Raw genomic sequence first — 142,340 nt, forward strand, 5'->3', positions numbered from 1 at the left:
TTGATACAGTGACTAACACTAAACAAGTAAATGTGTGTTTTTAAAAAAAAAATGTTTTCTTGTACTGTAAAAAGTTGTTTTTACGTTGGAAATATTTGTAAACATTGAAATAAAACAAGCCTATATTTTCAATCAAGATTTGCCGAGAAAAACATAAGATGCTTTTTTTCCCCGTCTGTAACTCAAACTCTCCAACCATATATCTTAAGTATACCTCAAATTCATATGAGAGAAAAACAAATACATGTAAAACACATCGCTTTGCTATTTTAATGTACCAAATCTGCTACATATATATTGTTTGACTGATTAATTGTTAGATGATAACCTTTTTTTTCCTTTTTTTTAAATCAAACTGGGACGTGTATCCCTGCTCTCCTACTTTTGCCGTGTGTGATTGTGCAAGCAGTGACCATGGGCTTGGCAAAATCCAAACCCAGCGGGTCGGACCACAAGGCTCACCCTCAAGTCAAGAATCAAGAGGAGGGTGTACCGATGTACTCGTCACACCATTTTAACACGACCAAACAACATCAAAATGCCACACATCTGGAACTCCCGTCAGACCCTGACGACAGAGTTTCAGAGCACCGGGAGTCCGGGCAAGAGATGCACAGATTTTCCATATACAGCACCGTGGACCAGGCACCGCAGCTGAACTTCTACGACAACCCACTCCCCGGGCAGCAGACCCTAAGTCGACCTTCACTGGAGGCCCTCCGCAAAGCCTTCGAAGTAAGGCCCTCAATTTGCGCCATTTAAATTCTTAGACATTGCAAAATATACCGAAATGAATAATCAATTATTTTTTTTCTGATTTATATTTCCAGGATCCAGAACCAGGAAACCATGCAGATGACTCTGGTATGAGTGGTCCACCAGTCAGTGGAAATGAAGAACAGCAGCAGCAGAAGAAGGCCCCCGTCCGCTTTGGCTGGGTGACCGGAGTCATGGTAAGGGGCACGTGTGTATGTATTTACAGTAAACTAATACAACTATGTTTGTGCATGTGTACATGCACACAATATGTACGCAAACAGACAATTGCATATACTACGCACACATATGCAAGTACACCTGCAAAGTACATGTGTGCAGACGTACAACGCACACACGGATTGCGCAGTGTGAGCAACATTGTCATTTTATCCAAACTTTGTAATCAGCAATCTTAGATATATGAACACACACACACACACACACACACACACACTTGCATGTACTGTCTCTTAGCAAGTGATGATGATTTGAAACCATCTTACAGGTGCGTTGTATGCTGAACATTTGGGGAGTCATACTGTTTCTCCGCCTGTCATGGATCACCTCCCAAGCAGGCATTTGTGAGTAACCTCTACGACTGTGTCTGACACAACAAGCTTCCAGAAAATAAGAGCGTCCATCCCAAACTAGACTTTTTCCCCAGGCAAAAAGTGACATCAGTGATAAGCCAGGGCAAGAGAACACTTGTCTTAACAAAGACATTGAGTCAAAACATTGCACAAGAAAAGGTGACGATCAGGTACTAGTTCTCTAAAAAACAAAAGCCACAAAATTCAGTAGGCCACAAAACTGAGGAAATGCACACTGCATGTTTGTCTTCTTTTTTTGTGATCAAAGTTTTTTTCGATTTTCAAACAAACAATTGGGTACGGGGTGGGGGGGGCGACCTATCGTTTCAAAGTTGCTGGTTACAGCTATGGTAAAAAGAGAGGTTATTATAATCCCTACTATTATAACAGTAATAATAGTGTAGCATTCACCGGTATTACATTTAAAACACACTTCAAAACTTACAACCGGGAGCTGCTTTATTCACGGCCGCTGTTGGCCACAGCCGCGCCGTACATACCGCCAATAAACCCGAACCACTGGTCGTCTCTCTCCGTAGACCCAACCCCTGAAACCCTCGACAACAGTGTACCCCCCGCAGAACTGCAAAATATCTCCCCCAACTATATACAACGAACACTTATACCCCCCTGGGGAACTTTAACATGCTACACTACCACCACCCCCCCATTAAAGTCCTCGACACCGAGGACAAAGTCTCTAAACCTCAGAGGAGTTTTTCACTGCCTCCTCAGTTGCCCCATAGGTGTTTTGGCCCCTGGTCGGTCCTCCCCTGGCTCCGGTTGCCCCCCCCCCCCCCCAAGGAGGTGAGCTGGGCACGGGGGCAGCAGATTGGGTCCCACTTATTGTATCATCAAGGCTGGCTGCTACAATCCCCCCTTTCCCAGATGTCACGGCAGGCGACACGGATGTTCCTCCATCCCCTCAAGTTGTCTGAGGCATTGCACAGCCCCTGTATGGCGCCAGACGGTCAAGGTGTAGCGCCACTTTGTGGCCCCATAGAGGCAATTGTACCTGATAGACAACCTCTCCTAGCTGCCCCCAGACCAAGCAAGGCCCCACCCAGTGGCTATCCAGTTTATGGCACCTGCCCTTCTTCTGGGTCGGAGTGTAGACCCAAACTATCTCCCTGGCTGCAAAATGGCACGCAGGTCATAATTCCTTTTCTGCCACACTCCTGCACTCTACAGTTGCCTCTGGGCATATCCATGTGCGGTGTCCAAACGGTCCTGAAGCTGCCTGGCATAGCTCGGACCTGCAGGGGCAGATGATACATATTTCGGGCCCATCCAAAAGGCCAGCGCTGCAGGGGTCCTCATATCCCTGCTCAACATGAGGAGGGCCAGTGTGCATGAAGTGGAGTCCTGGACCACAGAGCGGCACACCATGAGGACAAAGGGTAAGTGCATATCCCAGTTGAGCTGATGGGTGGCTGTTAAGATAGATCACTGTTAAGCAAGGTGTGGTTAAACTGCCCCACTAACCCGTCACTCTGGGGGTGGAGGGATGTTGTGCGAGTCTTAGTGATTCTTAGCCACTCACACATGGTGGAGAAAACCCTGGATTCAAAATTTCTCCCCTGGTCACTGTGGATGGACTCCTGGACCCCCAACCTGCTAAACATTCCTTCAACCAGGGCATTAACGACAGTCTTGGCCTCCTGGTTCAGCAGTGCATAGGCCTCCGGCCATTTAGTGAAAAGGTCCACAGTAGTGAGTATGAAGTGCTTCCCCCATGTTGTGTGTGGAAATGGCCCCACAATGTCAACACCCACCCACTGTATGGGCTCTTTCACTGGAAACTGCTGTAGATCAGCCCTCGACTGGCCCTGTGGCCCTTTACGAGTTGTGCAGAGGTCACAGCACCTGCAATAGTCCCCAATGTCCCTCCTCAGATGTCCCCAGTAGAAGGCTTGACGCAGCCGGCGGAGTGTCTTCATCACCCCAAAGTGACCTGTGCCCGCAGAGCTATGCGTTGCTTTGAGAACTGCCTCTTACATCCCTCTGGGCATTGAGAAGAGGTGGCCCTTGCCACCTCTTCTCCCCAGTTGCTGGTTCCACCCAAGCTCATTTTAGGCTCCCATCTAGCAGCCACAGAGTCTTGAACTTGGCCCACAGCCCTTTTGTCCACGGGGAGAGAGCTGCCACCTCTTCCCATGGTGGTCCCTGCTGTGCACCCACCCGCAGCATAACAGGCTGCAGATCCCGGTCCTGTCTCTGCTTTGTGGACCAGTCTATAACATCCACCACCTGCAGCTCTCTATTTGCCAGTATGGCTGCCCCACGTATGTCCTGCCCGTATGTCCTGTCCGTATGCCCCCAGGACCAGCTCATGTTCCCTGGCTTCTCTGCAGTCACAATACCAGCATGCTGCATGGCCGACGAGACAGCGCGTCTGCATTGCCATGCCATTCTCCTGTACAGTGGGTGATGGTGAACTCATAGCACTGCAACTCCTCCAACTAATGAGCCAACTGCTGCAGAAGAGCGTCCTGTCCCAGCGCCTCCTTATTACATGCAAAGCAGTCCTGAAATTCAATCAGCAGCTGTCCCAGTGCACCTGCTGTTGCACCTCCAGGTCACTGGCACTCCTTTGTCAGATCTCCTGCATAACTGCTCTCCTCCTCCTCTTGCTGCCCGGTGAGCCGCCACAGTCCTTCTGCACAGCTACTCCCAGGCTTGTGGCGCATACTGGAGTAACAAGAGTAGCAGTTGACGTTTTGGTCCCCCCCTCATGTCTTTTCTGGGACACCCCCAGCTGCTCCAGCTCCCTAGGATGCGGAGTCTGCAAGGAGCTTAGCTGGGACTCAGGCTGGGCTGTACTGGGCATTTGCATATGGCTGCATGCTCACTGTCAGCTCTCCCATGCACTGAGGGTTCCATGGCCTCATAGTCACAACATAACCCCCGCCAAAACTCAATGTGGCCTTCCCCAGGTCCAGCTGACATTTATAATCCCTCAAAAAGTCCAGGCCCAGAATGCACGTGTCCTGCACCTCTGCTACCCAAACTAGATGTCTCATGCTCCTCCCCATACCGTTAATATCAGCTGTCCCCTCCACTTCATTGGTGCTAGCTCACCAGTTACTGTATGGAGCTTAACAGCTGTGTCCTCCAGCCGCGTCCCCATTGGCACCATCTCTGGCCGGATGACTGTGACTCTCGACCCCGTGTCCACTACGGCAGTACATGAAACTCACTCAATGCAGATAGGACAGCAAGTCCTCCAACCCATATGACCACATAGATCATTTGTCCTCTAATACGACCCACAGGAGCATTTCCTAAATTAGCGCCCCCACTGGCAGCAGGAGATAGGCCACAGATACTTTTCGCCTCTGTGCATTGTGGGTTTTTAAAACAATTCAAGAACAATAGAATATGTAGTCAGTGCGTTTTTGTGTTGTTTTGCCATCTAGTATAGTAACTAAGATTGCTATTGGCAGTATGTTTACCTATGAATAACGTTATAAGAGCTGGACATTATAACCGCTATGTGACATTAAACTTTGCTTTTATTAATATTCGTTCTCATGATATCTTATGGAAGGAGATCGCTTATTGTTACAGGGAAAGTAATGTATTATAATTATGGAGGACCGTGAGGAAGTAGCTTAAAACCTAACTATAGGTTGTAATAAGCTGCTTGTACAAATGACCAATGGGGTCGTTTTTTGGTGGAGGGCAGTCTTAGATAGGAATGTGGCGGAAGTCTGAAATAGAAGTCCTTCCCACCACGACAACTTCCTGTCCCTTGTCTCTGCTGTTATGTGAGGCCTGGCTAACATGCGCGGGTGGTGTACGGGACATTGGTGTGGGGGTGCGCAGTGTCTCTCCTACTGTGGCTGCACGTCCTTTCCCATTATCTTAGCCCGGGCAGGGCAATTCCTCACCAGGTGTCTGGCCTGGCCACAGCCCCAACAGAGGCGTGTCCATGCCTGAGGCCGTGTCTGTTGATGCCTGGCTGGAGGCAGGGCCAGCCCCCTGATCATTTTGGTCATCTCCTCCAGCCACACCAGCTTTTGGGCAGCAGTTTCGCACTCTCCCGCCACTCTGACCATCGGGGGTGGGGGTGAGGGGGTCCACAAATGTGTCATGCTGCGCCCGTTCCATCACCATCTCCCTTTCTAGCACATACCCCAGGGCTTCACGCAGAGCGCATGGACAAGCCAGTTGGGTATGGGTGCACAGATCAGCCGGGGAGAGTGCCTTGATTAAATTGGTTATGAGCCAGCTCAGTTTGCACCGTAGATGGTATGCCTGCATACGCCCTTGTCATCAAACTCTCAATGTCATTAGCCAGAGTGTGCAGCGGCTCACCAGCACATCTTACTCGGCCATGCAGCTCAGATCACAGGAACTCCACTCAAGAGCACTGCGCAAACGCTGCTCCAATGCGCTGGTTAAGTCACCGTAATCAGTCCTCTCTCTAGGATCCAACAACCGCAGACAACAGAGCACGTCATCTGTCAAAGAGCAAGTTGGAGGGCTTTCTGTTCATCCAACCAAGCGCTCGCCCGCCCGGGCTAACAGTTTAAATTGGGGATGGAAAGCCTCCCAGTTCAATTTGCCGGTGTACTTGGGTGTTTTAATGCCTACCGGTTTATACAGCTCAAGGGCGCCGCCATTTTTCTTTACCTCAGTGCCTGAAACTCAGATGGCTTTTGCTGTGGGCGGTGTGGCGCAAGACACGGAATACATCTGAGCCCCCAGCATCGGCTAAGCATGACTCTCCCTTGGGTGTAGGCTCTCGTTTCACCTCGGTGCCCCTCCACCAATTATCAACTGTCAACTTTGTGGTTAGCTGCTTTAAATGTTTCCTTAGTTCGACAACCAAACATTTCTTCTCATGCAGACACCTGGACTGAGTCTACTCAGTTTTCGCTCCATTTGGCAGCTGTGGATACTATCTCAAGTTCAGTACTCATCTCCTTTACAAATTCATAAGTCTTTTGTATGTCTGTATATTACGTAGTGCGAGAGTCAGAACAGAGTCCACAGCTTCTCTGACTACCGAGGCAACAATTGCGTCTAGAACCTTTGTGTTCTTGAAGGGCTAGCTTTATTCCATTAGCAATAGCTGCGTCGAGTTCTTCTCTGGAGATGGACTAGTCTTTTAAATTTGTTCTTTATTGGCAATTGTTCAATCTCCCTTATCCACATGTCTTTGGCTGTCGAAATGCTCATCGTAGGACAGGTGTCAACAGAGCCGACGTATGTCGATAGGACTGTTGAAGAAAGACTATGCAAGCAGAGCTAGCAACTATGCTGGCATCACTGTTGAAGGGTCACGGGATCTCTAATGCATATTGCCTTCTGAAAAAGAAACCGAGATTAAGATGATCCTCAAGACTTTTCGCCTCCTCCCAACAGTGTTGACCTGGGTCATCATCCTCATGTCTGTGGTAGTGACCTCAGTAACTGCCCTCTCCATCTCTGCCATTGCCACCAATGGGAGGGTCGTCTCAGGTCAGTAACACTTTGCATCTGACTGAAAGTTTAGGCCCTTGTGAAGAATCCTTGTAAATTATCGTATTTAAATAAATAGCCTTTGAATCTACTTTGATCCGATGTAATGCTCAGGGGGTGCCTATTTCATGATCTCCCGAACCCTGGGTCCTGAGATGGGTGGGCCTATCGGTGTTGTGTTCTCCTTCGCCAATGCCCTGGGCTGTGCCCTACACACTGTGGGCTTTGCTGAGTCCGTCCGCGATCTCCTGAAGGTACGTATCAGATATGTGTCAAGACAGCTTTGTTGTTACGCCTGGATTTAAAAAGATGATGACCATTGTCTTTTCACTATAATTTTCCCTTATGTTTTTTTTATTTTTATTTTTAATTTTTTTATTATTATTAGTTAGGTGGCACGGTGGCGCAGTGGTTAGCATGGTTGCTTCACAGCAAGAAGGTCCTGGGTTCAAGCCCCAGGGTAGTCCAACCTTGGGGGTTGTCATGGGTCATCCTTTGTGTGGAGTTTGCATGTTCTCCCCATGTCTGCATGGGTTTCCTCCCACAGTCCAAATACATGTAGGTCAGGTAAGTCGGCCGAACCTAAATTGTCCCTAGGGGTGTGCGTGTGTGCATGTGCGTGCGTGTGTGTGTGTGTGTGTGTGTGTGTGGGCCCTGTGATGGCCTGGTGGCCTGTCCAAGGTGTCTCCCCACCTACTGCCCAATGACTGTTAGGATAGGCTCCAGCATCCCTGAGAGCAAGATAAGTGGTTTGAATAATAGATGGATGGATTTTTATTTTTAAATTTTTTATTTTAAGTATTCAAAATCCCAGATCAGTATCCGGCAGCGTTTGGGTGGCTTGGTGGTCTATTCCATTGCTTACCAACATGGGGATTGGCAGTTCGATCCCCGTGTTACCTTCAGCTTGATCAGGCATTCCTATAGATACAATTGGCCGTATCTGCGGGTGGGAAGCCAGATGTGGGTATGAGTTCTGGTCACTGCACTGGCGCCTCCTCTGGTTGGTCAGGGGCCTGTTCAGGGAGGCGGGGTACCTGGGGGGAATAGCGTGATCCTCCCACACGCTACGTCCCCCTGGTGAAACTCCTCAATGTCAGATGAAAAGAAGTGGCTGGCGACTCCACATGTATCGGAGGAGGTATGTGGTAGTCTGCAACCCTCCCTGGATCGACAGAGGGGGTGGAGCAGAGATAGGGACAGCTTGGAAGAGTGGGGTTATTGGCCGGATACAATTGGGGGGGAAAGGGAGAGAGAAAAAAAGAGAATCACAATCATATTTCTTGCCAAGTACAAGAACATACAAGGACTTTGCCTTGGTATGTCGGTGCAAGAGGGAAAATTTAACAGTAAATAGTAAAGATGAAAGTTAAACAGAATAATAAATATATATGCAAGATAAAATAAAATAAAAATATAAATAAGGTGCAATCAACACTGGTTCAGAGTTGAACATGAGACCACGTGGCAGCCCCTGATGCCCGGCGTTGGGTGGCAGGAGCTGTATTTACTACAAGTTAAATAAGAATTTTAAAAAGTTATTTAAAGAAGTTATTTACAGGGTAGTGCAGATTGTTTGCAGGATGACCATATACAGAGCGCACAGGGTAGATAAAAGGAGGTGGGTGGGGGGCAGTGTCAATATCTATGGGTGTCTGGGGGCTTGTTGGAAAGGCCTACTGCTGTAGGGAAGAAGCTGTTCTTGTGGCGTGAGGTTCTGGTTTTTATAGACCTTAACCTCTTGTCAGAGGGGAGTGTTTTGAAGAAACCATGGCCGGGGTGGGAAGAGTCATGATCTTTCCTGCTTGCCTCAGTGTTCTGGAGGTGTGCAGGTCTTGGAGGGACAGCAGGTTGCAGCCTATCAGCCTCTCAGCAGAGCTGCTGACACGCTGCATTTTGCCCATGTCCTTGGCAGTGGTAGCAGCATACCAGATAGTGATGAAGGAGGTGAAGATGGACTCAAAAATGGTGGTGTAAAAGTGCACCATCATTTGCTTTGGCAGGTTGAACTTTAAATATGAACTTTTGATGATTATAAAATTATCACTGATTTATTGGATATGTCAATGCAGGATTTTGATGCCATCATGGTGGATGATATCAATGACGTCCGCATCGTGGGTGCCATCACGGTGACTCTGCTCCTGCTCATTTCATTGGCTGGAATGGAGTGGGAGGCAAAGGTAAGCCTATCCTCGACAATTACTTTGTGACCCATTTTTAGAGGTCAGTTTAAACATCACGCAACCCTACTGTGTAATTTTTCCATCTTAACAGCCATATTTTATTCATTCTCTCTCTCTCTTTCCCCTTCTCTCTGGCTTTCAGACCCAAATCTTGTTCTTCTTCGTTCTCCTGGTCTCATTTGCCAACTACTTTGTGGGCACAGTGATCCCTGCCAGCCCAAAGAAACAAGCCATGGGGATCTTCAGCTACCGTCGTGAGTTTTACCTTCATCCAAACAGTGAATTAAACTGTCAACTATTAATTGTTAGCATGCACTTAACAGTTAACAATGCATTTCTTACTTAAGACGACTAAGGGGGTCCTTTGTATTTGTAATCACATTCGTGATGGTGATGAGCTACATACCACACACAGCTGAGTACCCAGGATACCAACCATTGGAAAATAGCTTATCCCAGAAATATTAATAATAATAATCATTACATTTATATAGCACTTTTCTAGACACCCAAAGTGCTTCACATTGAAGGGGATAACTCAATTCAACCACCACCAATGTGTAGCACCCACCTGGGTGATGCACAGCAGCCATTTTGCACTAGAACGCTCACCATACATCAGCTTGAGGTGGAGAGGGAGGAATCATTGAGCCAATTACACAGAGGGATGATTAAGTGGCCAGATGGAGAGAGCCAGGTTGGGGATTTTGCCAGGACACTGGGTCTACTCTTTGTGATACGTGTCATGGGATCTTGACTTGTTTTTAAGTCTTTAAATGGGCTGGCACCATCTTATTTATCTTAGCCAATACACCATCGTACACCAGTCAGAGCACTCAGGTCAACAAACCAGATGCTCTTACATGTTCCGAGATCCAGGCTTAAGAATAGGGGCGACAGAGCCTTTGCAGTGGCTGCTGCCCCTGATCTCTGGAACAATCTACCAGTACACATAAGATCTGCCCAGACCCTAGAGACTTTTAAATCTGTGTTAAAGACCTACCTCTTTTCGCTGGCATTCAATTCAAGTTGAGCTTGACACCATGATTTTATTATGGAAATATACTTTTATTCTTATGTTTTATTGTTTACATTTTAATTTTTTTATTTTATTATGTCTTTTTTACATATATTTTTATATTCATATGTGTCACTTATTTCATATTGTATTTTAAGCTTGCGCAGCACTTTGGTTCAACTGTGGTTGTTTTAAATGTGCTATGCTATATAAATAAACTTGACTTGACCACAGTGAGTCAGGACCTCCGTTAACGTGTCATCCGAAGGACGGCATCTCCTACAGCACAGTGTCCCCATCACTGCACTGGGATTTGATATTTGTTGTTTTTATTACTGCCCCCTACCGGCCCACAACACCACTTCCGGCAGCAACTAATTTTTCCAGGCAGTCTCCTTCCAAGTACTAGCCAAGCCCATACCTGCTTAGCTTCTGTCATTTGGCAGAGCCAGGATACATGCTGGTATGGCTGCCCACGTACATAAATGCCTGTAAGGCTTTTACATGATGATTAGCAAAGCGTGAGTGCTGGCTGAAGTTTTCTTTAAAGTTGTATCAATCATTCAGTCAATCAAGTTGCATTTTATATACATTCATAAGACTAAAAAAACAAGTAAATAATACAGGATAGATTACATACTTGATCACTGAAAGAAGCATTTTTTAGAGGAGTTACAGCTCTTTGACAACACAAATTGTTTGCCTGATGCTACCGACACTAATAATTTTCAGGTGTTACAACTAAGCAAGAGGTTTAAGGAAAAGAGTCATGCCCAACTAAGGTGCGACTCTCAATTAAAACAGTGTTTGCAGGGAAAAGTAAAGCCATTCACATTGTCTTGAAATACAGGGCGCACACGCAAGCAGCTCACAGTCAATATAAATGCCCACACTTCCTATAATTCATCCTAACCATATTTTGTATGACACCAGGTACAATCGCAGGAATTTTTGTGGTGTACAGATATCCTATGTGGTCCATTTTTGTTATTTTGATGTGTTGGACCATAGTGGATGTCCATCTGTGGACGTTATAGCTAGATAATGAGCTGACCCTGAGAGGTTCTGAGTTTATAAGTCCACAGTTTTTTTTTGTTTTTTTTTATTAACGGAAAGTCGAAGTTTTTATTGAGGCCTGTATCCCTGCTTGGAGTTGGTTTAGTTATGACAACATAGACACCCCTTTTAACAGTCAAAACATTTCAACAAAACTGGAATACCTTCCAATGGTTTTTCCCCAAAAGCTGTTGGAGTTTGCACATTTTGAGCCGGAGTAACCGAGAACAGGACAGCACGGCAGCATCAGAGTTTATCAATTTGTCTTGACAACTACAAATGAAGTTTATCTGCCACCATCAGCAGTTTTTCCCCCCTTTACCAGGTGACATCTTCATATCAAACTTGCTACCAGAGTTCAGAGATGGAAATACCTTCTTCCAAATGTTTGCCATCTTCTTCCCCTCTGCCACCGGCATCCTCTCTGGGGCCAACATTTCCGGAGACCTCAAGGTATAAGATGGAAAAAAAGGCACGGGGGGGGGGGGGAGAAAATGATAACCAAAGAATGAGTTTAACGAATGAGAGCAGAATCAAGTTTAAGTAATCCATTATAAATAATATTATTTGGTAGTATTAGTTTTAAAACTAGCAATGACACTCATAATGAATTATTAATCTAAACATTTTGCAGGACCCAGGGACTGCCATTCCCAAAGGCACTCTCATGGCCATTTTCTGGACCACAGTGAGCTACCTCACCATTTCTGCAACTGCTGGTAAGCTTTTTATGACTTTACCTAACTTTACTCGATGTGCATCTCTTGAAAGCATCCCTAAAGCAGCCCGATATATGACAGCTTAAAGGAGCATACTTGCAATTGGGAGGTTGATGATTAAAATCCTCGGACTGCTTGGCGTTTCATATAGCGAAGGCCAATGCTGTAAAGGAGTATGTGTTCAAAGGTGGTTTCACACCTGCATCATTTGGTGTGGACTTTATGAATTTTTTGTCAAGGTTGCACTATTTATTTATTTTGACCCCTCCCCCCAATTGTATCTGCCCAATTACCCCCAAATTCAAAGCCGTCCCGGTCGCTGCTCCACCCCCCCGCTGAGCCAGGGAGGGCTGTAGATTACCACATGCCTCCTCTGATACATGTGGAGTTGCCAGCCGCTTCTTTTCACCTGACAGTGAGGAGTTTCGCCAGAGGGACATAGCGCATGGGAGGATCACGCTATTCCCCCCAGTTCCCCCTCCCCTCTGAACAGGCGCCAACAGACCAACCAGAGGAGGCGCTAGTGCAGTGACCAGGACACATACCCACATCCGGCTTCCCACCTGCAGACACGGCTAATTGTGTCTGTCGGGACGCCTGACCAAGCCGGAGGTAACACGTGGATTCAAACCGCCGATCCCCGTGTTGGTAGGCAAAGGAATAGACCGTCACGCTACTTGGACACCCCAAGGTTGGACTATTTTGACAACTGTGAACATATGATGCAAACTCCTAGTGTGCCCCAAACAACTACAAAAGGTTTACTCAAAAATGAGAGTCTTGGGTCACATCCAGATGGACTGTGGTGCAGATCATTTCTGGTTTTAAAGCAATTTCAGTAGAGTCCAAATTGAAAAAAAGAAAGTGATGTCATATGCAATGTCTTGTGGGTTCAGGGTGGGATGTTTTATAGTTATTTTTTATTTTGGTAAAAGGTGCTACAGAGCAGTGCTGAATATCATGAGTCGTTAGGACTAGGGAATGGACTGTGTGCAGCAAAGGCTTCGTTTAGCCTACATGAACAAAATTGGCTAATTTTCTCTAATAAATTGCACCACATGGAAAAAAATAAAATTAAACTTACATCAATAAATGCTAAAACAAGAGGTCACATTTCAAGGCACAGTAATACTGGTTTCATTTAATTTATTCATTTATTATTTTTTATTTTAATGTTATATTATTATTATATTTTATATTTATTATTATTTTATTTATTCATTTAATTTTGTTTTTCATTTAATTTTTTTTTCATTTAATTTTAAGTAATACTGTTTTCTGGTGAACTTCATACATTAAGTAATTGGGAATGCCGGTTTTCCCTGTTATTGAAATCCCTAACTGGAGTCACTTTGTGGCCTGTGTGATGTGTGTGAATAAACGGCCATGGCGAGGTGCAGCCAAAAAGGAAAAAAAAAATTTTCATGGTGGACTCACCAGAATTTGTGGCCTTATGCCACATCTTGTTTGAAGAACAAAAACTCACATACATTTGGTGGCTCATTCTCGATGTCCCTGTCTTCCTCCAGGGTCATGTGTAGTACGGGATGCCTCCGGCAGCCAAAATGACAGTCTGACTGGGAATAGCACAGACGGGTGTGTGGGACTAGCGTGCCAACTGGGCTGGAACTTCACACAGTGCATTGAATCAAAGTCCTGTAATTTTGGCTTGGCCAACAACTACAAGGTGAGACTCAGAGCAAGTACTGTATTTAAGGCCTCACTCTAAGGCTTAATGAACGGTCACAAAATATGATGTTTGGTGTACACCTACATGCATTATCATGCCAGAATTTGCATACAGCATTAGTAGGTTGTGGGCCCACTAGATTAGCTATTACTAATATTATAATATAACTAATTTTAACTAGCTTGTTTAACACAATCTTGGAAAGTGAGTGGATGCTTGAGGAGTGGAGAAGAAGTACACTGGTACCGATTTTCAAGAATAAGGGTGATGTGCAGAGCTCTAGCAACTACAGAGGTATAAAGTTGATCAGCCACAGCATGAAGATATGGGAGAGTAATAGAAGCCAGGTTAAGAGGAGAGGTGACGATTATTGAGCAGCAGTATGGTTTCATGCCACGAAAGAGCACTACAGATGCGATGTTTGCTTTGAGAATGTTGATGGAGAAGTATACAGAATGCCAGAAGGAGTTAAATTGTGTCTTTGTAGATTGAGAGAAAGCATACGACAGGGTGCCAAGAGAGGAGGTGTGGTATTGTATGAGGAAGTCGGGAGTTGCACAGAAGTACTTAGGAGTGGTGCAGTATATGTATGACAGAAGTGTGACAGTGGTGAATTGTGCGGTTGGAGTGACAGCTGGCTTCAAGGTGGAGGTGGGATTACATCAAAGATTGGCTCTGAGCCCTTTCTTGTTTGCAATGGTTTGTGGGTGACATTGTGATCTGTAACGAGTAGGGTGCAGGTTGAGGAGAGCCTGGAGGGGTGGAGGTATACACTGGAGAGAAGAGGAATGAAAGCCAGTTGGAGCAAGATGGAATACCTATACGTGAATGAGAGGGAGGACAGTGGAATGGTGAGGATGCAAGGAATAGAGGGTGACGAAGGGGTATGAGTTTAAACACTTGTGGTCAACTGGCCAAAGTAACGGGGAGTGCAGGAGAGGTGAAGAAGAGAGTGCAGGCAGGGTGGAGTGGGTGGATAAGAGTGTCAGGAGTAATTTGTGACAGAAGGGTACCACCAAGAGTTAAAGGGAAGGTTTACAAGATGGTTGTGAGACCAGCTATATTATATGGTTTGGAGACAGTGGCACTGACGTAATGACAGGAGGCGGAGCTGGAGGTGGCAGAGTTGAAGATGCTAATATTTTCATTGGGAGGGACAAAGAAGGACAAGATTAAGAACAAGTATATTAGAGGGAAAGCTGACGTTGGACGGTTTGGAGACAAAGCAAGAGAGGCAAGATTGAGATGGCTTGGACATTTGTGGAGGAGAGATGCTGAGTATACCGGGAGAAAGATGCCGAATATGGAGTTCTTAGTTCTTCTTTCTCTTCCATCTCACACCCAACTTGCAGGGCATATGTGCTGATAACATTCAGCAATACACCTTCGATTTTCAGCTTCATACTCATCACTCTGTCTGACACTCTATTCACCTCCAGCACACTCTTGACATACTCTTCCTTCAGAATTACCCCTACCCCATTTCTCCTCCCATTCGCACCATGGTAGAAGAGTTTGAACCCACCTCTGATACTCCTGGCCTTACTCCCCTTCCACCTGGTCTCTTGCACACACAGTATGATGCCTACCTTTCTTCTTTCCATCATATCAGCCAGCTCTCTCCCTTTACCAGTCATAGTGCCAACATTCAAAGTTCCGACTCTCACCTCCACACTCCTACCTTTCCTTCTCTCTCGCTTCTCTGGACATGCCTTCCCCATCTCCTTCTCTTTCACCCAACTGTAGCATTGTTTCCACCGGCACCCTGCTGGTTAACAGTACCGGTGGCAGTCGTTGGTAACCCGGGCCTTGACCGATCCGGTATGGAAATCTTATTTATGATCCGCATATTTGATTTGGCAAAGATGTTACACTGGATGCCCTTCCTGATGCAACCCTCCCCATTTATCCGGGCTTGGGACCGGCACTAAGAATGCACTGGCTTGTGCATCCTCAGTGGCTGGGTTTTAAGATCACGGAATGCAATATTAAAATAACTGAACTCATACACACAATCCAAATGACTGCATAATAGCACCACTGGGTAGCATGTTACAATAAGACACAGGTACTTAATTGCTTTATTAGTGTTATTAACCTGTTCACTGATGTGTTATAAATCAATAATAAGATGTAATAATGCATTAATAAATGGACTTTTGGGCTTGCTAGGTTGGGAGCCCACAATTAGATGAAGAGAGTTAGCCTCACTAACCACAAGAAACATTCCAGTTTTTTTACAACCTGGGTTTTATTTTCATAGTTTTTGCCTGTTGCATACCAGTTATAACACTTTGCTCAACGGCTTCATTTTGAAGATTTTGGATGGGACCATTGCTAAAAAATGCTTTAAAACATTGTCTTACTGAACATGAGTCTTAAATTTGTCCTTTCAACAACAACAATGAAAAACCTTTTGTGCCTCAGGTAGACTGTATCCCGTATCCAAGATCTTGAAAATGTTGCAGGCGAGTAAAATTATATCACAACCAATATACATGAGGGAAAAAAAGTAATACTCAGGATGTAAAAAAAAACAAAACCGTAATTTTTCTTTAACCATTGCCTGACCTTAACCCTAAGCTTAACCTCTGTAACTGTCATTGATGCTACAACTGTATGAAAGTTGGCTTTTGTGTATGCATTGCATGACCTTTTCAACTCGGGTCACTTGTACATCATTTGCTGAGGGTGTGAATCGGCGGTCCTCAATGGTCACATGGTTTCCGAGAGAATGTCTGTCGAGATTCTCTCATATTGACAAAATGTGGGCTCCAAAACTGGCCAACCAGAGTCTGTTTATTAATGCATTATATCATCTCATTACCGATTCATGATGTATTAGTTGGTTTTTTTGTATCATAATAAGGTAAATTAAAAACATATCCACTGAATATGACTTGGCCTGAACCCATGTTGATCAGGATACACGGATCAGGATAACACGGGGATTCGAAACAGCGATCCCCGTGTTGGTAGGCAATGGAGTAGACCACTACGCTTATCAGACGCCCATTAACCATTAATAAAATAATAAGGAATCATTCATGAAACCTTTACAAAGCATGCCATATTGTTAAGGGTACCCACCATTGTAACTAATACTCTCAGTTATAAATGCACAGTGTTCAATACTGTAATTAAGTCAAGAATATTTTGGTTAAACCTAACCCTCAAATCCAACAGGTACTTGGTCAGGTGTCGGGATTTTACTACCTCATCACTGCTGGTCTCTTTGCAGCTAGCCTGTCATCTGCCCTCGCCTTTCTTGTCTCTGCCCCAAAAGTCTTTCAGGTAAGAAAGCATAGCCACAGCTCAACATTAAGTCACCTTTTTCAGGTTGTTTTCCTAAACAAAGTTAGAAATTATTGTAAAGTATAAGGGGGGGGGGACACAAGGCATTAGCCTCGACTGCAGTTTGTGAAAATCAGAAGCAATTCCGTTAATTTATATGGAAGAAGCAGAAAAATGTAACATACATGGTAATTATTATAAAATATAGTTAATGGAGTTCATTCCTCTGCCTTGTGCATCAGTGTCTGTGCAGAGACAACATCTACCCATACATTGGATTCTTTGCAAAGGGTTATGGGAAAAATGATGAGCCGCTTCGGGCCTACCTGCTCTGTTACTTCATTGCTATGGCATTCATTCTTATTGGTAAGTCTGTCACCTTACCATCGTTTAGGTTTTAGCCTTGCAATCAACCACTTATGAAATGTAATGAGTTGACAGAGATCAGATGGCCACGTCACCGAGGCTAGCTACGGTGACGGCATTAGAAAAAAAGCAGAGAAAAAGAAGCACCGTTCATCCCCTTGATTAAGTGTCCATATTTATTTTTGTTATGTGTACTGGACTTTTGACTCGGGCCTTCTGGGTTTCTGTTGTAGCGAAGCTGGACACCATTGCTGGTTTGATATCCAATTTTTTCCTGTGTTCCTATGCCCTCATTAACTTCAGCTGCTTTCATGCTTCCATCACCTGCTCACCTGGTGAGTTAGAGGCATACTGCACTCTTAACAACAAACACACCATGAGTGAACTTCATATTGTTGCATATTTGTTTTCATTCTCACCCGCAATTTGAACATTCAGACACTTGCCATTGATTACATTTCAGTTTGACAATTGTTCTGGGAGTCCAGGCTACACTTGCTTAATAAGCAACCCTGATGCTTGTCTATCTCTGCCCCCTGTAGGCTGGAGGCCCTCATTTCACTACTACAGTAAATGGACAGCTTTGTTTGGAGCTACAATCTCAATTGTGCTGATGTTTCTGTTGAGCTGGTGGGCTGCTCTCACCACATTTTGTATCATTTTCTTCCTGCTTGGATATGTTACCTACAACAAGCCAAGTGAGTCAAGGATGCATGCATTCTGTTATATGTTCCTGATGTGGCTAATGGATGTGAAGGAGTGCTATCCCTTTTTGGTGGGACACATTCTCGGTGTTTTATCTCCATGTGACCTGTGACCAAATCTCCCTCTTTCTAAATCCTCATCTAGGGCGTCCAGGTAGCGTAGTGGTCTATTCCATTGCCTACCAACACGGGGCTTGCTAGATTGTGTCCCCGTGTTACCTCCGGTTTGGTCGGGCATCCCTACAGACAAAATTGGCTGTGTCTGTGGGTGGGAAACGGGATGTGTCCTGGTCACTGCACTAGCACCTCCTCTGGTCGGTCAGGGCACCTGTTCGGGGGGAAGGGGAACTGGGGGGGAATAGTGTGATCCTCCCACACGCTACGTCCTCCTGGCGAAGCACCTCATTGTCATGTAAAAAGAAGCAGCTGGCGACTCCACATGTATTGGAGGAGGCATGTGGTAGTTTGCAGCCCTCCCCGGATCGGCAGAAGGGGTGGAGCAGTGACTGGGACAGCTCAGAAGAGTGGGGCAATTGGCCAGATACAATTGGGGAGAAAAAGGGAGAAAAAAATCCTCATCTCTTTGTTTCCCCAAACTTCACTTTTCACATCTTTGATTTCACAGAGGTAAACTGGGGAACATCTGTGCAGGCTGGTGCTTACAAAATGGCTTTGTCCTACTCTGTCACTCTTTCTGGGGTGGAGGATCATGTCAAGAACTTTAGGTGAGCATCCACAAGAAAACCACTCTCATGTTGGACAGATAATCCTCAAGCTATTTACTAACAGGATTTTCATCTACGAGCACACGTATCCGTCCTCACGACTCCTAAAAAAATAAGAGTTAAAGTTCCTCGGTGTACCTGATATTATCAAAAAGTGTTTGCCAAAGCGGTTAACTTATCTGTTTTTGCAAGTATGTATATCAGGGCGGCACGGTGGCGCAGTGGTTAGTGTGGTCACCTCACAGCGAGAAGGTCCTGGGTTCAAGCTCCAGGGTAGTCCAACCTTGGGGGTCGTCCCGGGTCGTCCTCTGTGTGAGTTTGCATGTTCTCCCCATGTCTGCGTGAGTTTCCTCCGGGTGCTCCGGTTTCCTCCCACAGTCCAAAGACATGCAGGTCAGGTGAATCGGCCATATTAAAATTGCCGGCCTGGTGGCCTGTCCAGGGTGTCTCCCCACTTGCTGCTCAATGACTGCTGGGATAGGCTCCAGCATCCCCGCGACCCTGAGAGCAGGATAAGCGGTTTGGATAATGGATGGATGGATTGACTGGAGTATGTATATCAATTTAAAATCATGATGTCGCCATCTTAAAGTCGGTCAAAAATCATTTAATTATTGTACCTTATCTATTTCATTGTGATATTCTAGAGAATCTATTACCTAGCCTTGTTTGCATCAAGCATTGGCAATCTAGGGTTTTTTTATAGAGATAAGAAGTCCTGAGCCCAAACATCTGTAACAGTAACATGAATATCTCATATGTATTATTTGATGATACCTATTGTCGAGTGATATATATTCAGGATTTTGATTAACACAGTTGCCAGTTTTTCAGCATAATCTATCGCTCTTTTTTTAAAATTTTCCTGCTACAGCAGTGTTGACTCTGCATATCTCATTAACATTCTCAGTTGTTCTGTGTGGTTCTGACCTTCTCAGGCCTCAGTGTCTGGTGCTGACAGGGCCCCCAAACCAACGGCCAGCCCTGGTGGACTTTGTCAGCTCTTTTACCAAGCACACAAGCCTCATGATCTGTGGAGACATCCTCCTGGTTAGTCATATGCTGCCTGCACATTAACTATCCATGGAAAGATATATATGTATATTAAAGATGCACCTATACTGCTACCGATTATGAGCATGATTTTTTTTTTTTTTTGTTGATACGGAGAACGGATCTGATCCATTACTTTTGCTGAACAAAACAGACTTAGACCATCAGTTTGGGGTTGATGGCCAAAATATTTGCGATAAAATTGATTTTTTTTGTCCTTCCTCATTAAAGAAGTACAGGCTTCCATTTGCCAAAAGTGCCATAAATCAAGCTTTTTTTTTTTGCTCTTGTTTATGACATGTTACTCATGGCTTTTGGTATTTTAGTCTTTGGTAAAATCTCCAATACTGATACTCACGGGAGCAGCCGAAAGTAGTAGTAGTAGTAGTAGATTGACCGTTATAGGATGTAGAATGATAACAAAGCATTGCCTTTATTTGGATCATTCCTTAAAACATTTTGGATTGAAATCTTTCATGAACTTTCAACATGCACTCATATTAGCGCAGGAAGGTGGGCTGCAAGCTCCCCCTAGTGGTGGGTGCAGCCCCCACCCCCCCAGTAGTGGCAGGTGGCTGTGTAACATCTTAAACCCAACAGCATGCCTAACTTTTCCTAACGTACAAATGCAAAAAATAAATAAAAAATAAAACATACCTTTATTTTAAACAGTGGGTGGGGCTGCTTGGAATGTACATGTTTGATAATAAAGTGAGTAAGCACTCCATTCCAAATCTGCTACACACACACCTTACAAACAAACCAAAGATGTCATACTGTAACGACTGGGGGAGGCGGTCGCTCTGACTGTAGGCGGTTCTGTGCTGGGGGAGTGCAATGGCTGATGGGACTGTTAATGTTAGATTTAAAATTGGGTTTTAATGATGTGGTGTTCATGTTGTGGTTATTCTTGTGTTGTCGTTTTGGGGGTTTGTCTCCGACGAAGTAGGAGACTGTTTACTGACTGATTGGCTGTAGGACCGTAACTGAGACTGATGTCGCCAATTGTGATGTGGGGGGGTGGGGGGCAGGGACTCGTTATGTTGTTGTCCGTTCTGGCCAGTGTGAATAAATAGCACTCCCGGGGTCGTGCGGTGTATGGGGCACAGGGGTTGCGATTAAAAAGAGAGCTCTGCTGCTCAACTCATTCTCCCACGCCAGCTCGCCACAATACTTTTCGTGTTAGTTGGCAGCCCCCCTACTTAAAACATCTGCCCGTGCGCCCGTGTACTCGACATCATCAGGTGGATATTTAGTATGTCTAGTGATACTACACTTTAAAACTGTTCTTTGAATCGCCTTCTGCCTCCGTTGGGACAGATTTGCCTTTCAGATTTTTTTTCCATCTCTGGTGGCAGAGCAGCATGCAGTATTGTAGTGCACTAAAATGTATTGCTAGCTGATGATAACATCACCTCCATATGGTTTTTTTTTTAATTTTGCAATGTGCGACCTTTTTTCTCAAGTTGGTCATTAAACAACACCATATCTGCACAGTCAAGTCCATATAGTCCCTGAGGAATGTTTTGACACTTTAAGGACTTTCTCTCTCTCCCATGTGAAGGAGCCGGAGAGACAAAATCTTCCCCAGAATGGAACAGACTATTTGGTAAAATGGCTGAACAAGAGGAAGGTGCGCTCGTTTTATACGGCATTCGCTGGGGACAGTCTCAGAGCTGGGACTCGGCACTTGCTGCAGGTAGGTCCAAACTCTTATATTAGAATATTTCTTAAATTTGACAACAGCTGTCTGCACGTAAACCCATTTTCTTTCAAATTCTTGTTCTCTGGTATGACTGTCAATTATGACTCTCAATAAGATGGACTGATACCATGTCCAGGGTGTCATGCTGCGCTATTCCTAACAATTGCAGGGATAGCAATCACACACACACACACACCATCATCGTAGTCTTTGTCATCATCATCATCGGCGGTCACTCCGGGTTGAGTATGACCATCCTCCCTCTGGGTCCCTCTGGGTCCTCAGGTGGGCGTAGAGGCCGATCCTGGAACCGCATAATGGGAGAACAGCTGCACGTGACAGCTTTTTACGTGACGAGGCTGATGTGCCTGTAGCCATGGTCATTGGTAGTGGGTGGTCAGAGTCCAATTGCATGGAGAACCAAGACAATTGGGGACCACCCTCTGTTGTAGCCTTCATCTGCCTTCACTGCCGTTGTGACCTGGAGACATCTTCCCCCGGTTCTGCCGTTGAGGTCTTCGTTGGATAGCGCTTCGTCTGGAACCTCCCGCTTGACCTATCCACCTTGGGTGACCCTACCAGGAGCCAAGCTCTGGACGGCATAGCTCTTGGGATCATTGGTACACACAAGCTTCTCCACCATGGCAAGGTGGTAGTGCAGGAGAAGATACATACACACACCTGCCACTTTCACACTGGCCAAAAAACCACTAACATCTATCTATCTTTGGTGGTCAATGTTACACTGACCAAAGGCAGATGACTGAGCAACTGCTCCTTTAACAGCAATATCTTACCATTGTTGTTATTATGATCATTTATTAATTTTACTCCTATTCTATTCCATCTGCATAATTAAGGAGAATGTTTCCATGTCCTTTGTCATGATTTTAACTTTTCTTTTGGTTCTCATTTGTGTTAACTGCTTCAAGGCTTCCGGACTTGGAAAGCTGAGGCCTAACACTCTAGTTTTAGGCTTTAAGGCAAACTGGAGGGAAAGCTCTCCAGAAAGCCTGGATGACTATATCAACACCATATAGTAAGTCTGTTTCCACAACAACTTCAGTTATACGATGATTAATCTTGTCTGCGTGGAAAAAGTTCAAATAATTTTAAATGCAAAGGCATTACAAAATTGTATAAATAACTGCTATCAAGAAAGGGATTTAAGCGGTTTGGCAGGAGAAGAGGATACTTTTCTTGTTCCATTTATTTCCAGCCTCTTGTTCTTATTGTAGTCACAGATATTGTTAAAATTGGGCTGAAATCAGTAATCAGATTTAACGTTGCATGTCTAAAAATCTTCAAGACTTTTTAATTAACATTTAGCAGCTTTTTTTATTTATAAATTGCTAATATGTATATATTTATATTTATTTATTTATTCTGTATCAAGAACTGTGAGGGAGTGCTCTACTCATTAATATTCATGAGCTGACATCTGAGCGACAAGTATAAACAAAGGTTGGCGATTGGGATGGGAGGGGTTTCACATTTTGATGATTTGATCTGATTGGCTATCTGATGACATGAGTATCAGAAAAAAAGATCAGCTGAGAAAAGCTGGACTGAGAAGGGGAAAATAGAAAAACTGAATTATTCCTTTCATACCTTTTTTAAGTAGAAAAAGACAAAACGCATGATGATTAAAGTAATAAATGATGTTAGACGATATCTGTGTTTCTTTCAGTCTGACATTTGCAGCATTTTGTTTAGCTGAAAATTAGTTGATCTAGAATTTTATATTTATACAAGTCATCTTAGATAAAAATGTCAACAATAATGTCCACACCATAAATATAAATACTGGTGTAGCTGTGGTGAGAGTGAATGTAATCACGATAGTTTTAGTATCATTTTGAGAATAATGGCTTTTATACCCTGTTGGTTTTCACTAGCATTTCACAAGGGACGGGAAAACCCCAATTCCCCCCTTTCAAATGCCATTTTCTTGCATGCAGTGACATTCTTCCTCCTGGTTTCTTCTCCAGTGACACTTTTGACTCAAATTACTGTTTGTGTATCCTGAGGATGATGGACGGACTGGATATCTGTGACCAGTTTGAGTGTGAAGGTAAGAAATCCTAATGTCTCTTTTGTACACTGGTGCATTCAAAATTACAATGCAACCAATCTGCAAAAAAAAAAAAAAAAACATCTGAAAGTTTTTTTTTTAAGTCTTCTATTACATCTTAAAGGGAGAAAAGTTATATATGAGGTGAAATTATTTTACTTGTTTCAAATGATGTTTTACCTGTTTCATCTTAATTTCCTGAAACAAGAGACATTATGTTGGAATAAGTTGAATGACTCCTTTAGAACAGAAAATGGTGCATTCAAGGAAATGAAAGAGTCGATCTGTATTTTTTTTTTTAAAAAAATGTATTGTCACTCCCCCCCCAAATTGTATCCGGCCAATTACCCCACTCTTCCGAGCCATCCTGGTCATTGCTCCACCCCCTCTGTCGATCCAGGGAGGGCTGCAGACTACCACATGCCTCCTCCGATACATGTGGAGTTGCCAGCCGCTTCTTTTCACCTGACAGTGAGGAATTTCGCCAGGGGGACATAGCATGTGGGAGGTTAGCTATTCCCCCTAGTTCCCCCTCCTCCCGGACAGGCGCCCCAACCAACCAGAGCAGGCGCTAGTGCAGCAACCAGGACACATACCCACATCCGGCTTCCCACCTGCAGACGCGGCCAGTCGTGTCTGTCGGGACGCCCGACCAAGCCGGAGGTAACACGGGGATTCGAACTGTTGATTCCCCTATTGGTAGGCAATGGACTAGACCGCTACGCTACCTGGACGTCTCCAGAGTTGATCTGTAATGAGGACAACAGACCTTTCTATGATAAAAATTAGATTTTAGGCAGCCACACTTGACTAAATTACTTGCCAAGATGTGAATTTGTTGTTTTCTATGACTGCGTTTTAAAAACGTGACCATGAGCTTCACTGATAAGGGAAAAGTGTACAGCAACAAGCAAACCTAGTGAAGCCAAGCTGGCGAAACATATTGTTTTACGTCTCATGCTAAATAAACCAAATAACTCAAACATAAAAGTACATTTACATAGTCAAATAGCAATGGAAGTAATAGCTGAGTACGGGCCCCTGGGCACACAGCCCCCTCCCACCCCACCCCCACACAAACATTCACTTCATTTCTATCTTTCAGTGAAACAGGGCTTTGAGCCAGATGAACCTGTTGATCATGAGGACAGTCAGACTACTGAAGGGGATACAGGTGAGTGCTGAATTTTACATACACACACAGTGCACTCACTTAGTAACCGACAGGTGGCACCCATCGTCTTCTCTGTGTCTCCTTCACTCAGTCAGTCACTCATTGCGCCACCTGCCAATGACAAGTGGCATTTCAGGAGTTTTCTGAGAGCAGTATTGAAATGAAAACCTGAGGAGAAAAAAAACAACAACTGTAAAGTAGATTGTTCCAGTATCGTAAGAAAAACACTCTTCTTTCTCTTCTGTGTAACAGCCAGTAACCTCCCCAGTCAGCAGATGAAGACCATGTTTCAGAATGACCAGGGAAAAAAGACCATTGATGTCTATTGGATAGCGGATGATGGGGGTGAGACAACAGTCACAAATACAAATTCTACATCGAGGGTTTCCAGCCCTTAGCAAAATAAATGCAGCACTTCCCCTTTTGTATCTAAGTCGGGGAGTACTGCTGGTGTCGTGTGTGGCTGCCGCTTCTCCCTCTCGTAGCCCCCCCTTCCCATCCACCTCTGTATGTCTGTGTTATGTTTATCTGTTGTCTTATTTCAACCCGTTTATTGTAAAGTGACTTTGAGTGTTAGAAAAGCACTATTTAAGTTTAATTTATTATTATTACTCTTCCGAGCTGTCCCAGTCGCTGCTCCATCCCCTCCACTGATCTGGGGAGGGCTACAGACTACCACATCTCCTCCGATACACGTGGAGTCGCCAGCCACTTCTTTTCACCTGACAGTGAGGAGTTTCACCAGGGAGACATAGGGCGTGGGAGGATCACGCTATTCCCCCCAGTTCCCCTTCCCCCCAAATGGGCGCCCCGACTGACCAGAGGAGGCGCTAGTGCAGCAACCAGGACACACACCCACATCCGGCTTCCCACCTGCACACACGGCCAATTGTGTGTAGAGACGCCCAACCAAGCCGGAGGTAGCATGGGGATTCGATCTGCCAATCCCTATGTTGATAGGTAACGGAATAGGCCACTATGCTACCCGGACACCCAAAGTAGTTCGTTTTCTAACTTAGTTTTTTTTTTTCCAAGTAGTTCGTTTTAGGATAAAATTAGTTAGTAATTAGTTCCCACATCGCTTCTGTTGTGGGAAGATGGTGGCACGAGAATTAACGTTTGCAGCGGCCTCACCCAGTACCGTCCATGCCTTGTCTTTGTCCACGTCTGTGTCTGTTTGTGTCTAAGTTTCATGGCTGGGAGAGGCGGTGCTGGATCAGCTGGTCTGGTCTGCTGCATCCTGTGGGACCACGGCCCTGCCTGGAGTTATGTCCGAGGAGGTAACACTGAGGGCGGTCTGACAGGATGCGGAACCAGGGCAGGAAATGTGTGTTTTGTAGTTTTTCTTGCAGTTTGGATAGATGTGTTCTTGTAGTTTGGATGTGTTTTTGTCTTTGTGTTGCACTGCTGGGGGAAACGATATTTCGTTTCATTTTATGTGTGCAGGAGCATGGAATGAAATGACAAATGTTCCTGATTCCTATTATACCTGATGTTTTTTTCTCTTCAAAAAAAAAAAAACCCCTCCAGGAATTTCAAACTCAGGACAGGAATAAATGATGATGGTGTGCTGAAATGGGGCTGTTGCTGTCACACATTCCTCTTTCTAACTTGTGCCATTTGTCGTCCTCTCCTGTAAGGTCTGACACTCCTTGTGCCTTACCTGCTCACCAGGAGGAAACGCTGGCGTCAGAGCAAAGTCAGGGTCTTCATCGTGGGAGACCCAGACAATGTGGAAGAAGGCCGCAAGGAGTAAGTTTCTCTTCTCACTCTTTGTTATAGCCAGTGTTCGGCAGTAGTGCCACCACATGTAGTGGCGTTACTAATTTAACTACATTACTCTGTAGTGTGGTGGTAGCATCGCTGTTTTTGGAATCAAATAGCTTTTCAGTTGCAACTCTCTTTTATTGATCAAGTAGGGCAGTGGCATCCACAGAAGTTACATTTTCCCAAGTATTTCTGAAGCTCAAGTGAAGGGAAGCTTTCCGCTGTGGTCTGAAATAAAGCAGCTAAGGATCAGTAAGTGATGCTGCTGTCAAGCACTTCCGTATGACAATGGCGTCACATACCAATCCTTGGGCGTATGCCTGCGACTTGTCTGCTGCAGAGAAATGCAGCATACACACACACACCTTATTTTCATCTTTGTAATGTTCTCATCATCCATGTATGAGGATTAGAATGGTTAACTCGTACATCATTATTCACATTTGTTGAGTATTATAAACTCCTGTTCCTAAAGTTGAGGGATTTTTTTATTTTTTATTTTTTTAGAATATAGAGGTACCGCAATTTAGATCTAGCCATATTGAAGATATGGCTACTGGCCTGATGTAATGCAATTGTGCTCTGAGGGTCTTTTCTATATCTTTATGTACTTCTATCTATTATATATGTATGTTTTCTTAGCATATGGGTGTTTGGCACATGTTACTGTGTATCAATATATTTGATCTAAAGGGTGTTATACTTGTGTCACATGATTGTCATGTGACAGAAGCTTATGATCTATTTACGATGGCGAATTTTTATTTTGCCAAGTCTGAAGAAGAGCATTTAGCTCGAGACATCACTTTCTGGATGTCCGAATAAATTGCTTATTTGGGAACTAAAGTGTGCAGACCTTCGTTTATCCAGAATTATCAAGGTCATTTTTGAATATTTTTAGTTAAATTACATTTTGATAAAATTTTTACAGGGTGAGCCTTAGGGTTGGGCATCGTTTGGATTTTAACGATTCTGATTCCGATTCTGCTCTTCGATTCTGTTTGTTAATGATTCTCGATTACGGTCCTTTGAGAGGCGGGGTCAAAACAGGTCACATGCTTATTTCACAGAAGAAAAGGCACATGTTAAAAATGTGCACATGATTTTTAATGACATTGAATTGAAAAATGTATTTCAAAAAACTTTATACAAGCCATTCTGTTTTAAGAATGGATCATTCATGTGAATGTCTCATTCTTATATTTACATTTACAACAATTGTCTTCATACATGAAGATGAAGAAATAAAGACAGAGTCACAGCCTGGTCCAGACTACCAGGTATTAAACTCCTTAAATTTGAAACAGTTCTTGTTTAGAAAAATGAGCATATCTGCCTTCTCAGGCTGTATATGTGAACGTTCAGTGTTGTGTCCTGTAATGTTTATCTTGTATCGCCGCTAGGAGGCACTGCTGGAAAATGAAACGTGTGTTCTACGTTAATACAGTAAGAAGAGGGAATATAAGATGGTGGCTACGCATGTAATGTTGAATGCTTAGCGATCTCAGTAATCCTTTTAACATTAACTGCTGTCATTATTGAAATCACTACGATACCACAAATTGGCGACAAGGATCCTGAGCGTTTTACTGCTGACTCGCCGTTGAAATGTCACATTTTAGTATTTGTACACAGTTTATAGCAATTCGCTCATGTTGTCTGCTGTCTGCACATTTAACTTGCGTAGACGGAAACTAAGGAAGCTGCGTGCCACCACCACAGTGGTGGTACCACTGGAACCGGTGACCTCGATGCCCAACCCTAGTACTACTGTGAAACTTCGGCAAAGAGTTGTAGTTTAATCTCATGACAAAAATACATGTTTGAATGAGTGTCTGTCAAGAAATTATTACAAATAACGAAAATATCCCCCAAAGCAACAAATTGCTGTAATGCAGTTTCCTTGTTTTAGAAAAATCTCTTGAAGACAATGTCATGTGTTTAATTTTGTAAAACTCGTTTAATAAGCTAACTTATCTTTGGTGAAATAATGTGACAGGCAACATCGTGAAATAAACTTGCAAGTTCTGGACACCTAATGCTCAGTTTTTTGCAGTGAAAGAAAGCTATACACATGGTGACCCAAAATGAATTAACTATGAGGTTGGTACATTAGATTGTGTGGGTTTGTGAATGTTGCTAATCTGTATTTTTCTGTTTGGTAGGTAGACACAAGGTACCCTGCATTTCTTCTTTGCTTTAACTCACTGACACCGTTTCTCATTGTTTTTGAAGGATGATCTCGTTGCTGAATAGGTTCCGTCTGGACTTTAATGACGTCGTTGTTATGACGGACACCGAGAAGCCCCCACATGTCAAAAAGTAGGTCCAATGCAGGTTTTAACTCAAGAAGTGCTACCTGAATGATACTCCCTTGACTAGCACTTTGTGACAAACAAGAATACATACACAAGCCATGGAGAATTTAAGTAGTGTTAGCGACAAAAGCAGAAGGCTGCTTTAACGGATTGCCGGTGTTCTGATGATTTATGATACCTTGTCGAAAAATGCTACCGTAGCACGGATCAATAGCAGAGTCGAACCCTAACCTCGCCATCATGCACAGAACCGCTGTGTAGCACATCTTGGTAAGCAACACATATCGACACAACACGGCGGCAGTTATTTTGTTGAATATATTTTGTTGAGGATGAGTCGTCTCAATACAACTTTTTGTTTTTACAGATTTGATGATTTATTTCGAACATGTAAATAAGCAAGATATAACCTACATATTTAATCTATTAGCTGTGAATGAAAAAAGGTCAAAATGTGTGTGTGTGTGTGTGTGTGTGCCCTGTGATGGACTGGCGGCCTGTTCAGGGTTTCTCCCCGCCTGCCGCCCAATGACTGCTGGAATAGGCTCCAGCATTTCACGACCCTAAGTTGGATAAACGATTTGGATAATGGATGGATGGATGGATAACATACAGATAAGCCATTGCCAAGAGTCTGAAGTGAACAAATCTCCGTATGCATCAGATTATTTGTTACACGTTCCAAAAGGAGTGGGAGTCCATTTGGACTGAGCCATGCCCATGGAAAAGACGTGTTTTACTACTCTTCGTTGTTATAACTACGCTGTTTGTACAAGTGGTACTTTGATTACTTGCTGCACTAGCTGTCGATTCAGGAATAAGCGGCATGTTACATTACTGTGCTGAAATTAAATGGGAGTGTAAACCCAGCCTGTCTCGTAATGATCAACAGTGTGCTGGTCAGGCGTTGGAGCACTCCCAATGATAATGTGTATTTCTTTCCCAGTCTGCGCCCATACCAAGATTTTAGATTAATGTGGACATCAGCACATGTAAAAAAAATGTCCAAAAAAAGGAGAAATAAAACCTCTATGGGCAAGACAAATTCTGGGAGGCTTTTCACACCCCCCCCCCAAAAAATTAAGGAAATAAAAACAAAAGAACCAATACATAAGCAAGTTCGGCAAGTGAAACCAAGTCTTGCCATCGCTTGTACCTTCTAGCCTTAAAATGGATGCAGATTTGGTCAAAACAGGTGCAAAGCATTCAGTCCTTTTCTTTTATGGCCACATACCCGGGTCAGCTTTCACTACATCTTTGTATGTTTGTTATAATAAAGGTGTAATCTGTAATTTTCTTTATATTAAAAATGCCATATTTGATACATTTTCCTGCTGGCATATTCAGCACCAGCCATTCAGTATATTAGGGGTTCTGTTATTGTTACTGTATATGCTATTTTTTTGGTGCCAGTGGGGTAGCGAGGATAACCGCTTTAATGCTTCTTATTTGTGCAGCATTCTCATGTCAAGGTCGTACCACATCTATAGTAGACACCCGTTGTTTGCAGATGTTTGTGAAATTGTTATTCGGACTGTTACTGATACTTGCGCTTTGTTTAGAAGTGACCTATTATTCCACTTGTTTACTTCCCCACCTCTTCAACTAAGGTCTTTAAGGCTTTATTATGTCTGTTACTCCTTATGGGCTTCATGTTAGCATCCTACAATTTCAGATCACTTATATGTACAAACTCGCTTGGCTCGTGCAGATCAGATTTTGATCCCAGTTCTTGCTGTTCCACAGTCTGAAAAGGTTTGACGATTTAGTCACACCCCTCAGGCTGAATGAGGAACAGCTTGATGACGTTTTGGCCAAGGAGCTGAGAGAGCAATGCTCCTGGAGGATATCTGGCAAGGACCTGGAGGCCTTTAGAATCAAGGTGTGTCTGTGGTTCTGGGTTTGTGTGCACACACCGGTTTCTGTGAAATTGTATGTTCATTCATATCGTCACACAATTTTCCAACAAGCTGAAATTTCAAGTCAGTGTTCATTTAAAAAAACTTTTTTAGCATTAAACTCATCTTTTTTTCTTCATTTCATCCCTTTACAGTCTGAGAGAAAAGTGAGGTTGAACGAAACCATCCGGAGGAACTCACAACACACTGCTCTTGTCTTAGTGTGAGTAAAGATGGCACCATGATTTTACACTGAGAAAATGCCAGTCTTGATGAGTGACTTGTGGCTGCTTAATGGCTTGCTTTGTTTCGAATGAGAAAAAAAAAGTCTTCTAGAAAATGACAGATGATTCAAGCTCAGTTTGCTTTAAAAATCTCCCAGTACAAAAGTGGGGAAATCTTGACACAGGCAGAGTACTCTGCTCCACTTTTGTTCAGAAATGTCCTTAGAAAAAGTTAACTTGCATTATGAGAAATAAATTTACCTCACCCGCGAGAAAAGGAATTGTCACCTGCTTTAACAGAGATGACAATTCTGAATTAATACAGGTTGCATCACATTTTAAGTCAGAGATTTTTTTGTAGAAAACAAGCAATACAGTACCAACACTGCTTGGCCTTCGTTACCTCCACCAAGTGGTAGCCTGGAAAGGATTATGCGTTGCGCACATCTGTGTGTCCGTGAATAATCTCACAAACTACTTGGCCCATCAGCCTAAAATGCTTTGTGCGCAGTTATGACTATGATGAAGAACCTCTCGTGGTTGCGGTGATTAAAACATTCGAAAAAGATCTGTTCTCGCTATTGCCACTCGCTCTCTTCATGCACTCTGTAGCTTGCTCAACCAACGCTGCTTTCTGTCGCTGCCCGTTCTGAGGCAACCCTGCACTTGTGTGACTCACATCTACGGTTGAGTCAGCTCAGTCAGTGATGGTGTTAAAACAAAAACGTGTATCGGGGAAGGAGTCTTGGAGGTAAATGAGAAGTTGTTCGTTTTTCGCAGGCCAGCAAGTCATTCACTGATAATCTCAGCACAGGAGAACTGGAGGAACACTGGATGAACCAAATATAATTTACCTTATACACCTCGCCGCCACATGGAAGTGCCGTAGTCTCCAATGCTAAAACTCCGCTATAAAGATACAATTTCAAAAGTAGGATTAATCACAGTCACAGCCAGAAATCATCTCAGTAGCTACAATAAAACTTTCCCGCCAGCGTTACCTCCGGCTTGGTCGGGCATCCCTACAGACACAATTGGCCGTGTCTGTGGGTGGGAAGCCGGATGTGGGTATGTGTCCTGGTCGCTGCACTAGCGCCTCCTCTGGTCAGTCGGGGCACCTGTTTGGGGGGAGAGGGAACTGGGGGGAATAGCGTGATCTTCCCACGTGCTACGTCCCCCTGGTGAAACTCCTCTGTCAGGTGAAAAGAAGCGGCTGGTGACTCCACATGTATTTGAGGAGGCATGTGGTAGTCTGCAGCCCTCCCTGGATCAGCAGAAGGGATGGAGCAGTGACCGGGACGGTTCGGAAGAGTGGGATAATTGGCCAGATACAATTAGGGAGAAAAAAGGGGGGGGAAACCCCCCCAAAAAAATTCTCATGGCTGAGCTGTTTTCTTACCATTGTTTTATGAATGAAAGTCAAACAGCAGAGCAGCCATTTGCCTTCATTCATTTTGTATCATGAAAACCACGATGGTTAAACACATTCAAAGTCTTTTAATAAGGGCTTTGAAATTATGATAGCCTGGTCTCTGTCATTTCATGTCAGACTTGGTTGCATTTGTGTGAGGGTCTGCCCAGGAGGCTGCACATCCACAGACTGACAGGCAAAATGTTTTTATTAGGTAGATTTTTTTTAGCTTGAGCGCTGCATATTAACTTTTTTTTCCACATTCACCATTCAATCAACTTGGGCGCCATGTAGAAGTCTTATAATGGCAGGAGAAACATTGGTTTTGCTGTCCGTGTGTGCGTGTATTTCCCTTCTCCCAGTAGGAGGAGAAGGGGTTTGTCGCCAAGTCCGAGGCCTGGAGAAGGGGAGATATGTACACCTGGTGGAGATCTGCACTAGGGCGGCATGGCTCTGGAGGTAGAGCAGGTCGTTTAGTAATCGAAAGTTGCTGGTTCGATTCCCGGCTCCTCCAGAGAGCATGTCGAAGTGTCCTTGAGAAAGACACAACCCCTAAATGCTCCTGATGAGCAGATTGGCCCCTTACATGGCAGCCTCCACCATCAGTGTGTGAATGGGCGAATGTGAGGCATACATTGTAAAGCGCTTTGAGTGGTTGGTAGACTAGAACAATACTATATAAATGCAGTCTATTTACCATTTATTTACAAATCTACTGAGGACACTCCTAGTTTATTAAAGTTTTTCCATCAGACGATGAAAGGTTTGATGATGAAATCAACTAGAGAGTTCAACAGTCATTTACCCGTAAGAAAATGAAAATATCACATGTTCACATGTAAATCTTGTGGCTTTCCAGGAGCCTCCCGGTGCCCCAGAATGACTGTCCCAGGGCTCTTTACATGGCCTGGCTTGAAACACTGACTTGTGGCCTCCACTGTCCCGTGGTGCTGATACGAGGAAACCAGCAGAATGTACTTACCTTCTACTGCCAGTAAATCCTGCTTTGTGGTCCCCATTTCTATATCCACCAGACACCCAGGTGGTTCACCTTGTAGTTAAATGGGTGTCATGTCACAGAAAAGTCACAGGTTTTGGTCCCTGAGATAGTCCGCATTCATCAACACCTTCAAATGCTTGTCCGAATAAAGTCCAGTACTCCTGAGCAGGAAACTGAACCCTCATCCATTCACCTGAATGCCTAAAATCTTAAAAAGCAAAAAAACAAAATTGCATGAACAATCTGTAGATCTCAAGGGTTCTTCAGCCAATGATCCTAAAACTAGCGAGGACCCGCTGGGAACCAGAGGTCAGTGAAGTAGTAACGGACTTGCTACCACAAACCAGGAGCTAACGCTTCACTGACAACATTGTGTTGTATCTCTGTGTGCCGGAAATCAGGGACCACCCACCCCTTGTTGATGTAGAATATAAAACCAAAAGTTTTCAACACAAAACAGTGTTTATACCAATGTGAAATAACCAGTTATCATCCTGTTTCCTCTGTCTGTCACCTTTAACCTTTCACCTGTGAATTTTTGCTTCTCCTGAAGACAAGCATCAGTGAACTAAGAAACTTGGCAAGAATGGCATGGCCAAATCTTTTTTGCCACCTGGGTTTTGTGTCTTTAATAGCAAGACTATCGCTGGACCTGTTGTGTTCACGTTAATTTACATTGGCATGAATTATCAGACTGTGTGATCATGTGATTGTACTCCAATATGTGCACTGCTGTATGGCTATCAAGAAAATTGTATTTTTGAAGTTTGAACCCACCACAGCGAATTCTGTTCACACAGTAAGGGGAAAAGTCACCTTGTTTTGACGTTTTGTTATAGAATTTTTTTTTTCAAGAATGTAGTCATTTGTATATTCCAACGCATTACTCAAATAATATGTAAAAAGTATCGGGTAATGTTTCTTTTCCAATGTTTTCTTTCTCTCCAATTGGAATTCATTTAAGAATAAAACTCCTCCGTTCTGTTAGACCAGGGGTCGGGAACCTTTTTGACTGGGAGAGCCATAAAAGCCAAATATTTCTAAATATATTTCATTGAGAGCCATATAGTATTTTTAACGTATAATAAATTAAATATGTCTTACTTTTAATGCGACTTCTGGTGCTGCATGGTTTTGCTGATGGCCTTGTAGTCTGGTTCATACGTGGTGAGGTTGAGCTTCATGCAGGCGTTGAGGCTTCCATCAGTTAAACGTGAGCGTAGGTTGGTCTTAATGTTCCTCATATGCGAGAAAGACTGTTCACATGCATATGTAGAGCCAAACATGGTCAATACGGCAATACTCACACGCTGCATTGTGTGGTATGTCACAGGAAGCTCGTTCCAAGTTTTAAGAATCAGCTGGTCTTCAGGTTGAAGATTTTTAATTTCTGTCCACTTGTGTTCCCTCGCCAGCTCTGCTCGCTGTCGCGCAAGACTTTCCAACTCTCCATTAAGTGACTTGAACTTACTCATCCACATGTCTGATGCCTTCAGGTCAGCAACTTCCAGCTCAAAGTCTCCGATAGAGACCCCGGGGATGCATGTCAGGTCGATTTTGTCCACTGCACACTCATGTGGATGAGTGATGAACTTGAAAAGACCAGTGCGCGCACGAAATTCTCCAAAACGTGCTTTGAATGACTGCAGGAGATTGGACGTAAAGCCAGCTAGCTGCTGGAGATCCAGATGTTGAGTGGAGTCACTTGCTAAGCATGCATCTCTAAATTGTTGCAGTCTTTCAAAGTGCAGAAAACGACCTGTTTCAATGTCCCTGAGAAAGACTTCCAGCTTGCTTTCAAATGCAAACACTGCTTGTTGAAGGGATGAGATTGTATTTCCAATACCTTGCATTTTCACATTGAGCTGGTTCAGATGGCCAGTTATGTCCACGAGATAGTGAAACTGCAGGAGCCAGTCAGTGTTATCTAGCTCAGGATGCTTGACGCCTTTCATTTCAAGAAAAGTCCGGATTTCACTCAGGCAAGCTGCAAAACGGCTGAGCACCTTCCCCCTTGACAACCAACGCACGTTGCTGTGTAAAAGCAGACCGGGATAATGATTCCCAACTTCTTCTAACAGAGCTTTAAACTGGCGATCATTTAAAGCTCGGGCAACAATAAAGTTGACCACTCGAATGACCAGAGACATCACCTCGCCAAGCTCCTGGCCACACGTCTGAGCGCAAAGCGCCTCCTGGTGCAGGATGCAATGAAAACTTAGGATGGCTCTCTTTTCATGTTCACGGAGAAGCGCTACAAATCCTTTGTTCTTCCCCAACATACAGGGTGCACCATCAGTACAGACAGAAATAAGTTTATCCATCGGTAGTTTTTTTTCTTTAGCAAACTCCATGAAAGACGTGAATAAATCCTCTCCTCTTGTTGTCCCTTTCATTGGCAAAACAGCCAAGCTTTCCTCACGCAGTGTGTCACCTGCAGCATACCTGGCAATGATACTGCACTGAGATAGATGGCTAACGTCTGTTGACTCATCTAACGCGAGAGAAAAGTATGTCCCGGCGTTTATGTCCTTAATTTGTGTTTCCTCGACTTGATTTGCCATCATGATGCTACGATCGTGCACAGTTCTTGCTGACAGGGGCATGTCTTTTATTCGTTTGATTATCTTGTCTTTATTTGGGAAGTCATCAAACAGTTCATTGGCCACATCAAGCATGAATGTTTTGGCATACTCGCCATCTGTGAATGACTTTCCATTCCTTACTATTGCCAAAGCCCCCGCAAAGCTAGCGGAATTCCCGTCACCTTGCTTGGTCCACACACGTAGTTGCTGCTGACTCGTCTGCACTCTCCGCTGTAGCTCCTCGCGTGCCCTTTTCCTGCTGTCCCCCGCTGGATATTTCGATGCAAATGAAGCATGGTGCGTATCGAAGTGCCGCTTTATATTTGACCGTTTCATCGATGCAATTTTATCATTGCATATTAGACATACCGCAGATCCTGCTCTCTCCACAAATGCAAATTCCTCTGTCCACGCAGCCTGGAATGCACGGTAATCATCGTCTTTTTTTTCTTTTCGCCATCTTTTCCGTTACAAGGGTTGAAGCGGATAAACTAGTTGGCTATCTGATAAAATTGATTTCTTCACCTTTACAATGACCCGGACATGCTCGCGAGCCATTGGTTCCCGACCCGACCCACGGGTGACCCGTGAAATTCATCTTCAAAACTAATTTCTGTTTACTTAAAAATGACACAGTATTATTAAGAAATATCACAAGTATTTTAAAATCAGTTCCAAACTGATTTCTTTTAATTTTTTTTTTTTCAACTCAAAATTGTCTGGGAGCCATATGCCGTCACCGGAAGAGCCATATATGGCTCGCGAGCCATAGGTTCCCGACCACTGTGTTAGACGGATGTCCCAGCAGTGACAGAGACAACGGATGTTTTTTTTTTCTCTTGGAAAAGTAACTTTGAAAACAGATGAACTCAGAAAAACACCTGTCTTTAAAACCAGATTACTTTGTGCTGCTTGTGCAAGGCACACTTTCTTGAGTTGATTTTCATTGTAAGTTCAGCGTTTGTCCGAGCAAATAAAAATGGGCTCTGTCCTGAAGGAACATGATGTTCAAAGTCTGGCAATAAAGCCATTTGTGGCAATGCTATGGATATGAAAACCAAGCTAACTATGTTCTTCTTTTGAGTATCCAAACTGACGTATGCATGAAGAAAGAATCCGGAGGGCGTCCGGGTGGCGTGGCAGTCTATTCTGTCGCCTACCAACACGGGGATCGGTGATTCAAATCCCCGTGTTACCTCCGGCTCGGTCGGGCGTCCCTACAGACACAATTGGTCGTGTCTGCGGGTGGGAAGCCGGATGTGGGTGTGTCCTGGTCACTGCAATAGCGCCTCCTCTGGTTGGTCGCGGGGAACTGGGGGGAATAGCGTGGTCCTCCCACGCGCTACGTCCCCCTGGCGAAACCTCTCACTGTCAGGTGAAATGACTCCAGATGTATCGGAGGAGGCATGTGGTACTCTGCAGCCCTCCTCAGATCAGCAGAGGGGGCGGAGCAGCGACTGGGACGGCTCGAAAGAGTGGGGTAGTTGGCCGTATACAAGATATGCTGCATGGGCACAGGACCAGACACCAGGCCCGTAGCCGGGGGTCGGATGGTTCGAACGAACGTCCCCACACAGCAAAAGGGCCACAATTTCAGGTGGGTTTTTTCCCCCCCAGTTTTTTTAAGTCCGTTTTTAAAGCGTGTCCCCATTTTAAATAACGATGTGCAATTCTAAACTAATATAAAAAAAGTTTTTTAAAACAAAACGGTAGCCCTAACGTTGTTAAAGGCACGACTTTATAGCATAGGTTCTTCCGAGTGGACTAACCCTACTTCCTTCCTCAATCAAACGGAGCGTCAAGTCACGCCACAGCTTACTGTAACGGAGCCAGCTAGCCGGCTGGTGATGGCGAAAGTAAACCATCCTGAAATCAATCTCAAAATGGGTCGAAAGACACAAGATGCTCGAAAGAGAAAGCAAGCTGAAGCCTCACTTTCTGACAACATTGGACAGATGTTCAGAATTTTAAAAAAGCCAAACGGTGAGTTTGTTAGTGTAACCGGTTATTTTCTTGCTCTGTGCGGGATTCGATACAGGGTGTACTGCACCACAAGGCGACATCACTAACCGCTCGGCTAAAGGGTCAGATCAAGTTTTCAGCTGGCAACCACAGCCATAAATTAGATTTTTTGTTTTTGTGCATGATTTTGTTGTTGACTGTAAAATTAGCATGCACTAATGGTGGTGGATAGCTGCATATACCTCCACTACACCACTGACTAAGATCTATCTATATGTTTACAGATAGGGAAGCAGGGCAGGGTGATTCACAAAAACCCAGGGAAGGTCAGGGGGATGCAGAACCCCTCAGGGAAGTTCAGGGGGATGCAAAACCCCTCAAGGAAGATCAGGGTGATCCCCAACCCCAGGAGGAGGGTCCACAACACCTGAAGTCTGTCATCATATTCTTTACCTACAGCCCGAAGAGGGAACACCTACTTAGGGAGGTTGTAAATAAGGATGCACAGTCTGCTGGAAAGAGGAAACCCCCCATTGACATATGTCACACAAGATGAGCAGAAAGACACGATGCCTACAGCCACTTTTATAGTGCCTTCGTCTTCATTGTTAAGGCTTTAGAAATCATAGCACTTGGTCTCCATACAGAAGAGGCTCATCCTGACCTTCCTCACGGTCTACGAAGTTTTATCCCACCTTGCAGGCATAACAGTGAAACTGCAAAGAACCTCAATTGACATTGTCGAGGCATTTAGCGTGGTAGATGAGGTGAAGAATATCTACAAGGAGCTACGTGAGATAATTGTGGATAACTTAGACCATATCTATGAGCAAGCAATCAGGATGGCTGCTCAGGTCAATGTGCAGCCTACCAGTCAACCAATGTCTGCTGGAAGGCAGACACACAGGGAAAATGCACCCACTGAAACTGTGCAGGACTACTATTGTCACAACATGGCTATACCCTTCCTAGACCATGTAATATGGGGTTGAATCCAGATTTGGTCTACTATCTGTAACAGCATCAAGGCTCCTGGGCCTAATTCCATCTGTATAGTGCCACTCACATGTGACAGTGGACATCTCTGAAGCAGTTCACCTTTACCAAGAAGTCTTACCTTCACCAGAACGGATTGACCAGGAACTGAAAAGCTGGAAACTTAAGTGGCAAAACAAGTCATCAGAACAAAGGCCAACTTCATGTGCTGAGGCAATCAAAGAATGTGATGCGCTGATCTACCCAAACATCTTCAAGCTTCTCAAAATAACTTGTACTCTGCCAGTCACCTCCTGTGAGTGTGAACGGTCAGCCAGGACTCTCCGTGGTGTTTGGTGTTTTTGAGCCTGGTAGTGTGGGCGATGAGGCTCCTGTAGTGCCTCCCAGAGCACAGGGGGGAGAACAGTCCATGGTTGGGGTGGGTGGGATCTCTGCTGATGCTCAGACCCCTTCGAAGGCAGTGTTTGTGATAAATGTCTTTTGTGGCTGGGAGCTGGGTACCGGTGATATGCTGGGCCGCCTTGATGACCTGCTGCAGAGCTTTCTGGTCTACTGAGGTGCAGTTGCTGTACCATACTGAGATGCAGCTAGTCAGGATGCTCTCTATGGTGCAGTGGTAGAAGTTGGTGAGAATTTTGGGGGATAGACGGGTGCTCCTCAGCCTCCTCAGGAAATGCAGGCATTGTTTGGCCTTTTTCACAAGGGCCCGGGTGTTTAATGTCCAGGAAAGTTCCTCGCTGATGTGGACTCCAAGGAATTTAAAGCTGGAAACACGCTCCACTTCCACCCCGTTGATGTGTATGGGGGAGTGGCTGCAGCTTCTCGACCTCCTGAAGTCCACAATCAGCTTCTTCGTCTTCTGCACATTGAGGACAAGATTGTTGGTAGTTGTGAGGTGCTGAATCTCGTCCCTGTAGGCTGTCTCGTCATTGCTGATACGGGCAATGACTGTGGTGTCATCTGCAAACTTAACTATGACATTTGAAGGGTGAGTTGGCAGGCAGTCGTGGGTAAAGAGGGAGAAAAGGAGGGGGCTCAGAACACAGCCTTGAGGGGCACCTGTGCTGAGGGTCAGGGCGGAGGAGGTGTGGTCACCTAACCTAACAGACTGAGGTCTGTTGGTCAGTAATGTTGCTGCAAATGTCATTTCTTTGCAAGCTGAGGCTGAGAACTACAATACTGATCAAACAGTTAATGGTTGGTCAATGGAGGTGCTTCCCCAGTCCTGCTTTCAAAGCTTTGTCTCGGTCTCAGGGCTAACTGAGCTACAGTCCTAGTGCCACACCCTCACAGATATTATATTGCACATACTTACTGTCATAATGGACGAATTTCTGCTTTTCGTTATAAGCTATATCAACCCACGTAGGTGTGTCGTCCTCCTCACAGTCCTCATTGCCGTGCTTATTATTTGGCGCTCCTTTCCCCCAGGCATCCTCACCGCTATTGTACTCAATCCCTAACAAAGATCAGCGCCACTGAAAATGCTTTACATATTTCAGCCCGAGCCGTGTGTGGAGAAGTTGATAGTTTCTCTCTGCAGTGGCTCTGGGCATCAGTCCAGCTCATTAACTTGAAAAGGTGAGTTTCCGAGAGATCCAGACAGGGCATGGTCATCGGTGTTGTTTCAGTCCAAACAGCAGGGCTGACAACAGCCTGCGGCCCTAACGCAACACGCCCACAAGATTTAGAAAAACACACATAAACTCGCTTTGGTGCCAATTTATTGGGGCCACGCTTCCGTGTATCAACCGTTTATGCTACATGGAGTGTGGCTACGCCCTTATGACTTGTTGATATACATTTTAAAGGAGCTGGGCCTGAGAATAGGAACATTGTACGCCGGCCTGATAGAGACGGCCTTGGAGTAGAAGCACTATGTGCACCAACCTCATTAAGACGGCCCTGAAGCAGGAATGCTATGCACATAAATCTGATTAAGACACGTGCTACACCTGCAAGACAACATGAGGGAAACGGGACCGACAGTGACGAAAGGAAACCAAGAAGAAGAAGATCACGCCTGTCTCCAAAAAACACCACGCCTTGTTGTTTTAGTATTTAAGATTATGTTCTTCCACTGTGTGGCAGACGACTCCCGGTTGCACCGAGGGTACGTCTCCAGCGCTACAGCATTACCCGTGAACTATTTGTTGTGTGCCAAATAAAACGACACGAACCAGCAAGAAGTCGTCTGACTTCTTATTTGCCCCTGTCGACCTGAATCAAAGAACCGGGCGAGCCTTTTGCAAAAGATAAGACTCAACAATTTTGCATATCTTATTCTTAGATATGGTTCAGGAAACAATTTAGTTTTTATATGTTATCATTTTCTTAAAATACTGCTATTAACAATTACTCAAGAGTTATAAGACGATTGATAAACTGATGGGTAAAGTCTGCTAATGTGGTAAGAGCTTATAAGTGCCCTGCTGCTTATTTATTAACCACTTTTGCCGGTTGTAAACGCGTGACCCCTGAACCCAAGCGGACTCGTGAGCGTCACAGCGCTCTCTGTGAATGGGGGCGGGGGGGGAGGGCGCTAGTGAGCCTCCTTGCCCGTACGGCGCTGCACTTGCCCGTCGCCTCCTTCTGCCGCGGTTGTCCTGACGTGAGCCGGATCAGTCTTGATTTGCCGCTCGGTTGTTGTAAGCAGAAATACGCGATGGATCCGGGCGCTTTCAAATACCCCCTTTTCTTCGAGGCGCCCAGCCTGGACGCTGGCAAGATGAAGAAAACGGAAAGCTACTTCAAGGTCCGCCGTAAATCAGGAGGAGGGGATTGCGGGGGTCTCGTTAGACTGACGGATAAAGTTTATCAGATCAGCTTCAGAGATGAGACAGGTAGGCTGGACCGAACTAAACCAACGCTTTGGTTCGTAACCGTCCACTTCCGGTCGAAGTGAAGCGTCTGGCGCGGGCGGAGAAACCGAAAGTAAGAAGAAGAAGAAAAACAAAAGTCGCATCGACATGTGGTTACGTTTAATTGGCTTTTTAAATCAACCCGAGTTTAAATCGAATTGGGTTGACAGCCTCAAATTGAAATATGATGAAATGCCCTTTGCAAATGTAAATATACAAACGTAAGCGTTGAGAGGCCCGTGGCAGGTATCACTTTCACTTTCACAATGCGCCCAGGAGATTTGCACGACTGATCAATAACACAGGGTGCCCATGAACTTTAGTTAAGCTCCGATAAAGTTGCCAATTCTCATCATCATAGTAATAATAATAATAACAGGGTAAGTGGTTTTGGATAATGGATGATGGCTGGATAGTAATAATAATAATAATTCCCCGTCGGCTGTCTCAGATCAACAGAGAGTTCTTGAAAAATCTGAACATGTGGTGGAGTTTGAGGACGGTCCTGTGACGCTTAAAGTCCATCTGACGGCCCCCTTCGTCAGTCCAGACCTGGGCTCAACACCTGCAATTAAGGTGACTACCCCACACACACACACACACACACACACAATTTTTTAAAACTTTTTCATCATTTATAATTCAACTTAAACGTCAGTTTATTTAAAGTGCACATCACCCAAAGAATCTCTGGACACTTTACAAGGCAGTAGAAAAAAAAGAAACGCACAATTTATTATTCCAGATGACAAAAGTCACATCGAAACTGGTACTGATTTTAGATTATAACTAACTTTTGGTATCCCCAGTGAAAGCAAAATTCTAAAAAGACAGCGTTTCACTAAAAGGGAGTGATAAGTAGTTATTCTTTGTATTTTCTAAATCTTATTCATTACTGCTCAAAACGATTATCATAATTTTATTTCCCAATGAGTAAATGAAGCTTTTCTTCCCCCGACAGAGCCAATCGTCCAGTCATGACTCACCACTGCCATCTAGTGATGTAGAATATGAACTACATCTTGACACATACCTCCTCCGTTATCTGAAGGAATGCCCGAGGGCAGAGAGGGAACTAGAGAGAGAGCTGTCTTCATTGGCCTGCTCCGCACAGCTCCATCCAGAGGAAGAGAGGGCTTTAGTCAGGGTCTCTGCCCAAACCACACCAAATAAGGATGGGGCAGAGCGATGGAAAGCTAGGGTTGATGAACTCTTTGAACAAATCAAAAAACGCTACTTCTGCCTCTACGAGGTTGATCCACATAGAGTAAAGGCTCTGCTTAGGTCTTGCAGGTCTATCCAGGCCACGGATGAGGTTAGGATTTACAGCCAAATTGGAGTGGCTGTTGTGGTTGGGGAGCATGCCCATGTCCAGGCCTGGCTAAAGAACATTTTGGACTCACAGGTTAAAAGTCAAGGGTCAGAGGTCAGTCAGAGGCAAACCGTCACTCGTCGACTGGGTGAGGCGAAACTGAACCTCCTCTGGAAGGAGATAGAGCAAGGTCTGAGAGAGTTTATACCAGGAGTGAAAGCCACGCAGGGTGATGGAGGTAAACTGGTTTTGGAAGGTTATGTGGGGGATGTTCGAAAGGCTGGAGAGTGGGTGGCTGAGAACGAGGGGCTGGTTTTTGAGAAGGTGGTTTCTGAAGTGAGTCTGTTTCTTTTGGTGTTCCTGAAGAAAGCATATGGCGTTTTTGGGACGCTAGCCACCTTATTAGAGGTTGGAGGAAAGGTGGAAATAGAGATAGGAGACAGTGAACTACGTCTCTTCACCCTTGTCCATGAAAAGCTAGACCATACTGAGAAGGCACTGTGGAGTAAGTTTAAGGATGTAAAAATTGACATCCCTAACTGCTCTGTTGTGCCATCTGACCTTAAGCTGAAGCTTGAGTCAAAGGCAAAAAAGGGAGGATATAGAGCTATGGTCAGGTTTGGCTCAGACAGCAAGGTTTATTTAGTGGGGCACACTGACGAAGTTGATGAGCTGAATGAAGAGATCATACAATTTATATTAGATCATTCCAGCGTGGAGAATTATGTTCTTCTCCCTTTCCCAGAGGTAGCAAATCATTTGCCTGAATTGCTGAAACTGCATGATTTTGACCATTCAGATGTGACCTTTCATTCTGTTATGACATCCTCTAGACCAATGATATGCCTATCAGGCTCGTCTAGGCAAGTGACACAGGTAAGAAACAGACTGGGTCCATTTCTGGACTCCTTGGTTCGGGACACAATCACTATAAACCAGCCTGGTGCTTTGCGTTATTTTCAAAGCCCTGCTGGGAGGGACGTGGTCCAAACGATTGGCATTTCTCATCACTGCCTCATACAGCTTCAAGACCAGCACCACGTAACTGAAGAGAATAGGCCACCCATTGTGGGATTCAGTCAGGGAAGCGCAACAATTGCCAGTTACCAGCTTCAGAGCGGGCTTCAGGTGTTGGTTCGACATGGCGACATCACCAAAGAGCATGTTGATGCCCTGGTGAATGCTGCCAATGAGAACCTGGATCACTGTGGTGGTGTGGCTGCAGCGCTGAGTAAAGCAGGGGGTCCTCAGGTGCAGAAAGAGAGTACAGTTCTTGTTAGGCAGACTGGGAAAATTCCTACAGGGGACGTGGTTATGACGACAGGAGGGAAGCTATACTGCAAGGCACTACTGCATGCCGTTGGGCCTGTTTGGGGAGGGGGAGTAGGTGGCAGAGAAAGGGCATTACTGGAAAAAGTAGTTCTGTCAACTCTCAAACTCGCCAAGACTTTGGAATGTCAGTCGTTGGCTATGCCTTGTATCAGCTCCGGTATTTTCGGCGTCCCTGTAAAAGTGTGCGCAGAAGCCATTGTAACTGCCATTAGGGAGTTTGTGCGTCAGGGGCAAAGCCTGAATAAAGTCATCCTGATTGATAACAGGGTTGAAGTGCTCCAGGCCATGCAGGAGGCCTGTGACAGACTTATTGAGGGGATGTGTACGGGTCGCAGTGCAACCGGTGCTTCTGGAGTCCAGGGGGTTTCTGGTACTGCTAACCTGAACCAACTGAGGAGGCCTGCCACTGGGGCTGCTGGTAACTGCGTCCGGTTGGAGATCGTTCAGGGAACCATCGAAAAACAGCAGGTAAGAGACAGAGGTAGGAGATGTTGAGTGGTTTGTCTAGGTTTGTCCTCCTTGAGAATCTGGACCTCAACTCAAATAGAAGAGTGATGTATGTTATGGATTTGCAGCCTTTTTGTGCCATGATTTTTGACTTGTTTTTTATCAGTTTTCCCTCAAGAACAGATTTTTAACTTAAGTGAATAACCTGGTTAAGTTAAGGTTAAATACAGGAGAAAAGCAACCCACAACCATCTCTCTCTCTCTCCCTAGGTGGATGCCCTGGTCTCTCCTATAGTTGGCAATGATCCTGTCTCCACTCGTGTAGGAAAAATTTTGTCAGATGTGGTTGGATCCCAGCTGGTGGCAGGGTTTCATAGTGGGGTGAAGCGAGCAATGTTACCCGGTGAAAATGTGCTGGTCGAGGGTCTCTCAGGAAAGCTGTCGTGTAACCGGGTGTTCTTCCTCAATCTCATTCACTGGGATAATAACCAAGAAGGAACAGCAGTCCAGGTGACATTATGTTTTTTTATGTCTGTCTATGTTTGTGTCTGTTTTTGTACAATTTACATAAAATCCAGTTCATGAATTTTAAATTATTGTTGTTGTTAATATCACAATATGATAAGACAATTATAATCATTATTACTATTATATTAAACAAGCCTACCGATTCCAAGTATTTTGAAATGTGTCCAATGTTTCTGAACTTTAACCTTTTCCAGGTTCTGAGGCAAGGTGTCCGCAGTATCCTGTCCTTCTGTTTGCACCGACGCCTCAGCTCTGTCGCTTTCCCTGTGCTTGGCACAGGCGCTGTTTTACGTTTCCCTCACCGCGTGGTGGCCAAGGTTCTGCTGGAAGAGTTCCATTCTTATGAACACAATGTAGCTGGTCAAACACCATTCCTGGTCCGCATCATCATCCACCCCAACGATAAGGAGTCAGCTAAGGTGAGGGGCGTGCCATGGGGAGGGATCTTACTGATCTTACCAGACAAGGCAAAAAACAAGAATAAGACCAAATAAGTAAGAGTAAGGGGGAGAAGAGGTTTGTTATTCACATATTGTGCAAGAATTACAGAACCTTTGCGGCACGGTGGTGCAGTGGTTAGCAAGGTCGCCTCATAGCAAAAAAAGTCCTGGGTTCAAGCCCTGGGGTAGTCCAACCTTGGAGGTTGTCCCAGGTTGTCCTCTGTGTGGAGTATGGTAACTCCAGCTTAGAGAAAAGGACCCCACGACAACTTCTTGTCCTTTGAATGAACTTTATCTAGGACTGGCAAAACTCGACAGTAACATGTAGCAGCGTGCGCTGTGAACATCCGACGAATGGAGGGCATAACACACACCGGAAACGCAGCCGGTCTTTTCAAAATGAAGCTCCAAAATAAAAGCTCATGTTACAACATAGAGTATGCATGTTCCCCCCATGTCTGTGTGGGTTTCCTCCGGGTGCTCCGGTTTCCTCCCACAGTCCAAAGACATGTAAATCAGGTTAATCGGCTGTACTAAATTGTCCCTAAGTGTGAATATATGTGTGTGTGGGGGGGGGGGCTGTGATGGCCTGGTGGCCTGTCCAGGGTGTCTCCCCACCTGCCGCCCAATGACTGCTGGGATAGGCCCCAGCATCCCCGCAACCCTGAGAGCAGGATAAGCAGTTTGGATAATGGATGGGTGGATGGAAGTAAGAGTAAAAATTAAAAAAAAAATATGAATAAGTAAAAACAAATATCAAACATTTGTAAAAGTTTTCACAAAAAGAAAAGTTTTAAGACGAGATTTAAAAGAAGCTAGAGACTGGTTTAGTCATAGTTCGACAGGAAGAGAGCTCCATAGTATGGGGGCTCCAACAGCAAAAGCCCAATCACCCTTTGTGACAAACCGAGACCTGGGCTATGTCCCCCTGGTGAAACTCCTCACTGTCCGTTGAAAAGAAGCGGCTGGCGACCCCATGTGTATCGGAGGAGGCATGTGGTAGTCTGCAGCCCTCCCCGGATCGGCAGAGGGGGGTGGAGCAGCGACCGGGATGGCTCGGAAAGCGGGGTAATAGGCAAAGTGCAATTGGGGAGAAAAAGGGGGAAAGAAGAAAAAAAAGGAAGAAAAGAAAATGTCTTCTCAAGCGGGGCATGTATATTTCTTTTTACAAAGACGAGGTGGAAGCACATTGTTTATGATTCCTATGTCTTTTGATTTTGTTATTTATTTATGTACTTTTCCCTAAAAGAGTATTTTTCTTTCTTATTATTTTTTTCAGAGTTGTAGCGTCTACTTGTCAGTAGCTTTATCCGTAAGCCGCTGTATATGCAGGTTGACCCCTCTTGTTTCTGGGTTGTTTGGTAAGGGTGGGAGAGTTTGAGTTGGTTTGAAATAGAATGTACCATACATCATCTGTTGTAAAACCGATGTTTGTATCCATCCATCCATTATCCAAACCACTTATCCTGCTCTCAGGGTCGCAGGGATGCTTTTAGCCTATCCCAGCAGTCATTGGGCGGCAGGCGGGGAGACACCCTGGACAGGCCACCAGTCTGTCACAGCCGCCAGTCCATCACAGTTGCAAGTCAAAAAAAAATAAATTACAATTGCTTTCACAAAAATTAATTGATGACATAAAGAGTAAAAAAAAACGAAAAGTAAATTTCTAATTTATAATAACTGAAGATATAAATGTTGAGACCTTTGCTTCAAAATTAGTGATACCTGATGTACATAATTAGATGTATTTTAGATATTTTGTGCAGCCAACACCAAGTACAGTACTCTTAACTTTTTGTGTTATTTTGTCTTCAGGAATTCGAGTGTGCACAGGGAGCTTTGCAGCTCAGAGGTTTCACAAACAATTTGCATCCAGACTACGGTTGGTGTTGGTATTTCTTGATAATCCAGTGTACTGAAGCGTTCATTTCATATAATACTCATTTCCAAATAACCCTCCAAATCCTCCTCCATTTTTTTTTTCATTGCAAAAATTGAATCGATAGTAAACCTGATGCTATGCTACGCCGAATGCTATATCGGATGGCACGATGGCTCAGTGGTTAGCGCTGTCGCCTCACAGCAAGAAGGTCCTGAGTTTGAACCCCGGGGTTGCCCAACCTGGGGGGGTCATCCCAGGTCATCCTTTGTGTGGAGTTTGCATGTTCTCCCCGTGTCTGTGGTGGGTTTTCTCCGGGTGCTCCTGTTTCCCCCACCATGAAAAAAACATGCATGTTAAGGTTCATACTCCTGTCTGTGCCCTTCACCAAGGCATGCAAAGACGAAGCAGAGTTTGTCCCCAGGTGCTGCACGGCGGCTGCCCAATGCTCCTAGCTACAAAGGCTTTACCCACGGGGATCAATAGAGTATATCAAAATTTTAAAAAATACACTGAAAATCAACAATTGTTTGATGATAGTTTAACATACCTTTTTTATTTTTTCATTATTGTTCTCTTCCGTTAAGGTTCCTTCTACCGCCATATCTCCTCCTCCCCCGATGAGGTCACAGCCACGCTGGGTGGAGTCAAGCTTCAGCTCGTCAGTGGTGACATTACTCATGAGAAGACTGACGTCATTGTCAACACAACGGCCTTCCAGACCATCCAGTCAGGTGTTAATACCCTAGAGAGAGAGAGCTGTAATAAGCATCAACAGGCCTCTAGACTTCTATGCACATAGAGGTGTAGAGGTATATAGTATACGCGTGTATACCTCCATACATGAAATAAATGGCCGTGTCCTAGCTTAAATAGGCTCAAACTAAATTATCCTGGGTGTCCGGGTAGCGTAGCGGTCTATTTCATTGCCTACCAACACAGGGATCGGTGGATCAAATCCCCGTGTTACCTCCGGCTTGGTCGGGCATCCCTACAGACACAATTGGCTGTGTCTGCGGTTGGAGAATCGGATGTGGGTATGTGTTCTGGTCACTGCACTAGCGCCTCCTCTGATCGGTCAGGGCGCCTGTTCTGGGGGGAGGGAGAACTGGGGGGGGGGGGATAGCTTGATCCTCCCATGCGCCATGGCCCCCTGGTGAAACTCCTTACTGTCGGGTGAAAAGAAGCAGCTGGCGACTCCACAAGTATCGGAGGAGACATGTGGTAGTCTGCAGCCCTCCCCGGATCGGCAGCGGGGGTGGAGCAACGACCGGGATGGCTCGAAAGAGTGGGGTAATTGGCCAAGTACAATTGGGGTGAAAAAAATCTAAAAACTGAACTATCCCTGGTTTTGCACAGGATTTGGAGTAGTGATACGATATGTTTCTTTGGCAAGCAAAATTAATGCATAGCTGTATTTGTGCAGGTGGCATTCGTGGAGAAGAATTCATACATGTAAAATCTTAATATGTGCATGTTTACACATGGTACCGGAGTTACAGCATCTAACATATGGTACAAAGAGACAAATCCCTGCATCTTTTGATATATTGTTCCCGTACACTGTCACCATGAGCTGCTTTGACTTACATTGGCTTAACTACCTTTCAGCTAATTGAATTGAATTGTTGACATTATTTTTTTTATCCTTTTTTTGTAAAAATGTCTTCAAAATTTCCAGGAATCCCTGCAAATGTTTAGATTCATTTGTCTTATTGGTTAAATTCCCTGGCAGGTCAGTGGGAGGCCCGTATAAGTCGACAAGATTTGGCTATTTTCTATCATGTACAGTTACATCTGGCCTGTGTTTTGTATTTCTGCCATAGATGGAAATCCCGGCGGGACAGGGGGGACACAACCCCCCCATCCTGGGAAAGATATGATATATCCCCCCAATATATCACTATAAACATAACTATGTAATTTCAGTAACATTAATAATACACAACGAAAGCACCTGTGCCAATTATAGACACTTAATAGTGCATATTTAAGTTTCAAAAGATCGCGATCCCCCGCCCTTTACATCACAATGGTTTGCTTGTCCCCTCCAAAGTTGATATCAGATTTTCGCCCCTGATTTCTGCACATATATATTCACTTACCGTTCCCCTCAGCAGGCGTCTCTAAAGCCATCCTGACTGCAGCGGGTCCCAGTGTCCAAGCAGAGTTAAGACAAGGTGGGTTTGAAAAATTAACTACCATCCGACAGGGGTGAGTTAAGAGGGTGTGGACGGTGGGGGCGATGAAGTGCTTCGCTCGCAGGAGCTTTGGTGGTGTATGCTAAGGGAGAGGAGAGAGTGAGAGTGTTATTAATTTGCAGGACTGAAATTGGTAATTGAAATTGGTAAATTGGGAATTGGTAAGGTCTTGGGTTCGAGCCCCGGGGTAGTCCAACCTTGGTGGGTCATCTCGGGTCGTCCTCTGTGTGGAGTTTGCATGTTCTCCCCGTGTCTGCGTGGGTTTCCTCCGGGGGCTCTGGTTTCCTCCCACAGTCAAAGACATGTAGGTCAGGTGAATCGGCCATACTAAATTGTCCCTAGGTGTGAATGTGTGTGTGTGTGTGTGTGTGTGTGTGTGTGTGTGTGTGTGTGTGTGTGTGTGTCGGCCTTATGATGGACTGGCAGCCTGTCCAGGGTGTTTCCCTGCCTGCCGTGCAATGACTGCTGGGCAGTGGTGGAATGTAACGTAAGTACCTTTACTCAAGTACTGTACTTAAGTACAATTCTGAGGTAATTGTACTTTACATGAGTATTTCTATTTTATGCTACTTTATGCTTTTACTCCACTACATTTCAGAGGGGAATATGGTACTTTTTACTCCACTACATTTGACAGCTTTAGTTATTAGTTACTTTACAGATTTAGATTATTAATACAAATTATGAACCAACTAATAATGATGTATTTTTATAGGCTAAGCTACCCAGCAGTATATAAAATAATTGTAATTAGTGCCACATTTACCAGCTGCAACATTAATGGTTATTGCATGAATAATTATAGTCCAATGATATGATATATGATTCTGAAATGGGCCATTCTGCATAATGAGTACTTTTACTCTTGCTACTTTAAGTATATTTTGATGCTAATACTTTTGCACTTTGACTTGAGTACGAGTTTGAATGCAGAAATTGTACTTGTAACAAAGTATTTTTACACTGTGGTATTGCGACTTTTACTTAAGTAAATGTTCTGAATACTTCTTCCACCATTGCTGCTGGGATAGGCTCCAGCATCCCGCAACCCTGAGAGCAGGATAAGCGGTTTGGATAATGGATGAATGGATGGATGGAAGTTTGTAACCTCTCAGTCACAAGCCCACTTCTCGAACCTTTCGACTCAAAACATGGTGCTGTTTTTTTTCTTCTTTCCTTCGTCTTCTTTTTTGTGTTTTATATTGATCCTTTTTTTTTCTTTTTCCTTTTGTTAGTGGGTATACCGAAGGATAGTATGTGCACCACGGGACCCGGGGCACTGGGTTGCAAAGAAATCATTCATGCGACTTTTTGGTGTGACTCCCAAAGAATCAGCGAGATTTGTGGCAAGATACTAAAGCAGTGTGAGAGCAAAGGCTACCGCTCAGTCGCCTTCCCAGCCGTCAACACAGGTATGCACCATGCAGTGCGTGTGCATTTTGCACAGTTGTGTGCATGCATAATGTATTTGTGTGTGTGTGTGTGCATGCGTGCGTGCATGTGTGAAGCTTTTTCTTAGCCCTACTACCAAACATTATGAAACCTCTAGTCTGCGTCACGTCAGGTCCACTGAAGGAAGTGATGCTTAATGTTGTGTCATTAAATACTACACCATCGCTGAGGAAGATCGCCACTTCTTCTTTTCACAAATACTTTTTTCTAAGAAACAAACACTTCCTTAATAGAGTAGGTGTTTAAATCATGTTTAAGCTAGTGTCGAGTAAGGTGCTAAATAAAGTGTTTGCCTCGGTGAATGGCTGTTTTGCTCTCGTGGATGACTGTTGCAGCCAAGACGCAGTCGTTCCCTACAGGCCAGAGAAGCACTGGCGAGCTAGCGGTCTCGTTTGAATGCCTCTAATGTGAAGGGGGAAGCGTTGTTCAGGCCGGGTTCTGTGGCCCACGGAAGGACTTTTCCTTACCTAAGCGCAGCAGCAGAAAACAGTCTGTCGGCATACACGGCTGTTTTCTTTTCGGTACATAACCTGCCGTCAGCGCGCTTTTAGTTTACACACACAAGCACATGCACACGTACACACGCGCCCACACATACACACCGGCGCAGGCTCTCGCTTAAACAGCATTTTGTTTTTCATTCAAAATGTGCTTCATCAAGAAAGATTGGTTGGTTGATCAGGTGACTGACTGGCTCTAACTTCCCCAGGTGTGGCAGGAATGGACTTTCAGAGAGCTGGTAAAGCCATGCTAGACGGCATGGCGGCGGCTGTTCGGAATTTGAAGCCAGCATTCCTGTCACTGATCCGCATTGTCATCATGCAGACTCCCATCTTCCAGGCTTTTAGGTCAGAACATAAACTTTCCTACACTGAAGGAAATGGTTAAAGGGGATAGTAATAATAATTAATAATAACAATAATAATAATAGGGCGGCATGGTGGCGCAGTGGTTAGCACGGTTGCCTCACAGCAAAAAGGTCTTGGGTTCGAGCCCCGGGGTAGTCCAACCTTGGTGGGTCGTCCTCTGTGTGGAGTTTTCATCTTCTCCCCATGTCTGTGTGGGTTTCCTCCGGGTGCTCCCGTTTCCTCCCACAGTCCAAAGACATGTAGGTCAGGTGAATTGGTCGTACTAAATTGTCCCGAGGTGTGTGTGTGTGTATACCCCGGGGTTTGAACCCAGGACCCTCTTGCTGTGAGGCGACCGTGTTAACCATCGTGCCGCCTGACCCTCACTGTTTTTCTAAAATGAATGTGATTGGATAAATAATATAACAGTCCACGGGCATTGTGTCAAATGTTGATCCAGCAACATCACTCACTTGTAGGAATCAGGTGAACAAGCACGTTGTTTTATTGTGATTGTTATGATAATAACTTGAAAAAATGGGCATAATGGGTACGATGGCTCTCGTATTGCGCATTAATAGCTGATGCATGTGCTCTTTCCCTTAAGTAGGTACATATATCAAAACTCCAGGAACGAAAGAAAGACTATTATTCAAATTCATATTTGCCACAAGAGCCAGGGAAGCAATCAATTCCACTGTGGTATATTCACCCCAATTTGACAGCGTGACCAATCAGACTGCATGGCTGAAACTGATTCTTTCTCTTTAGCTAAACCTCTGATGTGGTTTTTCAGGTTGGAGTTGGAGAACCGCTTCGGAAAAACTGCTCCTTGCCTCACTTTGAGAGGTTTGTGATTAAGCTTTCAGACTGGTGTATTCAACTCCCCTTCAGCATTTCACACTGTGTTGTGGTGTGCAGAACCCAAACGAGTTGATGATATTATTTTAACAGCAAGACTTGTGGTGCATGCAGCGACTATGTAGGATAAATGCCCTGCGGCCCGAGACGACAGTTACAAATGCTCAGGGGTTCATACTTCAGAAAAATTTGCAATTTGTTTGTAAATTTGAGATGATACAAGTATACAAATCTAAGTACTGCCTTGCTCTATATAATAGATATAAATTGAAAAACTCTTGTGCTACTGTTATTTTAAATGATGTGGTAGCTCATCATGGGCGGCACGGTGGCGCAGTGGCTAGCACGGTCGCCTGGCGGCAAGAAGGTCCGGGGGTTCGAACCCCGGAGTTGTTCAACCTTGGGGGTCGTCCCAAGTCGTCCTCTGTGTGGAGTTTGCATGTTCTCCCCATGTCTACCTGGGTTAACTCCGGGTGCTCCGGTTTCGTCCCACAGCCCAAAGACATGTAGGTCAGGTGAATTGGCCATATTAAATTGTCCCTAGGTGTGAATATGTGTGTATCGGCCCTGTGATGGCCTGGCAGCCTGTCCAGGGTGTCTCCCCACCTGCCGCCCAATGACTGCTGGGATAGGCTCCAGCATCCCGCATCCCAATTGGGATAAGCGGCTTGGATAATGGATGGATGGATAGGAGTTCATCATGGTTGGTTCTTGACTGGGCCGATGAAAGGGGTGAATGGTAATCAATGCTTATGTCATTTAGGTATATTTACGTTTGTATGTATTTGTATGTGTATTGAGCATTGACCTTGACAATGCAAGAATTTTGCTTATCTATGTGTATACACAAACTTTATGAGCTCAGTAGCTGTGTTGTATTCATCTTTGCTCTTCTTTTTTTCAGAAAAAGCAAAACAGATGCTTGAAAAAATTAAAGTGTGTGCTTCCAGTCATATTCAAAGCCTAAAGTATTTGTCTTCAACACCCTCTGGTCTGACCCTCCACTCATGGGAGCCATACCCAGTGGTTTTATGTGTAGTGGGCTGTGGGTCTGACACAAGTGAGGCCATCAGAAGAGAGCTGGAGGAAAACTTGCAGCAGCAGCTGACAGAGAGGGAGGTGGATGGAAAGGATGTTTCCAGGCTGGACGTCATGGAGCTCGAGGCCGTTCAGGTGAAAGTCAGAGCCCTCGGGGTGAGCCTGCAGCAGGTGCGGGGTCCAAGGGGGGAAAGGCCGGCTGAGGGCGGTGGTGGGGCTGAGGTCATGTACGTGCTGAGAGGCCTGAAGGAAGACGTGCTGAGTGTCAACGAGCTGGTGGACAAAGCTCTCAAACGATCGCTCCACAGCGACCTCCAGAAAAAGGAGGAGGCCATGGTGGCCCTGCAAGTCCAGTGGTCGATGCAGGATGCGCATGGAGCCTGGCAAGAAGTGAGTCTGCATGGAAACTACCTCCTGGAGCAGGCCTACCAGCAGAAAGACGTGTGTGTGGACATAAACAGAGTGGACGGGACAAAGGTGAAAGTTAACATGAAAAAAAAAGAAGCAATCGACTGTCAAACAGGCCTCACCTACATGCTAAAACGAGATCAGACAGCAAGTATGCCACGTTTTATTGCATTTTTTTTTCTTTCATTTTATTTTGGACCTCTATACGCATGCTCAAGTTCCAGCAATCCACTGCATTTTTAAAATGTGTCATTAGAAAATGTTTACACTTTTCAATGTTTGGTTGAGTCTAAACACAAGCTTGAAATGTTGTGTCTCTGTTAACGTCAGCTTTGGAGTTACCCAAGCACTGGGAACCCATGGCTGAGGAGACCTTCATGAAAGTCCTGCTGCAGCCCAACTCACGGGAGTACGAGGCAGTAGCTCAGGATTTCCTGAAAACAGCTGTACAGTACAAAATCCGCAGAGTGAGAACACACACACACACACACACACACACACACACACACACACACACACACACACACACACACACACACACACACACACACAAAACCTCACCCACAGCAAGGAAAGCAAATGCAGAATTATAGTTGCACATCATATATTTTTTTCTTCTTTTTTATACTTAAATGTTCATTGCTTGTTAAATGCTTTATACAGCAGATCAGCATCTTGAACATGAAACATATTCACTGCCTCACATCCTTCTTATACTTGAACTCCTTCACTTGAGGCAACAACTCATCCCCAACCCGGAGGGAGCAATCCACCATTTTCTGGAGGGAGCAATCCACCGTTTTCGTTTTTTGTTTTTTATTTTGACAGGCGGATTGGTGCAGCATCAGCAGTAATGCGGACGTTGTACGGGCCGTTGTGGTGAAGAGGCAGCTGAGCCGGAAGGCAAAGCTCTCAATTTACCAGTCAGTCTTCGTTCCAGCCCTCAACTATGGTCATGAGCTTTGGGTGGTGACCGAAAGGGTGAGATCGCAGATACAAGCGGCTGAAATGAGTTTCCTCTGTAGGGTGTCTGGGCTCAGCCTTAGCAATAGGGTGAGGAGCTCGGACATCTGGAGGGAGCTCGGAGTAGAGCTGCTGCTCCTTTGCATCGAAAGGAGCCAGTTGAGGTGGCTCGGGCATCTGATTAGGATGCCTCCTTGGCGCCTTCCTTTGGAGGTTAACCGGGCACAGCCAACTGGGAGGAGACCCCGGGGTAGACCCAGAATTTGCTGGAGGGACTACATGTCCAATCTGGCCTGGGAACACCTTGGGGATCCCCCAGGAGAAGCTGGAGGACGTTGCTGGGGAGAGGGACGTCTGGAGTGCCCTGCTTAACTTGCTGCCACCGCGACCCGACCCCGGAGAAGCAGCTGATGATGAGATGAGACATCCTTCTTATATTTGTACGGTACTTCCACTGGGGACTGGGGTTCGCGCCCCGGTCTCGTCAGATCTGACTATGGCCGGACTCGATGAAGCAGCAATATTGGCAACGCTGTCTTCGGGAGGGGGGCGGAGTTGGCTTGTGTTCGTCATGTGAATGCGTCTCTGGGTGTGTCGGAAAAAGCAGTGGTTCGGCCTGGAGTCACCTTGTCACGAAAGTGGCAAGGCGTCTCCTTCGAGACTGCCAGCCGGAGAGATGCAGTTGGCGAATGCACTTAGTACGAGGGTGGGTGTTTGAATTAAAATAGGGATCGATTGGCCACTAAATTGGGAGAAAAAGGGAAAAATCAGAAATACATTTTAAAAAAATAAAATAAAATTTGTACAGTACTTCAGGTATCAGGGATCAGGAACATTTATTTGTCATTTCATTCCATGCACTTGCGCACATGAAATGAAACGAAATATCGTTTCCCCCAGCCCACAGCAGTGCAACACAAAAACTAAAACACATATCCAAACTACATGAACACATATCGAAGCTACAAGAAAACAAAAAACAAAAACACTTATAGCCAACATATCAGCAAAAAAAAATTCACTGTCCAAGAGAGCGAACGCCTAAGTGTCCAGGATATCCTTCCACATATGTTTTCGTATCCTTCCGATTTGCAATGTAATATGTGTTGTGTCAACCTGTCACAACAGGGCAGCATGGTGGCATAGTGGTTAGCGCTGTCGCCTCACAGCAAGAAGGTCCTGGGTTCAAACCCCAGGGTTGTCCAACCTCGGGGGTCATCCCAGGTCGTCCCCTGTGTGGAGTTTACATCTTCTCCCTGTGTCTGCGATGGGGTTTCTCCAGGTGCTCCGGTTTCCCCCACCATCAAAAAGACGGGCATGTTAGGGTTTATACTCCTGTCTGTGCCCCTGACCAAGACAGTGGGCAAAGAACTGGAGTTGGTCCCCGGGTGCAGCATGAAGGCGGTAGCCCACTGCTCCTAGCTACACAGATCACAGCTAGGATGGGTTAATTTGCAGTAAAACGAATTTCCCCAAGGGAAAAAAAGGAACTTAATGTCAAAGGTCTTGAGTTGTGCAGCATACAAACATTTCTTAAAATGGTACTGACATCAAAATCTGAAAATTCCTATTGATAGGCAATGTTCCGAGTTGGAATGTGACCATGGAGAAATTCAGTGGCCAAGACAGCGCATCTGCGGCCACTCGAGAGAGATCTGTGATTGACTGGAGATGGTGTCCAATGACAAATTGTACCGGTGGAGACGTAGACACCAGTCAATTTGCATATAGGGTGTGTCCGTAGCGAGACACTATAAAACCATGGAGAAGCCGTTCTTTCAGCCCCTTCTGCTAGCTACTTGGCTCGAGTTTATGCTATTTTGCTGAGACTTTATTACCGATCTTCCTACGACGTATTGCTATCTATCTGTCTATCTATCTATTTATATGCATCTCAGTGATTCAAATCGTCACGCCACTGAATTTCTCATTTTTTCCTATGGCAAGTGACGAGCAGTACCGAGCCCCACCCACCCAGGAAGACAGTAGCCAATAGCTTTGAATTATGATTCAAACTCCCAATGTTAAAAAAAATGTGTTCAGAAAGGGCATGTCAGTCTCTCTTTAAGTTTTTGCAGAGCCATACAGGCCGTGTCTTTGGAGAGTTGGGGATGTATCCCATACTGTGAACTGCTTTTGCAACACAATATTTCTGAGTATAAAAGGGAGCCTCTTTCCCTCTGATTGTAGATCGAGCGTGTGCAGAACACCCACCTGTGGCAGGCCTACGCACTGTGCCGTCAGCGTATCTGGGACAAGAACGGGGAAGCGGATGTTGGGGAGAAGATGCTGTACCACGGCTCAACAGCAGAAGCATGTTACTGCATTGAGAGGACCAAATTTGACAGGAGCTATACAGGAAAGCATGGTAAAGACTGTTGCTGCAGGTGAAAGGGACCTGGACAGTTGTCCCTAAAGCTACAACCAGGAAGAGTTACATGCAAGCAAATGTCCTATTTTGAGACTCTGTGTCGTTTGCGTGCTCAAAACAATAGACGATTCGCAAATATCCAGATCATTAAGCCTTTTATAATAGATGATTTAAAGGTAGAACGAGTAGGATTTTCCTAAAAATCGATGTACAGATTCATACAGAAATAACCCCTCTCCATCAACACTTATGACCCACTAGACGTGAGTGGCGGTGTCTGTATGTGCAGAGACCCTGTCCTCTGTCTGTATTTTCTTACTTTGCTGTGTACGGGATGTTTCTGGGCGTTAACCTTTGGGCAGCAGGACTCGATAAAAACGTAGCGACCAGATGTCAGATTCAGATCGTAAGCGTGCATCCAAGAGGAAGGTATGACAATGGTGTACACAGCGCTAAAAAAGACAAATATAGACGCCTACCAACACGGGGATCACCGGTTCGAATCCCCGCGTTACCTCCGGCTTGGTCGGGTGTCCCTACAGACACTGTTGGCGGTGTCTGCGGGTGGGAAGCCAGATGTGGGTATGTGTCCTGGTCACTGCACTAGTACCTCCTCTGGTCGGTCGAGGGGGGAGGGGGAACTGGGGGGGAATAGCGTGATCCTCCCACGCGCTACGTCCCCCTGGCGAAACTCCTCGTTGTCAGTTGAAAAGAAGCGGCTGGCGACTCCACATGTATCGGAGGAAACGTGGTAGTCTGCAGCCCTCCCCGGATCGCCAGAGGAGGTGGAGCAGCGACCGGGATGGCTCAGAAGAGTGGGGTAATTGGCCAAGCACAACTGGGGAGAAATTTTAAAAAAAACACACAAATATAACGAGGCAAAGCCACACCATAGGTATTAGTGAGTTAAAGGAGAACTAAAATCTTGAGAACAACCATTTTATAGAGCAAATGCCAACCAATTTTGTGCCTCAAAAAAATCTGTTTTTAAACTTTAATCATCCTACCCCATGCATTCAAAATGTTAATTATGAACTTTATTTTGAAGTCTGCCGTAACGCTCTAGTTAAGTCCACCATCATATCGCATCAATAGATGTATAGACCTCTATTGATGCTTATTAGTACTAATATGAAGAGTAACTTGATTGAGAAAATCTCTCGCTCTTTTTCTCTCTCTTACTCATCCTCACTCATCTTTGGTTATTTTATTTCTTTCACAGGGTCACTGTATGGGAGAGGCGTTTACTTTGCGGTGAATGCCAGTTACTCTGCCACAAACTACTCTCCACCGGACCAATCAGGACTGCGGCGGCTGTATGTGGCTCGCGTACTGACTGGCCGCTACATTTTGGGTAACGCCGCCATGAAGAGCCCTCCTCCCCGTTCGACCTCTGACCCCTCTGACTGCTTCGACAGCCTGGTGGACAGTCAGACACCCAAAATGTTTGTCATCTTCCACGATCACCAGGCCTACCCAGAATACCTAATCAGCTTCGTCTGACAACACGTGCGCTCCTTTTCTTCCTCTTGTGCGTTTAGTGCTCTGATGTATTCTTCAGATGAATATATTTGTTTTTCTTACATGAAGAAACAAACATATATGAGAACTCCTTGTTGACCGAAGAGGTCACTTGGATGAGTGCTGAAACATCTCTCAATAAACATTGTATCCAGATGAACTGATTCAACCTTCTTTGAACTCCTTGTTAGCTTTTTTTGGGGGGGGGGGGATTCCCCCACCCCTTTTCTCCCCAGTTCTATTCGGCCAATTACCCCACTGTTCCAAGCCGCCCCGGTCGTTTCTCCACCCCCTCTGCTGATCCGGGGAGGGCTGCAGACTACCACATGCCTCCTCCGATACATGTGGAGTCGCAAGCCGCTTCTTTTCACCTGACAGTGAAGTCTTTCGCCAGGAGGGACGTTGCGCGTGGGAGGATCATGCTATTCCCCCCAGTTCCCCTTCCCCTCAAACAGGCGCCCCGACTGACCAGAGGAGGCGCTAGTGCAGCGACTAAGACACATGCCCACATCTGGCTTCCCACCCGCAGACACGGCCAATAGTGTCTGTAGGGACACCTGACCAAGCCAGAGGTAACACGGGGATTCGAACCAGCGATCCCTGTGTTGGTAGGCAACGGAATAGACTGCTACGCTACTTGGATGCCCTGAACTCTTCGTTAGCTTTAACTGTATCTGATACTTGTTCCTTTTTTTTTTTTTGTTTATTTGAATAGGGACAGTGCATATTAATGGACATGGGTATCGTAGATACACATGTAAACATGCCGGATTGTAGCAATACTGCTCATTTACATCCGTTGTCCCTAAGCCGGTCAGAGCAAAAAAATAAAAACGGATGTGGTACACCACCACACAATACCAAAATATACAACAATACATGCAATATTACATTATGCACCCCACAAAACCATACACCACAATACAATACAATACAATACAACACAATACAAAAAAAGCAGCTCCAATAATGGCATATTTATCCAGTGAATATTTGACCTTTTCTATAAAAACATTGATTGCCGTTTCGGTTGAATGGTGGACACGAAAACCAAATTGCATTGGGTGCAAAGGAGTATATCCTTTATTCAGATGCTCAATGAGTTGATTTGCTAGCCATTCCTCTATAATTCCCGATAAGGTCGAAAGAATACTGATTGGTCTAATTATTCATGTCCATTTTGTCCCCAGATTTAAAGATTGGTATAATCGCGGCAGCCTTTCATTCTGAAGGAACTATAGACTGTTTGATTGATAGATTGACCATGTGTGTAATCGGGTGTAGTATGGGAGTCTTTATGCAATTTTATGAAGCTGGTGTCAAATCCATACTCATCCTTAGCTTTGGAGTTATTTAGTGCATCAATAATATCGGCCACTTCTGGCTCAGTGATTTCTTCCATTTTAAATATCAGTTGTGCATAGTTAGTGGGGTGAAGTATACCTTTATATGAAGTAAAAAGCGGAGATATTTTTTGAGCAGAATTTTTAAAAGAAGAGTTCAGTTCAGTAGCCAGGAGGAGAAGATCTTTCGCCAATCCGTTATTAACTTTAAGTTCTCTACGTCTTTATTATCCTGTTTTTTTTCTGTTTACCTGTTAGTTTATTGTTTTTGCCAATTTTTTTTCCATTGCCCTTTGCATTTTCAGTAATGACCGTAAATAAATTTGCTTTGGCTTTCCACATTGTCTGAATTACATTATTTCTTGCTGTGGTAAATTGTTGTCGATCTATAATCAGGCCAGATTTTAGGGATTTTTTTAAGTAATTGCTCTCTTATTTTAATTAATTTCCTGCATTCATTATTGAGCCATGATAGATTGTTTTCCATTTTTTTCTTTGGCTCCCCCCTTTGGTTAAAGACGCCATAACCTCTTTTTTTTTCTTTGGCTCCCCCTTTTGGTTAAAGACGCCATAACCTCTTTGACTTTTGAATGAAATGAAACACTGTCAGTGGTTATATCCTCACATGATATAATTTCGGCCTAATCTATTTCTTTTAGGGCTGCCTCTAAATTTTGTTGTTGAGTTTTTGAAATTATGTTATGATAGGATGCCTTAGATCAGTTTGATAAATTGCACAACCATGATTTAGTGAGTTTTGTTGTAAAGAAGATGACATTGTGATCAGACAGACCAGTCAAGAGGTTGTGGGTCTTAATAATTCTTTCCGGTTTGTTTTGTGAACAGTAAAACAATTCTGGTTTTAGACTGGTTAGTAATTCTAGTTGGCAGTTCTATAAGCTGAGCAAGATTGAAATGATCTGTTATTGATTTAAGATTTTTTTTTTCTTTATTTTCATCCCAATTTACATTGAAATCACCTATGAAAATGATCTCCTTTTTAGAACTGCAAAAGTTAAGGAGAGTTTTAATTTGTCTAAAAAAGTTCACCTTAGCTGAGGGTTTTCGATATGTACTGTGACGTGGTCAAATAATCGACTTCTCAGCCAACCTTTCAGAGTTAACCAGCAAGCTTTTAGTGACCGTAAGCCAAGCTAGTCATAACAGACACAAGTTCGTATTGGTCTCAGCTTATCTCTGCACGTTACAATACAAATAACTTGAAGGTCATTTCAGAGTATTATATCTACTCCTACATATTAGAGTTTGATGTCATCGTCAAACCATTCAATTCTGCTGTATTTTAAAGTGCTTTTAATGTACAGTAAAACCCCTCCTCCCTTCCCCTGGCCCCTATCCTTTCTAAAAGCATTGTAGCCAGGCATTGTTATTGCAGCCTCAGGTGAGGAACTTGTTAGCCGTGTTTCTGATAAACCTAAAAAAAAAATCAACGTTTGACTGGATTAATAAGTGCTCTCGTTTCGGGATCATACTTCAGACATTTAAATGTCCGCCAAGTAACCCTTTCGTTTTACTATATGGGTCCCAAATTAACTTGGCTTGATTTGACGTCTGAAAAAAAATTTGTTGATCGATGTTTCTTCATTACCGGGTTTGTAGTTTTAATAGTGGTTGTAATCAGTTGCGTGTGTGTGCCATTATAGTTTATACTTGAGGATGACCAAGTTTGACACTTAGCACCAAGAGTCTCTGTGGCTTTTGCGGTAGCGTGCAAAGGAGACTGAATAATACCCAAATGATTCTGCGTGTCCAATTGCTGGGACTCTGGCCTTTGGCGCGAACTCATAGGTGAAACCGCTGTTGTTTGGCTGCTGTCCAGATGTTCCAGGTCGATGTAAACATCCAGCTGCTGGGCGTAAAGCCATCGGCGCGGACCCGCTGATGAGACCGATGCTGCACTATTTGGTAGGCCGCTGTTGTTAACGCTAGGCCTGAACCCACACCAGCCCAAAGGCCGCGGCACATCAGGAGAAGGCCATAAGAATGCCAGGGGAGGTGAGTAGTATTATATGAAGGCACTCTCACACAAAAGCAAGGGTTTCCTTAGTTCAGTTTCTCAAGACATTGCGGTTTTCTCCCCGCAGTTCAAAGTATACAAGTATGGCGAATTTGGGGGGCAGCCCGGGAACCGCCACAGCCGGGACGCGAACCCGTATCTCCTGCACCGCGGGCGACAACGTCAACCAGTCGACTAAAGGGTCCGACCCGTTAGCCAAGGGCCAACGTGTCTACTTATCCGTGCACGTTACATAAGTAAGGAAGGAAATAAATGTTAATCTACATGGCATCTTTCATAACCAAAGTAAGAAAGCGGATTCATCCATCCTATATCTAGTATTCAATATGTTATTTTTAAAGAGCTGTTTAAACTTACTTATTGATGTACACATCTTAATTTATTTTTTTACAGTTGTTCCATAGATTGACTCCTTTGATGGATATACAATGAAGTTTTGCATTTGTCCTCACTCGTTGTTTTTTGAATATACAAATCCCTCTGAGATCGTGTTTACTTTCCTTCCAAAGGAGGGAAAGTAAACACGATCTCACGACCCCATCAGATGCAACACTATGGTATAAGAGAAACAGACACCATACCCAAATTGCTATTTTGGCAGAATGGTGAGTGAGTTATTAACAGAAGAAGGCAATATGTGAAGGACTTGCATGAGGAGGTAGAAATACTGAGGTATTGGTGTTGGCATTTTCAATATTAGATAAAATGTTTGTGAACACTAAAGGATAATCGATGTTTACAGGACCAATAGTAACCGAATGTGTACCCAGTATTGCTGAAAATGCCACCCGAAATTGCTCTAGGGTGGATAGATGACATGTGATTTCACATTGCTGGCAGTGTATTGTTATAAATATTCTGATTTTCTTTTACTTCATATTATGCCATTTAACAACTCCGCTCAAACTACTCTGCTATGACTCCATCAGATGCAACAATATGGTATCTACTTCTTTAAAAAAAAAATCAAGTTATTCACTTATTGATAATCAGTAGTGATGTCTGATCATAAATTAGATTCACATTTAAACAATGAGTACACTGGTTATTAAATGGTGCTAGTCATCATATTCTTTCCATTATCTTTACTAATCCGCTGTAGCTCCGTCACTGTCCTGCTGAGCGGCCTTTAACCTTCAGCAGCTGTGGTGGCCTTCGATGATACAACTAGGACAGCGGTGGCTAACCATGTGCCACGGAGAGCCATGTGTATGCAGGTTTGCATTCCAGCCGGACTCCACGCCAGGCGATTTCACTGATTAGCCACCCTTCAACCAAAGAGGAAGAATGTATCAGTGAAATCAGCTGGTGTGGAGTCGGGCTGGAATGAAAACCTGCATACACATGGCTCTCCATGGCACATGGTTAGCCACCGCTGTTCTAGTCGTATCATCGAAAGCCACCACAGCTGCTGCGAGTCTCTTTGCCAAAGCTCTGCTCGCACAGCACTCACTGAGCAGTCAGTTCACGGTCCGGTGGAGAAGTTATGTTGAGAGGGATGTTTTCTTCCCCATTCTTTCCAAAGTCTCAGTCAGCGAGTTCTGTGATCTTGATCTCATTGCCTTCTCCTTCAGCCTGGCATCCTGATAGACCTAAGAGAAACCACGTGACCATCATCACTGAGGATTCCTCTATAATGCCATTCATAATTTTGCAGAAGATACGTTAAGGCTTAGATCTGTAAACTGCAGGGGATTGACTCCAACGACTGAGAGTATAAACACTCTGGGCCTGGTTAATTATTATGCTCTGAGCTGGAGAGAGTTGATTTATTGTGGCCACGTAACCTCTTTGAAGTAACTAATATTTAGGGTCAATTGCATAGCAAACAATATTCTTATCTTTTCAATGTTAATGGCTTATATGAAGTCTCTAACATTAAAGTTCCTTCCTGTTTTCTTGGTTAGGGTTATTACGGTGTGCCCACCAAGATTCTGTTGAAACTAAATCTGTCTGACCCAGTAACTAAGAATAGATGGTTGTTTATATCTTAAGTCCCATCAGAGAAAGCGAGTCTGTATGAAGGAAACAGACAGCGATTGAGTTGACTTCTGAGGATGAAAAGCAAAGAGTAAGAGGGGCTAGAAAGGAGAGGAACGACCACAGAAAGGCTTGGGTAGATAGCATTACTGAGAGAACTGAGTTTAACCACTGCCATGGAGTTCACAAGGCATTACCTTCCAATGGAGTGGGAAGAGCGGTGGAGGAGAGAGAAGGAGAGGAGGAGAAGACTGATTGAAGACGGAGGAGAAGGGGCAGAGCAGGTCAACCATGAACTGAGGAGGATCGTGGCCTTCAATGACGCCAGGATGGGACTGATGGGTGGGAAGGGGGAGAGAGAGGGGGCAGAGATCAAGAAGGACAACAGTGGGACAACAGGCCAGTTGGGAAAAAGAGAATATAAGAAAGGAGAGGCATCTGAGGATAAGAATGAGGACCTGAACACTGAAGTCCGCACAAGCCAAACATATCCCAAAGAGATTTTCAAAGCCTTGAAGGAATTCCAAGACTTGTCTGTCCTGACTGATCTGACTCTGAACACAGAGCAAGGGAAGAGCTTCCATGTGCACTCCCCTGTCCTGGCTGGGGTCAGCTCCCTCATCTGGGAAAAAATGAAAGACAAAGACAAAGAAAAGGAACGAAATGGAGGAGGGAAATATAATCATATGGATGCAAAAGCACAGGGCTGGTCAGTGTGTCTGGGTCCAGAAATATCTCCTCTAGGGCTACAAGCCGTGCTGGAGTTTGCATACACCGGAGCCATAGCAACTCTTAACAGAGACACTGTGACCGAGATACAGGCTGCAGCCTGCACACTGGGAGCCCCCAGAGCTCTGGATCTCTGCGCTAAGGAAGAGGAGAGGATGAAGGAGGGCGGAAATCATAAGAACAAAGAAAGGAAGATCTCCACTGTAGAGCAAATGAAGATCAGCCTTGAGTCACTCAGGCGGCTATGGACAGAAACAGTAGGCTGTGATGTAATTTTGGATGTGGATGGGGCCTCCTTCTGTGGTCAGTGAGCATGTGTGAAAGGACCAATGTATTGTTATTAGCTGCTGTGGAAATAGTTGTCTTTAAGGGCTTGCGCATGAATACTAGTGCATTTATCAGTCAACAATAGTCCTATTTAACATTTGGAAAACAGACACTATTGCAATGACATTTGATCGTGATTACAAAAAATTACTCCACCTTTATTAAACATATCATGAGCTGCTGTTCTTTTTCTTTTTTTAAATAAAATTAAACTGTTTTCTAAATTTGCTCTTTTACCCATTGCCACAGTCCATAAAGTTATTCTGGCTGCCAGCAGTGACTACTTCCGGGGCATGTTCACCTGTGGGATGAGAGAATCCCATCAGCCCCGTGTCACCCTCCCCTTCCTGTTGGCCTCTGAGCTGGAGGCTCTGATTGGCTGCTCCTACAGTGGGACCCTCCACCTTAGCTGGGACTGTGTCTTTGAGATCACCTGCACAGCACTCCAGCTTCAGTTCCAGCCCGCCCTCTCCCTTTGCCTTGACTTCATGCAGCGCAAAATGGAGGCGAGCTCCTGTTTAGATGTGGCGTCTTTTGCCGAGGCTTATGGGCTACCTGAGCTCCTCGAGGAGGCTGATGACTTTGTGCTTAGGAACTTCCGAGAGGTGTCGACCACAGCTAAATTCCCAGACCTACCAGCGGAGAAGCTCCTAGGCTACCTCCGCTGTGATGGTCTGTGTGTGCCTTCGGAGTTGGCTGTGTTTAGAGCTGTGGTGTCCTGGGTGGAGACTGACCGCGAGGAGAGGATCAGCCTGGCAGGCCTATTGATGACTGGCGTCCGCTTCCCCCTCATGACCTTTCGAGAGTTCAGGGAGGTCAGGGCTATTAACCTGCGCATGGAGTGCAGCGGAAACAAAGAAGTGGAACTCTATGGTTCGGCGCTCAAGGAGTTTGGATTCAGCTCCCCCAAAACCGAGGACCAATGCCGAGTGAGACGGCCCAAACATGCCCTGGTTCTGGTTGGGGGTGACCAGCTGAACCCAGATGTGGGACCGCGAGTACCAAGCAGGGAACTGTGGTTTGCCAACTCGCTTCGCAGCGGCACAGGGCTGATAAAGGTGATGGAGTGGAGGAGGCTGGGGGAAATGCCCGACAAGCCAAGGTTCAGGCACGCGGTCGGGGTGCTGGGAGGAAGGCTCTACGTGGTTGGAGGATGTGACTTCTACTCAAAGAAGGACACCATGAAGTGTGCCTATAGGTAAAAAGGAACCAAACACTTTAGAAATAAGTGATTTTAACATTTTGTTTATGTTTCACAAGACCAGACATAGGTGAACAGATGGTCCAGCAATTCAATGTCTGTCTTTCTCCCTCTCTCTCTCTCTCTCTCTCTCTCTCTCACACACACACACACACACACACACACTAGATATGACCCCATGCAGGATAGCTGGAAGAGACTTGCAGACATGCAGGAGTTTAGAAGTAACTTCCCGCTGGTAGTACAAGAGGAGCGCCTTTATGCTGTTGGGGGGGATAAGGAGCTCAACACCAACGTAGACAGTGTGGAAGTCTACAACTCTGACTCTGACTGCTGGAGGTGAGAAGCACAGTGGCAACTTTTAAGTGAAAACAAATGAAAACTGAGTAAGAGAAATGTAACAGCATAGTTATAGTAGGGCAGTAGAGAAATGAGAATGGTGGAGGTTTCATGTATATCAACATTATGGAGTTATTTTAGCTTATTTTGTTCACTTGGCAGCCACAAATGCCTCCTTGGCACAATTTCAGATTCAGCTTTCGTCACATTTGGTGTGTTGTTTTTTGTTTTTGTTTTTTCTTGTGGTGCTCCTAAATTGATTTTCCAGTGAGCAAAAGCACTCAGTTCAAAAGTTGGAACATCATTGTGTTAATAACTCACGCAGACGATAAGATAAGATTCTGCAGAGCCTATCAAATAGCACATTATCATATAGTCAATGCACTTTGGCATGTTTGAACCTAGAGATAAAGCAAAAATCTCTGCCAAAGGTGTGGATGAAAGTCAGTTCTACAAAAAGGTCCAGGCATAGACCTAATAAAGCTAACACTCTGTATTATGTGTGATATTCACATTTGATCAGGATTTTCATGATGGCATCCAAGTAAAATAACCACACACACCGACATCTTCAAAAATAGATAAACAATTTTACATAAGCAGATGGACTGAGTATAGGTGGGTTGCACTTGCTCCTTATCTGTTCTCCCGTCTGATTCCCCTGTTTCTCTTCTTAAAGTTTATGAACTCATTCAATCAAATTAATTTCAGCTTCGCCAAACCACTGGACCAGGCTCTGAGTGGCCAAGCTATCACAGTTGTCGATGATGGGATCTTTGTCTCAGGAGGCTTCAACTGTAAGTATGAGTGCTTGGTTTCCATGTTCGTCTACCACCCGGAGACAGGAACCACCTACCTGGCGGACATGTGCCAGGACCGGGCCCAGCACTGCATGGAGGCCTTGCGTGGCCGTCTTTACGTGGCAGGTGGAGTGTGTAACCTGAGAAAGTTTTACACTGACCAGTTAGCTTGTGAGGTGTACGATCCGGTGGTCGACTCCTGGAGCGCTTTCACGTCTCTTCCCATCGCCCATGTTGGGGCAGCCTCCGCTGTCCTGGAGGAAAAGATCTACGTACTTGGGGGATACTGCCAGGAGGACTACAGTGAGTCCGGACTGATCCACCGTTATGATCCCAGCACCGGGCGATGGGAAAACATGGGCAGAATGCCAGGGGCGATTACTGACATTCGAGCTTGTCTGCTGAGTTTGCCACAACACCTCAGACAATGATCAGTCATCCTTAAAATGGCCCTCACCTGACTGTGATCTCCAAATCAATCACGTCATATGAAGAGAAACAGAAGTCCTCATCATCGTGTTTGAAAAGCACACATAATTCATGCCTTTGACTGTATAAATGTTAATTTCGAAATCAAATGTCTCCACTTATTTCACTACGTGGGCTAAGTGTCACCTACAAGTCACCTACGCATATATTTTTTGTTGGAGTAATAGCACTCAACTTTCAATGACGTTAAGTCGAGTCAAGTCAAGCCAATTTTATTTGTATAGCCCAATATCACAAATTACAAATTTGCCTCAAGGGGCTTTACCGCAATACAACATCCTGTCCTTAGACCTTCGCATCGGATAAGGAACAACTCCCTAAAAAACCCTTTAACAGGGAGGGAAAATAGGAAGAAACCTCAGGGAGAGCAACAGAGGAGGGATCTCTCTCTCTCTCTCTCTCTCTCTCTCTCTCTCTCTCTCTCTCTCTCTCTCTCTCTCTCTCTCTCTCTCTCTCTCTCTCTCTCTCTCTCTCTCTCCAAGACAGACAGACGTGCAATGGATGTTGTGCTTACACAATTTACAGAATACAACATTGAAAGAGGATAACAGAATTATAAAATATATGATGAGGAGGATGCTAAGCGGGGTCCAGATGCCACCGCAACAGCTTAGGACACAAGCCACGTGACTTCCATCACCCTGTAAAAAAAAAAGTCACACATCTTAGTGAGAGAAGGATATAACATTAAAACAGGATAACAAAATTATATGGATTTATAAGATGTATAAAAAGAGAATGTGATGAGGGGGATGCCAAGCAGTGTCCCTTAAGTGTCCATTATGTGGCATGCACAAGACTGGTACCGCATCCCTGTTGTCTAAAGTTGCCCCTTTGATTTGTGACTTTGTTTCTGATTTGTGTTTCAATAAAGCGCTGAAGCCTTGTAGAAAGCATGGCAGACAAGTGACAGAGAGGGTTCGGCTGTTGTCCCGACACATCGGTGAGTGAACGGTTTTCCTCTATGCGATGGCTCTTTGCCGGCTGATATTTCAGTTAAATATGCCAAGCTCCGACTCCAGAGGAGGGTCTGATATTGACATGACTGTCTGTGCATGCAGTAGTGTAGTGTAACTCGACTTCCTGCTCCAGATGGACAAAATAACTCGTTAAGAATGGAGGGAAAATCCTGACTTCCGGTTAGTAAGTGTATACGAGTGAATGAGCTGACCTGGACTATCCGCCGCAGTACTGACACATCTTTGCTAACCCCCCCCCCATCTCCTTCTTCTTCTCCACTATATGCGCTAACCTCTTCCTCCTCCCTCTTCCTCCTCTTCTCTCTCTCTCTCTCTCTCTCTCTCTCTCTCTCTCTCTCTCTCTCTCTCTCTCTCTCTCTCTCTCTCTCTCTCTCACACACACACACACACACTAGCAAAAATCTTCCATCTTCATAAATAAATTGATACGCCGTGGTGTAGTGTGTAAATGTTGTATTATATTGTTTAGTTTACTGGGGCAGAGCCTAAAAATAAGGTATGGTGGACTATGAGTGGGCACACACGTGCATGGGTATTTTTGAAAACAGGATTGTTCCTCCTCGTTCTTAAAAACCTCGTCCACACAAGCACTGTTAAAAAAAAACCCTGTTCAAATGAAAACTTAAAACACATGCTACGTAACACAAAGAGTAAGCTGTCAAGAGCATGCCGCGCCAACAGGGGGCGATATAAACCCTAACCATAAAGCCGTGTTGGACAATCAGAAGCCTGAAGAAAAACAAGAAAAAAAAGAGCCAACAACAAGTCAAGAACTCCGTTTTCCTTGTCTACACGTCAACACTGAAACCGGAGTTTCCAGAAGGCCCGTTTTCAGTGGCCTAAAACGTAGTTTCAGTGTAGCCTAAAGGCCAAAACGCACAGGAAAAAGCTACGTTTTCAAAGATACCCGTGTATGTGTGGACTAGACTGACTGACTGACTAGCATTCGGCTCTGTGCATAACTGTAGTCCACTGACTTCCGGTTTCTACTGCAGCGGTCATACCAGTTTCCTGTTTGTCGGCGTGTGCTATTGACAATTTTTCAAGCTGCCTGCAAGATTTACCATGGATACCTGTCAGCGACATGCACAGGATTGTCAACAAACTTTCACCCGCACCTCCCAGCAAACGGGTGAAAAGTTTCAAGTTGTACATGTCAAGTTACGTCCACAATTATGAGGACGAGCGGACGGACGGACGGAATTGTGGACGTAACTTGGCATGTACAATTTGAAACTTTTGACAGCAGCAAAAATCATTGGCATGGAACTACAACTTCATAATATTTACACCACTCGTGCAAAAGGACTGCCCAAAACATCATGAAGGACACCAGCCACCCTGCTCGTGTTCTGTTCTCGCTCCTTCCAACTACAAAATAGACTACTCTTTATTAGTCATTTTGTACATACATACAAATGAAATGTATTCTCTGCATGTAACCCATCCTAGCTGTGTAGCTAGGAGCAGTAGGGAGCAGCCGTGCAGCACCCAGTTCTTCTTTCCATTGCCTTGCTCAGGGGCACAGACAGCAGTGTTAACCCTAACATACATGTCTTTTTGACGGTGGGGGGAAACCAAAGCACCCAGAGAACATCCACCGCAGACACGGGGAGAACACGCAAACTCCACACAGAAAGGACCTGGGGCGGCCTGGGGTTCGAACCCAGGACCTTCTTGTTGTGACGCAACATTGCTAACCCACTGGGCCGCCGTGCGCCCCATGTTAGCGGAGCATCAAATCACGCACCACCCATCTCAGTTTCTTTCCGCAGGCAATTGGGTTGCTGAACAGCTGATGCACCCACCCACATCCACCTTACATTGTTGTGTTATCATGTACTTTTCTGTATTGTGTATATAACATATGAATTCATGTGTACATAGTCTATATAGGTCTGTAGTGTTGTCTTATGTTTGGGATGGTGTGTCCTTGTATCCCTTGTGTCAAGGCAGAGAGAGCCAGAGCACAAAAGTGTCATTGTATTCTAAATACACATGACAATAAAGTTGGCGTTGGTTCTTTGGGCACACCTAAGTCACACAGAGCCATTATTAATGCCATTAGCCGCAGCTGTGTTTATGCTCACATCACAGAGTACCAAGACCAGCCTAACACAGTTTTAACCTTTAGACGTCAGCAAACCTAGGGTGTGGAGTCGCTCTTTAAGTTTGTCCATCTCAGTTCCCTCTGTCTTATTTTAGAAGTTTGACCCTGCACGCTGCCCCTTACAGACAGCTGATTCAGTGTGATCACTGCTGACAGAGGACACGATTTAATCCACATTTTGCTGCCTATCACCGCATCACCCTTAATTTCGCAAAGGGGAAAAGGATTTTTAAGATTATCTGGTTACGAGTTCAGTAGCGGAATAATATATACTTACACTAACCGCACTCGATTTGATATGCCCTCTTGGCAATTACACTATCAGTGCTGTGAGGTTGTAGGACGCTCACAAATGTATCTAACTTTTGACTCTTTTGAACTGAACCACGTTCAAGCTAGATGAGAACATGTAAACAGAATGTGTGCTTTTACGTAAGCACACATTCACATGCACATAAATTACCACATGCATGGGTCAACAGAGTCAGTGATGCGGCACTGTGCTAATACTGGCCTTTTGGATGACGCAACCCTGCCCCTCTGTAAACGAGAGGGTGATTTTACTGCTCAAGGAGAAGTGCAGAAGGGCGAAGCGGTTCCTCACTGTTCAGAACTACTGCATTCCCTTGGAAAGACAAAGTTTGAATGACAACCACCCTTTTTAAAAAGGCCTCCTTTCACAATACAATCAAGTGATTGTTATAATGCCCCGAGTCACAACCTTACCATGGGTCTCGGGCCTGGGTGGGGGAAACCCTCGATGTCAAAATAAACATTCTCTTGTTGAGAAACAGAGTTGTTAATCCAGGAAATGAGTACTGCTCAGCAGGGTTAAGTTAAAATCTAACCACGGTTAAATACGCCTTTGTGTGTGAGACGGGTGTCAACAGACCCAACCTTTTTCACTCGGCGCATGTGGCTCTTTGGACTAGGCTGGGAGCGAGTCTGTGTCTGTGTCCAAGTAAAGACTTTTGCATTTTTAGTGGTAAAAGGCGGTAATAGTGATCATGTTCCTCACATCCGGACTCGTCTTTTTTGGCGTCGTCTATTTTTCTCAAGCTGAGAACCCCTCTGAGATGAACTGTATGTGCTCTGGGGCCTCCCCAGCGGCTTCAGAAGTGAACATATACACAGAGCTGAGGGAGCTGCGGGCCTTGGTGGCGGAGCTGAGCTCTGCACTCAGCACCACCCAGGATGAACTGAAAGCACAGACAGCGGCCGTAGAGGAGCTGAAGAGGGAGAACGCAGGTAGACTACAATACGATAGCCAGCCTCCGGTTTCATAGATATGAAGATATCGCTTTATTAGCGTTAATCGAGTTTTTTACTCTATGCTGTATGGAAATTGTAAGTAAACTTGAAAATGTGTAATTGGCCTTACACTTAGCATGTTGCCGTATGTCTGGGTGTTGTGACGGCGAGGGCAAATTTCTTGCCAGTTGGTGCTTGCCATGTTTGCGCAGCCCACCATACGTTGCACAAGCTAGAGGAGAGGGGTGCATCAATTTTCTGATTTTCTCCCAGACAAGACAAGTGTTTGCCAGCATGCTGCCAATTTGTTTGCAGGGTTAAATTGGCTGTTTGGTGTGTTTTTTTGTTTTTTTTTTGGTTGATTTGATATACTTGATTAATCCCCTTGGAGAAATGCATGCTCTGCATTTAACCCAGCCTAGCTGTGTAGTTAGGCGCAGTGGGCAGCCGCCATGCGGCACCTGAGGACCAACTGCAGTCATTTCTTTCCATTGCCTGGGTCCGGGGCACAGACAGGAGTATAAACCCTAACATGCATGTCTTTTTGATGGTGGGGGAAACCGGAGCACCCGGAGAAAACCCACCACAGACACGGGGAGAACATGCAAACTCCACGCAGAGGATGACCTGGGATGACCCCCAAGGTTGGACAACCCTGGGGTTCGAACCCAGGACCTTCTTACTGTGAGGTGACAGAGCTAACCACTGGGCCCTCATGCTGCCCCTGTTGCCTAGCTTTTGGGTAATAACATTTAACAGCAGCCACTCCAACCTCCACTTTCATGTACAGTATAGGGTTGTATACTGTACATTTTCAACTTTGCATAGTTGAAAGATATGAGGCACTGGAGCAAGCGATGATTGAATGGTGCGATTATTTGCTATCTCGACACGAACTGATAGTATTGGTCACTTCAACAGTATTTCGATAGAGAGAAATCAAAAGTTCAGCACGTCAGAGAAGGACCAACAAGGGTGTCAGCGTAGTGTAGCGGTCTATTCCGTTGCCTACCAACACGGGGATCGCCAGTTTGAGTCCCCACGTTACCTCCGGCTTGATCGGGCGTCTCTACACACACAACTGGCCGTGTCTGCAGGTGGGAAGCCGGATGTGGGTATGTGTCATGGTTGCTGCACTAGCGCCTCCTCTGGTCGGTCAGGGCGTCTGTTCAGGGGGGAACTGGAACTGGGGGGAATGGCATGATCCTCCCACACGCTACGTCCCCCTGGCGAAACTCCTCACTGTCAGGTGAAAAGAAGCGGCTGGCGACTCCACATGTATCGGAGGAGGCATGTGGTAGTCTGCAGCCCTCCACGGATCGGCAGAGGGGGTGGAGCAGTGACCGGGGCGGCTCAGAAGAGTGGGGTAATTAGCCAAGTACAGTTGGGGAGAAAGAAAAAAAAAGGGGGGGGGGGCCAACAAGTTGTACCATTCTGCTGCCTTACATTGTATACAATGTCTTTGTTCTGCTGCAGAGCGTCCAAAGGCGGCCTTCTCAGCTTCCTTGTTGTCCAGTGAAGATAAACATCATGGGCCTTTTAACACTGAGACGAACCTGATCTTTGGCAAAGTCCTCACAAACATTGGTGAAGCTTACAATCCTCTGACAGGTGAGATACTGTAAACTTACTCCCATGAAGTCTGGCCTCTGTTATTCATTAATCTTTGTTTACATGGATTAGTTTTTCAAAACTTTATAGATGGCACCTGACTGTCCTTTCCGGGCCTCGGTGTTTAATTCTCTCCCTCTCTCCCTCTTGTCGCTCTCCGACACAGGAATCTTCACGGCCCCGGTGAAAGGAGTCTATTTCTTCAGATTTTCGGGTTATGGTTTCGCAGGCAATGACATGGGTCTGAGCATATTTAAAGGCAGCCAACGCATGATGTCTGCGTACGAACACAAATCCACTGCAGAGAGAAATGACAATTCCTCCAATGGGGTCACGCTGCTGTTGGAGGCTGGGGAGGTGGTCTACATGCGTCTCTGGATAAACACATGGGTCTTCATTGACAGACGTTATGACTACTGCTCTTTCAGTGGCTTCCTCCTGTTTCCTATGTAATAAGCTCCCCCGGTCATGTTTACCGACATGTCATTCGAACTTTAAAAATTATGAAATTAATTAGATTGAATAAAAAACTATTTTCAATTGGAAATGGGGACTGACAGGATATTTATGTCCTATTGTTTATATAAATAATTACTGTGTACATTGTGGGTTTAGTTCATAATTATAAAATTTCAATAAAAATTCTGAAGTGATGATATTGTAGCGAATTCGCTACAATATTATCGGATATTATAGGATTTTTTTTTAGAATTCTTTATTTAAACTGTCAACATACGTAATGACAAAAGCAGACAACAGAATCAAATGAATAATAAATAAAATACAACAATTAGCAGTGTCAAACAGAAAGAAAAAACAAATCTAGGATAGAAAGAAGAAAAATGAAAATGCGAGTATATGACACTTAAAAACATTAAAGATATTGCAAACATTCATTGCTTTGATAGCTTTTTTTGAGAGAGGAAGAAAGCGTTGACACATATTGTTCAATTTCTTCCATAAATACAAAGAAATTGGATTTTTTGTTCGTAAATTTACATTTGTGAATGTGGAATTTGGCAAGGAGAATTAGATTAATCAGAAAAAACACCATTAAAATCTTGGTCACTATAATCATGGCAACAACATGTAATATTTCTATAATAAAGAGCAAAATCTGAGAAAATGTTAACTATAAAATGATTATCCTGTATCTTGTTAGTTTTTAGTTATTAGAGCGTGAGGGTCTGTAATAGAACCCAATTTCTCCTCGAGGATGAATGAAGTATTCTGATTCCGATTATTCTGATTCTGATTAACATCTTTCCACAGCTTATATGTAAAAGTACAAGACCAAAATAAATGGGAGCAAGTTTCAGGATGTAATTCACAGAAAGAGCAATTTACATCTATGTAACTCTTTAACTTTTGTAAGAAATTTTTAACTGGATATAATCTATGGAACAAATTAAATCAAACTTCTTTGACCTTATTTGTTAGAAGGAACTTTTGTGGTAAGGACCAAACTATCTTCCAGTCAATATTACTAACAAAGTCACCCCAATAAAATATTGCAGGAGGTAGAAACGACGTTGGCCTGAAACAAAGCTCTTATTCTGGAATTCATGCCTCTACGAAGAAGAAAAAAAAACTTTTCCTGATGGAGATTAAATTGGGTCAGGGGGTGACATTGACAAGGGCAGAGAGTGGTCAACATTCCTAAATAACATGTACTATATTCCAAATGGGACATCCTTGAAAACTATAGCAAATTCTTTTGGGGTAATTATACCTGGCGAGAAATTCTGAGTAGTTGCACAAAAGCCCGCCTTTGTTAAACAACTGACTCACTAGGGTTGGGCATCAAAATTCCGATTCCAAAGGAATCGTTAATAAATTCAAATTCCGATTCTGCCTGTCGGCTCGTAACTAAATTTCACTGCTAAAGTTTGTTTCCGTTTCCGGGGTGGCGGCGTGCCGCTTACGTAACTTCCGCTTCCGCAAGTTAAATGTGCGCCATCGTGGACCGGAGCAAGCGGCGGTGGAAGTGTGGCTTCATTTTGCCTTGAAAAATGAAGGGTTGGCACAGTGCAACGCCTGTGGCAAAAGTATTTCGTGCAAGGGAGGATGCACAACAAATGTGGCCAAACACCTTCGCCTACACGGTGTACAAATTAACCAGTGTACCGTGTTTGACACGTTGCGCCGGTCTCCGTCTCCTGCCCGGCGTCCTCTTCAGCCAACCCCGAGCAAGCAGCAAGCAGCGCCTCGTCGCAACTGGGTAAGTGACAATTAATGACGTTTGCCTTATTCGCAACAGCGAGACAGCAAACAAAGTGCATGAGCGAATTGCTATAAACTAGGCAAATAGTGAAATGTGAGCTTTTGATGGGCAGTGAGGAATAAACCGCTGGGGATCCTCGTAGCCAGTTTGTGGTGTCGTAGTGGTTTCAATAACGACAGCAGGTAATGTTAAGAAAAGGTTTATTGAGCTCGTTAAGCACTCAACGTTACATGCGTAGCCGCCAGCTTATGTTCTCTTCTTCTTACTGTAGCGTCGTAGAACACACGTTTCATTATCCAGCAGTGCCTCCTAGCGGCAGTACAAGGTAAACGTTACAGGACACAACACTGAACGCTGGCGTATACAGCCTGAGAAGGCAGATATGCTCACTTTTCTAAACAAGGACTGTTTCAAATTGAAGGAGTTTAATACCTGGTAGTCCGGACCAGGCTGCGACTGTGTCTTTATTTCTTCATCTTCATTTATAAAGACAGCTGTTGTAAATGTAAATATAAGAATGAGACATTCACATGAATGATCCGTATGGCTTGTATAAAGTTTTTTTTTTAAATACAATTTCCTTCTGTGAAATAAGCATGTGACCTGTTCTGACCCTTCGTCTCAAAGAGCCGGAGTCGAGAATCGTTAAGAACGGGAATCGAAAACGGAACCGGACTCGGAATCAGAATCGTTAAAATCCAAATGATGCCCAACCCTACTCACTAGCATAATGCCATTGTTAAACCACTTGCCATAAAATAATGACTTGTTCTTATATACAACATCCCAGTTGTTCCAAATGTAATATTTCTGCGGTGAGAAGTTGTGCTTGTAAATCAGCGCCCAAGCCAAAAGAACCTGTTGGTGAAAATGTGAAAGTTCGAGTGTTTTTTTTTTAATACTATAGTTACAAAGGAGAATTAATTTTAGACCACCTAAATGTGAAAAAAACCTGATGAGAGATGAAATCCCAAAGAGAAGTAGGTTGTTTTGGATATCCAGTTTATTTTGAATGCATTGTTAAGCGAGCCGAATTCTATAAAATGTAGCCCGCCATTGTTGTGTGTATTTAGAACGACAGATTTTCGCATATAGTGGGTTTTGCTTTTCCATAAGAAATACCCTAGCATCCTGTCGATAGATTTACGCACTGACCCAGCAAAAAAAAAAGTCCCTTAAAAGTCCTCTCCGAACGTCCGGTAAATGTCGTTTATTGTGTAGGGTTTTCATTACGTCCCACAATAACGGGAAGACGTCTAGAAGACTTCCCCTGACGTCCCTATAATGGTCCTCGGGACGTTTTTTTGAACGTCCCACAATAACGTCCCCGTGACGCCCCGGGACGTCGAGGACCTTCCCGTAACCTCCCTGTAATGTCGGGGGGACGTTCCCAGGGACGTCTAGAAGACTTTCCCCTAATGTCCCACATCCCACAATAACATCCGCGTGACGTAATGACAACCATACACAATGACATTTAGTGGAAGTTCGGAGAGGACCTTTAGGGGACGTGCTGGGGACGTTTTTTTTTTGTTTATTTTTTGCTGGGGAGATGATTTAGACAAATTGTCGCATGTTGTGTTGTCATAACTTATGTCATCGCAGAGCGCAGCTTTTGGTTGCTTAGTAACAGCAGGCGCGACAGTATCCCAAGCCCCTTGGATAAAAGAATGGAAGCGGCACGGCTGGCGTTTTCTAAGCGTTTTTAGATGCAAATTTAGATTCCACTTGTGTTAGGCCTACTGACTGGTTTCTTGCCTCCACGAATGTCTTCTGTTGCTGCATGCTTGGTGATTATACCAGACCACATCTGGAGAGCTGAATTCACAGTGAGGATGTGAGTCCTCCGTCAAGGCCGTGAGCAAACCTCATAGTTGCCTACCAGTGTTCATTAAGAGACATACTGTGTTGTGAAACATGAACAAAACATATATGACTCATACAGGATCAGTTATGGCATATCTACATACTGTGTGTAGCTGTGCAGTGAATGTGTCATGTAATGTTGTAAACGACCGGGATTCCACTCCTACCTAAAACAACCGTGGGCGGTCAAAATGACGGCCGGTTTTTAAACTCTATATTCTGTCAAGATAGATACCCAATTGAGATATTAATACATTGCATATGTTAGTATATCTGCTGGGAAACGACTGACACAAAAAGTAACACTTTAACAACTATAATTAATAATTTAAAAAAATTCCAACTTCAGAGAGAACATGGTCGAATTTGAATAGCAAAATTGAAAAAGTGAAAACATTACCTGAAAAACAAAATGAAAACACATATTGCTAATCTAACAAACATAACAAGGCCTATAAAATGTGAAATGTAAAAAAAAAAAACTGAAAATAACTATTGAAACAGACCCAAACAACAACCGGAACTTAAAACTACTAGAACGACCATGGGACGGCCCACGGTTTGTCAAGATCACGGTTGTCAAGATAAATATCCAGTTGAGATATTAATGCATTGTATATGTTAGTATGTCTGTTATTATGAAACGACTGACACCAAAATTAACATTTTAACAACTTTAATAACTATTTTTCAAACAATTTAAAATGGCCGCTGTCCAACACCTGTAAATACTGCAACGCCTCGGTGGTAGTCATGGTGCGTCTGAAACGGCGTCTGTAGCCAGACATGTTGGCAATAACCAGAAATCAAGTTTAGACTGTTACTCTGCACTGGAGGACGCTAGTGTGTTTCTAGGACAGAGCAGTGAACTTCGCCAAAGGAAATGATGTGACCAACACATGTCGTAAATGGTGACATGAAGCGCACAATTGCGCAAATTACGAGTGGTCGTTTTGACAGTTCATGGTCGTTTTAGGTAGATCTTATAACTTTTTTTGTGTGCAGTTGATCTAAAACTAATTTTAATGCAAATATTTGCAATTTTAGGAGCATTCACGGAGCAGAAGGTCTATATCTTTTTTTCCGCAAAGTTATTAAACTCTGAAAATCCAAAACCGTCAAAATTACGGCCTTGGTCCTAACCCTTTACCATATAAAGAGGGTACACGATAATATCAAACAATTGCCCAGCCTTAGTATCTGGGTTAGTGATTTGAGTAAAACATTGAATGGAGATGGCCAATGTCTTTAACCCCAAAGCTTATATTTAGATGATAGGTTTGCTTTGAACATTTTGTAGTTCCGTCCATCCATCCATCCAGCCATCCATTATCTGAACCGCTTATCCTGCTCTCAGGGTCGCGGGGATGCTGGAGCCTATCCTAGCAGTCATTGGGTGGCAGAAAGGGAGACACCCTGGACAGGCCTCCAGGCCATCACAGGCCTGAGACACACACACACACACACACACACACACACACACACACACACACACACATTCCTAGGGACAGTTTAGTATGGCCAATTCACCGGACTTGCATGTCTTTGGACTGTGGGAGGAAACCGGAGCCCCCGGAGGAAACTCACGCAGACCTGGGGAGAACATGCAAACTCCACACGGAGGATGACCCACCAAGGTTGGACTACCCCGGGGTTTGAACACATTTGTAGTTTCTCCTCCAAAGTGGTGAGAAACAGAACTGAGATTCAATAGGAACATTGAAATGACAACTATTGACTGCTTAAGGTAATTATTCAGCCTTCCATAGCCGAGTCAACTCGGATATGGAAGAACGCAACACAATTTACCTTTTTTAAGTTGATTATAGTTTATCTGTTTCTTTTTATTTAACTTCCGGATGATTGGCAGGATGATTCGAGATCTGAAAAGACACCAATGTGAGGAAGCGTCTGCTCATCTTTAGCTCGAAAACCCTTATTGTGAAACACTTAACCTGCATCTTTCCACACCTCCCCTCCAGCAATTCATGACTCCTACGTATATACATACACTTATGTGCGCCATTGGGTGATGTTGTCATTTTGACCCTGTTCTGACAAGTTAGCTTTTAGTTATTTGATAAATCAGTCGAAGCTACTCATAAAGGGACGTTGAAAATATCTCTTTTTGAAACTTTTAACCGCTCAGCACATCATCAGTTAATTCACGGTTGACATATGAAAACTTTTTTTTCCCAATTCACTATTCGCTTATTTCAGCCTCCCCCCAAAACTGCTTGTCAACTTTTATAGATGCTCCGTCGAGAGCATCCTAACAAACTGCATGACATTCTGGTACAGCAGCTGCACCAGAGCTGAAAAAAAAAGCTCCCCATTGTGTTGTGGAAACAGCACAGGCCATTTTTGGCATTGAGATGCCTTCACTAGAACATCTTCACAGCACTCGCTGTGTGAGGAGGGCTAAGAACATCCTAAAATATATTACACACCCCGGACACCATCTGTTTCAGCCCCTCCTATCAGGTAGGCGCTTCAGATCAGGAATCAGGGAATCAGGAGTCGGGAACAATTTGTTGTCCTTTCTTACATGTACTTGCATACACGAAAAAACAAAATTTTGTTTCTCCCAGCCCACAGCAGTGCAACACAAAAGATGAAAACACACATCCAAAATTTCTCCAAAGCGACACCACTAAAAACGGAGAGAACAAAGGAAAAAAAACGGTTAACAACACGGTCCACTCAGTGCAACACAATCCAAAAAATTCCTTTTTCCAGACAATGAACTCCAGCCAGGATGACTGTTGGAACTGCCGGTCTGCATGGGCTAGCAGTTAGCTTAGCCTGCGCTGCTTCCGCATCCTGTCAGACTGCCCTCCCAGCAGCTCCAGGCAGTGCCGTGGTCCTTGGGGCCCCACCGGACGCAGCAGACCAGGCTCCCCCAGCCGATCCAATGCTAGCTTTCCCAGCCAGACACCTTCGACGCACCTCCCCGCATTCCACACGGTGTTTCCTCTTCGGGCGCAGCGCCGGGCAGGGCCGTGGTCCCTGGGCCCACAGGACGCAACAGACCAAGCTCTTTCAGCCAATCCAACGCCAGCTCTCCCAGCCATTAAATTAAATAAAAAATAAAAACTTCACACAAACTTAGACGTAGACAAAGACACTGCATAGTTGGTGCTGGGTGAGGCCATCGCAAACATGAGTTCGTGCCACCATCTTCCCATACCTCCAGTCAATCAATCCACACATGCACAAAGAGACTGAAAAACAGCTTCCTTCCAAAAGCTGTGGCACTAGTGAACTCGGACATCTCTCAGTCCAACAACACTGATGTGCTGCCACTATTGGGCACGTGCAGTATTTGCAATATTTACTCACATGTCACTTTAAGCCACTTCATATCTGTCCACCGCACTTTGACTGCATTTTTGCTTCTGATGTTTTTGCATCATGTAAGTTGTGTTTTATCATTGCCTGTATTGTATTTTATACCTTACACTGCTTATATTTTTCATGTATATTATTTAGACTCTCTACTTTTTATTGCTGATATTTTATATTTTTTATCTCTTGTGTGTGCACCATTTTAAGGTTGACACACCTGCAATTTCGTGGTGTTTGGCACAATGACAATAACGTTCTTGATTCTTGAAATGAGCACGCATAGCAGCTTGGGGCACTCTGTGATGTGATGCACGAGTATACAGCAACCCCTTGTGATACACATAAATGTCCCCTTGCCTTCAGAGGAATGTTTCCTGGCAGACACACTCACACAATCTTTCTGTCGACCTGTCTGGACACAACCCCAACAGGTGGCCCCTGGGGGCCGAAATCCTCAATGGTGCTTAATCACTGGAGGCTGACAGGGCAACTGCTCCGCTGAGAACATTGTGAATTTATGGACCAGAAATCCACTGGGGTAAAAGAGTCAAAGGCAAGTGTGAAGACGGCAAGGAAAACGGACGAAGAGCGCCAAACCTTTTGTTTAAGCTGACAAAACAAACAAACCTGAAAATGGGATTCAGGGCTCTTCTTCTGCTCGCCATACTGGGCTGTCAGTGGGGAGCGGGCATCCTTCAACGGAGAGATGATGCAAACATTTACGAGGAGCAAAAAGAGCTGACCGCAAAGATCGAGCTGTTGAGTTGCTTGGAGGCGAAATTGAATGACACGGAGAAATGGCGGAATGACCTTAACGTTTTAGAAACGAGGCTCAACGCCACCATAGAGGAGCTGGAAAGACAAAGAGCTGAAACAAACAGGCTGAAGGAAGCAAATGAGGGTACGTTGATAGGAGCAAGATCATTTCCCGAGACTACCATATCCCTCCCGTGATTATTTTACATTTATTTATAAAGTCTTACATTTCTATTTTCAGCCATGCACGACAGAATGAATGCCACAGAGGAGGAGATAGAGAAGCTGAAACCGAATGGTGGGAAAGGTAAGATGAATAAGCGTCTATTTTATTTTTTTTCTTGATGGAAAATCTAGAAAAAACTTATTAAACCAAATCATTTTTTAACGGTTGCTCTTCTGTAACTGTGCTTGTAGAATTCGAGCTACGAGTGTGCAAAGTGGTGGCAATTATGAGCAAAAGTGTTGCAATTATTTGCAGGTGGAGGATTGTACTCATTTTAGATTTTTAAAAAGTGGCAGTAGGGGGCATCCGGGTAGCGTAGCGGTCTATTCCGTTGCCTACCAACACGGGGATCGCCGGTTTGAATCTCTGTGTTACCTCCGGCTTGGTCGGGCGTCCCTACAGACACAACTGGCCGTGTCTGCGGGTGGGAAGCCGAATGTGGGTATGTGTCCTGGTCGCTGCACTAGCAACTCCTCTGTTCAGTTGGGGTGCCTGTTCAGTGGGGAGGGGTAACTGGGGGAATATCGTGATCCTCCCATGCGCTATGTCCCCCTGGCGAAACCCCTCACTGTCAGGTGAAAAGAAGCGGCTGGCGACACCACATGTATCGGGGGAGGCATGTGGTAGTCTGCAGCCCTCCCCGGATTGGCAGAGGGGGTGGAGCAGCGACCGGGATACAATTACCCCAAGAGTGGGCTAAGAGTGGGGTAATTGGACAGGTCCAGTTGGGGAGAAAAGGGGGACCCCCCCCCAAAAAAAAAGTGGCGGTGTTTTTTTTGTTTTGTTTTTTAAGAAAGGTCTTTGCTTTGATAACATTTTGTCTTTGCCAATCATGGTTTTCTCTGAACCTTTACAAATCTCCTTTGTATAACCACAGCTCATCCCCAGGTGGCCTTCTCTGTGTCCTTAGAGGAGTCTGGGGAGATTCTCAAAGGGCCAAGCACAGACACAACACTGGTCTTCAAAAGAGTCTTTTCAAACACTGGCAATGGTTATGACCAAATCACAGGTGAAGGCTTTACTTGTCTAAGTGTGTATGTGTGTGTGCACGTTTTCAGTGTGTTAATGTCAAGCTCATGACTTTGAAGTTTTCTTTACAACCAAAGTTATAATATCGTTTAGACCACTGAAATAATTGATTGACCTTCTACTAATTTTTCGATTGTGTATACTACTGTGACAGCGTGTGTGTGTGTGTGTGTGTGTGTGTGTGTGTGTGTGTGTGTGTGTGTGTGTGTGTGTGTTTGCTGACCGGTATCATTGGTTTACCCTGGTTGGAGTTCAAAATGGGCTGAATTTGTCATATAGGATGATCGACTGGGTGCCAGTAAGTCTTGATAAAAGGAAAGGGGGGCTATAGGAAAGACCATTACCATTATTTGACTGGCAATTTAACGGACACATCGCCGATCCGTTGTGGTGGTCTGTCACTTCCTCTTGAAATGCTGGAGTCAGGAAGTAGAGGAAGTTAGGTTTAAATAGTTTCTCTTTTTGTCTTTAACCTCTCGAGTTTTCTTTCACTCCAGTAGATCAGCGTTTATGCGGGTTCAGCATAAATGCTGAGCATAATTGTGTGTGTCTACGTGTGTAACAGAGTGCAAGACAGAGGTAGGACTTTTACTGTCTGGCTAACTCCACCTAAATCTGTTTGTTTGTTTTTTTTCCACTTTGTGGTAGGTGTCTTCACAGCGCCGGTGAATGGGCTCTACTATTTCACCTTCAGTACCTACGGCTACAACACTCACCTCACAGGGGCTTTCTTAATGAAGAATGGGGTTCGTCAGGTTTCAACTTATGACCACCATTCATCTGACCACTCAGACAGCAGCAGTAACGCTGTTGTCCTTCATCTCGTTGCCGGTGATAAAGTGTCTGTGGAATTGTGGGAGGACGCTAGAGTCTATGACAACCTGAATGGACATACCACCTTCACTGGCTTCCTCCTTTTCCCTGAGTAGATAAGACATGTTTGCATTGGGCTGTCATTTCTTGACAGTGGTGAGGGGGAGGTGTAACAGTATGATTTCCAACAAGTTAGATCCTTTACAAAACAGTACATACAGAGTAATGTAAAGTTTTGGCAACTTTATTGGCATACAGCGTGGACACCGTGTTATTTGTTTCATTTCATTGTACTTCTTAAACATAGAAAATATATCACATCTTGTGCTAAACTTGGCTATGAAACATTAAAAAATATTTATCATGCTTGGTATATGCTTTGTTTCCTTTCTTTAAATAAAAAATATAGTTGTGCAGCGACACTCACGTGATCCACCCAAATGTCTCATGATCGTAAATGTGCAGGTAAACATAGCAGGGAGGCTCCTATGTCGTTGTTAGGCCCTGGCATCCTGCCCATGTTCTCCCATCGTGTTGCAGCAGGGTCGTAGCGATGGACCAGCTTTGTATCACTGTAGTCCTCCTGACTGTACCCTCCCAGGACATAAAACTTTCCCTCCAAAACGGCAGATCCTGCTCCCACATGGGGGACAGGTAGAGATGTGAAGCTAGTCCAAGAGTTGTCCAATGGATTGTACACCTCACAAGCTAGCTGGTCAATGGTAACCATGTTGTCATCTACAGTTATTCCACCTGCTACATAGAGATGGCTGCCCATGGTCTCCATACAGTGATGAGCCCGGGGTTTGCTCATGCCTGCCAGGTAGGTGCTTCCTCTCTCTGGGTCATACAGAAACAAGGATGCCACACACTGGTACCCATCGCTCAGTCCTCCAGAGATGTGGATCTGCTTATCTAAAACTTTTGCAACGTGCCCACTCAGTGCCATGTCCAAGCTATGGGTAAAGCTGAAAGAGAAAACAAAGCTCCCTTGACATTTATTTTTTTATTTTATTTTTCCCCATTTTGCTCCTCAATTGTATCCAGCCAATTACCCCACTCTTCCGAACCATCCCGGTTACTGCCCCACCCCCTCTGCCAATCCGGGGAGGGCTGCAGACTACCACATGCCTCATTTGATACATATGGAGTCACCAGCCGCTTCTTTTCACCTGACAGTGAGGAGTTTCGCCAGTGGGATGTAGCGCATGAGAGGGTCACGCTATTCCCCCTACTCCCGAACAGGCACTTCAACCGACCAGAGGAGGTGCTAGTGAAGGACACATACCCCCATTTGGCTTTCCACCCGCATACGATGCCAATTGTGTCTGTAGGGGCGCCCGACCAAGCCGGAGGTAACACGGATTCAAACCGCTACACTACCCGGACGCCCTTGTTGGTCCTCCTCTGACATGCCCGGTCCTTGACATTTATGAATATTTACTTTTATTTTTATTATTATGCCGTTATCCTCTTTCAATGTTGTATACTATAAATTGTGTAAACACAGCATCCGTTGCATGTTGTCCGTTTTGGGAGAGAGATCCTTTCTCTATTGCTCTCCCTGAGACACTCATCAGCTGCCAATGTGTCAAGCACATTGGCAGCTGATGAGTGTGTGACGCACGAAACGGGCTTGTTCTGCTATTTTTTTTTCTTTCCTACATCTATCTTAATATTCTGCTCCTCATTTGTTGAGCACTTATCAACACCATTGATGGTTTCCGGGGGGAAAAAAAATCCATCCATCCATCCATACAAACATTCTTGCACTAACTGGGAAGATACTGTATGGACAAAAGTATTGGGACACCTGGCCATTACACCTACAGGAGCTTTTATGACATCCCATTCTAAATCCATGGGCATTAATATGGAGTTGCCCCCCCCCTTGCAGCTATAACAGCTTCCAACTCATCTGGAAAGGTTTTCCACAAGATTTTGGAGTGTGTCTGTGGGGAATTTTTGCCCATTCATTCAGAAGAGCATTTGTGAGGGCAGGCACTGATGTTAGATGAGAAGAGAGAAAACCTGGCTCGCAATCTCTGTTCTAGTTCATCCCAAAGGTGTTCGATGGGGTTGAGGTCAGGGCTCTGTGCAGGCAAGTCAAGTTCTTCCACACCAAACTCACCCAATCATGTCTTAATGGACCTTGCTTTGTGCACAGGGGCACAGTCATGCTGGAACAGAAAAGGGTCCTCCCCAAACTGTTCCCACAAAGTGGGAAGCATAGAATTGTCCAAAATGTCTTGATATGCTGAAGCATTAAGATTTCCCTTCACTGGAACTAAGGGGCCTAGCCCCTGAAAAACAACCTCATACCATTATCCCTCCTCCACCAAACTTTACAGTTGGCACAATGCAGTCAGGCAGGTAACATTCTCCTGGCATCCGCCAAACCCAGACTGGTCCATCAGACTGCCAGACAGAGAAGCGCGATTCGTCACTCCACAGAACACGTTTCCATTGCTCCAGAGTCCAGTGGCAGCGTGCTTTTCACCACTTCATCCGATGCTTGGCATTGTGCTTGGTGATGTAAGGCTTGCATGCATGCAGCTGCTTAGCCATAGAAACCCATTCCATGAAGCTCCTAGTGCACAGTTTTTGTGCTGATGTTAATGCCAGAGGAAGTTTGGAACGCTGCAGTTATTGAGTCAACAGAGCATTGGCAACTTTTACGCAGTATGCACCTCAGCACTCGTTGACTCCGCTGTGTGACTTTACGTGGTCTGCCACTTTGTGGCTGAGTTGCTGTTGTTCCTAAACGCTTCCACTTTTCAATAATGCCACTTAAAGTTGATCATGGAATATCTAGCAGGGAAGAAATTTTCATGAACTGACTTATGACAGTACCACGCTTGAATTCACTGAGCTCTCCAGAATGACCCATTCTTTCACAAACGTTTGTAAATGCAGACTGCATGGCTAGCGGCTGGATTTTATACACCTGTGGCAATGGGTCTGAATGAAACACCTGACTTCAATGATTAAGAGGTGTGTCCCAGTACTTTTGTCCATATCGTGTATCACAGATAGGATACCAGTCGATCACAGAATTCACACAGACACATTCAAACTCATTTACACCAGTGGACAATTTAGAGTTTTCAGAACAACCAGTGTGCACATCTAACTGTAGGAGGAAAGCAAAGTAACCTGTAGACCCTCTTTTGAATATAGGGGAAACAAACTACAAGCTGACAGGGCAAAATTTTAACCCCCATCTTAGCACTACAAGCCAAATTATCTAGTATGAGTAAATCTAATCTTTGCCAAACAAGACACTTAAAGTTACAGTCGTGATTTACAAGCAAATCAGTGTCCTTTTTGATATTTTCTATTGATGGTGTATTAAAGCCGATAAATAATCCTTTAATATACAAATGATTAACAGTTAAGTAGTTGCAGTTTGAGCTGGTTGTTTTTAGGTAGGACTATCCCAGTTAAAACTATACAGAGCATAGCATTTTACATTTTAAAGATATGGCAGACCAAGCTTTAAAAAGACACGTCACAGAATCTACAACACTGGTAACCAAAATCTAGGTTCAGCAATGTTTGTTTTTGTTTTTCTGCAGAGAGGACAGTGCTTACATCAGAGCACTGGTGACCATCTCCTTTTAAAGGGATCTCTGCAACTTGGGAGTGTTCAATTATGCGATTACCATATAACACCATAAGTGTCAGTAAATGGGAAAAAAAAGATGATGATCTTTAGGTTTGCGACTTTAGGTTATAGTGTAGCCATCACTTCTTTTCAATGGTCTCTGTTTAATTTTGAAAGACAAACTCTTTCATCCCTTACCCGAGCATTATAAGCAACAGCATATGACCAGCTACTGTTCAATAAAATCTCATCCAGTTTACCTCCAGGAGTTTGTAGTAAGGCAAAAACGTTCAACACTCCCCAGATTAAGTTGGACTGAATCCCCTCCGATGGCATATAACATTTCATTCAGGACAACCAGGGAGAAGCTGCATCTATATTCCTGCATATCAGGCAGTCTTTCCCAGCTGTTTTGAAGAGGGTCATACCTATGGCAGAAGTAGAACATGTGGAATAATAATGAAAGTGGGTGGTATGATTGAAGCTGTAAAATGTTCAGAAATGCAGTTTTGTTTTTGTTTTGTTTATTTGTCTTTTTGGTTTTTTTTTTTAGATCGGAACATGAATTCATCTTTCTTACCTATAAGCAGAATTCAAAATGTCATGTAAGCCATAGTAATTCCTTCCTCCAACCACATACAACTGTCCTCTGAGCACTGCCACCTCGTGACTAAACCTTTCTGGCTCTGGCATCTCTCCCAGTTTCCTCCACTCCATGGCCTTTACAATCCCTGTATGGTTCCTCAGAGAATTCCCAAACCACAGTTCCCGGCTGGTACTACGCTTACTTAAGTCTTCAGTGATCTTGTCACCCCCAACCAAGACCAAACTTTCTTTTGGCATGTAGATGCGGCATTGGCTCTGGGGTGTGGTGCTATTGGAGCAAAATTCCTCAAAGATAGTCTCATAGAGCTCCGCCAGGCAGTGGTTAGACAATATGTTCATGGTTTGAACCTCTTTGAATTCCTTGAAAGTCATGAGGGGAAACTGGATGGTTTTCATCAGTTCCTTTGCAAGCTTGAGCGTCGTCTTGGGGTGAGCTTGGATCCAGGCCATCACAGCTCTGAAAACAACAAGCTCAGATGAGACACAGAGTGAGTGGCTGTTTAGATATCTCAGGAGCTGTTTGGCAGGTAGGTCCTTGAACTTAGAGGTACGAGCCACCTTTTGGAATTGTCGCAGGACGAAATCTTCAGATACTTCAAGGAGCTGTACCATCTTGTAGGCCTCAGCAAATGACACTACATCCAGGCAGGAATGAGGATTTATCTCTTGTTGCATGAAGTCAAAGCATAACGAGAGGGCTGGCTGGTATTGGAGCTGGAGAGAAGTTCCAGTGATCTCAAAAACACACCCCCATCTGAGGGGAAGCATCCCGCTGTAAGAGCAGCCAATTAAAGCCTCTAACTCAGAAGCTTGGATGAAGGGGAGGGTGACACAGTGCTGATAGGATTCCTTCATTCCACTAGTGAACATGGCCCTGAAATAGTCACTGCTGGCGGCCAGGATTACTCTGTGGACTACAGAGAAATGATGGTGAGACATGACAATGAGAAAATGTTAGTGAAAGATCCTACATTTCATCCCAACAAAACATCACACTAAGCAGAGTTATTTTATATTACATTAACCTTGACTGATCCATTTGTTACAAGGAGGATTTGTCCGACTGGGAGCAGACCTTAGTCAGCTATGAAGTACTGAATTTCATTCATATTCAACTAAATTGCATGACTGTGGACCTTGGGAGGAACTGTCTGCATACAGAGAAATAATAGAAACCACACACAAGTGAGCTGAAATCAACCCAGCTTGAGCCATATGGCTGTCTTCATGTACAGCGAGACCAGACTGACAGAAAACAAATCTGTCAAAGTTTAATGGCTAAAAATTACATTTGAAGGAATATTTTGGGTTATTCTTGAAAACATTGAAATGATCACTTTGACCAACAAATATAATTGCTTCATATATCGAAAATAGATCATAATTCTGGTGATTATTTAGAAATTTTATGTTTTTAATCAATAGTATTTACTTTGTTGCACTTCATTATTATCTAATTTCAAAAAGACGAGTACAAGCAATGTGAGCACATTTCCTTTGACTTGTTTCACTTTGCTAGACTAGAATTAGAATAGGAAAATGTGCAGAACTGAAAAAGGGTTTTTTTTGAGGGAGGGGTGGACCATTCTGTTTAAGTGCCCCAACCCCTAATGTGCAGCTTGCTTTTTTTTCCCTTTCATTTGCCTCCTTAAAAAATTGGGAGAAACATGCGCTGCTAATGAATTTTTATAAAAATGTGGTTATCGTGCTTATTTTTAATAACTCATACATGAGTGTAAAAACTGGAGCCAATGAGATGTACATCAAAGCAGTGTTAATTTTGTTGATGGGGACCGTGAATACAATATTTCTCCGAGATATCATTGCCACGATAAAGACGAGACAATAACTCGGCATCCGGGTAGCATAGCGGTCTATTGCGTTGCCTGCAACACGAGGATCTCCGGTTCGAATCCTCGTGTTATCTCCGGCTTGGTCGGGCGTCCCTACAGACACAATTGGCCGTATCTGTGGGTGGGAAGCCGGATGTGGGTATGTGTCCTGGCCGCTTCACTAGCGCCTCCTCTGTTCGGTTGGGGCATCTGTTCAGGAGGGGAAACTGGGGGGGGCAGGGGTAATAGTGTGATCTTCCCACGTGCTACGCCCCCCTGGTGAAACTCCTCACTGTCTGGTGAAAAGAAGCGGCTGGCGAATCCGCATGTATCGGAGGAGGCATGTGGTAGTCTGCAGCCCTCCCCGGATCAGCAGAGGGGGTGGAGCAGCGACCGGGATGGCTCAGAAGAGTGGGGCAATTGGCCGGGTACAATTGGAGAGAAAAGGGGGGGGGGCAAAACAATAACTCACCTTTATTTCTGACTGGGATTTGAATGAAATGACTGTCAGACAGGCGTGATGGAACTTGTTTTTAACACTAGAACGGCCGGGATTTCATTCCTGCTTAAAACGACCACGGGCGGTCAAAATGACCGCCAGTTTTTAAACTCTATATTCTGTCAAGATAAATACCCATTTGAGATATTAGTGCATTACATGTGTTAGTATGTCTGTTATGAAACTGACAGTAAAATTAATATTTTAATAACTATAATACTATTTTTAAACAATTTAAACCTCAGACAGAGATGGTCGAACTTGAATAGCAAAATTGAAAAAAATGAAAATATTACCTGAAAAACAAAATGGAAAACACATATGGCTAATCTAACAAACATAACAAGGCCTGTAAAACGTGAACTGTTAAAAAAAAAAGAACTGAAAATAAATATTAAAACAGTCCCAAACAACGACCATAACTTTAAAACTACTAGAACGACCGTGGGCGGTCATTTTGACAGTCGCTGTTTTTAAACTTTATAGTCTGTCAAGATAAATACCCAATTGAGATATTAATGCATTACATATGTTAGTATGTCTGTTATGAAACCAACTGACACCAAAATTAACATTTTAACAACTTTTAACACTATTTTTCAAACAACTTAAAATGGCGGCTGTCCAACACCTGTAAATACTGCAACGTGTCGGTGGTAGTCATGGTGCTTCTGTAATGGCATCTGTAACCCGACATGGTGGCTATGATCAAAAAATCAAATTTAGACTATTTCTGTGCACTGGACAGCGCTAGTTTTTTTTTTTTGGTTTTAGTTTTTTTTTCTTCTAGGACAAAGCAATGAACTTCGCGAAGGAAATAATGCGACCAAAACACGTCATAAACAGTGACGTGTGCACTATCATGCGCAAATTGCGTGACGGTCATGTTGACCGTCCATGGTCGTTTTCGGTAGATCTTGTCATAACTTTTTAATGTGTGATTGATCTAAAACTCATTTTAATGCAAATATATGCAATTTTAGGAGAACTCGAGGGGAGGCAGGTCTATCCTTTTTTTTACACGAAGTTATTAAACTTTGAAAATCAAAAAACGGTCATATTGGCGGTATTGGTGATAAAAGTAATAAGCCAACATGTTAATTTCTTGATGAACGCTGTGACGAAAAATGTTAGTCAACCTAACAGCCAGATGATGACTAAATCAAACTTCAGCTTTGAAAACAAAACTATGGCAAAATGTAATCACATGTCCTCATAGTCTTTGTTTGCAAAGGTGAGTTTTGTTATTGTCTGTTTCTGCCTTTAAAAAAAAGAAGGTTGTCGATTAACATTTTATTATATATTTTTTATCATCAAAACTGGTTCAGCAACAGAGAAGTGTGCATTAATCTGCTCACCCTGAAGTGATCCCTTGACAGCTTCCAGAATGACATCACAGCCCACTTTCTCCACCCACATTTCTCTGATCGACTGGAGAGTCACATTCATTTGCTCGGATGCAGAAATCCTCCACTCAGCCTTCTTGTCATCATTGGTCATCGACTTCTCCTCCTCCTCGTTGCAGAGGTCCAGAACTCTGGGGACCCCAAGTACACAAGCTGCTGTCTGGATCAGGCCTCCGGTGCCTCTGTTAAAAGCTGAAATTGCTCCTGTGTATGCAAACTCCAAAACTGCATGCAACCCTAGAGAAGATACTTCTGGACACAGAGACACTGACCACCTCTGGGCCTTTGCATTCATGTAATTATTAGCTGTTTCTATTTGTGTATTTTGTCTATCACCCTTCCATAGTCTCTCTCGGATGAGAGAGCTGACAGCAGCCAGGACAGGGGAGTGTACGGGGATCCTCTCCCCATCTTCAGTGCTCAGGGTCAGGTCAGTCAGGAGGGACGACTCCCTGAACTCCTTCAGGGTGTGGAATATGTCTGTGGGATGGTCATCTTTGCTGTAAACCTTTAGCACATCTTCTACCTCGGATTCTGTGTCCTCTTCTGTTAAATGTTCAAATTCTATTTCCTCTTCATCTGTCGTCCCCTCTTGGTCTTCTGAGGGCTTCTCGAGTCTATCTTGAAACTGAGTTGCCAGCAGAGCTGGGACTCTATTTTTATGACTCTGGGACTCTGTATCTGTTTCTTCATCATCTTTGGACTCACTATTTTCCTTTTTCCATTGTCCTCCTTCCTTGCCTCTCCTTTCCACCTGAGTTGTCAAAGCCTCAGTAATGCAGCATTCATTGCTCCAAGGTTTTCTTTGCTCTTCCTCCAAGGCCAGGTGATCCTCTGGGCCCCCCTCTGCCATTTGGTCCAGTTTTCTGCCCCCTTGGGTGTACACTGGGGGATCTTCTCGATCACCGGGGCCTTCATCTTGTTGTCTGCCATTTGTGTCTTCTGTCTGTGTGTCCTCAAAACTTTGACATTCATTTAGATCGTCTTGCTGAGCATCTTCAACTGCTTCCAAGTTGAGGGCAGCAATAGATTCCATGAAATGGTTTCTTTTTTTCTCCAGTTTTTCATTGTCATCATGTCCTCCAGCAGCTTTTTGGTGATTTTGAGCCTCCTTGTCCACACATCTCTGTTCTCTGTCCTGTTCCTCACTGAAACCACCTTTATTTTGCTCCCACTCCTCGTCCTCTTCCTCCATTGCCTCCTTCTCTTCAACCTCTTTGACCCCCTTCTTTTCCTGCCACAAGAATTCCCCATTTTCTGCCCCTTTTTCCTCTTCCTCTACTTTTCCATTGTCCTCTTCTGCCCAATCCTTCTCCTCCCTCAAGTCCTCTTCCAGATCTGTCTTGTCTGCTCTCTCCTCTCGCTCTTCCTCCCCCAACTCCTCCTCCCATTTTTCCACCTCTTTCATCCCTACCTTCCTCTTCTTCTTTTCTGCCCCCAACTCTTCCGCCTCTTCTCTGTTCACCAACTCCCTTTTTTCTCCCTCCTCTTCAACTTTTTCTATTCCTTCATTTACCTGCCCTAAGTACCCCCCCTCTCCCTCCTCTCCCTCTACTTCTTCATCATCTTCCTTTGCCCAGTCCTTCTTTCCCAATTTCTGTTTTGGTCCCTCTTTCTCTACTCTCTCCACTCGCTTCTCCTCTTCCTTCCCCAACGCCTCCTTCCATTGTTTGAACCGTATCTCCCTTTTCTCCACTTCTGCCCCCAACTCCTCCTCTCCACTCACCTCCTCCTCCTCTTCCAACTCCTCCTCCTCCACTTCCTCTTCTCCATCTATGTCCGTCTCCTTTCCCTCATCTTCCTCCATTACTACCTCCTCTACTGCTTCATTCGCATCCTCTTCCATCTCTCCCACTCCTACATCCTCCAGTTCCTCCTCTCCTGTCATCTCCAGTTGGGCCCAGTCTTCTGAGCATCTCACCATCTCTCTCCATCTCCTCTTCCTGTCCTCCTCTTTCTCTGTCTTCCATTTCTGCCACTCCCTCAACGGGCACAGGTTAGCCACTTTTAAAATGATAGCTAAAACTAGGACCTCTCAAAAAATATATACAGTGCTTCTGATCCTGTCTTGGCATCCAGCACTCACAAATATTTACATGACAGGAAGTCTAGAAGAGCTAAGGTCACTTACTTCTTACACGAGGTACAGTATGTGGAAAACGGCAAAATTGAACATAAAGCTCAGTTCAAGTGTATGTCCAGTAGCGATTCTTTGTTAGGATACTTGGTGTTGTTGATGTTATATCCAGCTCCGTTCTGCTTGACAAACCCTGGCAGTGTCCTTTTTTCCCCTCCCCTCCTGCCGTCCCTCCTCTTGTGTGTGAACACCCCTGAATGGCACAAGCACTTATGAATCTTCACACAACCAAACAAGTCGCTATATATATATATACTCCAAAACTCATACAGATCATATCACTAAGTAATATAAGAATTGTGAACTGTTTTGGGTGTCTGCCCTAAACTCCAGCAAAGGCTTGTAACTGAGTGCACCAACTGAATTTTATGTGTTTGTATATTAAGTGATCGTCTTTTTCATCTCAAAAGGTAGTTCTAATTCTGTGTAACTTCAGTTTATTATTCTAAATTTGATGTATTTTCTGTGTGGAAAAGGGCAATTTCATGATATTTAGTTATTGCTTATTGACTGTCCTCACCTACGTCATATAATATCTAGATGACTTCCCTTTTTACATCTTTTTTTTCTGTCTTGTTTCTTCAATGGAAGTTTACTCTTTTAATCGTGTCACTGTATCAATACTGTAGCAAACATTAAACATTTGTCCTAGCGGGAATTTTATCTGTAAGTTTTATTTTGCATATTCCTACATTTTGAACCGACTCATCATTTCTTCTGCATGTGTTGCTGCGGGGATCACGTAATGTGTTTTTTATATTTACACTGCTGAAGAGCTCACTCCCCCTGCTGCTTCCAAATTCCCTCCAAGCAGTTTGAGCTCTGCCAATTCAAGGTTGTTGACCAAGACACCTCGTGGCCTTGGCGGCCATTTCTGCTGCATTCCAGATCATGTGACTTCGTCGGGGGGCATTAAATGCCTAGAGGGTCATCAGCGGGATCACATTGCTCCTCCACAGGCTCACATTGTGGAATCTGGGTCAAGTTGCTGGGGAAGGTTGTTGCTGTTAGGAAAGAAACAACATATTTTCAGTTGTCTTCTGCACTGACAGAGGACACAAACAGCTGACGCTCAGCTCAACCATAGCCTTTATATTCTCTTTGCTGATCATAGACCCTTACCGAGTCTTTCACTCCAGGTATTACGGCAGTGCCACAGAAGTATCTTATCCTGTTTTCCTATAGCAGCGCAGATCTTCTTGACTTCAGTTTCCGTTGCAAAACAGGTTTGATTTGTATTTTGCTGTCAAGTGATGACTTTATTAGGTGAATCTGCTCCAGCACTGAACGGCATTGTAATTCCTGTGTTCAGATGTAAAATATTGAACACTTTGGAAACCAAATCCACAAAATTCACCTCTGAGTCGGTGTCAGTGTGGCACCCCTCCAGTTTTATTTTTTATTTTTTTCTCTGGATGATATCACAATTTCAGAAACTTGCTCCTCTGGTGTCTAGCTTTGGAAGAGAGATGTTGTCAACAAAAATACATTTGATTTGACCACAGTTCCTTAAATCACTCAGCCATCACACCAGACTCCAAACATACTCGAATTTATTAGGAATATGATAGAGGATATTCCTAAAAACCACAGACAGCAACATGTTAATTCGGTTAATATGTTGTGGATTTTCACTTTGAACGTTGGTGGGTGTGCTGAGGATGGCACTGGCGGGTAATACCACCAAGCTGTAGAATACATTCCCACCTTAGGGGGATGACTGATGCTCTTCTCACATCAGCCCCATTTCATTACTGAGGCATGGAGCCAGCAGTCTCAGAGAAAGAGTTTCAAATGGTAAAGGTTGCAAAACTATGAGATTTGATCTGGTCCTGGAACTTGTCGCGCGGCTCCATGGGTGCCTCACATCCAAACCTTGGCAGAGGTCTGGCTGTGTCCACAGTGCCATGCTGTATATGATACAAGTGTTAAAAGGGTTCTAACATCTGGTCACAGATCAGCATGCAGAAAGATGAAACAAACAGACACTTTTGTTGTTGCTAAATACATATTTAGATGTGTAAACACACGTTTACATCAACTGGTTGTAGGACTGTTTACTTTTCTGTTTGTTCACATCACATCCCTGGACCACAGCGGATGAGCAGATGCTGTTTTACTCTCATTATCACCTACAGGAGAGGGTTTGGCTCTGTTAGGCTCAGAGTGTAGTTATGAAAAAGTGTGTTTTCCTCCACACAAGTCTGATTGTTACCATGGTGACGTGAGGAGAGGGGGAGTGAAGAGTGCTGACCTCGTTATGGGACCCTCCCCCTCAGGCCCTTTCCTCCAAAACTGCAAACATTGATGGACCTGTATTCATAAAGCCTGTGATGATGATGATGATATTTATCATTATTATATTATTATTATTATTGTTATTATTAGTATTATCATCTCAACAGCAAAGACATCACAAATGAAGGACTCGCTATAGCACATGACCCCAGGCACCCCTTCAACCCATTCTTCACTTTACTCCCATCTGGTCGTAGGGCACAGGTCCATAGCTTGAACAGCTGCTGTGGTAGCGGGGACAAAACTCCAACCAAAGCAAGCTTTTCTTTAACAATATACCCCGCAGAAAGTGTTTGTGTACGTATATTTGTAGCTGTACCTATGCACTCGTATGGGAGTGTGTAGGTTAATTTCTATGGAAGTGAACTTGTATTTTGATCTACAAGTCTGGCAACAAATTCCCTCAAGAGGGCCAATAAAGGGTCTATCTATCTATCTATCTAGCTATATTCTTGTTTCATGCATATACTGTTTGATTGAAATCACAAACATGTACAATTAACCATCAGTTAAAGTCGACACCCAGACAACCTACGCCTATTACGCACAGAAGTGAATACATACGGGATCGGCGGTTGGACTCCCCGTGTTACCTCCGGCTTCGTCGGGCGTCCCTGCAGACACAATTGGCCGTGTCTGCGGGTGGGAATCCGGGTGTGGGAATATGTTTTGGTGGTCGGTCGGGGCGCCTGTTAAGGGGGAGGGGGAATTGGGGAGGGGGGGTAGCGTGATCCTCCCAAGCGCTATGTCCTCCTGGCGAAACTCCTCACTGTCAGGTGAAAAGAAGCGACTGGCGACTCTACATGCATCGGAGGAGGCATGTGGTGGTCTGCAGCCCTCCTCTGGTCGGCAGAGGGGGTGCAGCAAAGATCGGGACGGCTCGGAAGAGTGGGGTAAATGGCCGGATTACCCCCCCCCCAAAAAAAATACATACAATACGTCCATATATTCATCTACAGATCCAAACTAGCTCAAACATCATGCAGTCAATAGAACGACCAAGGCAGTCATTTTGACGGCTTTGGATTTTCAGTGTTTAACATACAGACCGGCCCCTCCCTGGATGCTCCTAAAATTGCATATATGTGCATTAAAATGAGTTTTAGCTCAATTGCACACAAAAAGTTACGGTAAGATCTACCTAAAACGGCCATGAGCGGTCAAAATGACCACTCGTAATTTACACGTCATCACGCACGTCATGTCACTATTTTTGACGTGTGTTGGGTGCGTCATTTCCTTCGCGAGGTTCATTGCTCTGCCCTGGAAACACACTAGCGCCCCCCAGTGCAGAGTAACGGTCTAAACTTGAGTTTTGATTATTGCCAACATGTCTGGTTACAGACGCACCATGGCTACCACCGAGGCGTTGCAGTATTTACAGGCGTTGGACAGCGGCCATTTTAAGTTGTTTGAAAAATAGTATGAAGGTTGTTAAAATGTTAATTTTGGTGTCAGTCGTTTCTTAACAGACATTCTAACATATGCAATGCATTAATATCTCAGTTGGCTATTTATCTTGACAGAGTGTAGAGCTTAAAACTCGTGGGTGGTCATTCCATGGTCGTCTAGTAGCTTTTAAGTTCCGGTCGTTGTTTTGGAACCGTTTCTATGGTTATTTTCAGGTCTTTTTTTACATTTCACGTTTTATAGGCCTCGTTACGTTTGTTAGATTAGCAATATGTGTTTTCCGTTTTGTTTTTCAGGTAATATTTTCACTTTTTCAGTTTTGCTAAAAATAGTATTAAAGTTGTTAAAAGTGTTAATTTTGGTGTCAGTCGTTTCCTAACAGACGCAATGCATTAATATCTCAATTGGGTATTTATCTTGACAGAATATAGAGTTTAAAAACCGGCGGTCTTTTTGACCACCCGTGGTCGTTTCAGGTAGGAGTGAAATCCCGGTCGTTCTAGTGTTAAGTATGTAATGGCGCAAAAGAGAAAGAAAAGGCAGGTTGGTACCAAATAATGTATAAACAAGGGAAATGTTAGTTTTCAAAATACAATCTATTTTTATTGAACCCTTGTGGCCCCATGAAACAAAGAGGTGAACATGTACATGAAAAATAAAGACAACTAAACAGTACGACAAAGATAAAAAATAATTCAAACACTAAGAGAACGTTTGTATGTGTGTGTGTGTGTGTGTGTGTGTGTGTGTGTGTGTGCCACAGTCTAAACATAAACTTATATGTAACACTTTTCTACAGAGCTGCCGAGCAGCGTCAACATGGGAAGGACCTTTACAACAATCAATAATACAAAAACAATGTAACGTGAAATGTACAGTACAGAGAAGTGATGAGGAAATGACCTTCTTTTCTTTTAACAGGACTTCAAATAAGCAGCCGAAAGACTGTCCTTTTGACGTCGATATCTAAATACATAGTTAGATTTCATTGTTTGCAAGCTCTTTTTATTTGTCTTCCTTTTTATTTTACAGCAAAAAAATACATTGCAAGTGAAACCGACAAAGTTAGTAGGATGGTTGTCAGGAAGCCAAATACTGTACACACTAATACCAGTCGCTTTCAGCGGGGTTGAGTCAGTCTGCAACAACAACCACAATGCCGGTCGTCCCTTTAAATTCAACATCCTTACATTAAAACAACAAAAGCACTACGTACAGTACTAGAGTGGAGCTATTTCTGAGTTCTCCTGCTATTGCTTTTGAATATACGCCGAGCGCCATCACAGAAAGTCCCTGCTTTCGTAGAGAATGTACCTCGGATCAAGGGGAGGTGCAAGGAGGTGGAGGAAAGTGCCAAAGACAGAGCAAGGGTGCGTTAACAACGGCTTGTGGGATTGCATAGTTCAGCTTCATCTTCACATACATGTTTTCCCATCAAGTTGGCCTGCACGACCTTGAACCCATTCCCCTCGTCCCTCCCACGGCTCTTTACGCCAAGGAACCAGCTGAGAGGTCTATTTTTGTTGAACGAGGGGGTGAGACGAGAGACGGCGAGATATGACGCAAACGCAAGCGACGTGTTTCTGTTGGTGCTTTGAGGAACAATTAGCGTCGGCGGTGAATGAGCAGACAGTTATTAACCCTGTGGATGTTGAAACGGGCAATAGGAAGGACCTGAGCCAAGATATTTGAAATGTCATGGGAACGCGTGAGGAATTTTGGACTTTCAGCTGCAAGCATATAATGGTTTCAGTCACCTCTGAGATATGCATACACATACAGTCAATTACACTGGCTGGCAAGATGGAGCAGTCTGAGGATTGTGCCAGCAATTATCATCCCTACCTGATTAAATAGTATGTGCTTTTTTTGACTGGATTTCAAATGTTCTCAAACGGATCTTTTTTCTTTTCTTTTTTTACAATTTTATTAATCCCCCATGGGGAAATTATGCTCTGCATTTAACCCATCCCAGCTGTGTAGCTAGAAGCAGTGGGCAGCCGCCGTGCAGCACTCAGGGAACAACTCCAGTTCGTCTCGCCAGGCCTGGGTCAGGGGCACAGACAGGAGTATTAACCCTAACATGCATGTCTTTTTGATGGTGGGGGGAAACCAGAGCACCCGGAGAAAACCCGCCACAGACACGGGGAGAACATGCAAACTCCACACAGAGGACGACCTGGGATGACCCCCAAGGTTGGACAACCTGGGGTTCGAACCCTGGACCTCCTTGCTGTGAGGCGACAGCGCTAACCCCTGGGCCACCGTGCACTCTTGCACTCAGTCACACAATGAAATCAAAGACCCCAGGAGAACATAAGAAATGAACAGGCTCCATTATACAGTAAAGGAAGAAAAAAGAAGTGACTCAAGTTCTCTGTTAAATCCGTCACGTACAGCAGGTCCTTTTTACGAAACAAAGACTTAAAGGAACTTATTATCCTTTAAGAAACAAAAACAAAGTTCAGCTTAAGCCGAGAGCACACTAGAAGGCTTTTAAAAGTCTTAAACAACTGGCAACTCACAATCACACATCTAACAACTGAGTCTCACGCATTACAGTCATAGACAAGCACACTGGTTATGACTGCAGTCACAGAGGTTCACATACTCGCAGACAAGCTCAAACTACTCCAGATTCCAGCTGTAAAAATCCAACATTTGATGTGATCGGGATAGCTCCAACTGGTCGAAGGCTCAACTGAGAGGCGAGGGATTTGAATCTTAAAACCTGGCACACTACAAGATAATGTGTGCCGACTGTCCTCGGTGATCTGCCCTATTTTGCGCAGACTGGTGCGGACTCTCCACGATGATTAAATCCTCTACTGTGTTCCCGGCTTTACTTTTGTAGTCTAAATCATTTTAAAAGAGCGGAGCGGGTCCCCCCCCCCCCAAGGTGAATATTTTGTTTTCAGATGAACCTAAAAAATAAATTAGAAAAAAACTGCCAGGAAGTCAATTCAAGTGCTGGCCCACGGCAGGAGAAAAGACATAATGACAATGATGACAGAGAGGGAGAGAGGGAGCGAGAGGAGGAGGATGAGGGGAAGAGATAGAGACGAGGGCCACAGAGACGCCAAACGTTTGGGGCCTCTGGGAAATTCTTCCAAGGTTTTCTGGCCCATGATGCTCGGCTGGCAGATGACCAACGGTCTGACCTGGGATATGCTCTCCTAAGAACGAAGAGACAGACAGGGCAAGAGACAGAAAGAGGAGCCACAGACAGGCATGAAGAGAGACAGGAGACAATAATAAAATGAGAGAAAACGACTGATCATAGGCCGAACAGCCATCACGCACATGCAGAACAGACATGGTGTATTGCTATAAAGACACAGTTGTGTACTAGATACACAACTCTGTTTTTTTTTCTATCCCTTACACCAGTGTTTCCCAACCCAGTCCTCAAGGACCCCCTATCCTGCAGATTTTCATTGTAACCCTGCATAGGTAGCCCTGCTTGTACTTACTCAACCAATCACCTCATAGCACTTAATTATGTAAGGTGTGCAACATCTGACATAACTCATTGCTGATTGGTTGAATAACTACAAACAGGTACCTATTCAGGGTTGCAAAAAAAATCTGCAGGATAGGGGGTCCTTGAGGACTGGGTTGGGAAACACTGCCTTATACAGTGTCAGTGGTCTCTCCACCCTACGTGGTAGAGCAGGGTCTGGTTGATCCTATTACCAAACTCTAGGAGAGGATAGTGAAATAAACAGGTGGAGTTACTCGGTTTAAAAGAAACAAATCGCTATTTTCATAGACAGGACTTGAAGTAACTGCACTCCTCCAAAATTGTGTTGAACGGCAAACTCTTGATGTGGCAGCTGAACTCATAAATAACATGTTGGTGATTTGGGAAGGTGAGCAATGGCGAGCTCTCCCGTCAAAACGCCATCATAAAATGTTGACATTTGTCGATTTTGTGGTTGTCACTGTAGATACAGGAGGAACGAGCATTATCTATTTGAGCAGGTCCCATAACCTGCTTATCTATCGTGTCTGTGTTTGTTTGTCGCCTGTTAAGACATTGCTTGACAGGCGTTTTGGGGAGAAAAAGGAATAGACAGGGATGTGCACTGATCAGTACCTACAATGGGTGGTGCTGTGTTGCCTACCTCCAGTATGGTCCTGTTTTGCGCTCTGTGGGGACTGAGTCTAAGGTTCCATCGGTGGGATCTGTGACTCCGCCCGCCATCGTCCTCGCTTTCAGTGGTGTCTTGCCGCGTTACCCGGGGACGCTTACGTCTCCGTGAACTGATTCGCTGGAGAGAACCCGGCTCCTGCAATCTGAACCAATAGAATCGAAGGCAGCAGGTTAGAGGCGGAGCAAATTAGAGTACTGTGTGTGTGTGTGTGTGTGTGTGTGTGTGTGTGTGTGTGTGTGTGTGTGTGTGTCTATGCTTGCATCCAACCTGCAGTCTGTATCCTCTATATCAGCATCTGCGTCACTCTCCCCCTGAGGGTCAGACAAGACACACTCCTCCTGCAGAGAACATACATCCAGAAATAAGTAAGTCAAGTGCTTAGTTGTTAGTTAATCAGTTTGTTTACTGGTTGGTCAGCTACATAAGAACATCTTTATTTCATTTCATCCGATGAAAACTGAGTGGTTCTATTTTTTTCCAAGTTTTTTCGAGTTTTCACCCCTGTCTCTCCTCCACTCAGTCTCCCTTTCCCTCTACCTTCCACAAGATTAACACACAACGGCATCCCTTCTGGTAAGTGCACAAATGGCTTTTCTTTGAAGGGCAATAGGTAAGAAAATAAATGTCCTTTAAATGCAGTGACACATTCCTTTGGAATGCCTTTTAAGATATGAAAACGACTTTCAGTAACTTCGATCACCTCAGTAACTTTTGCTTTGCAGTATTTCAAGTTACTACTGAAATCGGTGACGCAGCCTATGCTATACATGGTCAAAAAAAGGTGGTCCTCAAACAAAAGACGATCATTATGCCAGCAGCCATACCAACATGCACCCTGGCTCTGTTGAATGACAGAAGCTACGCAGGTGTGGGCTTGGCTAGTACTTGGATGGGAAACCTCTCGGGAAAACAGTTGCTTCTGGAAGTGGTGTTGGTGGGCCAGTAGGGGTCAGTCCTCCCTCTGGTCCTAAAAAAAAAAAATCCCATGCCCCAGTGCAGTGACGGGGACACTGCTGGAGGAGATGCTGTCCTTCAGATGAGATGTTGAACCGAGGTCCTGACTCACTGTGGTCATTGAAGGTCCCATGGCACTTATCGCAAAGAGTAAGGGGTTCCCCGGTGTCCTGGCAAAATCTCCTAACCTGGCCCTCTCCACCTGGCCACCTAGTCATCCCCCCATGTAACTGGCTAATGATTCCTCCCTCTCCACCTCAAGCTGATATGTGGTGAGCGTTCTGGTGCAAAATGGTTGCCGTGCACCACCCAGGTGGGTGCGCCACATTGGTGGTGGTTGAGGTGAGTTTCCCCCCTTCACTGTGAAGCACTTTGGGTATCAAGATAAAGGGCTATATAAACATAATCCATTATTATTATTCGGATTCAAGAAAAAATTTGCTTTTTTGTACGAATTGTTGAATGTGTAGTGCTTTGTCAGGTTCTTCTTTTGCAGGAACAAGTACTGTTATGAATTAGTATTTCTATTTCAGTAAAAGGATTACAATTCCTAAAAAAAATATGTTAAAACTGTCCCCACTCCATGTATATATATACCAGCAAAGTAATCTCACTGGTTTATCATAGTGTTGTTTTATGGAGCCCTTGGCCCTTATCTGGCATATGGAGCTTCCCTTTGGTTCAATATTCTGTCAGTTTCTGGCAGATGTATGGGTGATTTTCCTGGTGTGCTGTTGTGCATATATCTTTTTGTGACATGTGCATGATGGGTAGTGTAGAGACAGTTCAACTTCACTAGTTACCTAGTGGGGTTAAACTACAAATATTAGATTTAAAAAATTGTGCATTAATCCATCTGTTTTCTTTACTCACTGACCCCTTTACATCTTTACAAGGGGGCTGGAGGCCACCCTGGAATTAGGGCTGAACAATAATTCATTCCACAATCAGCATCGCAATACATGTTTAACAGTCACATTGTGAAGGACGGGTGGCCCGGGGTAGTCCAACCTTGAGGGTCGTCCGGGTTGTCCTCTGTGTGGAGTTTGCATGTTCTCTCTGTGTCTACGTGGGTTTCCTCCGGGTGCTCCGGTTTCCTCCCACAGTCCAAAGACATGTAGGTCAGATGAGTCAGCCATACTAAATTGTCGCTAGGTGTGAATGTGTGTGTGTGTGTGTGTGTGTGTGTGTGTGTGTGTGTGTGTGTGTGTGTGTTTGGGCGTGGGCGCCCTGTGATGGACTGGCGGCCTGTCCAGGGTGTCTCCCCGCCTGCTGCCCAATGACTGCTGGGATAGGCTCCAGCATCCCTGCGACCCAGAGCAGGACAAGCGGTTTGGATAATGGATGGATGGATTGTAAAGGACACAATGTAATGCAAATTGGTCTCAGTCACATTAAGCTAAAACCCGTATCGACTGATACGAAATGAAATCTGACAAGGTCCTCTTTTTATGACTACTCGAAGGAAAATCTGACAAATAATATAATTTAGGTAAGGGATAATCGATGACAAGGTGTGCGTTAAAGGATTTTAATGCACGATGAGAAAGTAAAGAACAACCCAAAGCGAGGTGGAGTGTGATAAAATCCTGTAATGCACAGCTTGGAGTTGATTATCCTCTTTATACAATGTTTACTTGCCGAAAAATTAAAAGTATTCACTTATGTTTTGTTGATAATTTTGGACTCAGAAATAAAAGGTTATGAAGCAAAAGTTAGCCGCTAAGCTAAATCTTTGAATGTTCACTGGGCTTGCTAATGATTCAGCATGTTGCTGTGGTTACATGGCAAATTTGTGGCCCGCAGAATTTCCTAACCTGGCTCTCTCCATCTGGCCACCTAATCATCTCCCTGTGTAATTGGCTCAATGATTGCTTCCTCTCCACCTCAAGCTGATGTGTGGTGAACGTTCTGGCACAAAATGGCTTCCGTGCATCACCCAGGTGGGTGTTACACATGGGTGGTGGCACTAATTTATATCAGTGATTAAACTCTAGCCAAACTCCATGTGCATTATAGACTGGGGGGGGGGTTCATGTGTCCATGCCCAGGGGCCCATTGTCTCATAATCTGCCTATGCCTGTATACATTATTGGCGTGATAAATTTCTTGCTGAAGTTGTGAAAGCTGAAAGCTGCTTATATCTGGTGAGATTATGTAACCTCTTTCATACTATCCCTCCATCCATCCATTATCAAACTGCCTATCTGACTTAGGGTGGCGGGATGCTGGAGCCTATCCCAGCAGTCATTGGGCGGCAGGCGGGGAGACACCCTGGATAGGCCGCCAGTCCATCACAGGGCCGACACGTTCACACCTAGGGACAATTTAGTACGGCCGATTCACCTGACCTACATGTCTTTGGACTGTGGAAGGAAACCGGAGCACCCGGAGGAAACCCACACAGACATGGGGAGAACATGCAAACTCCACACAGAGGACGAACTGGGATGACCTCCAAGTTGGACTACCCCGGGGCTCAAACCCAGGATCTTCTTGCTGTGAGGCGAACACGCTAACCACTGCACCACCATGCCGCTCCCTTTCACCTTAACATCTTACATGTATTTACACTACGATGTAACCATGGGTTACAATAGCAAAGCCTAAGCTGTACCAATTGGTTTTGAATAGGTTTCTGGCCATGATATGTCCTAATTTTTTTTCCACTTTCTTTTATGGGTGCAGTTTAAGATAGAAATGATAGCAAAAGAAAAAAAAACACAAAAAACTTGTGCATACAAAATCAAAAGCACAAGGTTTTCCTGCAGCACAGGAGTGAATCTGCAGAGAATTTCTCAACAGCCCAGTGACTCATCATTCACTCCCACTATGTTTTTAAGCTGAAAGGAAAGCTGCTGCATTTGATCATGTTGGTTGTGTCAAAAAGTGTGTGTGTGTGTGTATGTGTGTGTGTGTTGGCGTAATTTTGAATTATCATCGTAGTCATTAAGCCTGATTCACCCGACACCTTTGAATGCTCATACAGTTCATGAGCAGTTGCCTCTGTGACTTCATGGCTGGTGTCACTACAGTGTGGTGGGTGCTTCGTATTGCCAGGCATAGCTCTGACAAACTGCCATGTATAGTCTATGTATGGTCTACGGTCTATTGTGAGTCTTACGCTGTCTCCTTGTACTGTATGTGAGATCCTGTTGTCCCTATATCATGTGTCTTGGTACTGTGTTGCTATGCGAGTTGCTGACATATTTGTGGACTGAAGCATCCATCCATTCATCCATTATCCTAGCCACTTATCCCAACCGGAGTCTAGGGATGCTGGAGCCTATCCCAGCAGCGACTGGGCAGCAGGTGGGGAAGACACCCTGTACAGGCCGCCAGTCCATCACAGGGCCAACACACACACGCAAACACACACGCAAATTCACACTTACGGACAATTTAGTACAGCCGATTCACCTGACCTACATGTCTTTGGACTGTGGGAGGAAACCGGAGCACCTGGAGGAAACCCACAGGGACACGGGGAGAACATGCAAACTCCACACAGAGGACGACCTGGGACAACCCCCAAGGTTTGGACCACCCCAGGGCTCGAACCCAGGACCTTCTTGCTGTGAGGCAACCACACTAACCATTGTGCCATGCTTCCTCTTTTAGTATTTTAAATACATTTTAATATTTTAAATATTCTATTTTAAATTTTCTAAAATTATTTTAAAAAACATGACTGCTGGGATAGGCTCCAGCGTCCCTGTGACCCTGAGTAGGATATGCGGTTTGGATAATGGATGGATGGATTTATTTATTTATTAAAAGTATTTTAAATATTCTAAATACATCTAAGATGCTCTGGATATTGGAGATAGCAGAGACAATTGCTGAGCACTCATTGATGGATTTCTATGTCAATTATTATTTTGCAAATGGTCATTATGACACTGACATATACAGACATTCGATTGTGCACATAATGCACCTGTGTGCACTAGTACGCCATACTAACTTATCACAGGCAGGTACTTTGTGTTGAGCATTCACCCTTGGCCAGACAAAAAACCTCTAAACATTTGTTTTATCTACAACATGTAACCAAAGGGAAAACAAAATCAACAACAAAAACTTCAGAACACCCTCTCAGCCAATTCGGCATTGAAAAAGGTAGAATTCAAAAGCTGCAGTTGCCTACCAACACGGGGATCGCCGGATTGAATCCCTGTGTTACCTCTGGCTTTATCGGGCGTCCCTACAGACACAATTGGCCGTGTCTGCGGGTCGGAAGCCGGATGTGGGTATGTGTTCTGGTCGCTGCACTAGCGCCTCATCTGGTCGGTCGGGGCACCTGTTCAGAGGGGAGGGGGAACTGGGGGGGAATAGCGTGATCCTCCCACGCGCTACATCCCCCTGGCGAAACTCCTCACTGTCAGGTGAAAAGAAGTGGCTGGCGACTCCACATGTATCAGAGGAGGCATGTGGTAGTCTGCAGCCCTCCCCGGATCGGCAGAGGGGGTGGAGTAATTGGCTAGATGCAATTGGGGAAAAAAAGGGGGACAATTCCAACAAAAGAAAAAAAAGTTACATCATGTGCTTTTTAGTATATCAAAAAAGGTCACATTTGAGGTGCTTTGCAAGGGTAAGAAATAGTAACGGTAATCAGACAACATTTATATGGTGCTTTTCTAGTCTACCGACCACTCAAAGCGCTTTACAATGTATTCCTCATATTCACATTCATACACTGATGGTGGAGGCCGCCATGCAAGGCGCCAACCTGCTCATCAGGAGCAGTTAGGGGTCAGCGTCTTGCTCAAGGACACTTGCGACATGCTCGCTGGAGGAGCCGCGGATCGAACCAGGAACCTTCCAATTACTAGACAACCCGCTCTAAATCCTGAGCCATGCTGCCCAATGCTGCCCGTAAGCGCAACAGTAACTGCAACACTGAGAAAAAGAATCTATTACCTAAAGTTTCTCACTTTACAAAACTTCTCAACTGAGTCAGAAATATCTGAGGGAGTTTTATTTGAAAATTAGTTTTGGTTTGATATTATTTCCAATTTCCAATTTCATTTAGCAGATGCTTTTATCCAAAGTGACGTACATCTGAGAGTTAATACAACCAACACAAGCAAGGATCTAGTCAGGAGGCGACAATGCAAGTAAGCGTCAAAAAAACTAGGTTCAAGTCCGAACCGTTACCGAATGCTTTACATTACCAAATAGTTCAATGTGATGAACCTCAGTTGGTTTCTTAAACATGGTATTTTTAAATATGAAAGCAAATATTGTGATATATGTCAACAGCACAGCCCTGTGATGGCCTGGTGGCCTGTCCAGGGTGTCTCCCACCTGCCGCCCAATGACTGCTGAGATAGGCTCCAGCATCCCCGCAACCCTGACAGCAGGATGAGCGGTTTGGATAATGGATGAATGGATGTCAATAGCACGTAAAATTCCCTACGGTTATCGTGGTAACATTTTCCATATTGCCTCTGGTTTGTTTTATCACACGTGTACTCGCACACACACAAATAGACACAAACAGGCACACAAACGCATCTGTAGCTGCGTGCATGTATTACCTCTGTGCCGTACCCCTCAGAGTACCTGGTCAGTGCTACCCTGCTCTTCCCACAGTGTTCACACGTCAGCGTGTCCTAAACATGCAAGACGGGGAGAAAAGACAAAGTAAGTGAGAAAGCAAGGCAAGAAAAAAAGGGAGACAAGGAAACACTCTTGATCGTTTAATTCCTTTTAAATTAATTCGACAGTTTGTAAATCAAGCCAGTTATCACCAGATACAGCGCTGCTAAAACACTGTGCACGAGACAGCCACAGAGACAGAGGGGACACAGAGATACAGAGATCCAGGCAAAAGTGGAGAAAGAGAGAGAGAGAGAGAGAAAGAAAGAGGGAGGTCACTGGGAAGTTAAAGACAAAGAAACTCATGTTTGAGCATGTTGTGAGCGTCGCTGTAAAAGTCAAATGAATAAATAGATAAATAAATTGGAAAAAAAAACTCACCGTCATTGGCTTGTGTGCTTCTGAATAGAGTGTACAGGGACCAGTCTGGCACAGACACAGCACATCTACCTCTCCACAACTTGCCCTCATCTGAGAGAGAGAGAGAGAGAATGAGAGAGATTTTTCTTTTGATTTTCTAAAAAACTTTATAGAAAAATTTATAAAAATCCAAACATTTTTTCCATGACAAAATATAGCACTGTACAGTACAGTTAAAACCACAACAATTTCATCACCTACTTAAAAATGGTATTAAATATCAAGTCATCACTTGCCACGGAACATACTGCATCACTATACCACCACTTTTTGATAATATCACCCATGTTGCTCATTCCTTTAAAGAATCTAAAATCAACTCAGACTCTGGCATTCACCAATGACATGAAAACAGCAAGTACTTCCTGCCCTGTCCTGTTCTCCACTCTGTTCTTCTTGCTACTATAAATTGATAGTTTGACCTCCGTACTACCAGATTTAGTAGTTGCCACTTAAAGGCATTAGACGTTTTGTAGCCAACTCTCAAAATGAAGACAGTCTTAGACCACCTCTCACCAAACCATTTAAAAACATTCTTCTGTGCATTAGAAAGGTCTTTTGCATCTGTAAAAACAATGAAAAACAGTCTACTTCTCCACAACATGGACATTTACTTGAAACTGTGGGGTTGATCACAGAGATAAAACTATTTACTGCAATGGCACCATGTAGAATCCTCCATAGTAAATCACCAGTCCTTTTCTTTAGAGGTAGTTTGTATAAAACCCTCCATACTGGTTTCACCCCACTGCCCACACCTAGTTCTTGTCTCACACTGTGTCAACTCTCCCACCCAGTTTACATTTGTTCAGCGCTTTCACACGACAATTATATAGTTTTTCCTTTGACTGTGTACAAGTCCACATATTTGTAGTCAATCATGATTAATAAGGGTCCTGTGAGTCCATCCAGATTTGGAAAAAAATTCAGTTCTGGAAATAGATCATTTTCAGCAGTAATGTTCACTCCACCACTGTACTCCTGCAGCATCATAACCTCCTCCTCTGTCAGTCTCAATCCGCATACTTAACATGTTCCTGGTATACTACTACTACTACTACTACTTTTGGTTGCTCCCGTTAGGGGTCGCCACAGCGGATCGTCCATTTCAATGTCTTCCTGTCCTCTGCATCTTCCTCTGTCACACCAGCCACCTGCATGTCCTCTCACCACATCCATAAACCTTCTCTTTGGCGTTCATCTTTTCATCTTCCCTGGCAGCTCCACATTCAGCATCCTTCTCCCAATATACCCAGTATCTGTCCTTCGCACATGTCCAAACTATCTCAACATTACATCTCTTGCTTTGTCTCCATCCAACCTGAACTGTCCCTCTAATATACTTGTTCCTAATCCTGTCATTCTTTGTCACTCCCAATGAAAATCTTAGCATCTTCAACTCTGCCACCTCCAGCTCTGCCTCCTGTCTTTTCATCAGTGCCACTGTCTCCAAACCATATAACATAGCTGGTCTCACGACCATTTTGTAAACCTTCTCTTTAACTCTTGCTGTTACCCTTCATCACAAATCACTGACACTCTTCTCCACCCACTCCACCCTTCCTGGACTCTCTTCTTCACCTCTCTTCTGCACTCCCCATTACTTTGGACAGCTGACCCCAAGTATTTAAACTCATACAACTTCATCACCTCTACTCCTTGCATCCTCGCCATGCCACTGTCCTCCCATTCATTCTCACATCCCCTGTCATCACCTTGCAGTCTCCAGTGTTCCTGGTCTGTCGAATAGAAATCTGCTCGAGAAGAGAAGCCACAGCCTGGGTATCGGTCAGTCCAGGACCAGTTACATCCACTATTCTCCTCAGAGTGACCGCTCCAGTAGCGCATAGCATGCTGGTGAGACCAGGTGTTGTGCTGTCTTGAACATCCATTCTGGCCCTATTAATGAGAGGCTCTTCCAATAGCGAGTGCAAAGAGCTTGTAGGCTCCAGTCTCTTCCATTTAAATAAATTCCATGTTTTAAAAAGTGCTTGATAAAAAGGTGGTAATTCACATAGTTTTAAAAAACTAAAATCCATTAAAAACAATGCAGTGTCTAAACCCAGACCAGCTGTCCTCAAGATGCTGCTTGTCAAATCTCTTCAAACAACATATTTTAGACCTGTAAGATATCTCTGTACAAACTGTAATAATATGAATGTAGCTATTCTTCTTTCTATGTGTACTAGACCTTGCCCCCCTTCCTCTTTTGGAAAGAACAACACATTCTGGGGCACCCAATGTAACTTGTCCCAGAAAAAAAATCCACTAAGATGGCTTGTATTTTTTGTGTTAGGTCTTTAGGTGGCTCTATGCAGGCCAACCTATCCCACAGAGCAGAAGCAATCAGGTTATTAATGACCAGCGCCCTGTCTCTAACAGAAATTTGTGGCTTCCGCCATTTCCATTTATTTAACTTTCCTTCTACTTTTTCTACCACATCCTCCCAGTTCTTCTGGACTATGATCTCATTGCCAAGGTACATTCCAAGATAGTTGAAATCATTCTTGTTCCATGTCAACCGCCCTAGTAGACTGGGTAGACCCCCTCCAACTCCCCACTACCAGTGTTTTGCTCTTTTTCCAGTTTACCATTGCAGCTGATATGGTTCCAAAATCTTTAACAATTCCATCCATTTTTTTTATCTCTTCCAGGTTTTTGACAAAAACAATGATATTAACTGCATAAGCCGATAAAATATGTCTTTGGTTAAGATCCTTTAAAAACAGACATCCAATGCTACCCCTTACTTTACATAACATGGGGTTCAATAGACAATGAATAAAACATCCCTGAGAGTGAACAGCCCTGTCTCACCCCCCTTCACACTTTGAAAGGGGCACTTAGACCTACCTCAATTAATTGTCAGTACACTCGCAATGTCCCGGTACAAAAACCTTGATCGTAGCTATAAGACCTGGGCTGAGACCAAAATTCTCCAAAGTCTTCCAAAGGTAAAGGTGCTCAACCCGGTCAAAAACTTCTTCCTGTTTCAAAGCCCAAAGAACTAGAGATTTCCAAGATATCTCAAATTAAGGACACATTGTCCAGAATGGACCTACCAGGCACACAGTATATCTGATCTTGGTGAATTACTGAGTCCATCACATCTTTCAGTCTGTTCACCAGCACTTTGAACATAATTTTATAGTCTGTACAGAGAAGAGACACAGGATTCCAGTTTTTAATCTCTTATACATCTCCTTTCTTTTGTAAGAGAGCTATTAACACTCTCCTGCAGCTTATTGGTAGCAATATGTCTTTAAAACTCTCATTAAAAACTGTTAAAAGATCTTCATCCATCTCTCTCCAGAACTCTTCATAAAACTGCACTGAAATCCCATCAATGCCAAGGAACTTTCCCCCTTCCATGCCCTGCAGGGCTGTGAAACATTCTTGTAGGACCAGTGGTTCTCCCAGCTCAGCATTAACTTCTTCCGGGACTTTGGGCAAATTTTCACAGAAGTATCCAAGCAGTTCTTTGTCTTCTCTATACTCACTGCTGTAAAGCTCAGAGTAAAAACACACTGCTTGCCTCCGTATCTCAGTCTCTGAGTTCCTGTCCTGTAGTAGAGTGCAGAGCATGAATAATCTTGCTTTGCCTGTTCCTCTTCTCCAAGCCAAAGAAGAACTTTGATGGGGCATCCATCAGCGCGGTGCTCTGAAAACACGAATGGGCCAGCATCCCCTGAGCCTTAGTGCCCAGTAGGTCTGTAAGAGCAGGTCTTTTAGACTTGAGATCGTCAACATGATTTCAATTTCCGGTGGATTCTGCTAAACTCTGCAGTTCACAATTTCAGTCTTTCGCGTTCCCATAGATCTGATAATGTCCCATGTGACATTGAGAGTGTACTGCTGACAGAGACGTTTTATCTCTGCTTTCTCTACTTTACAATCTACTGTCACTACTTTACAATCCTACCGCTGTCTCAATGATTTAAAAATCTTGTTTAGTGCTCTTAAAACTTCCCCAAAAAATTCTTTTAATACATATTTAAAACTAGCATCACATAATAAAATTATGTTAAAACGCCAATGTGCACTTTTAGGCGTTGAATTAATCATTAAAACATTACAAATGACCAGAAAGTGATCAGTAAAACCAACAGGTAACATTCTGCACCTTTTAAAAATGTTAAAATTATGTTTATAACAATAAAACCAGTCTAACCTAGCCAGGGATATTAAATTCTCTCTAGTATGAGCCCAAGTATATTGTCTTTTATCACCATTCATCCTTCTCCACACATCTACTAAATCATGTGTTTTCAGTAGTTGTCTCAGTGCACGTTGTGATGCACTATGAGGTTCTACATGATTTGTGTCTATAAAATTTTTTTCAGTACAATTAAAATCTCCTAAAAATAAAATTTCTCAATGTTAACTTTACTTAAAACAGTGCTTAGAACTTGTAAAAAAAATGTACTCTGTTAGGGCCTATAGTAGGCACATACACATTCATAAAAACTATATTAAAATGTTCAACTGTTGCTCTCACTACAACAAGTCTGCCGCCCACAGTGACCTGCTCTACCTCAAATGACGCTGGTACAAAGTTGTTTGAGAAGAGATTGCCCACTCCCCCACTGGTTGTGTTCTTGTGACTCAGCGCCACCTCTCCACCCCCATTCTCTCTTCAGTTCAGGGTCATTAAAACTGTCAGTGTGAGTCTCCTGCACAAACATCAGATCAGTTCCTTTAAGTCTCATCAGCGCGTACAGTAGAGACCTTTTTGCTGCATTTCTTGCTCCGTTTATGTTCAGTGTACTGATATTAAGCTACTCATTGAAGAGAGATTAAAAGCAAACATTACAACACTGACTTGCATTGAAGGTGTAGGAGCTTATTCATCATTATCTCCCATTATTTAGCTCTTGTCTGATTCTCTGAACAATTTGTTTTAGTCTATATACTTCCTGTTCAGTGAAACCTCCTTTGCCTTTACTGCTCATCTGTAGCCTTGCAGAGCTAGTGAACAGCTCTCTGTCAGAGAGGTAATCCTCAATTTTTACTCCCTTCATGTTTGTTTTCTATAAGAACAGCTTTGAGTTTACCAATACTGTAAGCTCTTTTGGTTTTACAGCTAACAGCCACTTCATAGCCAGAGGATTCTCTCTCCCTATTAGCAGCAGAGTCCTCCTCCATACTGGATCCAAACACTGTGTCTATCTGTTTTGCAGCTCTCTTTCCTCTGGTCTTACTCGCTATCCCTTTCTTTGCCTGTGGATTTCCACTGTTACTTTTAGTTTCCCTTTTCAGATGTGTCACTCTTAGGGCCTCATCATCATCTTTCATGTCAACTTCATGTCCTCCCAACATTACATCCTCTGCAGCACTTTCACTGACAGTTTTCCTTTTGTTTTGCAGCCTCCTGGTTCTCACCTTCCTCATTTTGTCCTCCCTCACTCACCTGACTGTCTTGTTGTACTTCGCCCTCCTCTTCCAGTCTTCCCTCACCCACCTGACTGTCTTGCTGTACTTCACCTGTCTCCTCCTGTCCTCCCTCACCCACCTGACTGTCTTGCTGTACTTCACCTGTCTTGTCTCATTGTCCCCATCTCATTCTGGTTCTGTTGCTCAGTTTCCCTTCTTCCAGCAGGTGCCTTGTTAGAACCATTCTGTCCTGATGTAGAGGGGTTTTTTTTCTCTCCTCTGGACTGGCTCTGATGAGATGTCCCTCTCTACCCCAATTAAAACATCTCATATTGTCGGATGTTACAAAAATTATACATTCAAAGTCATCTACTCTAAGTTTGAAGGTTAAGTTCAGCTCCTCACTCGTTCAAGATCATGTGTAGCTGCCTTCTGTGTGACACTACATGTTTTAAATGAGGAGACTTACAACCTGAGGAGACTTGGGAGACTGTTTTTCCATGTCGAGATAACTCCCGTGTCAACACTTCATCTCTAATGAACGGAGGAACATTTGATAAAATCACTTTTTTCGCCAGTGTGGCATAGGGCAGAACAGATACGAACGTGTCAGACTTAACACTGTGGTAACCCACAACCTGCCCCACGGCCAGAGAGCAGTCCTCCACTGAACAAGGGAAAGCCAGCATGATCTTAATGCCGTGCTCCCTGGTCAGTTTGGCCAGATCCATGCCAGTGACTAGCACGCCGACCAGTAAATGCTGGCCGACTACAAAAACACACACTAACCCCCTAAAATCTCCATATATACACACCAAACAAGCAAGCTATACAATACACATTATATACAATATTTACAATTAAAGGTAAAGATAGAAAACAAGTTTGAAAGTCACTCCGTAGAGATCGCAACAAACGCTCACACGCTCCACTCACTCAGTCACGCCCCCATCCACTCAGAGAGAGAAAGGGGGGGGGGCGAGAGACAGAGATGGAGACTTAGGAAGAGTAAGACAGAGATCCAAGGTGTTTACATCTGTGAAAGAGAAAGTAGAGGGAGTGAGTGTGTAAAAGAGAGTGACCGAGAGTGAGATACAAATGGCTATGGATTGCCACAGGTACTCAGAGGGAAAGAGAGGGGGACAGTCAGACAGAAAAAAGAAGACAGAGAGACAGAGAGAGAGATGGCCATGGATGAGCACTGGTCCTGTCCCATGAGCCAATATAAAGAGAGAAGAGAGACCCTCAGAGTCACTGAGTGGGAGAAAGAGACAGAGAAAGAGAGAAAGTGACTGAGTGGGAGAGGGAAAGAGAGAATCACAGAATGACCTATCGATTTATTGGACGCTGTTAGTCCATTACTAATTGGGCAGCAGCATGTTAGCAGAGGTTACATCAAGAGTATGGGCTTCGAATGAGGCCTTGATGTACACATAGATGGAAACATATTAATATAGTATAGAATCACTTTGTGCAGCACAAACTTGTAGGCAGTATTATTTGTCCAGATGCAGACTAATTGACCCTTCATCTCTTCCTCTCACAGACCCCCCTCTTCCTTTAAATATCCTATATTATATATACACGTTAACCCCAGAAAGGTGAATCAGTTCATCTGGACACAACATTTATTGAGAGAAATGTTTCAGTGTAAACTGACTGCAGGTATCCCCACCCTTATAAACCACATTGGCATAATGAGTGAAACCAACGACCAAATTTCATATGCAAACTGGTGTGACCATTAACTAGAGCTTCAACGGCAATGTGTATTATTCACAGAGGATTGGGGAATGGTTGCAATCACAGCATTGTAAGATGGCGACAGATGTATTCTTAGCCCCCCCCCCCCCCCCCGTGTTCAGGGATAGTCATTCCTGCTTCACATAGCTGGCCTCTTTGACTCCCTGTTCAAACCAGCATTCCTCCCTATCAAGGATGTGCACATCCTCATCCTTGAAAGAGTGGCCACTGGCCTGTAGATGGGTGTAGACTGCGGAGTCCTGGCCTGATATGTTAGCTCTCCTGTGTGGTGCCCTTCTCTTGACCAACGTCTGTTTGGTTTCCTGATGTACAAGTCACAGCAATCCTCCCGGCACTTAACAGCGTACATCAGGGGTGCCCAACTCCAGGCCTCGAGGGCCGCAGTGTCTGCAAGTACTTGTTGCAACCATGCACTACACTACCTGTTTTAACTAATTCCTTTCCCTCCTTGGTCCAAGAGTTGAGCTAATTAGTTAAATCAGGTGGTGTAGTGCATGGTTGGAACAAATACCCGCAGACACTGCGGCCCTCAAGGCCTGGAGTTGGGCACCCCTGATGTACACTATATTGCTCTGTTTGTGCCGGGGGACCCGATCCTTGGGGTGGACCAACTTCTGGTGCAGCGTGTGTTGGGGTTTGAAAGCAACTGAGACGTGGTTTTTGGAAAATACGTATCTCAGTTTGACCGACACTCCCGCCACATACGGAATCACCACTGGTTTACGCCTAGACAGCTGTTGTCCTTCTCTCTTCGATCGGCTGGTGCACTGTTTGGGCATCTTCCAGGCTTTGACAAATGCCTAGTCAAGATAACCACATTTAACCAGGGCCTGTTTAATGTGGGATTTCTCCCCTTCCCCTGGCCGCTGTGTCAGCGGGGGCGTTGTCAGCTCGGTGGTACAGTGTCCTGATGACTCCTAGTTTGTACTCCAATGCATGAGGAGAGAATCCAACTTTCTGGGATTTCCTTACCTAGATTATTGAGCATGCATCAAGATATATATTTTAACCTTAATTTGATGGCTTAAGAAAAAATGTACACCAACTCCTGTGTATGGTGACAAATACAATTTCAGTGTTCAACCTCAGTGTGCTTTAATCTCATGAAAAAAAAAAGGCATTTGTATTGCCAAAGTGTTTGGTAATACATTTGTTTGTAAACTTAAATGAAACCTCGAAGATATAACGCTCACCCTACAGACGTCCCGGTTCTCATTTTTGGTATGGGTGAATGCACACACAGAACCAAACCTAAACACAAACACAAAAACAAATGCAAACACAACATGCGCACAGACAACTCAAACGTTAACCTAACACCACATGCAATGAAGCTTAAGACACAAACACATACGCACAAACACAAAAGCAAACGTCTCATGCTTGTACACAGCACCTTACATTATGACATGCATAATGTATGCACCTGCACACCCACACACATGCACACGCGCACACACACGCACACACACAAACAGAGCTGCTGCATTGCCGTACCTCACAGTCATTGTCAGATGTCTCTCCAGAGGAAAAGAGGCCATGAGAGTCGGATTCCCTCCGCAGCATGCCCTCTGACCTGGCTCACACGCTCATATGCATGTACACGTCCCTGGACAACAATACAGCACAGACCATTTTCATATACTACAATAACTTCCGTTTTTTTTTTTGCATGGTCACACTACATAACATCTCATTTAGAAAAGTGCACGACAACTTTGGGACGATCATACAATAACTGTTATTTAGGTAGCTTTTACATATACAAGTTGTCGTCAGAGGACAGCTTCCATCAAAAAAAAAAAAGTCAGTCGTGATCATCACATTTGATCCAAATTTCATTTTGCAGACTGAAAACATAGACAACAGGCAATGGTGCACTGGTGTAGTTTTTACATCAGTTATAATAACATCTGTATAGTACGGCGGATGGTTCCAAGTGAATTCTAGCCTTATTTAAGGGCACACAAGGGCTGCAGGTAGTTTACCATGAGAAAGACAAAAGTTGTGTTGAACATATGTCGTTCTCAGTGTGGTAAAGCGATCCCGTGGCACATGCAACGAGGTCGTGCTAGTCGAGATTTCCTCATCACAGCTCGATACCATCGCACCTCTGCAACATCTGGTCTCCAGTGTCCGCACTGAAATTACGTAACGGGGGGATTCTGTGTTTATAGCATGACAACTTTTCCCATTTGTCTTGACGATGGTGAGCGGATGCAGAAACGCACACACACACACGTGTCTATCGGCATCCTTTGCGCTACTTAAAACCTGTCACCAAAATAACTTCAGACAAGTGAGAAAGATGTCAACTCCGTAGCTTACCTTAACTTGAACGCATCCTGCCCGGCGAATACGACGCTAAAAAAAAAACAACAACAAAAATGGGGGCTCAAGCACACAATCTAGGGATTTGCAAGAAAACGCGGCGCCGTCTCTGTCTTATTCGCGGCGGAGCCATGAGCTGGCGACGCTTGCAGAAGGCTGGACATGGTAATCCGCTGCGTGATGTCAGCCCGGAGCGAGCGACCGCTGGAGACTCGGGGGCGCGCCTCGTCCGTAGCGCCGGTCCAAAACAACGCGGGAGCGCGCAGCGCGACGGGGCGGGGACACGGAGATGGACGGCCGCCTCAGCGCGTCACGGGCGGGGAATAATTGACGCCACCGGTTTCGCATCGTCACAAGTCACGACCGCCGCGCTGACGGCTTGTCCTGCAGCGTGGAAATTGTCCCGCCATAGCGCAAAATGTATTAACCCTAACCCTAACCCCTACGTCCAAATCTAGCCTGCGCATGCGCAATATCGCCCGGTGGGATGAGCGTTAGATAACCCGCTGCCTGATGTTTGTCATCTGCCTGTGGCTGCCTTGGAGCAACGTGCTGACCCGGTATTTAGCTGTCCTCCAAGAAAATGACACCTCACGTCAGTCAGGAATGCATTTTTGTATTCAGAGAGGTGTAATCTGAGCAGGGATGCAAAATCCTCCTCTAAATCATGGGAGAAAAGTGTGGGTTCACGGTTTGCGAGAAGTGATGGGTAGCATAATCTATGGCGCAATAACCTCAAAAACCTGTTGTGTTGCGTCAGATTATATTCATCGTCCACGGCACAAGAACAAGAGATCCTACTTGACAAATCCATAAAAACCCCAGAAAATTGTTTGCATCTGGTAGGCTTCCAGTGTTCACTTTTAGATTACCATTGCCTTTATTTGTGTAACTTTTGCATTAGGGTACCCAGCTACTATCCCTTGACAAGGTTGCTTATATTCAAGTAAAAAAATAACGTCAGTAAATACAATCTCCTGCAAGAAATTTCCACTGCAAAATTCAACACGTCCTCAACTAAAGACTAAAGGCTGTTGATATACTCAAAGCAAACTGGGAGTGATTACCTTTTCTTTTCTTTTTTTTTTTTTTTTGCTCTAATCTCTGTGATAGCTCGTAAGTCCCCAAGGCATACAAACAAACACAAACAGTTCTGGACAGCATCGCACGTACACACACATAGATGCACCACAGACGGACGCACTACATGCAACACACACACACACACACACACACACACACACACACACACACACCATAGGCATACTCATACAGATACAAACGCACGTACACACTTGAACACATGGGTAACAAGTGTGCAAGCAAAAAATGCACGGATACACATTCACATCTCCGGAAGTAGACTATTGTGAACGTACACAGGCACATAAATAGGGAGACAGATGCACATGCACACATTTACGGCACACACACACCATTGGATGTGCGAACACAAAATTCCCAGGCATTTTCATCAAAGGATATCATACCGGAAATGTCTGTGCCCGTAGGGAAATCTGTGAGGTTTCGGGGACTGTGCCATGTTAGGATCACTGAAGGGGGACTTGACCAACTTTACAGCACAGCCAAAACACACATGGTCCTCATTTTATTAACATCTACACATTTTGATTTGAAGAATGTTATGTTGCTTTTTTTTTGTGATCAACAATTTTTATTTTTTTAAAAACAGGACACAACAAACACACAAACAACAGCAACAGGGCAGCACATTAGCAACAATGTTTAAGGACTGAAATAAAAGGGGGGGGGGTTTACAGAATAAAAAAACCGTATCCACAGTAGCTGAGAGTAAGAGACAGACATTCCCAATGGAACAACAAATAATAACGGACTGAAAAGAAAGAAAGAAAAAAACAAACAAACAATAAAACAAAACTATACACTGTATATACAACCATCCATTTCTACTAGCTCCAGGTCTGATGTTACTGGGTGTGGAGGGGTGCGAGACAGGGGAGATCTTATGTTGCTTAATACAATTCAAGTGATCTAATTCTGGGTAAAACAGGCATTTAACTATTTGTCACCATGTGTACATCATGAATTCAGTCTTCTTTTTTTAAAATTTTGATATACTCTATTGATCCCTGTGGGGAAATTCCTCTGCATTTAACCCATCCTAGCTGTGTAGCTAGGAGCAGTGGGCAGCCGCCGTGCAGCACCCGGGGACCAACTCCAGTTCATCTTGCCATGCCTCGGCCAGGGGCACAGACAGGAGTATTAACCCTAACATGCATGTCTTTCTGATGGTGGGGGAAACCGGAGCACCCGGAGAAACCCACCGCAGACACGGGGAGAACAGGCAAACTCCACACAGAGGACGAACTGGGATGACCCCTAAGGTTGAACAACCCTGGGGTTTGAACCCAGGACCTTCTTGCTGTGAGGCGACGGCACTAACCCCGGCGCCACCGTGCCGACCATGTTGATGTAACTCAACGCATAAGAATGAAAGAAGTAGATGAGCTATACTCGGTCCTCCCTCAGCGACTACTGTTGAGGTGCTCTTGACCAAGGTACTCAACCTTCTCTCTTGAAGCTACTCGGTGGCCAACTGTATAAGACTGTGGGTGTACTGGGTAGCTTCCAGTCTGTGTCTGTTTATGAACGGTGAGCATGGAGGTGCTGAAAAAGAGCTTTTGTGCATGATAAAACCCTCACCTGATGAATTAAGATTCAAAAATGCTTTAGGTTTTTGTGTGTACAGAGTTCACTTTTTCCCCAAAATGTCCCATGAGCCCCTTTGACCCCTCCAGAAAGGAGTGCCATTGCACTAACTGTAGTGTGACTAGGGTTGAACTAATGGCTGTAGGAGGGATCCTCATTATGACTGCAAGTCAACCATACAAATGACCCTTGTAAAAACTTGTACATGTACTGTACATGCTTTAGATGAAAAGCAAGAATATTACATGCAAAATGTTTGGTCCAGATTCAGAATTAAGGGAATCTTTCTACTGATTTTATGTTGTTTCACTCCAGGGCTATCTTTCATTTATTATTATTTATTCGTTTTTTTTTAATGAAGATTTTCAGTGTATACTGTCTATAATATTGAATGTTTTAGCACTTTTTTGTTGCTAAATGATGAGGATATATTTAATGTGGGGTCCTGTTGTCCTTGTATGCTACATGTGCTAGTTAAGTCCTGTGTAAGCAAGAGCCAAAACACTTTGGGTCTGATTCTGAAATATAGAACAGTCATGAATATGTTTGTTTCACCACAAGTTTGGCGCCATGATACTACATTATAAACTAACACTGGGGGCCGGCGGGTGCAGAAGAAATGGGAGGGAAGACAAAGATCTTCAGAGGCTGATAGAGTGGCTTGTTTATACACAAGTAGCAATAAAAACAGGAGATGCTGCCTCGATAAGGAAATTAAGGGAAAGGGTGCAACTCAAATACACCGAGTCGGATCCACCGACTGTTGGGGTGGAGGCGAGAGAGACCACTTACAGTAAGAGAGAGAGAGAGAGAGAGAGAGAGAGAGAGAGAGAGAGAGAGAGAGAGACTGAGGTGGAGAGAGATTAAAGAGGGAAGATAGGCTACAGCAGCAGGTCAGTTGGATATTTTGGGTATGCGGCACAGAATGCACAAAACCTGGGATTTTCTCAAGAATTTAGCCACTTGGCTCTTGATGCGACCCATCTCCATAACTATTGTGAAATTTGACTCTCCCTTTTCATGAGGCCGGTTTTTTGACAGGTTCCTCAAGCTGAGACAGGATAACGTTGGACTTTTGGAGTAATGCATCAGTATCTTTGACAACTGTCACATCATTGACATCTGACTTTTTTAGGACGGGACGGACAAACATCCAAGGCACCCCAAAGGCAATTACAGGTTAGGATACTGCGTGAACACCCAGAAGTGGTTTGAAGATGGTTGTGTGAGTTATGAGCTTCTGTGGTCGACAAGCTAAGAGGAGCATACAAAGAAATTCAGATGAATACGCAAATTCTCAGAGAGGATTGGTGACGGTGAGAAGAATGGGCGTTTAGTCATTCAAACTGACATGTCGGTAAAGCAGTAACTGTACTAGCTATGTGGAATATATGAAGAACGAAAAGGCCTTGTTTTTTCACCTTTCCAAAGGCTTTGCTTTCAAGCCAAAAATATCTAAATCCAGACGATCCAAATTACTGCTGTTGAATGTCAGCAGAGGTGTTCTTTCTTAATTTAGGGATAACTCTTAAAAACCGATGAAGGAGTCTGACCAAATCAAGGACACACCCCTCACCTGGGGTTTTGACCAATCCTGGGCCTCATTCCCAAAGCCCACTGCACATCTTCGCCTCAACACTTTGGATTTCTCAGACCTCTGGGATGAAGAAGACCTCGGATTGGACAGTGCTGAGGAAGAAGGAACGAATTCTAACAAAAAAACGCCTGAATGTCTCCAAACCCCGCCGGCCCCTCCACCTCCACCCCCCCTAGCCCCACCTTTGCCCTCTGCCTCTCCAGTAGGCACACCCATTAGATGTCGCACCTTGAGGCTCCACTGGAGAGAACTGCAGAGTCTTCCTCCCCTGCCCAGGATGACCCGCTTTGGAAACCAGACCATCTGGGCTGGGTTGGAGCCAGTCCACCTAGATACAAACCGCCTAGAGTACCTGTTTGAGACAAAGGGCAATGGCACCACCTGTAACATGCTCATCGGATGCCGGGTAAGGCTTACTAGAGATGCTGGTTGTTGTTTAGTGTCAGCAGTGATGATTCTGATCCTGCATATAACAATACCCGGTCTGACCACTGCAAATGCATGGCCCGGTTGTACGTACTCAGCATACATCCGTATGTTCCTGTGGGGAGTCCTCAATGGAGTGCTACAGGACGCATCTGTAAACAGACCGTGTACTACTTCCACAATAATAAACCATGATTGTTATTATTGTTTAACTACAATAATAACAAACATGGTGACTGTTGGGGAATGCATACAGTTGTACTAACTGCAGTGGAGAAAAAGAAAAGAATAGATGGGAGGTGGTATGGGCAGCCACTGAACCCCTCTCAGATGGGAAGAATGTTTCTCGTTTGCCATGACAGTTGTGAAAGAAAGAGCGGAAGAGAGCAGAAATCAAAGAAGTTAGCGTCATCCTGTTGTATCTTGCTATAGCGTCCCCTTTCTGCAACGCGTGAAGCTGCACCTTGCTCTTGCATCACATTAAAGATTTCAGGTGACGCGTTTTAGAACGCAGCAACACATGGAATCGACTTTGTGTAGTTCAAAGCATCCACAGTTGTGTACTTAAATTAAGTATGATTCATTCCTAATAGCACTCTTCTTTGACCACGCTGATCATCTTCTATTTCTGAAGTATTTCACAATATCTCTCCCCATTCAATACAGCATACAGATGTACAGCACGAAGCTGCAGAGACTCTGGGTAATGTGATAGCTTTCCTTAACCCATCAGATGTATGGGCACTCAGGGGCATCCGGGTAGCATAGCAGTCTATTCCATTGCCTACCAACACGGGGATTGCCGGTTCGAATCCCCGTGTTACCTCCGGCTTGGTCGGGCATCCCTACAGACACAACTGGCCGTGTCTGCAGGTGGGAAGCCAGATGTGGGTATGTGTCCTGGTCGCTGCACTAGCGCCTCCTCTGGTCAGGCGGCCTGTTCATGGCGGAGGGGGAACTAGGGGGAATAGAGTGATCCTCCCACGCACTATGCCCCCCTGGTGAAACTCCTCACTATCAGGTGAAAAGTAGCGGCTGGTGACTCCACATGTATCGGAGGAGGCATGTGGTAGTCTGCAGCCCTCCCCGGATCGGCAGTGGGGGGTGGAGCAGCGACCGGGACGGCTCAGAAGAGTGGGGTAATTGGACAGGTGCACCTGGGGAGAAAAAGGGAGGGGGGAAAACTATGGGTACTCAACGGTTTACCACGGGGTAACAGTATGGTGGCAATTCATTCAACAAACAGAGGCTGGCAAAATTGAAGGTCAAACCCATGGATTCATATTTCCATCACTCGTCGCGTGTGGTTAAATTTCCCTATCTGGCACCCAAAGCAGGCCAAAGACAAATCACACAATGTAGTCGCAAATATGGTTTGACCTACGACCCTTACTCTCTATATAATTTACGTCTTTCTCTCTCTTTCCATCTCTCTCTCATAACACAGAAGCAACCCACGGTCTCAGTGTTGGGAATCAAGAGGAGCAACATCATTACCATCGCCCTGAGCAGCCTGCCCCCACCTCGTCTCCTCCCCCCCACTATCTACAGCATGGACAGCAGTGTCCTGGACAGAGAGGATGTTCAGGTGCAGTTTGCAATCACGACCTTCAGAAGTTAGGCGTCAGCATTAAATTGACCTGTGCAAACCCTTTCACGTATTTGCATTCACTTTTTGTTAGTGTAAGCGGTCCGTTGCCCTTAGTGTTTCTTCATAGGAAACATGAAACCTGGGAAGGATGCAGACTAAGGGAAGACGTAGAGGAGAGAGGATCCTTTGGGGATTTGATTAGATTGTAAGATGGGGTTTATGAGGATTACCAGGGCTGGTGTTGTCAAACCTACATGTACTCAAGGTACAGTGCCAGCCCAATGCACCTGATATAACACCAATGTTGGTGGAAGGTCTCTAACGTTTCTTAAATTCATCCAAAAATATTTATATGGCTCCATAGTGTCTTTGTCTATCAGGACCACTAAATGTATTTCTCAGTAGCTGAAGCTGTGTACGTCTCACGTTGCCTTCCGACCTCCATCTCTCACTTTCTTCATCTCTCCCCACCTCCTTTTCAAACAGCGGCTCCAAACGCTGGTCCCCAGCGAAGAGGAACTCACGCTGATCCAGGAGGCCAAGGCCCAGTCCCCCCTCTCGCCTCTTGCCTCGGCCGAACTCTGCCTCCTCACGTTGGGGGAGATCCCTGACCTGAGTTCCAGACTCCAGCTCTGGGCATTTGCTCTGGACTATGACTGTTTAGAGAGGGTAAGTTAAAGATCCAGGCCAGTGATTTTAATTAAGTCAGACAATTTTATTTTTGGATTTCCCCCCCTTTTTTCTCCCCAATTACCCTGCTCTTCCGAGCAGTCCCGGTCACTGCTCCACCCCCTCTGCCGACCCGGGGAGGGCTGCAGACTATCACATGTCTCCTCATACATGTGGAGTCGCCAGGCACTTCTTTTCACCTGACAGTGAGGAGTTTTGCCAGGGTGACGTAGCACATGGGAGGATCAGGAATCAGGAATCAGGAATCGAACATTTATTTGTCATTTCATTCCATGCACCTGCGCACATGAAATGAAACAATATATTATTTCCTCCAGCCCCACAGCAGTGCTGTGCAACACAAAGACACAAACACATCCAAAATACAAGAACACATATATCCACACTACAGAAACACGTATAATCCAACATATATATAAAAATCACTGTCCAAGAAAGCGAACGCCAGGATGACTGTCGGACTGCTGGTCTGTATGGGCTAGCGGTTAGCTTAGCCTGCCCCACTTCCACGTCCTGCCAGACCGCCCTCGGTGTTTCCTTCTTCGGTGCAGCTTCAAGCAGGGCCATGGTCCCTGGACCCACCGGACGTGGCAGACCAGGCTCCCCCAGCCAGACACCTTCAACACACCTCTCCACACGCCACACGACGACACCAAAAACACAGTCAACGCTAGGCGAGGCCGCCACCAGACCATCCTCGGTGTTATCAGAACTGCCGGTCTGCAGGGCCTAGCAGTTAGCTTAGCCTGCCTCACTTCTGCGTCCTGTCAGACTGCCCTTGGTGTTTCCTTCTTGGGTGCAGCTTCAAGCAGGGCCATGGTCCCTGGACCCACCGGACGTGGCAGACCAGGCTCTCCCAGCCAGACACCTTCAACACACCTCCCCACACGCCACACGCCAACACCAAAAACACAGTCAATGCTAGGCGAGGCCGCCACCAGACCACCCTCGGTGTTATCAGAACTGCCGGTCTGCAGGGGCTAGCGGTTAGCTTAGCCTGCCTCCCTCTGTGTCCTGTCAGACCGCCCTTGGAGTTTCCTCCTTGGACGCAGCACCAGGCAGGGCCATGGTCCCCGAGCCCACAGAACATAGCAGACCAAGTTCTCCCAGCCGATCCAGCACCAGCTCCACCAGCCATCAAATGAAAACACAAATCTAGACGCAGACGTGGACAAAGTCACTGCATGTACAGTACTGGTTAGGAGCTGCTGCAATCGTAAATTCACACTGCCATCTTCCCACACCGGTACTGGGTGAGGCCACTGCAAACTTGAAGATGGAAAAGCTGTCTCAGGTGAGGGACACACATTCTCGCCAACTTGCATCACGTCTGTGCCCCACTTCTGCAGCTCTACACACGATCAGGAATCAGGCATCAGGAACATTTATCAGGCTATTCCCCCCAGTTCCCACTCCCCCCTGAACAGGCGCCCCGACCTACCAGAGGAGGCGCTAGTGCAGTGACCAGGACACATACCCACATCCAGCTTCCCACCCGCAGACACGGCCAATGTGTCTGTAGGGATGCCAGACCAAGCCGGAGACAGGGATTCGAACTGGCAATCCCCATGTTGGTGGGCAACGGAATAGACTGCTCCGGTACCCGGGTGCACCCAGTCAGACAATTTTTATTGTGGAATATGAATGTTGGGAGTGTCATTCTTTTCAGTTTCAAGAGTGTCATTTGATTTGTTATAACCGTTTTAGAGCTCACTCTCTCAGCACAACCAATTCGCAGGAAGCTGAGGGGGTGCGGCCCTGAGCTCACAAGACTATCAGCTAGCTAGCTTGCTAACTTGCATGAAGTTGCTGGGCAGCTATTCAAAAACAAACCAACTGACACTGATGATGACAAAAAACCAACTGACACTGATGATGACAGTTAATTTGTTTCAAAGCATCTAAATCAATGTCTCATCACCCAGCTCTGCTCTATTCTCTTGTACCTGAATCACTTGTTATTTTTGTTGAGCTGATGTATCCCTATACTCAACAGGAAATTGCTGAACCTCTCTTCCACCTGAAGATGGCAGTGGAGCAGCTTGCTGCCAGTCAGACATTCAGATGTATTCTGGCTACAGTGCTTGCCATTGGAAACTTTCTAAATGGATGTAAGGTAAGTGTGTTCAGGTCCAAATCTTTCTTTTATATGCCATAAGTTCATGTCTGAATTTTTTGCTTACTTTGTGACTCTGTGAATCCTTCTCCACTCACACACACACACACCCACACACACACACACACACACACCCACAACTGCTACACGTACTTGAAAATCTGTGCAGGCCCGTGGCTTTGAGCTGAGTTACCTGGGAAAGCTGTCTCAGGTGAGGGACACACACTCTCGCCAACCCCTGTTGCATCACGTCTGTGTCCTACTTCTGCAGCTCTACCCACAATCATCTGACCTCTACTCTGATATCGGCGGCGTCACCAAAGCCAGCAAGGTGACTACATTACAAGAGTGCTTGCATATCTCTCATTTGGATGTGTGCACGTACATAGGTGTCATCTCTAGAGAATTCGGTTCATGGAAACACAGGATAGAGTTATGCTGAAAATGGGAAATTCGTAGCCTTGCGATCAAAGATGGCCCACACTATACCTCTCTTCCTATCCATATAGTGTGACTACTCCTCGGTCCAGTCCAACCTCGCCCAGCTGGAGGCCCAGTGCAAAGCCTCGTGGGGGCAGTTACGGGCGGTGGAGCGGGTGGATGAGAAGAGGACAGGTGGGAAGGGGCAGAAGTGGAGGGGAAAAGAGGATGAGGCCACGGCCCCAGAGGGTCCCCTCCGTCACAAGTTGCCAAAGTTTCTGAAGGAATGCGAGGAGAGGTTAAAGGTTCTCAGAGCGGTCCATCGCCGAGTTATCAACAGGTAGGGGTGGACCGTGACTGAAGGCTGCTTACAGATGTGAGATTTACTGCCCAATTTGACAAAAATCAATTTATCGAAGTGTCTCTCGTCACTTGTCACCTTTTACCTGAACCTGTCTTTTTATTGTTTGAATGGTCTTCATTTTTTCGCCTTTCTGTTGTTCTCTTTTTTGTTTTGTCAATGAAAAGTGTGTCATGATAGTAAAACATTTTTCACTATCATCATTGTTAACTTTATTAACATTTTATTAGCATCATTATCATTAGCATTACTAACAATTAACCATCACTTCAAGTCTACATGTCAGTAAATTCATACTGTATATGCATGCAATGCATGCATCAAATGCGATCAGTAAAGTGTGTAACGATTTGGAAAAATCAACCTATGTATAAAAATGTAACATTTTTGTTGTGAAAATACAGTACAATCTATTTTTTATTGAGTTTCTCTCGGTCCATTGAGGTGAACATTTACATGTACTACCACATGATGCGCTGGGCTAACGATGGAAAAACATTGGTTGATTTTTGTAATGTATTTCATTATTTCAGCATTGTCCCTTTCACATTATCCATTTTCTCCCCCCTCCCCTTTTCCTCCCCAATTGCATCCGGCCAATTATCCCACTCTTCCGACCCATCCCAGTTGCTGCTTCACCCCCTCCCAATCCAGGGAGGGCTGCAGACTACCACATGTCTCCTCCGATACATGTGGAGTCGCCAGCTGCTTCTTTTCACCTGACAGTGAGGAGTTTTGAATGAGTTTTTTTTTTTTAATTTATTTCTGATTTTTCCCTTTTTTCTCCCAATTTAGTGGCCAATCGATCCCTATTTTAATTCAAACACCCACCCTCGCACTGTATGCGTTCGCCAACTGCATCTCTCCGGCCGGCAGTCTCGAAGGAGACCGCCTCGCCACTTTCGTGACTAGGCGACTCCAAGCCGAACCACTGTTTTTTCCGACACACACAGAGACGCATTCACGTGACGAACACAAGCCGACTCCGCCCCCCTCCCGAAGACAGCGTTGCCAATGATCGCTGCTTCGTCGAGTCCGGCCATAGTCGGATCTGACGAGACCGGGGCGCGAACCCCAGTCCCCAGTGGGCAACTGCATCGACACAGAGCCGATGCTTAGACCGCTACACCACCGCGGACCGAAGGAATGAGTTTTGAATATGTGAATGAGAGGGGGGACAGTGGAATGGTGGGGATGCAAGGAGTAGAGGTGATGAGGGTGTATGAGTTTAAATACTTGGGGTCAACTGTACAAAGTAATGGGGAGTGCAGAAGAGAGGTAAAGAAGAGAGTGCGGGCAGGGTGGAGTGGAGTATTTCTGATCAGGTTGGTGGAGTGGGTGGAGAAGAGTGTCAGGAGTGATTTGTGACAGAAGGGTACCAGCAAGAGTTAAAGGGAAGGTTTACAAGATGGTTGTGAGACCAGCTATGTTATACGGTTTGGAGACAGTGGCACTGCTGAAAAGACAGGAGGTGGAGCTGGAGGTGGCAGAGTTGAAGATGCTAAGACTTTCATAGGGAGTGACGAAGAAGGACAGGATTAGGAACCAGTATATTAGAGGGACAGCTCAGGTTGGATGGTTTGGAGAAAAAGCAAGAGAGGCAAGATCGAGATGGTTTGGACATGTGTGGAGGAGAGATGCTGGGTATATTGGGAGAAGGATGCTGAATATGGAGCTGTCAGGGAAGAGGAAAAGAGGAAGGGCAAAGAGAAGGTTTGAGGGAGGTATGGTGAGGGAGGACATGCAGGTGGCTGGCGGGACAGAGGAAGATGCAGAGGACAGGAAGAGATGGACATGGTTGATCCACTGTGGCGACCCCTAACAGGAGCAGCCGAAAGTAGTAGTAGTAGTAGTAGTAGTAGTAGTAGTAGTAGTAGTGATGAGTTTTGAAATATCAGAAGCTGCCCGCCGATGCGGTGCTCCTACAGTTTGCCCATCGGCAGCTGTGGTCGAGGGGGAATGAGCCAAACTGAAAGGTATCCAGATAGCTGTTCTTCAGGGAATGAGGTCTGGGAATTATGTTCGAGGTGTAAAAACACATCTGCGTTAGACGTGTCATGGATATATCACAAACCTGCATTTCTCAGAACTTTACTGTACTAAAGATCAGTGAAGCTTGCAGGAGATCTCTTCATGATTCTATTTTATTCTTTATTTCTAATGCAAAAATGTAATAGTCTCACACAAAGGCTGTCATGTGACAATTTCTTGTGTGTCATTTTCTTTCTCTCACTCTGTCTCTCTCACATACACTCTCTCACTCCCTCTCTCTCCTCTCTCTCACACTGTCTCTCCCTCTCTCTCTCTCTCTCTCTCTCTCTCATACACACTCTCTCTGTCTGTCTCTGTCTCTGTCTCTGTCTCTGTCTCTCTCTGTCTCTCTCTCTCACAATCTCTCTCTCTCTCTCACTCTCTCTCTCTCAAGGTACCACTCTTTCCTGTTATTTCTGGGCTACTCCAAAGCTATGGTGAGAGAGACGAACCCAGAGGACTTCTGTAAGATTGTCAGTAACTTCTCGCTGGAATACAGGACAACGCGCCAGGCTATCCTACAGCAGAGGGAGAGAGAGAGGGAGCGAGAGAAAAGATTAGGAGACACCCCAGCTCCCAACACACCGGGAGCGAGGGCCAAACGTCTGCAGACTCCTCCTCAGGTAAGGGGACAGGAATGGCAGAACAAACATAAAGACAGACAGACAGACACATGAACACCCTGAGAAATACAGTTTATATGACTTTACTGTTTCTAATGCTGATCTTTTCAGGTATCGCCGTCAAGTGTTTATAAAATAGATACTCTGTCATGTGTTGATTTGTTGTGTGTTGACCGTTGAATCCTCAGGAGAACGCAGAACAATGTAGACTAGAGGAGGTGCTGAAGACACCTGAAACAGCCAGGAGGCTGGACGTCACTCTGCCTCAAACCCGCAGGAGGATGGCTGACATCCGAGGTGCTTTATTTCACACACACACACACACACACACACACACACACACACACACACACACACACACACACACACACACACACACACACACACACACACACACACACACACACACCTATGGTATCGGGGGGAAAAAACTACAGTAATCCTGTAACAATTATTACAAGAGTATTTCATAGACCATAACATTATTTTTCAACATTCCCTTGTAATGGTAATAATACACTGTGGGATTCTTAAATCAATTTAGGAAATTCTACATACAAATTTCAAATCTACTGTAATTTTCTTGTAGAAATATTATGGCACTATCTTATGGAATTACTGTAGTATTATACTAAACTGATAAAGCAATGAAGGTTAACCATAGGTAGATTTTTTTTTAATTTGGGCAAGCAATAGCAATTATCACTGGTATTTTAGTGGTATGGTATTTTAGGTTACCATATCAACACAAGAAAGACCAATTCTGCAGCCATACAGTAAAAATGAAACACTCTACGAATTTACGCAAACAATACAGACACAAATACTAACTGAAATAGTAAGCCAACTCTTTGAAAATAACCGAACTTATTGCTGATTATTCAAGGCAAACATAGTGATACTCAAGGTGTAAAATTTATAAAAAATGTAGTACTTCTTCAACAATATGTTCAGTGTATTATTGAACCATGCTGTAACAATTCAATAGCAGCTACTATTGGTAAAAATAAATAAGCCTACCACCAAAAACATCACATGATATTGTGTCATAACACCCTAGGCTCTAGATGTATGCAGTGTTTCTGTTCATTCCTCTTAATGTGACGACCAGTCGGTCTGTCTATCTATCTGTCTGTCCTGAATGCATATTTGTTTATCTTTCAGGCACATTTTCCCGGAAGCTGAATTTGAGACCATAGAAAAATCCCCAGCTTAAAAAAAAGGTGAAAAAAAAGAAAAAGAAACATACCCTGCTGTGCATTTCTTTGTTTTACCAGTATTAACAGTATGTTAAGATCAATTAAGGTGTCAATAGGTACATTTTTATTTACTTGTAAGACCACAGACGGACACGTATTGAACATCACATGCCTTTCAGTTATATGTGAGAGTAAAGGTATGTGTGTAATAAAAGAGAACGGACAAACTGTCTCAATGTATCAGCGTACGTGTGCGTGCGTGTGCGTGCGTGCGTGCTTGTGGGGGGGGGGTGGGCTGTCTGCTGCTCGCTTTCGTCGTCTCATTCGCTGTGACTGACAGCCGTACTCACCCAATCCGTAAAGTGAAAGGGCTAATTATATTTGAAATCAGCCAATCCAAGGTTTGTATTGCGAATAGGGCGTGACCCAACCTTTTTTTCCTCCCCCCCTGTACGAGTGGACGCCATTTCGTGGTGACTGGTTTCAAGGTGATAGTATCAGCCAGCAGAACCGTAAACGGATCGTAACCCCACTCAAGTAAAACAACGTTGAATTTTACTCATTTTTAATATTAAGCTCCTGGTGAGTATTTTTAACCGAGAGATATTTTTTCTATTTTTTTTATTTTTTTTCTCACTTTGAACCATCTTTGGGACTTTTTTTTTGGTTTTTGTTTTTAATGCGTTTTTCTTGCTGGTGTTCTGAGACTGTGTTTGGCTTTTAGTGGCGTACATTTTGTGGTACAGCGGGTGGCCGACGTGCCGCGCAGAGCTAGTGTTTGGGTAGCTCCCTCCACGAGATTTTTTTTGCCTTATTTTTCTATTGAGACATTTGAAACCGACCCTTTTTTTTCTCCTCAGGGTTGCCTGCCGTTGTGAGCGTATTGTGTATGTGATAGTGGTCGTGTTTTGCAAGGAGAGAAATATCGAAGATGGTGTCGATCTTTTCTGGACAAATGCTAGCGTACAAAAAAAAAAGGGCCGCCCTTTTCTGGAAATATTTTTTTTTGTTTTTGTGGGTTTTTTGTTTTTTTTTAAAGGCTTTTCATTCTCGATCTTTGTCCCGCACACCTGTCACTTGATTTGCCGTTGGTGAAATTGACTGATGAGATGCTGCTTTTCGTATTTTCCTTGTCATTTCAGTGGCGACAGTACTTTGCAGTAAATCGCATACGGAGTCGATATGATTTTTTAGGCGAATTTATATCCCCCCCCCCCCCATGAGGAGTGGAAAGGGGCGTTTTTCAGGAAACATACCAAACAGTAGTAGGCGTGTGGTTTATTGGGCGGCCACTCGTTTTTTATGAGGAGTTTGTAGCCATTAGGTGCGACATGTTTTTTTTTTTTGTATATTTTGGTAATCCTGATAACCATTAAAGTCTTTTGCAGAAAGAGAACCTCATGCATTCATCACCTGTCTACTCTGTTTATCAAATAGATGCAATAAGGGCAAAGGCCTATAGGGTGGGCATATTACAGTGAGTTTTTAATCCAGGCTTATACCTCCTAACTGCTGTTAGTCACGTCCCTGGAAATTACTTTTTCTGTTGCCAACAGAATAATTAGTTGCATCACCCCTCCATACAATGCTCCTGATCCTGTCGCCCGAAGGGTCCCGAAGTTGGTAGGCTTAATGGATAAAGACCATGAGACTAAAACATCCTGTTTTGATTCACCACTGCCCCAAATGTCTGTTCTGCGTAAGTGGCCCTGAGCAAAGTTCCCCTTGCAGCTTCAGGGCTGCTGTTATGTTGCTAAACCTGAGCTGTGACCCCCCCCCCCATCATGAGAGTGCAGATGGACAAAACAAAATTCTCCCATGTGGGTTGGCAGAGTGTGACAGAATATACCAGACCTCCAGTTTGACCCCGCTTTAAATTAGACATACAGCTGATATACCTGAGGTCAATCATAGAAGCCAGAGATTTGAAAGATCAACTTTTTTATGTGCGTATCCATTATGATAACATGACAAATGTCATTTGAATCCCTTACTCTGCCTGTAATGTTGCAGTGCTGTAACCATTGAGCTACATGGCGAATAGTGGCCCTGTGTTGCTCCACGTCACTAATAAATTAACGGATCAAATTGAATAAAACTACTATTTCAATGGTAAAAAATTAAAGCAAAGCAGAGAAAAATGCTTGCGTGATCAAAATGGGATCTATTAAGTGTAATCATCGTTAATCATTTGTTAAATGACAAGTGTAATAACACGATTGCAAAACATTGGTACTGGCTCTTAACAAAACAGACTATTTCAGTGGTACAAATCAGGATCAACACGTTTTCATTCGTGATGAAGTAGAGATAAGCTGCACGATCTAGAGCTCGTTTAAAAAGAGATCTAAACAAATGACTTTCCCTGCACCACCACTCACCAATGTACTCAATTCATTGCTGAGAGCACACAATTGTGATTTGATACAGATTTAAGTAATGGCTTCAAAAGTGTTAACACATGAATAAAATACCCAAGGCTGCCAGAGGCTTATTTTAATTGTTAGTTGAGCGTTAACTTTGAGACTGCGATAAGAGTTAATGTACCCCAGTTCAGATAATCCATGAACTGTGGTTGTACACAAAGAAATGAAGGAACATAAAAGGATCATCTGTATGTGCTAAAGCTGCAGGAGGGTAGGACTCAGGAAGGGGGAGTATTGAAATCCATTGTGATCATTTTACGGTATGAATCAAGTCGGGGTCACTCCCCCTTTATAAATCAGTAATTTCAGGAAGATAATTTGGAAACCATTTCTCGATGAGGTTCATGTTCAATAAAAGAAAAAAGTTTTGGTGACTGAAAGCTTTCATCAAATGAGCTGAAGTGTCAAAGTCCTTAAAGAATGATGGTTGAGTGGTTGGTTGAATGAGTGATGGGGTAAACGGACTCCAGCTCTGGATCAATTAATATCGTAATATGCAAGTTTGACCGCAGTACAGCTCAGCCCAATGCAGGAAATGTTTCTAAATTTGCTGAAAAGGATTTACAAATAGCCCCAAGGGTAACTGAGTTGAGGCCAAAGAAATTATCAGCTTGATTTTAAAAGGTTTTAAAGTTTTCATAGTTTGCTCTCTGGTTCCTCCCCTGCCAGTTGTGATGAGAGATGTAGGTCATCTTTTCAAAGAACTTAACCTCTAATTATACTTTTTTGTTTTGTTTCCCCCTTGTTTAGTTTTTGAAGCCACTTTTTTGAGCAGCGACAAATCGTAAGTTGGTCTCAACCCTTTTTTCCCCCACCAAACCTTTTTTTTTTAATTTGTTGATATTTGGTTCTAGTTTCTCCCTTTACTGAATCAGCCTGTTTCCCTTCCCTGTTGGAATTCCTGTAGAAAGTAGCACATAGAGCCCTTGTGGTGTGATAGAAAATCCACATTTAATTTTTGAGTGAATTTTTAGTTTCAGATTTGCCACCTACCAAGTGAGCGTCCCGCTAAGTCCCAGCCTGTCATGATGGTTCACCGTTAAATTAGGTGAGCGGTTCCGATCCAGTCCTCGGGTACCACCAGTTCTGTGGTTTTTCTATTTCGCCAGGTAGCTAAGTAGATTCACCTGTTGTGTCAGGTATTCATCCTCCAGTCAGGGAGGATGACCTGGAACAATAGGTGATCTGGCATAATATAAAATACTGGGTGTCCACGAGGACCGGACTGAGAACCACTGGATTAGGGGAAACCAGTTTTTGGCTTTTACCAGTTAACACACTTCCTCGTCTCAATCCAGCATCAAATCCTTTGATTATGGATTAGTAGCATTTACAAGGGCAAACTGCTTTTTGATTTTTATCACCTTTGCTTTGTGATTAGATTTGCTGTATTTGTGAGTGTGCACTTCATTTTATAGACTCTCATCTAGTCTGTGAGAAACACACGCATTACCCAGCTGAAGTTGTTGCCCTTGATAACATCTCATTATTACCCCCAAAACTACCTTTGTGATTATTACATCAGCATGTCCAAAATGTATGCACATCGATTACTAACTTGATGTCAGTGTTGAAGCACTGTCATGGAGTCTACGTGGTCAAATGTAATTAACATTTTTGTTCCTTTACAGCATAAGCAAATTTATTCCCATTCATAGTCGAGAGTCAGGGAGACAACATCATGTTTTGTACATCACAAAACTGAACGCATACATTAATATCTGGACCAGGAAGGTCAAATTAAGGAACACGCATGCAGACACAAAAACAGGCACAACAGGTGTGACACAACCATATGTACGCTGCCAGTGATTGAGGTGGGGACATCCGCCTGTCTGCAGGCATGAGTATTGAGAGCTGCAGTCGCAGTGTCTATTACAGTTGAAGCACAAACACTGAACCACTCACAACAACAAATCTCCTTGAATGACCTTTCTCGTCTGCCAGAATGAAAGTTAAGACGTCCGTCATATGTCACTGTGTCCTTGTGGGTCTTAACTGTAGGCTGCATTACCATACAATGAGGCCCGAGTGAGGCAGAGAAATGCTTAAGATCGCACATGCCATTCATGTCACATACCATTTTGTGAATGCTTTCATCCTGAGTGCCTTTGGAGGCCCCCAAAGGTATCTGCTTGTAGACTGACACCAGACTATGGTATGACAAAGAACCAAACCACAAATAGTGGCAGTGTAAATGTTATACACTACCGTTAAAGTGACTATATGAATCTCATCAATAATGTTTATTGATCACTCCCTGTCCAATGAGAAGTTGAGGAAATGACCTCATAAAGGGAGCCAAAACTGTTCTTGCCATGGACATGGTTTGACAACCTGTGTTCAATATCACACCTGTGGAGGATAAACCTAAGCACGGGGTGATGATACCCAAATATAAATATTTGGGATGAAGGCCTTCACATCACGCATTATTCTAAACGTCTCTAAGTGGTCTGTGATATTTTATCCCTCTGAGCACAACCAATGTTATAGGTGCTGCTAGTCTGCCAAGGAATGGACACATCCCTGCCAAATCATGTAGAAGAGTGGACAGCGTTAAGCTTTGGCTAGACGACCCACTGCAAACAATGTAATCCCCTGTTAGGTGGCGACTGCCCAGAGAGAGTGGCTGCTATACCGGGTTACAATTCAGCCCAACTGGCAGAATCGTGCACTGTGGCAGCCGAGATGTGGTTTTACTGTGACTAAAACTAGCCCGCAACAAGATGAATAGTTGTTATGAATAAGTGGTGATTGGTAACAGATAGAAACAGACGCGCATAGACACTTAAAGTAAGAAAATTACACCTTTCGCCTCGGGTGTCTATGTGACCCAATACATACAAAAGAATCCTTTTCACACCAAGGCTTATTGAAATACACCAGTGAGTAACTCAATAACTAATTAGCAGTCATACATAAAAAATACCTCGATGTACTGCAGGCTTTGGATAGTTTGCATTGATTGGCCAGTATAACCCTAACGAGCTGTTTTCTTTTGGGCCCTGCAACGAATAGTTTTATCAGTATAAAGAACAACTTTTGTAGGTTCACCCATTGTTCATTTTGTTCCAGCTGTCTTTTTCATGTAGCTACCTTCTCCCTTGTACACCACTAGGGGTGCCAAAGATCCAAGCGACGCATCACATCATGGAGGTGTTCAAGATATATTCTCCCGTAGTCATTCACTCTTATCTCCTACAGTCCCCCGTTGATGCCCCCCTTTATCAGGGACCAATAATGACACTCTTCTCTCCAACAGAGTCAGACAGGCAGGCAGACCTCCACCAACCAGGGTACAGACACAATGGAGTGAGTGCTGGCTGCTTAAATCCCCAAACTACTGTATATTATCCTGTTCAGTACAGACTAGTAGAGTCCCCTGCTTACTTGTAAACCACAGATGAAAGATCAGACAAACGGTCTGTCTACAAAAGAAGAAGCTACCCTTTTTAATGCATCCCTGAATCTGTCACTTATACTAGGCTCTTCCTTGATGGAAGTAAAAGGTAAGACTTGAGGCCCTTGAATATTTACTCTTGTGTGGATGAGGACAGTTAATGCAAACATCCTTTAAAAATGGGTCAACGTGTTTTCTGTACATGACCAGTAGTGAGTGAGCAGCAGTGTGAGGTGTAACTCGAGTTTCCAGTCAATCTGGTTAGAAATCACAGTAACTTCTATGCTGTACAGAGTTCAAACAGACAAATGTACACATAAGAATCACATTACCCAATATGCTGTCCGCACAACTTTTGTTCAGACATTGACAACGTAGAAAGTTTCGTGGTACAGTCGGACATTCTTAATGTGAGAATATGAGGGCCTCACAGAGTGCAAGAAGGCAGAAAACCCTATTGCGGTGGTCTCGAGCCATGTGCCGCTGAGAGCCATGTGTAAGGAAATTGGTATTCCATCCAAACACCAAATTAGCAGACCTTCAACCAGAGAGGGTTGAACGAATAAGAGAAATCAGATGGTGTGGAATTTGGTCAGGATAAACGCTGCATGTGTGTGGCTCTCCATGGCACACGGCCGAAGGCCCACTGCCCTGTTGACAGGTAGTTATATAGCATATATACACCAACTCATTCTCTCCTTCACTTTCTCCCTCTCTCTCACCCATTTTCTCCCTCCTCCTCCATCTGTCTCGTACCTGCCCTGTCAACCCCTTTCTCCGTCCCTCTTTGACATCTCATGATTCTTTCGGTTTCCTACTTTGACCTCGCACTCATCTTCTCATAACCCCCCCTGCCTTTTTTTTTTTTTGCTCCTTTCTCTTTTCACTTTGTTGCTATCTTGCTTTCCACCTCCCTCTACCTCAAACACAACCCCAACCCTCTCACCTTTCCAGCAGTTGGTCTCCAGACTCCTCCAGCGCGATGGCCAGTAACGTGACCAACAAGACGGATCCGCGCTCCCTTAACTCCCGCGTCTTCATCGGCAACCTCAACACCCTGCTGGTCACCAAGGCCGACGTGGAGGCCATCTTTTCCAAGTATGGTAAGATCGTGGGCTGCTCTGTCCACAAGGGCTTCGCCTTCGTCCAGTACTCCAACGAGAGGAACGCCCGTGCCGCTGTTGGCGGCGAGGATGGACGCATGATCGTCGGACAGGTGCTAGGTGAGGAGGTTGAGATGGTTTTTTCCGTGAGCTCCCCCAAGTGCAGGGCTGCACTGCAAAGCTATCCATTTTAACTCATAGTTGAGTGAAGAACAGAATGATATAGCCATAACAGATTTGGCCTTTAAGAAACGCTTTCAGTGGGATAAGACTTTCCCTTCAATGTCATTTTTTTTTTTTTTTTTTTTTTTTGATTGGCCCCACCTCTTAAACAATGGGATAACCTAGGCTTGAGATGGTTAAAATTATCCTCCTTCAATCTTAACGTGGCGCAACGTTAGGGTTAAAATGTACAGTACCTTAGATTGTACAGTTAAATGTTCTAGTATTCAGATACTGTTCAATATTATCCCAGTGTCAATCACAGAAAATTGACTTTTGTAAATGCCCTGGCTTTCATAGAGTTAATTATTGTCATACAGTGATAAAAATAGAAGCAAACAGGAAGAATATGATCAAATACTATAATTACCTGAGAAAATTGCAACTGACATTTGTGGAGGTGAGATTTTAAAAAAAGGCCAAGGGACTTATAAATCCTCTAGGTTCAAAACACAGTAGTTTAAATTTTATAGCAGACTCCCTGCTGGTTCTCCACTCAGGCCCAAGACAAATACTAATGATTATTAGCAATTACCCTTTTGGCAAAGGTCTGACATTACCAACACCTGCATGTTGGCACCCAAAATAACCTACCGTTAGATAGATGGGGTTTGAGTGATGATAGCTGTTAATTGCAATTCCACATGTCCTTTATGTAGCACTATCACATCACTTTCTCTTCCCTTTTCCAACACCTCTGCCACTGCCACCCTCATTCCCTTCCCTCCCTCATCTCCCTTCCTGTCTCAGACATCAACCTGGCGGGTGAGCCAAAGCCTCACCGATCAAAAACGGTCAAGCGCTCCGCAGGAGACATGTACAGGTGGGTACACGCTACACACATCACAATGACGACAGAATTTTATTGATTTCATCAAATGCGTACACACAGACTCCTCCGCCCTGTTAGGCTTCATGTTGTGAGTTTGGGGGTTGGCTGACTTGAGAACATAACCAACACATTTAGACTTGTAAAAAAGATCACGCAAAAAAGGTGCGCACGTACAGTTTGCTTTAGTCATTGTTCAAACATGTACTCTCTTCCTCAGCTCCTCATTTGATTTGGACTATGACTTTCAGAGAGATTACTATGACAGGTAAGATGTCTATTTCTTAGTATTTTTATTAATGCTACATCCATGTGGTTTTTTTTATGCTATATTTCTGCCATTTGTTGCTGCTTCAGAATTCTGAACTGGGCTAATTTGAAATTTCTTGAAAAATAAAGTTCAAGGGTGACGCATAATGGTGGAGGAAGGTGCATACAGGTGGACTATGTCTTATGCTGGAGGCGCGATCTGAAAGGGATTGGAGACTGAAAGGTGGTGACAGGGGAGAACATGGCTAGGCAGCATCGGATGGGGGTCTGTCAGATGACTTTGGAGATCAAGAAGAGGAAGAGACTGAAGGCAGAGCCAAGGATCAAATGGTGGAAGTTGAAGAAGGAAGACTATTGATCAGCCACAGTGCGAAGATATGGCAAAGAGTAGTGGAAGCTAGGTTAAGAGGAGAGGTGACGATTAGCGAGCAGCAGTATGGTTTCATGCCACAAAAGAGAACTCCAGATGCGATGTTTGCTTTGAGAATGTTGATGGAGAAGTCTAGAGAAGGTCAGAAGGAGTTACATTGTGTCTTTGTGGATTTAGAGAAAGCACATGACAGGGTGCCAAGAGAGGAGGTGTGGTATTGTATGAGGGAGTCAGGAGTGGCAGAGAAGTATGTAGGAGTGGTGCAGGGTATGTATTAGGGCAGTGGCACAGTGGTGAGGTGTGCCATTGGAATGACGTATGGGTTCATGGTGGAGGTGGGATTACATCAAGGATCGGCTTTGAGCCCTTTCTTGTTTGCAATGGTGATGGACCAGATCAGCCAGGTGTCTCCATGGACTATGATGTTAGGAGATGACACTGTGATCTGTAGCGAGAGTAGGGAGCGGCTTGAAGAGAGCCTGGTGAGGTGGAGGTATGCACTGGAGAGAAGAGGAATGAAAGTCAGTAGGAGCAGGACTGAATACAAATGCATGAATAAGAGGGAGGACGAAAAGACAGAAGGTGGAGCTGGAGGTGGCAGAGTTGAAGATGCTAAATTTTCATTGAGCATGACAAAGAAGGAAGTACAGGATTAGGAATGAGTGAGTACATTAGAGGGACAGCTCAGGTTGGACAGTTTGGAGACAAAACAAGAGAGGCAAGATTGAGATGTTTTGGACATGTGCGGAAGAGAGATGCTGGGTATATTGGGCGAAGGATGCTGAAGATGGAGCTGCCAGGCTAGAGGAAAAGAGGAAGGCCAAAGAGGAGGTTTATGGATGTGGTGAGGGAGAACATGCAGATGGTTGGGATGACAGAGGAATTTGCAGAGGACAGGAATAAATGGAA

The 142,340-nt window shown here is 44.5% G+C and overlaps 8 protein-coding genes across 10 annotated transcripts in view; 6 read left to right on the forward strand and 2 right to left on the reverse strand.

Annotated features, from left to right (window-relative positions):
* Positions 1-414: 414 nt before the first annotated feature.
* LOC130130998 (solute carrier family 12 member 3-like) lies at positions 415-33,198 on the forward strand. Its single transcript, XM_056300858.1, has 26 exons — positions 415-735; positions 831-953; positions 1,265-1,340; positions 6,723-6,818; positions 6,933-7,072; positions 8,891-9,001; positions 9,147-9,258; positions 11,404-11,531; positions 11,713-11,797; positions 13,327-13,484; positions 16,674-16,781; positions 17,024-17,147; positions 17,381-17,482; positions 17,690-17,845; positions 18,477-18,576; positions 19,515-19,626; positions 21,194-21,328; positions 22,267-22,373; positions 23,326-23,408; positions 24,514-24,582; positions 24,835-24,927; positions 26,223-26,334; positions 28,585-28,671; positions 30,414-30,549; positions 30,721-30,788; positions 33,060-33,198. Exons 1-26 carry the CDS (start codon positions 415-417, stop codon positions 33,196-33,198), a joined length of 3,081 nt encoding a protein of 1,026 aa, XP_056156833.1.
* Positions 33,199-41,323: 8,125 nt separating this feature from the next.
* Positions 41,324-60,887, forward strand: parp142.2 (poly(ADP-ribose) polymerase family member 14-related sequence 2.2). Of its 3 annotated transcripts, none has more exons than XM_056300084.1 (15): positions 41,324-41,586; positions 42,056-42,180; positions 42,566-44,716; positions 44,966-45,205; positions 45,418-45,642; positions 47,479-47,545; positions 48,130-48,276; positions 49,660-49,722; positions 50,979-51,155; positions 51,905-52,043; positions 52,840-52,892; positions 53,809-54,501; positions 54,681-54,817; positions 57,504-57,681; positions 58,907-60,887. In XM_056300084.1, exons 1-15 carry the CDS (start codon positions 41,409-41,411, stop codon positions 59,185-59,187), a joined length of 4,854 nt encoding a protein of 1,617 aa, XP_056156059.1. In that variant the 5' UTR covers positions 41,324-41,408; the 3' UTR covers positions 59,188-60,887. The 3 variants fall into 3 exon arrangements, with proteins under 3 accessions (XP_056156059.1, XP_056156061.1, XP_056156062.1); XM_056300086.1 differs by having other exon boundaries at positions 49,663-49,722; XM_056300087.1 differs by lacking the exon at positions 54,681-54,817 and having other exon boundaries at positions 58,907-59,038.
* Positions 60,888-64,650: 3,763 nt separating this feature from the next.
* On the forward strand, positions 64,651-68,897 carry si:ch211-63p21.8 (kelch-like protein 33). The gene is made up of 4 exons (XM_056300089.1): positions 64,651-65,598; positions 65,872-66,820; positions 66,992-67,162; positions 67,874-68,897. The coding sequence occupies exons 1-4, from the start codon at positions 64,743-64,745 to the stop codon at positions 68,391-68,393; spliced, it is 2,496 nt and encodes an 831-aa protein (XP_056156064.1). The 5' UTR covers positions 64,651-64,742; the 3' UTR covers positions 68,394-68,897.
* Positions 68,898-72,424: 3,527 nt separating this feature from the next.
* On the forward strand, positions 72,425-75,297 carry cbln11 (cerebellin 11). The gene is made up of 3 exons (XM_056300101.1): positions 72,425-72,789; positions 74,269-74,403; positions 74,570-75,297. The coding sequence occupies exons 1-3, from the start codon at positions 72,549-72,551 to the stop codon at positions 74,854-74,856; spliced, it is 663 nt and encodes a 220-aa protein (XP_056156076.1). The 5' UTR covers positions 72,425-72,548; the 3' UTR covers positions 74,857-75,297.
* A 6,782-nt stretch (positions 75,298-82,079) lies between these two features.
* LOC130130400 (complement C1q tumor necrosis factor-related protein 3-like) lies at positions 82,080-84,783 on the forward strand. The gene is made up of 4 exons (XM_056300100.1): positions 82,080-82,742; positions 82,839-82,904; positions 83,701-83,832; positions 84,501-84,783. Exons 1-4 carry the CDS (start codon positions 82,475-82,477, stop codon positions 84,779-84,781), a joined length of 747 nt encoding a protein of 248 aa, XP_056156075.1. The 5' UTR covers positions 82,080-82,474; the 3' UTR covers positions 84,782-84,783.
* A 317-nt stretch (positions 84,784-85,100) lies between these two features.
* On the reverse strand, positions 85,101-94,503 carry LOC130130999 (uncharacterized). The gene is made up of 5 exons (XM_056300859.1): positions 94,375-94,503; positions 92,568-94,275; positions 88,853-89,792; positions 88,533-88,700; positions 85,101-85,633 (listed from the first exon to the last, which is right to left on the reverse strand). Exons 1-5 carry the CDS (start codon positions 94,501-94,503, stop codon positions 85,111-85,113), a joined length of 3,468 nt encoding a protein of 1,155 aa, XP_056156834.1. The 3' UTR covers positions 85,101-85,110.
* A 1,161-nt stretch (positions 94,504-95,664) lies between these two features.
* Positions 95,665-119,169, reverse strand: si:ch211-63p21.1 (uncharacterized). Its single transcript, XM_056300860.1, has 8 exons — positions 119,061-119,169; positions 118,230-118,341; positions 109,557-109,646; positions 109,115-109,189; positions 102,885-102,955; positions 102,588-102,759; positions 101,546-101,636; positions 95,665-95,756 (listed from the first exon to the last, which is right to left on the reverse strand). The coding sequence occupies exons 2-8, from the start codon at positions 118,296-118,298 to the stop codon at positions 95,665-95,667; spliced, it is 660 nt and encodes a 219-aa protein (XP_056156835.1). The 5' UTR covers positions 118,299-118,341; positions 119,061-119,169.
* A 14,119-nt stretch (positions 119,170-133,288) lies between these two features.
* LOC130131001 (heterogeneous nuclear ribonucleoprotein C-like) overlaps positions 133,289-142,340 on the forward strand; it is a 15,389-nt gene continuing 6,337 nt past the window's right edge. The window contains exons 1-7 of the mRNA XM_056300861.1: positions 133,289-133,390; positions 137,731-137,827; positions 138,356-138,393; positions 138,500-138,549; positions 139,592-139,860; positions 140,713-140,785; positions 141,012-141,059. Coding sequence (XP_056156836.1) covers positions 138,388-138,393; positions 138,500-138,549; positions 139,592-139,860; positions 140,713-140,785; positions 141,012-141,059 — 446 coding nt within the window. The 5' untranslated portion in view covers positions 133,289-133,390; positions 137,731-137,827; positions 138,356-138,387. The remainder of the gene's footprint in view (positions 133,391-137,730; positions 137,828-138,355; positions 138,394-138,499; positions 138,550-139,591; positions 139,861-140,712; positions 140,786-141,011; positions 141,060-142,340) is intronic.

Source organism: Lampris incognitus, chromosome 20, assembly GCF_029633865.1.
Source record: "Lampris incognitus isolate fLamInc1 chromosome 20, fLamInc1.hap2, whole genome shotgun sequence".
In the NCBI taxonomy this organism is placed as follows: domain Eukaryota; kingdom Metazoa; phylum Chordata; class Actinopteri; order Lampriformes; family Lampridae; genus Lampris; species Lampris incognitus.

Coding starts and splice junctions, on each gene's coding strand:
- LOC130130998 (XM_056300858.1), top strand. CDS start 415: ATGGGCTTGGCAAAATCCAAACCCAGCGGGTCGGACCACAAGGCTCAC. Junction 736..830: donor CCCTCCGCAAAGCCTTCGAA/GTAAGGCCCTCA, acceptor TTATATTTCCAG/GATCCAGAACCAGGAAACCA. Junction 13,485..16,673: donor GCTTGGCCAACAACTACAAG/GTGAGACTCAGA, acceptor CAAATCCAACAG/GTACTTGGTCAGGTGTCGGG.
- parp142.2 (XM_056300084.1), top strand. CDS start 41,409: ATGGATCCGGGCGCTTTCAAATACCCCCTTTTCTTCGAGGCGCCCAGC. Junction 41,587..42,055: donor CAGCTTCAGAGATGAGACAG/GTAGGCTGGACC, acceptor CGGCTGTCTCAG/ATCAACAGAGAGTTCTTGAA. Junction 47,546..48,129: donor CAATTTGCATCCAGACTACG/GTTGGTGTTGGT, acceptor TCTTCCGTTAAG/GTTCCTTCTACCGCCATATC.
- si:ch211-63p21.8 (XM_056300089.1), top strand. CDS start 64,743: ATGGAGTTCACAAGGCATTACCTTCCAATGGAGTGGGAAGAGCGGTGG. Junction 66,821..66,991: donor ACCATGAAGTGTGCCTATAG/GTAAAAAGGAAC, acceptor CACACACACTAG/ATATGACCCCATGCAGGATA. Junction 67,163..67,873: donor TCTGACTCTGACTGCTGGAG/GTGAGAAGCACA, acceptor AATTAATTTCAG/CTTCGCCAAACCACTGGACC.
- cbln11 (XM_056300101.1), top strand. CDS start 72,549: ATGTTCCTCACATCCGGACTCGTCTTTTTTGGCGTCGTCTATTTTTCT. Junction 72,790..74,268: donor GCTGAAGAGGGAGAACGCAG/GTAGACTACAAT, acceptor GTTCTGCTGCAG/AGCGTCCAAAGGCGGCCTTC. Junction 74,404..74,569: donor AGCTTACAATCCTCTGACAG/GTGAGATACTGT, acceptor TCTCCGACACAG/GAATCTTCACGGCCCCGGTG.
- LOC130130400 (XM_056300100.1), top strand. CDS start 82,475: ATGGGATTCAGGGCTCTTCTTCTGCTCGCCATACTGGGCTGTCAGTGG. Junction 82,743..82,838: donor GCTGAAGGAAGCAAATGAGG/GTACGTTGATAG, acceptor TTCTATTTTCAG/CCATGCACGACAGAATGAAT. Junction 83,833..84,500: donor TGGTTATGACCAAATCACAG/GTGAAGGCTTTA, acceptor ACTTTGTGGTAG/GTGTCTTCACAGCGCCGGTG.
- LOC130130999 (XM_056300859.1), bottom strand. CDS start 94,503: ATGACAGGAGAGGAGGAACTGGAGGATGTAGGAGTGGGAGAGATGGAA. Junction 89,793..92,567: donor TGTCAAGGGATCACTTCAGG/GTGAGCAGATTA, acceptor ATTTCTCTGTAG/TCCACAGAGTAATCCTGGCC. Junction 85,634..88,532: donor CTTACTACAAACTCCTGGAG/GTAAACTGGATG, acceptor TTTCTCTTTCAG/CTTTACCCATAGCTTGGACA.
- si:ch211-63p21.1 (XM_056300860.1), bottom strand. CDS start 118,298: ATGCTGCGGAGGGAATCCGACTCTCATGGCCTCTTTTCCTCTGGAGAG. Junction 109,190..109,556: donor AAGCACACAAGCCAATGACG/GTGAGTTTTTTT, acceptor TTGCATGTTTAG/GACACGCTGACGTGTGAACA. Junction 95,757..101,545: donor ATTTCCCAGAGGCCCCAAAC/GTTTGGCGTCTC, acceptor CTTTCCTAACAG/CAACAACCTTCCCCAGCAAC.